This window comes from Diospyros lotus, chromosome 7, assembly GCF_014633365.1.
Source record: "Diospyros lotus cultivar Yz01 chromosome 7, ASM1463336v1, whole genome shotgun sequence".
Lineage (NCBI taxonomy): Eukaryota > Viridiplantae > Streptophyta > Magnoliopsida > Ericales > Ebenaceae > Diospyros > Diospyros lotus.
In genome coordinates this window covers 3,109,043-3,253,221 of record NC_068344.1, presented here as the reverse complement: position 1 = coordinate 3,253,221, position 144,179 = coordinate 3,109,043, and the positions used below count along the sequence as shown (strand labels likewise).

Below are 144,179 nucleotides of genomic sequence, written 5' to 3'. Positions count from 1 at the left end.
GGTTCGATATACTGGATTCAAGACGTCACTGGCGAATCAAGGAAAAAATGCCAGTTGCCGAAACCCCTCAGTTGTTAGATCTGTTTACTGTCACAGTTCTTCATTCGTGCTTTATTCGAGTGTTCTTGACTGATCTTGAGACAATCCAAATGTCTCTTTCGATCTTGGTACCAACACGGGCTCTGATACCACTTGTAAAACCTATTTAATTATCTAAAACCAAAACACCCACAAGATCGAAGCAACCAGATATGCAAGAACAATAAAGAAACGCTTACACACGCACACAAAGAGGCGAAGAAGTTTACGTGTTCAGGTTCAAAATAGAATCCTACTCACGATAGGAGCTTCAAACCCCTAGTCAATCCACTAGATCCGAGCAACAATATTACACAAAATAGGATTACAATAAACCAAACCCTATGAACTGAAAATACCCAACTTATAGTGACATATGATGCAGGCGAAAGAGCACAAACTTACAATCCTAACAAGAATTGTAAGAGAGAGAGAGAGAAAAATGTGTTCTGCCTTCTCCTTATATCCAAGAGCATATCTATATGAGAGTTAAATGGATGCAGATCAAACGGACACTTCACTGCCACCTGTCAACCATCAGCTTTACAACCAAAAGTAAATAACACCATACACACACACACACACACACACACACATATATATCTCATAAAATACAAAAATATAATCGCAACTTATTTGAGATAATTATCTAACAGGTTTGGGTATGGAGTCCCTATGTATTCATTTATTCTATGGTTAGCAGTTAGGGAACGATTATATACTCACTACAAAAAAAATGGTGTTTAGCGGCAGTCTTTTTGCGACGGTTTTGTAAACTGTCGCAAAACACAGAATTTTGCAGCGGTTTTAAAATCGTCGCAAAGTATATACTTTGCGGCGATTTTTTTTATCATTTTGCAGCGGTTAAGAAAAATCGCGGCAAAATTTTAAAATTAAACAATTTTAAAAAAAAATTGCGACGATTTTCTAGAAACTGCCGTAAAATTTATATAATAATTGAAAATTTTAAAAATTAATGTAAATTACCATTTTTGCCACGATCAGAAACCGTCGCTAAAAAGCTTAATTTAAAAATTAAAAATTATAGATAACGACAGGCATGATGTAACTGCCGCTAAATTTTTAATAATTAAAAAATATATTTTACGGCGATCATGAACCGCAGCTAAAATAATTAATTTAAAAATAAAAAATTTAATTTAGCAGTGATTTCCATTAACCGCCACTAAAATTGGAATAATTTCAAAATTAATTTAAATTATCATTTTGTGGTGGTTAGGAACCGCCGCTAAAACTATTAATTTAAGAAATAATATAATAATTTAAAAATTAATTAATATTAAAAAAAATTATTGATTAAAAAATAAAATTTATTAACGATTTTGAAAAGAACCATCACAAAATTTTAGAAAATAATCTAACATTTATATTAAAAATATAAAAAAAATTTAAAAAATATGTTTAACTCTAGTTTTGAATTTTTAATAAATTTATTAAAATTAATTCAATGAATTTATTTTTAATTGTTTTTTGGGGTGATTTATCCATAAATGTTATATATGTGTGGGTATACATGTATATGTGATTTCTTACTTAAATTACAAAATATAAACAAATAGCTAGTACATTTGAATGTGTACAATTATTGATAATAAACACACACTATATACGTACAAATGTTATATAATAATTAATTATTAGTAATATTTATTAAATGCACGTGTTCAAAATTAAATGTACAGAAATACTACATTTGAAAAATATCGAAAGATTGTATTATATTTTGTTGACGTTCAGAATTAGCCAACCGTAATTCATAGGCTCGCAATGAGGACATAAACCCGAAATGTAACGAGGAGAAATGAAACTTGTTTTTCTCCTCATTGTATTTCAGACACAAAACTGTGATTTAATAATTAAATTAATATATGTTCACAATCTAAACTTGTTTTTCTCTTTGCAAGCATTTTGGAGACGTTAAGAGACATTCTCTTGTATCTCAATCGAGATATTTTCTCGCATAAAAAAATTATTATTATATTTTGATAATAATAGTGTAAATTTCTCATATAATAATAATAATGTATTAAAACTTAACTCTAATATGCAATTTTTATTAGAAAAAATTATTTTTAAAATAAAATCATGAAATGTCTTCTTATTTTTTACACATGTATTATCAAAATCATTTCTAAACTCTCTCAATGCTTGTCTTTGTGCGTTGAGCTCTTTGTTTTTTTTTGCTGATCATCGGTTTATCTCTTTGTATAACAGTCATATATTGTTAGTTTTTCAAATTTATTCTTTTTCTAGTGTTAAGTTTTACTTTCGTTATTTACAAATTTTGTTTCATTATTTATTTGTGAGACTCGAGGTCTATTTTGATAATTTGTAAATGCTTTGCGATATTTGTTTAATTTAATTCTTATTTATAGAAAAAATTAATTATTTGAGGTGAGATTATTTGTATAACAGTCATATATTACAAAATTAATTATTTTTTTAATTCTTATTTGTTTAATTTAATTCTATATATCAAATTAATCTATTAATTATTAGATTTATAATTTAAATATATTTTTAAATAAATATATAGTAATTTGATGTAATAATCTAAATTATTTTAATATCACATTTTAGATTATTATTTTAAATTATTAATTTATTAATTATCATATTCATAAGTTATTTTAATAAATTTCAATAAAATAATTAATAATATTATTTTCATAAATAATTTTATTTTTATTTTACAAATAATATGTTAAATAAAATAAAAAAAAAACAAACAATTCCCCCCCCCCAAATTCCCGCAAACTTAGCCCAAATCCCCCTCTTTCTCCTCTGAAAAAACCCTAAATCATACCCCCATCTCACTCACTCTCTCTCTCTCTCTCTCACCGTCGACCCATCCGCTGCCGTCAACCTATCCGCATCAGCCTCCACTTTAGCGTCCACCTCCGGTGTTCGTCATTGCATCTGCGTCCCGTTGTCATTGCGGCCTCCGCCTTCGCCTTCGGTCTTCGCCGTTGCGTCTACGTCCCGTTGTCATCGCAGCTTCCGCCTCCGATCTTTGCCGCTACCTCTACCTCCAGTTGTCATTGCCGCCTCCGCCTCAAGTAAATCATTTATTCCTCTCTTTTGTACAGAGAATTTTCATCTACAGCACTCTCTAGTTAACAAGTGTTATGTACTTTCAATCAGTCACATCTCAGAAATATTAACATACCCAATTACCCTCTTTCAATCTCAAAGAAAACTATCAAATAGAAGCATTATTATATATATCTGCCTATTCAAGATTTGTCCATATCGCCGCTTAACGGCCCTAGCCCTAGCCCTTCCGCGACCACCACAGGTCCACACTATAATATTAGAGTATAATTTGTGACTAATAACCACAATCACAAAAGCTTATTGCCAGTAACAAATCCATGACATGAGTTGTCACAGTCATTGGGATTTCTTTTCTGATTATTTTATTTCACTTCAACTTCATTTAGGGTATTTCACTTCAGCTTCATATATATATATCTTCCATCATTGACAATATATATGTATATATATATATCCCCATTCTTCATAATAATAAAAATATGGATCATGGAAGGTTACATATGTATTACACTAAGATCTCATGTAATTAGGCTTAAGCTAATTAGGGCAGCTAGATTAGTTGAAGAGCACATTTTCATCCAATTAATTAGGACAGATTTCAGTACATGAGCACTCTTTGCCAGAAGCTTGATTACATATATATATAGGATGATTCCGAGTGCCTGACCAAATCTATTGTCAATTATCAAAACCAAATATTCTTAAGTTTATAATCCTCGGTTCTGCATGTGCACTCGTCTTGATCAAAACTAACAATTTTAGACTTCAAATATATTTCAGATCTTTCACTGCATTTGGAGCAGGAATTCTTCTGAAAATATGTCTTTGCTTCATGTCAACATGTTGCCTTCTTACAATAAAACTCAAAATGCAAACACTCATGGAAAGTCATCTCTATGGTTGACTTAGATTTATCGAATTTCCCAACATTGATTCCGAAGGAAGGAAAAGTGTCCCACTCGTTTGCATCATCAAATGGCTGCCTTGGCTTGCACTTATTTTGTTTGATACAAAGGCAGATGCCAATTACTTGAATGCTCCATATAGAATAAGGAAACTACAACTTCTTATACTAAAGTACCATTATCGTCACAATCCTTAACCCACTAGGCACGGTCATCTCCATGACAATACCTTCTTTAAGTTTTATATTGAATTTACTAAAAAGGAAAAAAAGATGTTGCAAGCATACCTTTACTTTGTCTGGCCTGACCACTGCACCATGAAGTGGTGGGCAATCAAAGTACCTTGTTCCTTTAACCCTGAAATTGGTGGAGATGAAAAATTGAGAACCATGACATATGAAGAGAAAAATAATAAATTTTACCACATCTAATACCTAATAAAAACAATGCAGCAATCCTAGATTATGGACTGGTGACCTTAATGCACCTCTGGTTGAAATAACAATGAATGAGAGATCATCACTAGGTGATGCATGAGACAGATCATCCACTTTTTAGCATGATATAAAATTTACCAGTCAAAATGAGACAACCAGAGAGTTTGAAACCAATAAAATAAAATAAAGGGTAAATTGAAGTTTGTGATCCCATGCATTGTAATCAATTTTTTTTTTTATATCGAGATTGATTTATAATCAAAATAATTATATGATTCAATTGTATACTTAATTCCTTCCTAAGTGAAAACCTAATCTAATTAAATAGTGACTTAATTACAATTAATTAGGATAATGCTATATATATATATATATTTGATAGTTGTTGAGACCATCATCATGGTCTGTCTCAATGCGAACACTTCTAAGAAAAGATGGGGCTGATTTCTTTGTATAACTTGAGTCTATTAATTTACCCGTGAGGAGTTTTAGCATTTATATAGACAAAGTGAGATAAAATATTTGAAATTATTTTCAAGATTCCCGATCTTGGTTATCTCGAACTGATGACAAATACATCAAATCAAATAGAGATGACATAACAATAGAGATGACAAATTCTCTATTGTCATCAAATCTAATAGAGATGATAAATTCTCCAAAAACAAGTTATTTTAGATCTTTTTCTGCATATCTAATTTACTAGTTACTTGTTCTATTCTATTCACTATACTCACATGAGATTCTATTGATTTTTTTTTACTCGACAAAATTGTTATCTAGATATTAAGCCAAGAGGGGGCAGGGTGAATTGACCTTTTTGATTTTATGAAAATTTGACCTAGTTTGTAGATTTTGTTGGAAATAATTTTATGATAATGTAACATGTTTGAAATAAATGAAAATATAACATACTTTGTTAATTATGTGAGTTTTAAAGTTGTGTCATGCAACCAACTTCTTGATAATTCAAGTGTGTAATCATAAGATGAAAAACACATTCTAGTCAGATCTCAAATACTGTAAAAGAATTTAAAGAATTTTCTGTGATGTTATCATCAATATGTGCATGTTTGTGACTTTAAACAATGCCACTGCAGTCATGTTGGCGTACTTGAAAGGGAAGAATGCCTTTGTGCTACAAATTATGAATCTTAACAAATGTATTTCAAGAGACAAAAGTCGAGCGTCTTATAGAGTGACAATAATTAGGGTCTCTATTGGAAAATTGTTGTAGTTTTTAAATGCCTTTTATGTATGAAGTACGTATCTTAAAACTAATATGGATGTAATGTTTTCATATTGAGATGTAGATTAGCGAAGCAGAATACAAGGTACAAGCTATTTTAGCTGCATGGATAAGTCTTGGATTACAAAGCCACAAAATACACATGAATTTCAAGAAGGGGTGCAGGGATTTTTGGAATTTGCCATTGCCCATCAGTCTGTTGAAAGCAAAATCAAATGTCCTTGTCCTGATTGTGTTTTTAGAAATTGGGAGACCAAAGCAATGGTGTATGATCATTTGATTTGTAGAGGGTTTCCAACCACATACGCTATTTGGTTTTGGCACAAGGAGTCAACTATATGGGAGACTTCTAATAGCACACCTTCGATACAAAATCCCTTATACAATCATGATCCAATACACAATATGATCAACGATGCTTTTGGAATATCTAGGGACCATGTGAATGTAGAAGCCTGCACATCGCATCAACCAATATAGGAAGGTGAAGAAAGGATGCCAGAATTGAATTAAGGACCTAATAAGGAAACTAAGGCATTTTACGATCTAGTTAGGGATGGAAATCAAGTATTGTATGAAGGATGTATGAAGTACTCAAAGTTATCATTCCTAGTAAAACTATATCACATCAAGTGCTTGTGCGGATTGAGTAACAAAGCAATGTCTATGATTTTAGAATTGTTAAAAGATGCCTTCAAACATGCAAAGATTCTTGATTCTTTTTATGAAGCGAAGAAATTACCAAGCTTGGTCTTAATTACAGTCAAATACATGCATGTCCAAATGACTGTATGTTGTATTGGGGAGAAAATGAAAGTAGGGAGACATGCAAAGTATGCAACGTGTCAAAATGGAAACAAAGTAGGAAAGGTAACCCAACGAACATGTCTGGTGGGGGTAAGAAAAGAAAAAAGAAACTTGTCAAAGTTTTACGATACTTTCCCCTTAAACCACGTTTGTAAAGGTTATTTATGTCTAAAACTGCTGAACATATGAGGTGGCATTCTGTGGATAGTAACAAAGATGGCTTGATGAGGCACCCGAGAGACTCTGAGGCGTGGAAGAGATTCGATGAAACACACCTTGAATTCGCATCAGATCCACGAAATGTTAGGCTTGGGTTAGCTAGTGATGGCTTCAATCCTTTCGAAACTTTGAGTACCAACTATAGCATTTGGCTTGTGATTCTTATACCGTACAACTTACCTCCTTGGATGTGTATGAAGCAAACTTCCTTCATCCTTTCAATGATCATTCCATGAAAGCAAATGCCAGGGAATGATATTGATGTTTACTTACAACCCTTGATTAAAGACTTGAAAGATTTGTGGGATGGTGGTGTGGAAACATTTGATGCTTCACTCAATCAAATGTTTAATATGCGTGCTGCATTGATGTGGACAATTAGCAATTTTCCTGGGCTTGGTAATTTATCTAGGTGGAACACACACACTGGTTCAGCTTGTCTAACTTGCAACTTTGACTCTGTTGCCCATCGTCTACCTCATAGTAGAAAGTGGAGTTTTATGGGTCATCATCGATTTTTAGAGCCAAATCACAGATTCAAGTTTAACCGTGTTCACTTTGATGGTAATATAGAGTTTAGGAATCCACTAGTGGCACTATTAGGTTCTGAGATATTCAAGCAGTTGGAAAATGTTCATGTTACATTTGGGAAAGGGATAGAGGTTGAAGATAACAGAAAAAGAACTCGCCGAAAAAATATTGTAGAAAATGGTTGTCAATAATGGAGAAAGAAAAGTATATTTTTCCAACTTCCTTATTAGGAGTACAACTTGTTGCGCCATAACCTTGATGTCATGCACATTGAGAAGAATGTGTGTGATAATGTCTTGTACACCATTCTCAATGAAAGTGGAAAAACAAAAGATAATCTCAATGCTTGAAAAAACTTGAAAGAGATGGGCGTAAGAAGTGATCTTTGGCTAAATGAAAATGGATAGTATCGACCTGCTTTATTTACAATGTCAAATGCCCAAAAAGATGTATTTCTTACAACTTTGAAGAATGTTTTAGTGTTTGATGGTTAGTCAAGTAACATTGCTAGGTGTATTAATCTAAAGCATCGGAAGATATTTGGTTTGAAAAGTCATGATTCACATATTCTTATGGAGCAACTGCTACCAATATCAATTAGAAATGTGTTTCCTAACCAAGTGTCTGCCATTTTAGTTGATTTGTGCTCAATATTTAGGCAAATATGTGGCAAGGTGTTGAATCCTCTAGACTTTGATAAGCTCCAACATCGAGTCATTCTCACACAATGCCATATGGAAATGCTTTTTCTGTCTGGGTTCTTTACAGTCATGGTTCATTTGGTTGTGTATCTAGTGAATGAACTGAAGCTTGGAGGCCCAGTACATTATCGATGGATGTATCCTATAGAAAGGTAAATATTCTATATATCGTAATTGTTATTTGCCATTGGATTTGCAGGTATATATGTATAACACTATTTTCTAATTGTGTTTTTTACTTTAGATACTTGGGACATTTGAAGTCCTATGTACGTAACAGGGCACAACCAAAAGGTTCCATTGCTAAAGGTTACTTAGCTGAAGAATGTTTGACCTTTTGTTCAAGATACTTGGAGGGCATTGAGACAAGATTCAACCATGTTGGACGTGTTGATGATCAAACGAAAAACAATGAATCGTCTCAAGTGTCAATGTTTTTTACTGAAATAGGGAAATCAGTTGGGAGTACTTCATATTTCAACCTTACTCATATTGAGAAATGACAAGCACACAGATATGTGTTGATGAATTCAAAACTAGTCGATCGGTTTGTGAAGTGAGTTCGTACATAAAAGATATATAATTTATCAAAATCCCTTATTTTCCTACCTTGTTGCATTAATGACTTAATTTTATATAGGGAATTTAGAGAGATAACCAAGAGAAGGCTCAGGAATCGAACACAATCAGCTATAGAGATTGAAAGAATAGTACATCGAGAATTCGTTGATTGGTTCTCTAAGCGTGTAGGTTTACCATTGATATATTTTATTAAGAACAATATTTCAATCATGAAAAATTGTACTTATCGATTTCCTTTTGTTTCATTTTAGATTATGAATGATGAAAATGAATCCCATTCAGATGATCTTAAGTGCCTTGCACAAGGGCCATTGCAACGTGCCAGACGATTTAGTGCATATAATGTCAATGGATTCAAATTTCGAACTATGGAACGAGAACATAGCTTGAAAACTCAAAACAATGGAGTTTTTGTGATTTCTAGAACAATAAGTCATTCTAAAATCAGTGACAACAACCCAGCTAATGGAGATGTTAATTATTATGGAAAATTGGTAGATATAATCGAGCTGAATTACTATGGTCGATTCAGGAATATTCTATTCAAGTGTAAATGGGCCAATACCATAACTGATAGAGGGATCAGACAAGATGCTTTGCAGTTTAATTTAGTGAATTTATCTCAATTGATACATACTAGTGAGCGTAAAGAAGATGAACCTTATATTGAAGCTTCACAAGCACAACAAGTGTACTATATTGAAGATGTTGTAGAAAAGGATTGGAGTGATGTTGTACATTTAAAACCAAGAGATTTGTATGATATGGGTGAAAACACTAAAGAGACATTCTATGCGAACGAGCCATATTAAGCACAAGACTTAGGGTTATTTTTTCCTAACGATACTGGAATTCTGTCACTCGCAAGAGCACAAATAGATGATGATCCAATGACTAATGTTGAAAATGTTGATGATGAAGATGATGAGGATATGTAATTCTATGGATTTAATTAATGCAAATATAGAATATTATATTGCATTTTACTTTGCTTATAATATTGTTGTTAGCTTTTTTTTTATGTTGCCTTTCATTTTGTTTTGCTTTATCTATATGTGCATGTTTTTCTCATTTATAAAAAGTTGCAGCCATAATTAGGAAGAAACGTCTAAGGGGTACCAATAGAAAAGTGGTAACATATCTTAATTTTCTTTTTTTCAACAAATCTTAATCCTTGGTTCCACTTCCAAACACAACATAAAGGTTTAGGATACATTTGATAAGGGTAGAAAATAGGATTGGAATTTATTTTCTATTTAAAATTTTAAAAAATTTATCAAATAAATTTTTTTCATGAAATTCGAATTCTATCTTGGAATTTAATTTTTTTTCTTGAAATTAATGAATTGAAATTCTTAGAGGGTGGGGTTTTCTGGATAACTCCTTTTTCGTGAGTTGGGGTATGGACAAAAAGTAAATGTTGTTCCGAAAAATAAATTAGTAACTCTTGTATGTATCTCAAGATTGTCACTTTCTAGCTCTTCACTTCAAGTTTTGTCAATAAATGTGTTTGTTGGAAGCTGCAGTGAGGTCCACTAATTTGGTATAGTTTTAACTTTGAAATATCAACTCAGAAGAATAATGAATCTTCCCACATAAGTGCAGTATTGGGGATTATTACACAAAAGGTCGTTTGACAGTCCTGAAGCGACTACCAAGTGCTTGGCGAATATGCCGATCGATGAGCCCTACAAAATGATTTTATTCTTGTAAGCATGCGTCGCCATCTTATAGATTAATTATATAATCACCTTGATAATTGATATGATAGTATTAATTACCACCACGATCAACGCTAGCTTATCGATCGATGCATATTCACTCATTCATTCGGCTTCTCTTCATTTCTAATCTATTCTAAAGGCAGATGTTCATATCGTTCTTTTGGTTAGTTAAATTAATTAAATATATGCATGGTGACTTTAATTTTATGAATTAATGGCTAATCTCCTTCCTGCCTTCCTAGCTGTAGCTGAAACAATACTTATTTTAATATTGATTGTTAGATAATTTGTACTATTAAATAATATAAAAATAAAAATTTTAATCATGTTGTCTAGAAAACTTCACTCGGGTTAGTTAGGCACTATCTTGGAAAATATAAAAATTTTAGATCTTACACTTTATTATTGGTTTTTTAAAATATAAATAAGTAGTAAGTGACATGCACTACAAACTATTAGATAGATGGGCTTTGACAGTGATAAAGCATCTAGGTATTTTACATCCTTTGTATCACACGTGAAGTGTGTGGTAGATCTGTCCCTTTCAGGACATCAATGTCCAATCATATTGCGCATAGTGCCTCCTATGCTTCAGTCCTTGCCCTTTCATCTCATGGTATATTGTCATTTGCACCTCTATTTTTTTTTTTTTTTTTTTTTTTTTGTTGGAAAGGTGAATTTTTAGGAGCATTAAGATTTGGTTATGTGCCGAAATGAATGCGAGGGCAAACATATATATCACACCTAAATTGATTTTTTTTTGAGTGGAAAAGTTTATGAAAGAAGCAATTACCTGAATCTGACGTGAATGACTTAGAATGTATTGCTAAAGATTTAAAAAAAATTAATAATAATAAAAATTATATGTAAGAAGATGACAACATCATTAAAGATGTTCATGAATTAGCTTATTTTGAGTTTAATTAAAATTTAAGCACAACTCAATCAAGAGTTCATAATTTTAGTCTTAATATCAGTTCTATCATAACAAAAATAGAATAAGAAAAACCTGATTAAAGTCAATCTAATTTGATTGAATTTTTTATGCAAAGATAAATAAATGATATTGAAAGTTTTGGATGTACATTGTATCATAGAAACAATGTATGAAGTTTTATGATGAAAGCTTTCAGATCAGGGAATTAGCCACAAGAATTTATGATGAAAGCTTGCAGATCAGGCAAGCATTCGACATCTTGTTCATGGGATTCTAATACAGAAGAAGCAAAGTGAGAATGGGAAAAGATTTGATGGGTTGACTAATGAGGGTTTAAGGGATACTGTAACTAAACTAATACAATTAATTACATAAACATCTGATAAAAGTCCTTAAACTGGAGCATTCTTAGCTTAGAGAATAAATCAAAGAACATACTTAGGCTGAAAAAGAAATGGAGCAACACCAAGTCAGTATAATAATCCAAGGGTCGTAGATTTCTAGTGTGAAATTGACAACGTAGAAACAATGTATGAAGTTTTTCTTATGTATCAATAACAAAATGATTGAAGAAGCATATATAACAAATTCTAGGAAGAAATCATAGTTGCTGGATTTTTGTACCAAAAAAATTTACTATTACCTAATACTTCATGCTCAGTGACAGTCAATTAAAATATCAGAATTGTTAAATATATATTTCCCTTTTGTTTTTTCATAAGTTGAATGTAGCTTTCATATTCTTGTCTGTTTAATTTCTCTCATCTTTGGTCCTTGAATAATCAACAGGATGGCATTTGTGATGCATATGAAGAAGATACAATTCACTGAGAAAAAAGATATTTGTTAGGGTTGAATTAGTTATACTATAGTCTCTATGACTTGCTTTTTATTTAGTTAGATAGATACTTATAGTAATTGCTATTTAGAAGAACAATAAAAAAAAACTTATTGTTGTTGGGAATGCTTCCTCCATTTACAGGCAATGGAAAGTATGGAATTCAACAAGCTAAAATTGGTTAAAGAATGATCTATTTACATTAAAGTTTGGCGACAGGCTGTGACTGTTTATTTTACCTGATAGACTGGTACTAGTTTTCCATTAAGGCATTCTAACGCATCATAAATATTTTGATAAACAACCTGGTTACAAATTGCTGAATTTATTGTGGTCATTATGGATGTGCAAGAAGGAAAATAGCCTTCATCTATGGACCCTTACAAAATTTTTATTATTATAATCAATTGGTGAACTTACCAATTTTTACTAATATATCACCATCACCTCATATGTCTTACCAGAAGGGTTTAGATTAATTAGACAATAAATACATAACCGCTTAGGAGACAAACAGAGCTATTTTCATGGCAGTTGGTCAATGTAGACTGGGAAGAAGTAGCATATTCGTCAGAATGACAATCAGTAATTGACCTCAGTGGGATTATGGCTTGATTTGTTGTTTTAGTGGTATCTTGCAAATTTGTACAATTATTAGAATTGAATATTTTAAATAAATAAAACATATATTGATGTTGTCTTTCCCTTTGGTACTTTTTGTTGGTCCTTGTAGTAATACAAGAGCAATCTTCAAGTTTAAGAATTTTGCATCCTTAAAATAGAGTCTTTTCTATTTGCTAATTTTATGAGGTCTTATGTGATGAAACCTATCAACTTGTTATTTATATCTTTAGATACAAGCTCACTCATTAGATAGCAACAACATGTCACCTAAGAAACTTTGTATAAGCATTGTTTTAAGTCAACTTGAAACCTATCTGTTCTTACAAAAGTAGCATTGAATAACATTTCTGCCCTTACCATCATACAAGCCACATGTACACATTCAATGTTAGGCATGCAAGATTCTAATTAATGCAAATGTAGAATATTATATTGCATTTTACTTTGCTTATTATTATGTTTCTCCTTCTCATTTTTTTTATTTTTTTTTTTGCTTTGCTTTATCTATACGTGCATGTTTTTCTCATTTATAAAAAAATGCAGCCATGATTAGAAAGAAACGTCTAAGAAAGACAGGCACTACCGATTTAGGTGGAGATGCCTCACTTCCTACACATGCTTCAGCATCATTGTCAACTCCACCACAACCCCCAGCTCCACCACAACCTCTAGCATCCTCCCTATCTCCACCGTAACCTCCATTATCTGCTCATGCCCCATCACAATCTCCAGGATCTAGCCAGACTCCATCAGAATCATCCACCCCACATCTATCTCAGGATTTTCCATCGACAGGCTCGTCTACATCACGCTATTACTGGACAGTTAATGTGATAGGTATGCACAAAATATTTAAATTGCATGTAATTATTATATACTTGCATTAATTATTAAATTAGGTATATGTATTTTGATTGACAGATGAACAGGGAGTTATAAAACAAGAAAAGCTAGGGGTTAAGGATGTTTGGTTACTTGCATGTGGAAGGCGTGTCATGTTAGAGTTTAATGAATCACTCTAACCAATAGGAGATGCAGCTGGACTTTTTGGAGGGATTTTAGGATAGTTGGCTTTTGATTTTGTTGCTTTTCCTGTCAATTACGAAAGTTGGCATAAAGTTCCCAATGCATATAAAGATGAAATTTACAAAAATAGAGTCATGGTAATTAACTAATATTTGTTGTTTTGATATATTTTTTTGAATATTTTGTTATAATTAACATTGTTATTTTTTTAAGGAAAAATTTAATGTTGACGAAGGACGTGTGAAGAATTTCATTTTGAGAAACATTGGAAAAAAATGAAAGGATAATAGATGCAAGTTATACCACGAGTACTATGATCCCACTATTGATCGAGAGGCAAATCTTGCAAAACATCCACCAAGAATCTCACAAGACCAGTGGGCAAGTTTCATTGATTATCGTGCACGCGAGAAAACTAAGGTGATGTTACTAATCTTGCTTATAAGAGTACTACTCTTTATACAACTAAATAAGTATAATTCAACTAATGATGTTCTTGTTGGATATCCAGGAGATGTGTCTACAAAATAGTGAAAATCGATCCAAATTGACAATCCTACACACTGAAGGATCAAAGAGTCTGGTAAGAAAAAAACATGAGATGGTAATATTACAAAAATTTATCTTAAGTATGAATTTTTTATTCTAACATCAACTAACATTTATGTGAAATTGCTCTAAATTATAGGAAATTGAGAGTGGTTAGCTAGTGAGTAGGGGTTTATTATACATCGCGACACATAAGAAGAAAGACGGATCTTTTGTGAATGAAGGAGCACGAACTATAAGTGTAAGTTTTAACACAGGCTTAAACTTTACTTTCAAATTTATTTGTTTTTATAGTGTTTGTTTCTAGACACCTTTTGCTTTTAACGAACTATAAGCATAAGTTTTGACACCTTTTGCTTTTGTTTCCCAGTGGAGTCGTCTTCTTAGACCTTTTGCTTGTTTTTATGTCTTTGTTTATTAGAGTCTGAAATTGGTCCCCTCTTTACATTATTAATTTGCAAACATAAAATAACAATGTGATACATACAAGTCTAACCCTGTCATGCCACATTTTAAAGTATCTGCCATATTCCTATTCCATATAAATGAAAGGGTCAGTGCTCACATAACAGTAAAAAGGAATCAAAATAACTTAATCCTTGACATTTTAACAACAAAAGAATCATATAAATGGGAAGAACATGCCATGACTAACCCCATTGTTCTATTGGTATTTGAACTCGATTTTGTGCATGTATTTGTGTTGCTTTGTGAGCACCAGACTTGCATAAAAGCCTTATTGCTGTTCTTTTGAGTTCTGTTTTGTATGAAGGTGACTTGTCTCACCACCTTTACTTACCTCCCTACTCTACAACACAAATAACTATATTTTGTTTTTGTTTATTTATTTTTTGGGTGGGTGGATTTGGGATTTGGTAGCTGATGGTGTTGAAGGGGTGTAGCATGCTGGTGCATTCTTGCTATCTTTGTATAGCCATTAGGCCACCTGCTGTTGCTGTCAATTATGGCCTTCTCTTGGTGCCACAAACTTGATGCCATAATTGTGGTTGTCACTCAGAATGATTTAACCATAGCTGTGATCACAACAGTCATTATTCACTTAGGCAGAATATCATGTTTTCTGCACTGCACCAGTTACCCAGAGATGGAGTTCAATAACTGCTACAGTCATTATATATATGAATAGTTAAAATGGTGTGATGGAGTGCAACATTTCCATCATGTTAATAGAATGATGAGCTTTTTCCTTTGTACACTATTTTATGTTTCCTGAATAACAAACCACACACTGAATTTTTGGTGTTAATCGGAGTTTTTTGTGAGTTAACTTGCTGGTGTTTTGTTGTTATTGATATTGTTTTTTAATCCATACATATATAGGACAAAATTTCTGAGATTGAGAGTCAAGGCACATCTCCACAGTCAGTCTCCTTACATGATTCACTTGCTCAAGTGCTAGGAAAAGAACACTCAGGCCGAGTCTGAGGTTTGGGATTTGGTCCGAGTCCAAATCAAGTTTTTGGGATCGCTAGTCAATTGAATGGGATATCTTCGTCTTCCAATAATACCAGTCCAAACAAAAGGTTCAAAGTTTAGAGTCGCAGCTGCAAAATTTTCAAGGTGTAGTGAGTTTTCTTTTGACAAACGTTGTGGGGAATATACCACCTAAGTTTGCTGCTATGCTCAATTCAATGGTATGTTAATTCTAAAATTATTAATTTTGATTTTTCATTTTAAGTGATTGTTTATGTTTATGACTACAAATACTTTTAAGAGTATGTTTTTATCTTTTCTATACATCTAATACAATTTTAATTATTTCAAGCACCAAATGCGAATAGTGGATAAGCTTCACCAGCGAGAAGGCGGTCTTCGATATCTAGTCATGACGTTCATGATCCACCACAACCTCCAGACCAACAAAATTGATGTATTGTTAAAATATTTGAACGACTTGACTTCTAAACTTTTTAAATTTTATTTTGATATGTAAGTCTATTTTGATTGGACTTTGACATGTTACATGTTTGGATATTTAAGTTGGAATCTTTATAGTTTGTTGGTTAAATAGATGGAGATATTGTGTTTGTGAATTTGGTATATATATAGGTTACAAGTTTGGATATATAAGTTATCATTGAATATTTATGGTTGGCTATTTAGGTTACAGGTTATGAGGTATACAGGTTATCAGGTATATAGGTCAGCAGGCATTATTGGGGATATTATTGAATTTAGTGGCGGTTTTAAAACCCCCGCTATATATATTTTTATAGTCTTCATTTAGCGGTGGTTATAAAACCGTTGCTATAATTTTCAATTAATCACTTTAGCAGAGGTTTTGAAACAGCTGCTAAGTTCTTTTACACTAGTGGCGGTTATAAAACCGCCGCTAAATACTAAACTTAGCGGCTATTTTGCAACCATCGCTAAGTTCTAAAATCGCCACTAACTTTAGTATTTAGCGGCGATTTTGTAACCGTTGCTAAGTGCTAACCTTAGCGACGGTTACAAAACCGCTGCTAAGTTCTTTTACCTATTAAAATTAGTCGCGGTTCAAAAAATCACCGCTAAAAATTATTTAATTTCATATTAAATTCAATAATTTCAGTAGCGGTTTCAGAACCGCCGCTAAATTTGAAAAACCGCCGCTAATTGCGACGGTTTACAAACCATCGCTAAAAATATCACTTAGCGGCGGTTATACCAGCGGTTGCTAAAAATTGCCGCTAAATGCCGCGCGACAGCTGTATTAGTGGCGGTTTTAAAAACCGCCGCTAAATCACTTTGTGGCAGTTAGGAACCGTCGCTAAAAACCAATTTTTTTGTAATGACTCTTGATCACGTTAACCTGTTTCTTCCATTTCCCAACAGATGTTTTCTTTGCAGGGCAGATTCTAAGAGACACAACCATCTATTCTTTGAATGTTCCTATTCTAGGCAAGTGGTGTCATTTTTTCTACGTTCGAAGAAATTTGCATAGCCCTGGCGTTGATGGGATACAGGGGTCCTTTACTTGGCATGTTGCTAATCGTTTGGTTTTGTAGGCGATTGTATATTTTTTATGGTGTGAGCGCAATAACAGGTGTTGGCGAGGTTCCGAACAGTCTGCGAACCAGCTCGCACATCAAGTATAGTGTGTCATGTGGGCATGGTTGGTCACCATCCTCTTTCCCCATACTCTATAGAGCTGTGCACTGCGGTATTTTTGACAGCTTCCTACTAACCAGCACTCCTGGCTTAGGTAAACCATTCTACTTAGTAATTTGGAGCGAGTAGAACCCTTGTGCATCTCCATGGTCAAATTGTGGATGGCCCTACTGCCACATATGACTTGATAGTGTTGGATCGCTGGGGTGGGTTAGTGAGTTCCCTGGAGTTGAGAGACTCTAATGACCAAAACTGATGCTATCCTTTGATCCTAGATTTTACTTTGTACATGATGTCATGTAGAATGGCTTTGCAGCCTCTTGTTTTTGCCTGCTCCAGTGGTAGTCTACTTAGTAACTTGGAATGGGTAAACCTCCTGTGCGTTTCCATAGTCAAACTATACGTCAGCATACTTAATAACTTAGAGTGGGCAGAACCCTTGTGTGTCTCCATAGTAAAACGGTAACTCCTGAGTTGGGCTATGATTTGATGGTTGTGGCCCTAAGTGTTTGTTCCAGTATGTGTCCAAGGGTCACTTGGTGACACTGGTTCATTTCTTTAGTCCTAGTTTGTCACTTTGTACACATTGCTAGCTAGGTGGCTCTTCCATGCTTGCCTTCAGGTTAGCAACTTCTCCCTGATCTTCACGTTCATCTGGAAGACGTGCGTTAGAGCGCCTTTGGATCTAGAGTTGTTCACTAATTTCCATTTTATGTAGCTCCGTTGTTGCTTCTGCTATGTCTTTAGCTATAGTTTTGTTTTGATCTTGAGTGTGTGCTTCACTTTCATGATCATGTAAACTACAGTATGTCCTGATTTTTGTTCTATATAGACGCTTTATTTATATCTATACATATCTCTTTTACTTAAAAAAAAATAATTTTATGAACAAATTGAAGTGGTTAATAAAAATTTCCTTGAAAATTCACTTGGATAACAATACTTGGGAATTTCTATCGGATCTCTTAGCTTAATTTTCTCGAGTCGTTCAATTCCTTTGATTTTATTGAGGATAAGAAAATTTTGAAGGGAAGGAAAATGTCTAGAATCAAAGAATTAGGAGAGGAATTAAGAGATAAGCAAAGCAGTTATGTGTGGAGTTGTTATTTTTATAGTTATTTAGTAGTGGTTGTTATTTTTACAGTAATATAGTAGTGAAATGTTATTTTACAATTGTGTAGTAGTGATTAACTTTTGCAATTTGGGCCTATAAGCCTTCTTTTTCTAATTTATACAATCTTTGTTATCCTATATGGCCTAAACTTGCATGCCATATATTCACATCTTCATGAAAATTTCTAGGAGATGTGGAAAAGGAAAAATTAGTATGTAGATTGCTACTAGAAGCATAATCTACATCAAGCACGATAAAATCATTTTACAAATTTTCTCATCCATAATATATTGAAATTAAAAATAATTCAACAGTTGAATCATGTAAATACAAATTAAATCCACAATTAGGAAGAACAGGTACAAAGGCTAAATTTTACTGAATTTCTAGAGCAAACAATACATTATGTAGGAATAAGGTTTGGCCATCACACATACATAACTTATAGGTGCCAATACCTTTCAACCTTTGTATTGTTTCCCACATAGATCCACTTAATTTCATACAGAATTCAATGATACTCCATGAAGGCACTTTTGTCTTTAACTACATGGTCTGTGGCTCCTGAATCAACAATCCATGAAGGATTAGCTTTGGTTTAGAATACAAAAGTCAAAACATAAATAACATTAGAAAATGCACTTAGGGCTTGGCTTGTACCTTTCTAGGTTCATTGCAATCACGTGCAAAGTATTATTTCTTGCCAAAGTTCTAGCATTTCACTTTTGCCATGTTCTTCCTTTTCGAGGGATTATAAGCTAGTCCCTTAGCTTTGTCGTGGTGACTCTTAGTGTTTTCAAAGTGAGCACCTCTAGCTTTGGGGAAAATTTTCCCTTATTTCTTTTACTAGGAAATTTTCACTTGAATTAGGGAGCACTTTTGGAGCTGGATCCCCTCATATAGATGTTAGTATTAGTCTTAGAGGCCTTAATATGATTTTTCTCTATCTCCATGTGTCGTGGAGCATCAACCATCATCTTGATGTTCGCATTATGCGCAAGATATACCTTCACATGCTCCCACTCCCAGTTATAGGGTAGGGATCTTATAACAACCTATACTATTGTTTATCAATAAGATTCACATCTGCATCTTTGATTCATTGATCGTACTAGTCATTTCTCGAAGATATTGCCTCATATTGTGGTTTGGGCACTTTTTGTCACTACAAAAAAATTGGTATTTAGCCTGCTATGTAATTTAGCGACAGTTTTCAAAATCGCCGCAGATACGATTTTTAGCAACCGCTGGTATAACTATCGCTAAGTGATATTTTTAGCGATGATTTTTAAAATTTAGCAGTGATTTGGAAACCGCCGCAATTAGCGACGGTTTTTATAAAAAATAATTTAACGGCGATTTTGGTAATTTTTTGCGATGGTTTCAAAATCGCCACTATTTCCCACACGCAGGCAAAATTAGCGCGCACGCGCGAGGCCCTTCCCTGTGCGAATGTCCACCAGCCCTACTGTGCCTGCTGGAATTTATTCCAATAAATGCTATCCCCAAGTTTCAATCCCATGACCTGCCATACGCCCGTGTGCGTGTGAAGCCATCTGATCTGCAAAACTACCTTATAATATACTCGTGCATATTAATTATAAAGTAATCGAACCATTATTTTTTAGAATTCCCTTCGCACCCACAAACTCAAGTTTTTGAAATTACACTTGACCCCAAATTAAATAAAATAAAAACAATTTTATTTTTTATTCAATTGAATTAAATTAAAATAATTAATTGAACTCTTAAAACACCTAAAAAAGAGTTAACATATTAAATTAATTAATTGAACATAAAATGTTTTAAACTAATTAATTAAATTAAATAAATTAATTGATTAATTAATTTAAAATAAATAAATTAAATTAATTAATTGATATAAATAAATTAATTGATTAAAAAATAAAACAAATTAGATTATTTTGTAAAATTTAATTTAATTTAATTTTTAAATTATTAATTTTTTTTGAAATTTATTTTTTTATTTTTTTATTGCTGAACTTTACTGATTAAATTTTTTATTTTAATCAATAAAATTTTATTTTTATTTTTATTTTTTTGAAATTTAATTGATTATTTTTTTTTAATTACTGAATTTTATTTTTTTAAATTTAATTTAATTTTTAAATTTTTATCAAAAATAAATTTTTTATTGTTGAATTTAATTTTAAATTTAATAAATTTTATTTATTAATTTTTTTATTAATGAATTTTGCGGAGGTTTTGATAAAACTACCACTAAATTTAATTTTTTTTAAATTTTTTTATTAATAAATTTGGTGGCGATTTTGACAAAATCATCGCGAAATTTAATTTTTTATTTTTTTATTTCTAAATTTTGCAACCGTTGATTAAAACTGCCGTGAAATTTATTTTTAAATTTTTTTATTGATGAATTTTGCGACGATTTTGACAAAACTGCAACTAAATTTATTTTTTTTATGAATGAATTTGGCGGCAATTTTGACAAAACTGTCGCTAAATTTAATTTTTTATTTTTTTATTGTTGAATTTTGTGGCGGTTGACTAAAATCGCCGCGAAATTTATTTTTGAATTTTAAATTAATTAATTTTGCTGTAATTTTTCAAAATCGTCGCAAAATGTTGGATAAACCACCGTAAAAGACATATTTTGCAACGGTTGAAAAACCACTACAAAATCCCATGTTTTGGGACGATTTTGAAAACCATCGCAAAAAACCCATTTTTTTATAGTGTACATGTCAAATTTAATAGTCAATTGTCTAACCTTGGCAACAGAAGTCACCCCAAATTACTCCTTAAGGGCAACCTAGATTTCACTTGCCATCTTATATTTCCTAAACTCATGCATGATGTCATTTTCCATACTACTAAGTAACGTGATAGAAGCAGTTGACTTCTTTTTCTTCTGAGCATTGTAAGCATCTCTATCTTTCTTGTGTTGTGCAATCATTCCAACAGCAAGATCCACCATGACTTGATTTAGAACTTCTAGATTCTCTTTCTCTTCTAAGATGTATTGGATTTTCATACTTCAAATTTTATAATTGTCCCTATTTAGTTTCTTGCATTTAATCAAATCAGCTATAATATTCTTGGAAGATCCCATGTTAAAAGGATAATCTACATGATCTGTTTATACATCTCATTAATGCCATTCCCCACACACATTTATCTTACTAAGAAAATTAATAATAAATATTCCTCTGGGTACATGGTTGAAAGTTCACCATTTTCTCAATCATCAACCATATTCCAATTGTCCAAATATTATTACTTTTATTTTTCTTTTCACCTGGAATCCCACCTATTGAAGTATCAATGCACGTAACATGGAAATATTTAATCACTAAATATTAAATAAAAAAAAATGAATAAAACATTCATTCCATAGAAATGAAATAGCTAACACATTGTTCGAGTATTTACACATAAAACATAGCTAAACAAGGTACATAAATTGATTAAGATTTTACCTATAATTAAGTCTAGCTCTACGAGGAAGAGAGTGAATAACTTCATAAGGAATGTCTTCTAAAGCTTTAGAAGCAATATCCCTAATGATATCCACTGGTAGGCTACATGGGTACATTGCTCGTATTACCTCTCTTCTTCTATGTGTTCTTATAAAAGAACACACTAACCAATCAAATGTCTTATTTGAGGAATTTGATTCCCAAATGCTACTCATTAATTCCCTATCTTGTAATATCATTGTGATAAGCAAAGATTGATACTGTGCTTCATGAGTCCCTAAACCCTCATATCCAGCAAATATGAGTTCTTGCATCATATTGCAGACAAGAATAATATGCTCACATATGCCTTGTCCAATCATCATCCGGTAGTTGTCCAATCGTCTCTTCATCTTCTTTACTCGTGTTCTTTGAGCTCGAGTTCGAATGAATACTGGAGTCGTTTTCACAAGTGCCATTTTCCTGAAAAGCAAAGTAAATGAAAAATAACAAATTAGGAACTTGACTTATCAAATTCTTTAAAAAAAATTGTTAAAAAAAAGACATGACAATGTATATTAGAGACTCATTCACGTGTGGTTAATTAATAACATCAAAATTATACCACAATGAGTATTTCAGTCACATAGGCTTCTTCCTATTTATTAGCATTGTTAACTAATAACATTAATATTTCTATAAGTCATATGTATTTATATAAAAAAATAATGATTCAGAATAAAATCTATACTTTTATTTGAAAACAAATTCCATATCTTTAGCAATTACTAGCCAAACAGGGCTTTAGAGTTGCCAGCCAAACAACCTATTAACCATTTGACCATCTATTTTCCTGAGAAACCATTCTTGGTTCCAATGGCCTTTAAATAACATGGCCAACCGACTACTGCAGCCATTTCCAGCCACTCCCTACTTCATCATCATCTATCGTTGCAACCATTGCTGCTTTCAGCCTCCTTCAACGATGACCAATCATAACTCTGGAAGACGAACAACCAGAGTCCTTAGCTTAGGAGCAAATGATGTTGTTTTACTTTTGATGATGTTTTGCTGATGAAAAACTTTATATTTTTAGAATTTGAAAATAAAAAATTAAAATTATGCCAAAGGATAAATTTATTCCCAATGTGCTTTCAATATATAAAAATTTGGTGGCATGATGAATTTTCAACTTGAAAAACAATAATATGTTCTTAAAAGAGAATTTATTTTGAAATCAAATCATTTATAAAAAGTAAAGTGTCAAAACAGTTTCAAAAAATTAAATACCCTATACTTTTTGTGGAAGGGCAAAAAGAATCAACCGTTTTAGAAAAGAGTTGACCGTTTTAAGACTTGTGTGCATGAAAGGCCAAAAAGACTCAAAATTATTTTTGACCTATATGAAAAAATAAGTTGTTCGTTATTTTAAACTATTGACAGGGCAAATTTTCATTCTTTGTATTTTGTATTTCTTCTAGTATTTTATAGCAGTTTGCTACAGGGCCTATTTGGTTTAAGTAGGAGATTGCATTTCTTAGTAGTTTTCTAAAAGGTCTACTTGGTTTAAGTACGTGGTTTTTAATGGATTTGTAAAATCTCCAACGGGCAGATGGTGGAGTGGATGTAGGCTGATTTGCTGAACTATGATAAATTCTTGTATCTGTTTCTTTACTCTTTTTAAATTTCTTATCATTTGCATATTTCGATTTACACTCACTATTTCATTGCACTAAAAAATCATTTTCTCTGAAGAGGTTTTTAAATATTTACCTATTTTTAAATCACCAAATTCACTCCCCTTGGGAGTGTATTGGTATAATTATGCCAATCTAACAATCGGTATTAGAATAAGTCCCTTATGTTTTTACATATTTAATCACCTAAGAGAGATCCTAAGATGACACAATTTATTGGAGCTCAAAACTTTGGGAGCCAAAACACCTCAAGGCCATCATTCTTTAATGGATCCAACCATGGCTATTGGAAAAAAAAAAAAAAAGATCTCATGCTACTTGATGCAAAACCTTGATGTCTATGATACCATCATGAATGGAGTCACACTACCCTCAATGGAAAGAATGAGGGAATGAACTGAAGAAGAAAAGAGGATTGTGGAGATAAATGCCAAGACAATAGACATCTTTTTTTATGGTCTTAGCCTGGATGAATTCAATCGGGTATCTACAGGCAAAATGGCCAAAGAGATTTGAGACAATTTAGAAGTTACTCATGAAGGTACAAATCAAGTTAAGGAAAAAAAAGATAAATTTACTTATTCATGAGTATGAGCTTTTTTCAATGAAAAATTGGGAATCCATTAAGGATATGTTTACTAGATTTAATGATATTGTCACAAGTTTGAAAAGTCTAGGAAAAACTTACTTGAATGGGGAGAAGATTAGAAAAATTCTTATGGAAGTCTTCCCAAAGAGTGGGATCCCAAGGTAATGGCCATTTAAGAGGCTAAAGATTTAGAAGTTTTATTTTTTGATGATTTGATTGGATCTCTCATGACTTATGAGATTATGATGAAAAGAAAAGATAGTCAGGAGTTGAAGAAAAATTGTATGTCTCTTGCTTTCAAAGTTCCCCAATCTTCAATTGAGGAAGCAGAAAGTGATGAGAACGATGATATAATAAAACTATAACTAGAAAGTTCAAGAAATTTATTAGAGGGAAGAAGTTGGTAGAGAGATTAAAACTCAAGGGAGAAGAAGTTGATCTGGTGTTAAATTTTGTCTCATTGTTCTTTAGCATGAATTTGCTTTGTTAATATGATTTTTGGAAATCAATTGACACTACATCCACCCTAATATTGTTATGATGAGGTGAAATTAACAATTTAAGATAGTTGAAGGGTGGTAGATATAGGTTCTCATGGACACACTTTCTTAAAATGAATAATCTATATAATGCATTATATTTATAAAAAAATGTCAATATTAACGAAATTGACAAAAAAACATACCAAAAATTTGGCATGTTTTCTAGATTTTTTCTGGATTTAAACCTCCTGAACATTAAAACCTGTTACCTTCTAGCTCTCGTTTGAACACTCATCAAGCAGCCACCACTATATTAACTTAAAACCTAAACATTAAACCCTAAATTTTGCAATGACTGGAAACGATGATATCTACTGGCATATCCAATCTCATCGTTGCAACTTCATCCTTGTGACATGCTTTTCGGCTTTGCAAGTCCCAGACTTAGTATCCGCCTGTAACCACCATCATTGTTACCGTTCTCGACAAGTAGATTGTTTTAAGCGGGATGGTTATGGTCAGAATCGAGTCACTGGTATTTCTCCGACAGATTTTTTTCTTGCAACTTTGATTTCTTTTTCTTATGCACGAATATATCTACTAGTTTACATTTCCTATACATACGTATTGGTAGACCACCAAATGAAAAGAAGGATACGTATATGTATTGTTGTAAATATATTAAGTATTCTCATGTATGTGTGTACTTATGTGACGTACATACATATGTAGATACATACACAATATGGGTAACAAGAAAACAAACCCGTATGCTCTAATACCAATGTTGGAAATATGACATATAAACTCATAAATGAGAAGGCAATAAAACTTACTTGTTTCACTTGAGTAGGTTATACGGATCCTTGAGTGGGTTGAATCACCAGTCTGAAACGAAATCACTTTCAAGTCACAGCCTAAATACCTCACATTGCAAAACACAGAGAAGACTTTGAGAGATTTTCAATTCACAAATTTTCAAATATGCAGTCTTTTTCATTATGCTCGTTCATGCTAAATATAAACATACCAACAAGCACATAAGTGCATACTAGATGTTGCCCACTTCTCTCCAAAAATAGAGAAAATGGGCATAACTGCTTTAGAGTCCTTATGGGCGGGCCAACTCCGGGTCTAAATCTATTACAATAACTCACTAATAATATTTTCTCTCAGCGAATAATGTTACGCCCTAGTCATGTTAACTGTTACCTTTTTAAAGACTATGTCTATCATGAACTCCATGAGGTAAGCTTCATAGTTATTTTTTTATAAAGCCGATGCAGCGACGAAATAGTATAGTGATGTCTAAGAAATTTAGGTATGTATACTAAGTACGTAGATTCCTAAATTCTTCAAAAAGTGCACGCAAATGCAATGTCTCTTAGAGGGAGAGCCATTCGGGGGAGTGAGAGAGATTCATTCTTTCTTATATGTACATCGCCTCCTTTGTGAATGACTTGCCGTCACAAAAGCCTTTGCTTCCTTTTCTTTCAAGAGATTTCATAATAATATTATAAATGCTATGCCCTCGACCCTAATATAGTTATGATAAGGTGAAACTAACAATTTAAGATACTTGAAAAGTGGTGGATGTATGTTCTATGGGCACACACTTTTTTCTTTTAAATGAATAATCTAAAAAAAATGTCAATATTAACGAAATTGACAAAACAAAAACCAAAAAATTAGCTTGTTTTCTAGATTTATTCTGGATTTAAACCTCCTGAACATTAAAACTCGTTACCTTCTAGCTCCCGTTTGAACACTCTCATAAAGAAGCCACTACTATATTAACTTAAAGCCTAAACATTAAACCCTAGATTTTGCAATGACTGGAAACGATGATATCTACTGGCAAATCAGTTTGGTACGTACTCTTATGGAAGAGGATTGGGAAATTCCATTGATGGGAGATTTGCACCTTCCTATGGGGGAGGGAGTTCTTGAAGACGATGCAATGGTGGATGAGGATAGGGGCAAGCGGGATCGGGGGGTGGATGCTGAATGTAACTCTACTAGAGATGACAATATTAATTCTGACTATGTTCCTGTGAAAACCAAGTCTCAGCATAAAAGAGAGCGGAAGAAGAAGAATGCTCTAGCTCGGGCGAAGTATGGTTCTGGGAGTGCAAAGCTGGTGATAGAGGATAGGGTATAATGTTTTGGTTGTTTTTGCTGTCTTTCGTGTTGGGCTTTTGTCGTTTTGACTGGGGTATGCCTGGTGTTGGCTGTTTTCGTTTTGCGATTTTTCTGCTAATATACTTTTATTTATAGAAAAAAAAAATATTAACTTAAGCCTAATTATTGAACCCTAAATTTTGCAATAGTTAAAGGGAATCGATGATATCTACTGGCAAATCTAATTTCATCATTGCAGCTTCATACTTGCGAGCTGATCTTCGGCTTTGCAAGTCCCAGACCTAGTGAGCTCGTAGCAATTCACGACTTAATTGTTGTTTTAGTCTTTGCAAATCCCAATGAAATTTTCAGGAAAATAGAAAGGAGAAAACCCCTCAATCCCAAATAAACCTAAGAGGAAAACCCTTCCTAGTTCTAGTGAAATTTTCAATTTTACATAGATTAACACAAATAATGCTCTTCAGTTGATTTATAATCAAAGTCTAAGGCTAAACTCTAGTTTGGAAGCTGAGACAATTCAGGTTTTAAAAATTTTTCTCATCAATGACGAACCTCAGACAACACAAAAGAAAGAAAGTAAACCCTTAATTCTGCCGAGCCTAACACAAAAATTTCTCAAAATCATAGCCACATCTTCATTGTTCGATCAGCATAAACGGCTCCTAACAATGTATGCAAATAATTCATTTCACTCATTTTCATCAATCAGCAAACAAAAATTGGGCTAACCCAAAATTTCCGCTCTCCCGCCTATCAAACAAAGCAAAACCAAAATTCCAGTCAACTCAGTCTTAAAAGAGATCAAAGACGCAGGCAGTGGAATCAGATCACAAGCAAACCTAATATACGGACTGAGAATCAGAATAAAATGAAAACGAAAATCCGAACACGAATTCAAGAAACAGAACATAGATCGGAAGGAAAAACATGCCAGGTATTCGAAGACGAAGAGAAAATCAGATCCTTCGATTCAGTACCAGTCAATAAGCACGATTACGCTTCCGATGCAGAGAGGTCTTCACTCGATACAATGCCAAGACACAGCCCTCTTCAGACACTGCCATATATATATATATATACACACATATATATATATATAGACACGCACGCAGCCATGCAGAGCTTTTCCGGATTTTCGCTTTATTTGCCTAAATTACACAAACCGACCCAGATGTTTTTTGTTAATACTGAAATAGCCTTTAAATTTCAGAAATTATATAACCCTCTCTTATTTTTGAGATGTTGCTAGTAAACTTCTCATTTAGTCTATTGAAGCAAAGCCATGGATGTTCAATTAAATTGGTGCTAATATATTTCTTTTATGGTTAGAATTTAAAATTCTAACATGTGTTTGTTCTTTATACGTGTAGATAGCTCCATGATGATATAACTTATTTATGCATTATGTATGGTGTACTTAGTTTATTGGACTGAGATCGATTCTATAGTTTCAAATCATTTGAATATCCTTTATGCTTAGCATGAGCTTTTTTATATCCTTATATAGAAATAACCTTTAAATTTGAGAAATTATATATGTTTATGTTATTTTTGAGTTGTTGAGAAGAAACTCTTTGTTTAGTTGATTGAGCCAAAGTCGTGTATGTTAAACTAATTTGGTAAGAACATATTACTTTTACGATTAGAATTTGAAAGTTTAACCTACGTTTGTTTCTTTTGCATGCAAGTTGAGAAGATAAATTCTTTGACGATATAACTTATTTAGCCATTATATGTATATTCTATACTTAGTTCAATAGACTGAGATCGAGTGTAAAGTTTCAAATCATTTGAGCATCCTATAAGCTTGGCATGAGCTTTTTTATACTCTATACCCTAATATAGAAATAACCTTTAAATTTGAGAAATTATATAACTTTCTTTCATTTGTGTTGTTGCTAGAAAACTCCTTGTTTAGTTGGTTATGCCAAAGCCATGGATGTTGAACTAAATTGGTAAGAATGTATTACGTACTTTTAACATTAGACTTTGAAAGTTTAATTTGTGCTTATTATTATTATTATTATTATTTTTTTTTTTTTTTTTTTTTTTTTTTTGCATGCAGTCGGAGAAGATTACCCCTCAACGAAATAACTTGTTTAGACATTATATATGATGTACTTAGTTTATTTGATTGAGATTGACTCTAGTTTTGGGTTATTCAAGTTTTTTATAGATTTGGAATGAACTTCTTTATACTATAATAAAGAATTACTTTATTACTTCTTTTAATTGTATTTGAGGCAACTGAAATAACGACAAAAAAAACCATGCAGAGCATGCATGCAACCATGTAGAGCTTTTTCAGATTTTCGCTTTATTTGCCTAAATTACACAAACCAACCCCAGATGTTTTTTGTTAATACAGAAATAGCCTTTAAATTTTAGAAATTATATAACCCTCTCTTATTTTTGAGATGTTACTAATAAACTTCTCATTTAGTTGATTGAGCCAAAGGCATGGATGTTCAACTAAATTGGATAGTTTCGAATTGTTTGAGTCTTTTAAAGGCTTTGCATAATACATAAATAGTCTTTAAATTTGAGAAATTATAAAACTCTCTTATTTTTTAGTTGTTGCCAAGAAACTTCTCCTTTAGTTGATTGAGCTAAAGCCAAGGATATTCAACTAAATTGGTAGAAACATATTTCTTTTACAATTAGAATTTGAAAGTTTAACTTGTGTTTGTTCATTTTGCGTGCAATTGAAAAAGATAACTCTCTAATGATATAACTTATTCAGCCATTATATATGGTGTACTTAGTTTATTGAATTGAAACTGAGGCTATAGTTTCGAATCATTTGAGTATCCTATTAGCTTGGCACAATCTTTTTTATACCCTAATATAGAAATAACCTTTAAATGTGAGAAATTATATAACTTTCTCTTGTTTTTGAGTTGTTGTCAAGAAATTCCTTGTTTAGTTGATTGAGGGAAAGTTCAACTAAATTGACGAGAATATATTGCTTTTAAGGTTAAACTTTGGAATTTTAACTTGTACTTATTCTTTTTGCATGCAGTCGAAGAAGAAAATTGTCAAACAAATAACTTGTTTATACATTATATATGGTCTACTTAGTTTATTTGACCGAGATTGAGTCTATAGTTTTGGATTATCCAAGTCTTCTATAGATTTGACATGAGCTTTTTTATACCCTAATAAAAAATTACCTTATTACTTATTTTAACCGAATTTGAGACAACTGAAATAATGACAAATAGACCGTTAACTCTACCAATAACATGTTCTATCTAACATCATTAAAATTCAAAGAGGAATTAGTAGTATACAAATAGAAATTCTTGTAAAAATAGTGTAATAGTTAAAATTTCAAATCAAATTGGGGAATACAAGGTACTTTGATTATGTCCTAATGTATAGGTTGTTCCCTTCAACCTTCTATGACACAATTGGAATAACCACAAATAGAGAGTTAACTTATTCAATTCTATGTTTTGTTTTGAATTATTAAAACTAAAGGCCAAATTTATGTTCCAGAATGAAGTTATAATTCTAAAAATCTAAAAAATAAATAATGCATTGTGTTTATAAAATTTTCATTATTAGCATAAAATATTTTGTTATACAAATTATCTTTATATTTATAAATTTTTTAATTTGTCTTACTAGATAAAATATATTATCTTTGTAAAAATAGTGTAATAGATAACTCTTTAATGATATATGGCATACTTAGTTTATTGGATTGAGATCCAGTCTATAGTTTTGAATCATTTGAGTATCCTATAGGCTTGGCATGGGCTTTTTTATACCCTAATGTTGAAAAAAACCTGTAAATTTGAGAAAATATATAACTTTCTCTTATTTTTTAGTTGTTGCCAAGAAACTCCTTGTTTAGTTAATTGAGTCAAAGCCATGGATATTCAACTAAATTGGTAAGAATATATTACTTTTAAGGTTAGACTTTGGAATATATTACTTTTTTTGCATGCATTTAGAGAAGATAAACTCCCCAACATATAACTTGTTTAGACATCATATATGGTCTACTTAGTTTTTCTTTTTTTTTATCGAAAGGTAAATGTATATCAAAAAAATTGTACAAGAACTCTGGGCATACCTAAGAAAAGAAATGAAAGAGGACAATCAATGACCCAAAGTGAGGGCCTCAAAATGAATAAAAACATGAGGATACAAAGAAAAAGTAACTCTGTATACTTGTGTTTTGATCTTAAGTATCCATACATAACCTATGACCTTCAAAAATCTTCCTGTTCCTAGTGTTCCAAAGATAGTAGATAGTGCAGGCTAGAGCAATCCTCTTGACCTTGGCCTGTCACGATATTCCATGAGCTTCATTCTTCAGCCATTTTAGAGCGCTAGGCATTGAACTCATTAGCCTGGTTACACCCAGCCAGCCACGAATAGAGCCCTAAACAGATGCATTGAATGGGCAGAGAAAGAAAACATGACCTGAGGACTCCTCAGCAGCCCCACATAGCACTCAACTCCTGTCAATATCCAGGTAGAACAGCTTGTCGAAGGCATGCTTGGGTATAACACTAGGATGCCACACCGTCGAAGCCCAAACCTTCTTGGGCCCTTTAACCCAGAAAAAACCATAGGCCTTTCTTATGACGAATCGATCACAGAGGACCCAACTAGAAATCTTCAAGGTGGCAGCTTCCATCAACCCTGGTTCATTCAAGATTTGGTCCCTTATCCAATGGATTTTCTTAAGGAGAGAGGAATCAGCCCTCCTACCTGACCAAGCCCAGACTGGTTGCCCCTTAAGATACTCATGAGAGACCTACTAGACCCATAAGGAGTCCTTTTTCTGGTGGATATCCCAGAGAGTTTTAGCAAGAAGAGCCAGGTTCCAAACCTTGATATCCTTAAGCCGAGACCCTCATCCGACTTAGACATGCAAATGTCATTCCAAGGGACCACCGAGTGCTTGGAATTCCAAAGGAACACATGGCATAATCGAACAATATACGATCAACAACAGCAGCCAGGATGGGCAGGATCGAAAGCCAGAAACATTCAACACCTTGAAGCACAGCCCGAATTAACTTAGCTCTGCCAGCATAAAAGAGGGTGGACGGAGACCAAACTTTGATGCAGTAGCAATTCTGTCCATTAACGGACCATAATGGGAGACCTTCAACTTATCAATTGCGAGCGGAATCCCGAGGTACTTGAAAGGCATGGTCCTTTTGGGAAAACCAGTTAGGCTTTGGATTGTCTCTAGGTTGGAACCCACAATGCCAGTAGAAAAAACGCTTGATTTCAGAGCATTAGCCAAGAGGCCAGACACTGCTCCAAAATCTTTAAGGCAGTCCGCGAGAATTTTAATAGATGTGGGATCTCATCTCGCCATGAGCAACAAGTCATCAGCAAAAGCTAAATGGGATAACCTCAAGCCTCCACATCTCGGGTGGAAATTAAAATCAGAGTTGCTAGTCACAACATTGATATCCCTGGAAAAATAGTCAAGGCATATCACAAATAAGAAAGGGGATAAGGGATCACCTTGGCGGAGCCCCTTCTTGCCATTGAAAAACCCATGCAAGCTGCCATTAATAACAAGAGAATAGAAAAGAGTTGAGATACATTGCATGACCCAATTTATAAATTGTTGAGGGAAACCCAAACCATTCAGAACAGCCCTTAGAAAGCCCCAGTTTATAGAGTCAAAGGCCTTGCGGAGATCAACCTTAATCATACACCGGGGCGTGATTATTTTCCTATTATACTTTTTGAGAAGCTCTTGAGCAAGATGAATGTTCTCGATCATACTTCTCCCTTCAATGAAAGCTGCCTGGGCTCGATCAATGATGGAATCCATAATAGGGGCCATTCTTGCTGCCAAGATCTTGGAAATAACTTTGCAAGTGACATTACAACAGGCTATTGGCCTAAAGTCACCCACTGAATGTGCATGGCTGGACTTTGGAAGAAGAACAATAGCAATGTGATTGATTTGCTTGAGGAGGGAACCCATACTGAAGAATTCCAAGACTGCCTCAGAGAACTACTCACCCACTGTTGGCCAAGCTTTCTTGAAGAAACATGAGGAGAAACCATCGGGGCCAAGAGATTTGCCATCCCCAATGTCTAAAAGAGCCTCCTTGATTTCGTCTTTAGAAATGGCCCTAGTTAGGCTCGTTACCTGCTCAAGAGATACCTTCGGACCTGAGTTAATAACGTTGCTATCAGTAGGCTGGTAGAAGCTGGATGTACTAAGCAGATGTTCATAGAACTGCAAGAACTCATCGGCCACCTATTGATAGGACGAAGTGACTGAACCGTCTTCACGAGAAACCGCAATGAAATTCCTTTTGGCATTTCTCTTGACAATAGCATGAAAGAACTTAGAGCATCTGTCACTGTTCTTGATATAGTTGAGCTTAACAAGCTGCCCAAAAAACTATCTTTCGGCTTCTTTTAGAAAGTTGGCAGATTTTCTAAGCTCTACCACCTTAATTTGGAGTTCAGGATTAACCAGATCATCATGCAAAATCAACTGGCAAGCTTTAAGATCACTCGAAGCCTTTTCAGCTCTAGAGGATATATGACTGAAGTGCATGACATTAAGCTGCTTTAAAGGGACCTTTAAGCTTTGGAGCAACTTACAAAGAATGAACTGGTTGGACCCAAACACCTGCTGCTGTGACCAAGTAAGGCTGACCAAAGGCTGGAAATTCTCATGGTCCGACCACATATTAAAGAAGTGGAATGGCCTGCATCTCAACCTAGATGGCTGGAAAAGAGAGACCAAACATGGGGAATGATCTGAAATGAAGCTAGGGGGTAGGAAGTTAGCGAGACCATACAACCCAGCCTGCATCCATTGGCTATTAACCATAGCCCTGTCAATCTTGCTCCAGACTGAATTATTGGACCATGTGAAGAAGCACCTTGTGGATTGCAAATCCGAAAGCCCCAGAGAGACACAACAATATTCAAAATCCTTAACCTTGTAGTGAGTAACCTCGGAACCATTGCATCTGTCCCCGTCTCTTAAGACATTATTGAATCACCCACAACCATCCATGGCGAAGAGCGAGCAACCCCAAACTCTAATAAATTACTTCACAAAGGTCGTTTGCCAACAATTGAGTGCATGGCATAGACAAAACTAATAGTGAAGGAAAGAAGGGATACCTTACAGGTAGCCTTGGAGTGAATGGCCTGAGGAGATATCTCAATAGGATCAAGAGCCACTCTCAAGGGGTCCCACAAAATCAAAATACGCCCGGCATGATGGGTGTGGAAATTATTCAACTCGCACCATCCTTGGAATTTATTAGCCATGATTATCTGAATCTTCTCAAGATCAAGCTTGGACTCTAAAATTCCCATGACAGCGATATTATTACTTTTCATGAGGTCTCTAACCCCATTTTGCTTTAGGGGTCTATTTAGACCCCTAATGTTCTAGCAACCAATCTTCATGGGGAGGGTAGGAGAGGCTTGGCCCTTCATCCTTTCCTTTTTGGGGAGAGATTTGACCTTCCGTGCATTAGGATCCTTTGTCTTAAGGTCTCCTGCATTAAGAAGAATCTTCTTACCTGAATTCACATCCTCCTGGATTTTCTGCCCATTCGCTTGTTGGCCTACCGTCTCCTCTAATTTCCTTCTTGCATTAACAAGAAGCTTCTTACCATCCACTTGCTGACCTCCAGCTCCTCTAATTGCTTACTGCCTCTTGTCTTCCTGCTTGTAACTAAGCCAAAGGATCCTAATGCAAAGAAGGTCTACTTAGTTTATTTGACTGAGATAGAGTCTATAGTTTTGAATTATCTGACACTTCTATAGATTTGGCATGAGCGTCTTGATACCTTAATTAAGAATTATCTTGTTGATTTTTTTAACCATTTTCGAGACAACTGAAATAATAACAAAAAGACCATTAACTTTATTAGTAGTATACAAATAGAAATTTTATAAAAATACTATAATAGTTAAAAATTCAATTCAAATTGGGGAATACAATACTTGGATTATGTCCTAATGTACAGGTTGCGCCCTTCAACCTTTTATGACACATTTGGAATAACCACAAATAGACGGCAAATAGATTTTGCATGTTAATGGATATTCCCTTTCGTAGGGATGGATTGTGAGAAGAAGGGTAATAGAAGAAGTGAGGCAGATGATACTTTAGCGTCTGATCGGATGGATAGTTCAAGTTTTGGGGACATTTTTAATAAATCAAAATTCCAGTTGAAGAAATAGAAAAAGAAAAGGCATGCGATTAAAAAGGCTAATAAAATATCTTAAAGCTCTGGGATATTCTGGTATGAATATGCAATTAAAAAGGCTAATTTATTATTTATTTGATAATTTAATAAATAATTTTCACTCTATATGCTCGTCGTCGTTGCCGCCGCCGTCGCTCCTCGCCACCATTACTACTTATCACCACCGCCATTGTCGCCAAATCTGGTGTCTGCAAGTCGTGAGCGCGCTTGCAATGCTTGTTCTTCTTCTTCGTCGTCGTCGCTTCTGCTCGTCACTGGCTATTTACTTCCAATTCTAGATCTGGGAGAAAGATTTGTTGGGACAAGACAAATAAGGAGCGATTTGAAACTCAATAACTCTAGCGAGCCATTTGAAGCTCAACAAAAATTTGGTGAGGGACAAGACAGATAGGGAGCATCGTTGGAGTGGATTTCCAACAATTGGTTCTCCATATTTTGGCTTGGCGAGCAATTTTTGCTTGCGTTGGAGATGGCCTAAAAGACCAAGAAAAAACTCAAAAAGCCCCCCCCCCCAAAAAAAAAAAAAAAAAACACTATTCAGACTAAAAATATAAATTTCCCATATAACCAAAAAATTAAGAGACCATTGCAATTTCCCAGAGACTAAAAAAATTGAGAGAGAGGGAGACCCCTATGATCTCCTAAAGATCGATACACCAAGAGACCTTTATGTTTTTTTGGAGACCGTACGTTCAGGAGATCATAATGGTTTTCAGATTATCAAAAGGTTGGGAGACCATTACGGTCTCCTAAAAACCTATGCTAAAAGGACTATTATTTTCTCCCAGAGATAATAACCAAGTCTTTGCCCAAGACTTGTCTTGTAAATTTTTCCTTGATCAAGGGAGGGGGGTTTCTGAACAAAGCTCAAATTGGATAATTCTAACATCCGAAAACCCTTCGAGAGTTCTGGGAAAATGATAAATATTATCTACAAAGATTCTTATTATAGTGGATCTCAAAATGTCAGGATAAATATTATCCATAAGAATCTTAATCCTAATAGATCTCAAAAAACTCTTGCTCCTCTATAATTAAATGAGCTCTTATTCCAAAAAAAAATGTACATCTCTAATTCTAATTTTGATATGACATTCAAATCTCTATAATTAAATGAGCTCTCATTCCAAAAAAAAATGTACATCTCTAATTCTAATTTCGATACGACATTCAAATCTTTAATGTCTAACTTAAATATTGGAGTGTTTGTACAGGGACTGCCCTACGCTCTCTGATCGTTTCTCTTTCTTGCAAAGTTAGACGGTCTAGCGACAACATTTTCACTTAATAAATTTATTATTGTGTACAACACAAATAATTCCCTTCACAATTAAAAAAATTTAACATGAATCTGTGTTATGCAAGTCGTGCCTAGTTACCTCTAATACATTCATGCTCTTGTTTGTGATTAAAAAAATTCACAAATTTTTAGTCTAAGCCATTATTTGAAGAATAGTCAAGTATATTCATCATAGATTTCGGCATTCATGTGAATGTATCATATAATGCTTAGGAATGTTTTATAGATTGACAATTTCCATCTATGTTCGTGTTCTCCTTAAGTATTTCTATGTGAGTACTCGAGTGTTGGTATCATAAATTCAACATTCGCGTCAAAAACTTTTAAATGTTTAGGGAGGTATAACTTTTTGATGATTGGAAGTTCACAATTCTGAAAGGCATCTATTTGAAGTCATCATTTGATATTTGCATATAGTTGTAAATTGTTTCCTAGGTTTTGTTTAGAGGTATGTTCTTTATGTGATAGTATAGACTTTGTCTTTTTTAGTTTTCACTGTGAGGCTCAGGGCTAAGACACTCGGGCAATGTCTTAGCTTTAAATTGTCGATATTTTGAGATTTTTGTTTATATGAAATCTTAATTACACACAAAAAAAAAATTAAATAATCATATTTTTTATAATGATCAATATAAATTTATCTCTTAAATTTTTTTTGAAAAATTATTTGTATAAAATTTCTAAAATTAAAAAAAACGTTGGCTAAAAAGTTTTATCATTACAAGATTTTTTTGATAGAAGATATATTTTTTGGTAAATATTATATAATATATAATGTACACAATTTGTATTTTATTCTTTTTAAACATGAAAGACTGACAAAATTTATTTTATATTAAAGACAAATCCATCCCCCATAAAAAAAATTATTGTCAATTGATTACTTTAGAAAAAAATGCAAGTGATACCTTGACGTTTTGGGAAATTGCAAGTTGTACCCTTGATATTTAAGAAAATACATAAATAATCGTCGACCTTTAATATTATCGTGTAGTTTTTCCCTTTTCATTAACTTAACACTCTTAAAAGCTTTCTTAAATACCCTAACTTCTCTTTCTTCCTAGTTTGTCTTATTTTCTCTTCCACAACCATAACTAACCTACCAAATTACCCATAGTGATAGCCTATCTTCTTTCTCTCTTGATTTAAAGAAAGAAAACTAGTGTTGACAGGCCATCATCACTGAACCTATTAATGAGTTTGGCCAAAGAAGAGGAAAGAGCTATTATCACTACCATCACCACCATTATTATTTGCTAGAAAAAACAATTGAGCACTATCATGACTAAAGGTTTGAGACCCTTGTTACATTTTATCCTAGTTTGTGATTCACCTCATTGACAATTCAATTGTGAGCTCTAGGATCAAGGTCAACCCAAGGTTTCATAGGAGCTTGAATCAATGTTCTCAAACTCAAAAATCTCAACAAAACTTCGTTGATTTGGTATTGTGTTATCTCGATCAATCATGTTGGCATTTGTCTCCTCTAAATCTTGTCGTGAATTGCCATAATTTCTTTCTTCTTTATTGTCAAGTCATCACCATCTTATCCTCTATCACTACTCTTGGGGAATCATCAAGGTAAGTGCTCTAACTTGGTTTTATTCTATATTTTCGCATTTTAACGCATCATCATCTTACCAACTAAACCTCTATCACCATTTTATTTCTTTCTTTCGTTTTTTGAAGATGGTTACAACGTCATCTCTCTCTCTCTCTCTCTCTCTCTCTCTCTCTCTCTCTCTCTCTTTTAGTTATCTACTCCAATTCATCTTCCATTTCTCTCTCTCTCTCTCTTTTACTTCAAAAACCCCACCAAGATCATCTCTGATATCTACTAAAGATGGTTGGCAAACAACATTTTTTTAAAAAAAATATGGGAAGAAAAGGGAGAAAAAATGAGTATTTTGGAAAGTCTGTACCATTTTGAAATGACACGAGAGGTTTTTACCTACTTAAAAATATGAGAGTTGATTTCTACAACTATGTCAAACCTCGAAAGTTAAGTGCAATTTTGCTATTATCTTATATACAATTTACTAAAATTCTTCTTGTTTCAAAAATTTATGTTGCCATAATGGCAGTTGTTCCTTTAATCTTTTTTTTTACGTAGAAATTTTGGGGTCATGTCGTTATTTTGAAAATGAAACTATTATGCCATAGATTTTTTAAAATGTCCACCTAGAGGTTTTTTTAATGAATAAACACAAGTGGACGTATCTTTAATAAATGAATCCAAGAGGGCATATTTTTTCAAGGAATAAATTATGAATAAATGAAAAATGAATAATTAATAATGGTAATAATGTTAATAATCATAGTTTGGAGGGCAAAATTATACGAGGAAAAAAATGGCACATTCCCATATATATAGTACCATAAGATGAGCAAAAAGAACTTTTTGGCACGGTTCATAAAATCTTGATTTTTGTTGGTATTTTATGAAGAAAGAAGAAAAGGGAATGAAAAAAAATACCAAAGCAAAAGTCATATATTTTATTCAATCGTAAATTTCAATTTATACAGCTAAAATATAAACTAAAATAAGCATAAAGCGGAGAATAATATGGCATAATATCCAGCTAAAACAACTAATAAACAATATCAGATATTTGCTAATTTATTGGTTATGGATAATCCTAATTTATTTTGACTTCTTCAAACCACATCAACAGCTACTAAGTCAAAATTCAACAATTTTCTCCCTAAGAGCCTCAGCTCTTTCTCAAAAGATTTTTTCTGCACATCTCTCAGTTGTATGATTTTCTCGGCAAACATGGTTTTCTCTCAACTGCCTAATCATCTCGGCCACATGGTTTTTTTCTTAGCACTCATAGTCTCTCGGCCACATTATTCTCTCAGGCAACATTTCTCTCGGTACTCACAGTTTCTCAGCAATGCATTGTTAGGTATGAGCTTTAAAGACATATTCTAGTGACACAAAGGGACTCAATCTTATAATTCTTTAAATATTATTTAAATGAAAAGTTTATATTTTTATTTATATTGCAATATGGTTTAAATTATAAAATATATATCCATTAGTATAATAAGGAGTGAATACTATTCTTAAGAGTTAAGAATACAAGTTATGGATAATCCACGATTTGTTATACTATAAATAAGTTTCTAGCCATAGAGTTCCTAATCTGGATAATAGCAACTCGTAAAGGCCAACATATCATCTTCCTCCTTGTTCAATATGAGATACTAAAACGTAAAGTTGGTGAGTCTCGTGTCATTCTACATGAGATATTGAAGGAATATAAGTAGATGTTCGTTATAAGAACGAGTTCACTGAATGGAACTGTTAACATTCAATCGCATGGATTATTTCTCACGGGTCAATGATTTAATGTTAGCTATGAATGTGCAACTAGTCCTTAGACATGAGATGACATGGATATCTATGTATTGGTGGATTAGGATATCAATGATATTATATGGCTGTTCTAATCAAGAGTAATCATACGTATATATGTGCCTAATTTAGTGATACATAAGATATGTGTACATCAGACATTGAATCTATCACCTCAAGATTTATGAGGAAGATATCATATACAATCCAATAATCACTTAATGATAAATCTTTGGCCAAGATAATATGACGATGGAATTTGTTCCATAAGGGTTGTGTCATAATTAGTCAAGATTGATATTGGATTTGGTCATATGATGAGATTAAGATATTCGACCTGCTGACCATGATCTCATATCTTGTCGGGATATAGAATGGTAGAAGAATTGTATTGTATGGTAACATAGTAAAAGGTTCACAATACTCGCTTCACAATAAATTGGATAATAATGTTGGTAGATGTCACTTATGATTTACAAGAATTAATCGTTGATTATTCTCGTTGCCAATTTATTTGTGAACCCAAAAAGTTCCACCTAAAAAAAATTACTTTCAAAGAGAAGATGGATAAATTAATAATTTTATAATTACTAATAATATTGTATTTATTTATTGGATAAATAAGAATAATTAAATGATTGTATTGTGAATATAATTATTTAATCATTAATTGGGTTAGGCCTTTCGCTAGCACATTATGCTTGGCCCAATGGTATGATTAGATTGGATTCAAGTAAACACCAACATTAAATGAAATGGGCTTGAAAAGCCTAACCCATTAAATGAGTAGGGTTATGTTGGAGCTCTATAAATAGCTTCATTAACCCTCCATTCCTTCTTCTTAAATCACTTGTGAGTTGAGAGAGTTTTTGAATAAGTGTGAATCCAAAAGGTAAGTTAGAAATTTTTGTGAAAAAATTCTTTTACTTATCACTCTCTTTGATATTCTTGGATAGAAGTGATTTCTGGACGGACTTGGCATCCTACACTTGGAGGATTATACGGCGGGAAACCTAACAGTGAAATTGGATTTCATCAAAAAGGTAACATTTCGTTTTTGCTTTCAATTTCTTATAACCATATTTTCTAAAAAACGGGATTCCTGCAAACTAAATTTTAATTCTGTTGTGCATATGATGAGATCTATGTAATCCCAACACGCATCTCTCTGCAGGCCACTTATTTCACTCCGCATATTTCTATCGATCACGCCCCGGCCTCTCTTTGCATTTTGTCTCGTGGCCACTTTCTCTTTTTGCCTTGATTCTCTTTGGAGCTCACCCGCGAGTGCCACATGGCACACGAGAATTTCTCTCTACACCCATGCCTTTCTTTGGACCACACCCGCATCGCTTCTCTCCGAGCTGCACCTCTTAATCTAGGCCGCTCTTGCACACGTGCATGAGCTCGTGCCCATACATACTAGCTCGTGTTGCATAGTAGCATTGAAAAATAATCCTAGCGTTGCTACCCCCCTAGGTTCAAACCCACCCCATTAATGACCCATGCACCTATCACGCGCGCCCGACTGCCTCACTTACAAGCCTTCTCGTTAATATAAGCGCACATATTAATTTTATAGTAAATCGACTATTATTTTCCAGAATTGCACTTAGACCCCAGAACATCCCAAAAACACTCAATGACTTCCCCACTTGCATAGTGCAACCCATATGCATGCAAATCCCACATGGGCCCTCTTGGTTAAACTGCATGGATGCTCCTAAGCCCCCATCTTTTCAATCAGACTACGTAGAGAAACCCTAGACATTATATAGTGTCTTGTAATTTTTAATAGGGAATAATCCCTTTCAGAAGCACCATGTTAAATTTAGAATAATACACAACACCTGGAGGCATCCTCTGATAATCTGAAATCTTGCCTTAACAGGCTACTTAGAGGCTAAGAATTTGCTCCAACAGCTCGTCATAAGGCCCATATTTTCCTGGAGAACTCCCTAGTTCACCAAGTCCTCCGAGAGAGATTCCTCTTAAGCCCATCCAAATTAGACCACAAACCACAATCCTTACGTACGCTCGCCGCATGTATATATGTTCATCCCCGACGTCTGGTAAACATACTATGATTAGCTCATCTCTTGTCGAGAAAGGTACATATTTTATATTCATTAATTGCATCCTTTATTTGTTGCACACCCGGCGGAACCTCTATAAGTTCTCCCCAGATAACTATTTTCCTTCACATATTGACTTAAGTATCGGAGGGCATAAGCGGGTGAAGAATCCCCATGTGCCTTCTAACTTGTTCTTGTGAGCACAATTATGCCCAGAATACACAAGAGGATACTCTCGGATAGACTAATTCTCTATCGAAGATGCACCCGAAGACTTATTCGAGACTCCTACCAGATAATCGAAAATTGGGGTCACCCACTACATATTTCCACTAGCAGACACATGCCAGTTGTTTGCTTTGCTTCACTCCGCCGGGGCTACAGCATTCCTATATCATAAAGTTCAATTGTTGTATTTTTTATAACAAAAACTTTTAACTTATGATAGAATTTCTAATAAAAATTAAAAATTTCAAAGAATCTTATATATATATATATATATCCTTATTTTTAAAGATATATCTTAAAAAAGAATTTTTAATAAAAATATAAAAAATAGAATTCCAAAAAAATATCATATCCTTTTTTATTTTTATTCCAAATATAAATTTTTAATTCTAAAAGGAAATTTTTGATAAGGTAAATCTTAACTTAGAATGTAATTTTTGATAAAAATACAAGTCCCTCAAACTCCAAAGTTAAAGCATGCTCGGGCGATCAAACTAGCACTAATGCACTAAATCATATCAAAAGTTTGAAATTAAACATGCTTGGGCAAAAATTCCAAAGAATGATATCATATATATATATATATATCTTTATGTCAAAAATAAAACTTTAACCTAGAAAGGAATTTCTAATAAAAAATATAAAAATTAAAATTCTAAGAAGATATCTCGTATCCCATGGTGTGCGAAAATATCTTGGGAGTGTCGTTTTAGCACTTTGAAAACTAAAACGTTTTGGGATTATTTCGTAATATTAGAAAAATATTAAAAATGCATTTTCATCCATGAAAATGTTAGAGACGAAATTTTTTGATCTCTAACTCAAAATTTTTAATTTTTTAAAAAATTTATTTGAATGAATTATAGAATTTATGTGTTTTTCTAGATTCAATAATTATTTTTTATATTAAAAAATATATTTATAAAAAGACTGCTATATTTTTTTTATTTACGCATTTTCTCGTGTTTCCATTTTTTTTACTTTTCTTAAAAAAAATCATTTTTTATTTTGTGCCGTATCTATTTCCTGTTTCCATTTTCGTGTAATCTATGTTGTATCTATATTACCTTTATTTCAAAAATAAAACTTAATTGAGAAAGAATTTTTTTTTTTGTAAAAATTAAATAAAACAATTCCAAGTACCTATATTTATCTTTATTTCAAAAATAAAACTTAATTGAGAAAGATTTTTTTTTTGTAAAAATTAAATAAAACAATTCCAAGTACCTATATTTATCTTTATTTCAAAAATAAAACTTAATTGAGAAATAAATTTTTGATAAAAAATTTAAAGATGTAAAATCTCAAAAAAATTGTGGTTTTCTTCTAATTTGGTTAGTTTTCTTTGTGATTACTCAGAATATGCCCTACTGTAAGTTGTAGACGTTTTGCAGTGTTTTGGAATATAAAATCGAATATCTATTTAAATATAAACATCATTATTGAGGCTTGTAACTGTTTTAAAAATATTTCCTAAAAAATTAAAAATTAAAAATTTTCAATTAGATGATTGTTATTTTAATAAATACTATCTGAAAATAAAAATGTGTAATTACTTAGTAGTTATTTTGCAAAATAAAAGTACATAATATTATAACTTAACCATTACCCTTAAGACAATAATTAACATTACCCTCATATAAATTGTATTTTAAAATTTATTTATATATCGATCCCATCGAGTCTCAAATCCAATCTAATTAAGTTTAAAATTCATTTTAAATCGCCCAAAAGAATGCCTCTGTTGTCCAAGAGGACGTCCGAGGAGCTAGTTGAACTTCCCCAGGATACTCCCACCAGTCCCAGTAGGAATACTCTCAAGTCCCAGCATGAGCCTTGAGACTTTCGGGAGGAATAATGCCACAAACTGTGTCTCTCTTGTGAAATACTAAGAAACATCATTCTTCACATAATTATAATTCTTATTTTTCTACTTGCATGTAATGAAATATGATATTAAAATACAAGAACACTCATACTTTTTCAAAATGTCAACGGAACATGTTACAATTATCTTAAAAGATCATATTAATTGTACATACAAAGCTACAAAAAAGATTACACACAAGTCAAAATAATAAAAATACCCCTCTCGTCTGCAAGTTTACTTCCCTTTACCCAACGACCCCATGGCTGCCTCCACTCTACTCTCTCCCCCATTCCCATGGAGGCGTCGAGAAATTGCTCGTCGCCGCCTTCGCCTCATCGCCTCTCGTGTGCTGACCACCGCTGAGGATGTAGCGACGGTTGCTCATGAGAGGCAAGGTGGCGCGAGGCGATAAGACGAAGGCGATGATGGGCGATTGCTGGAGGCAACCATGGAAAGTGGGGAGAGAGGAGGCGGCCATGGGTCACTAAGTGAGCGGAGAGAGAGGTAAGAGAAGAAGAACATGGAAGAGGCTTTTGTAATTTTGCAAATTGAACGAATGTATTTTGTTATTTGAGCTTCTTTTTGTAGCCCAAGGTGTACAAGTAACATTTTCCTTCTTTAAATACAATCATCATCTACTTTGTATGCCAACAATAACAACCCAACATAATCTCAATGTCACTACACTCTTAGCAGATGATAATACTTTGAATCCTAGAAATGTTGCTGAAGATGAGGATGTGTGCCATGAATGAAGCAACAAGGACCATCAATCTACACTTGATGCTCAGCACAAGGCATGGAAATTATATGTTGTAATCATATGCGTGTGAATAATGTTACATATATATAATCCTCAATGGGAAAAATAAAAGCTAACAGAAGATGATGAAAAGATACAAATTCACAAAAGCCAGAAAAGGCCCAACTACTCAATATCTGTCAGCTATCTAAATCTTCATTCAGCCTCAACAACATTCATGCATTAGATGTCATAGATTATGGGAGTCAAAAATTAAAACCATAGGGACAGAACCATTCAGTTTTAAAGCAAATATATCAATCATCCAATTCAAAGAACACACCAGCAAACCCAAATAAGAGAAAGCAAAGCAACAAAATATGAGCTTTAACTTCAAAATGCAGCTCACCTACAGTCAGAAATTTACCAAAATAAAGGCTTCGAAAGAAGGTAAGAGATGGTCGCAACGATCAGGTTGCCCGAACTAAGGTCTTCCTTAAAAGGGGGCTATCCTGGGGACCCAGTTAGCGTACTCCACTCTCGCATTTGGTGATGCCTGAAAAGTGGCAGGCAGGTTCAATTCATTTGAGATCCTACGCCTCTTGTACGCAGCAAGACTTGGACTGAACTGAACACGCATCCTCTGAAGCAATGGCGAACTGGCGAGTATAAATTTAGTGAAAAGGAATTCAGCCATCAATCCACTTGCTACATATACATTCACATACTGAAGTTGGTTCAACGTCTGGTTCATGAGGCCAGGTGCATCCCAATAACTTGTATCTGGTTCCAAGACATCGCGCCCAACTTCAGCAGCCTGTAAAAAAGATGATAATTGCGAAGAAAACCATTTAGTTTCTTTTTTACAAACAGAATATGATTTCTTTATTCAACAAACTCACCACTACACACAGTGTGTGCAAGTTAGGACAACTTTTGAGCAAACGAAATGCGCATGACATCTGATCTGAATCTTCAAATCTTATCTCGTACAACACAAGATCCCGCAAGTGGTTCAATGTCACGGATAGCCCCCTTGAGACTACACCTGGACCAGCAAGCTTAGAGGACAAGCATCAAAAGAGTGAGACTTGACGTCCACATTGTCAATGATCAAATAAAATAAACACATTGAACCTGCACTGACCTTAAGGAAAAATCCATCAAAGCAAAGAGTCGAAATTCTAGGCCAATCACCAAGATAATCGCTCAAGTTGATTGTTTGCACTTGCACTGGACTGTTAGCCATCTTTCCCAGTACAATAGATAATATGGCCAGGTTTGGGGAGCCTTGGGAGCAGAGTGATTTAACATTGGAAGATGAAATGGCATTCAAGGTTTGGAGTCTTGGAGCATGGATACGAAAGTGTTCAATGCCAGAGCACCTCAAGAATTTCAAAGATTCAAGCAGCGGTGCAGTAGGGAGAGGAGTTCTGAATATGTCATCTGTAAATGCAATGCTATCAAAGTGAAGCGTTACGAGCTTCCCAAACCCACCAAATGAATCTGGCGGTTTAAATATACAGCTACGGAGCTTTAAATATGTTAATTCTGGACAAAAGAAAACATAAGAAGGCAACTTATAGGGATTGGGACTCCAATTATCCAGCTTGAGTTCCTTAATACCATTCCTTGACAAGAATAGTAGCCACTGGTCGACATGCCTGCCCCAATCATAAAGAAAATTTGGAATGTAGAAAAAAAATTTCAGAATGGGGCCATTGTGAAGCAGCAAGATTTTTTCGATGGCATATACAAACTCGTCTGCGGAGAAGGGTGGTGGTTTGTTTCTGATGAAATTATGTTCGAAGAAGTCCTTATGAAGCACGACATGTGGGTGTGAGGACCAAATATATCTCCACTTTCTTGACAAGATGCTTGTTCTTGCTGCATCTCGGACTGGCATGCGCTCCAGAATGTTGTTTACTATGTTTCTAGGGAGGCCACTGACTATATCAGCCATTCCGGTATGTACTGAAATTCTTTGATGACTGTCACCCATTTTGTCTGATAATTGAAAGTAGAAAGAGCTAATTAAAATGGTAATCAATGAACAGTTGGACAATGACTATCTTTCCTTTCATCTCCCTCCCTTCAATTGAAGAAGGAAAGATACTAACACGGAACAAATACAGAAATCAGTAATATCAAATTACAGTTCATAGGATGCCACAGATGCACAAATTAGACCAAATACAGACAAACCAGACCAATGACTTCAATTCCTAATATGAGTAGCACACTGAAAACACAGAACAAAGAAAGAGATTCTTGAAAGTTCTAAAAAGACTTAGAACTTCAACAGAAATCATTGACTGAACTAGCAAATATCAAAAACAAAAATTCTAAAACTGAAAGTAACAAATCAAGCTGGAGTCAAAGTGAACTGAAAGTGTCACTCTTCCTATATTCACCATCAAAATCCTATAAAAACAGAGACAGGAAAAATACTAGTAATAAGTTTCCAGATTTAGTTGGATAAATTATACAATCCAGTCCTGATATTTTTGTAAATACAAGAAATATCCCTTCTGGCTTCTACTATTGAGAAACTATACCAACACTACGTTATTTATGAATTATTGGTAATATGTTTCTCCAAATAGCCAATTGAATTGAGTTGATTGAGCAAAAATTGGAAGGACGTTTAGTTCGTAAGAGTAATAATTTTAGAAGGTCATAAGTTTGACTTTGTGCTTATTCCTTGCACACACAGTCAAAGATGATAACTCACTAGCAATATTTTCTCTCAGTGAATCATGTTACACCCTCGTCATGCTGTCATTTTTATAAAGACCATGTGTATCAAACTCCATGAGGTAAGCTTCATAGTTATTTTCTTATAGAGTTGAGGAGGCGGGTCAAAGTGGCCAAAACCCAACTGCAAGAACTTGAAGCTCAGGTTCATCAATTGGAGTAGCCGCTTGCCAAGGCTTACAAGGAGAGAGACCAACAGAGACAATGCAGTGATGAAATATGTAGAAAACGGAACAATTTATTTCATTCACTTAATTTGTGAAAAGCTTTACAAGTCCTCTTATAGAGATGAGGAATTGAGGATTACACAACATAGGAAAGAGAAAAAAAAAAAAAAAGAGGAAAGAATTGACTATATACAAATAGGAAATCTCCTAAACTAGAATAGGGAGGTTCCCTAAACTTGAATTTAAAAATCTCCAAAAAGATGATCCACTAATTTGCCAAATCCAATCAGCTAAATTAGGATACTTTGACTAATTATTCCACGGAATTTATCACTCCCCCTCAAGCTGGTGAATGGATATCAACCATTCCCAGCTTGCATACCAATTCTTCAAATCGCTTAGTGGGCAGCCCCCTTGTCAAAAGATCAGCTAGCTGATGTTTGGATGGCACATAGGGAATGCAAATTAACCCAACCTCTAGCTTTTCTTTAATAACATGTCTATCTATCTCCATATGCTTGGTTCTATCATGTTGCATAGAATTATGTGCAATACTTATGGCTGATTTATTATCATAACATAATTTGGTCGGCCCACTACTAGAAATTCTTAGGACTTCTAAAATGATTCTCAGCCACAACAGTTCACATAGACCTAGTGCCATTGCTCGAAATTCAGCCTCAACACTAGATCTAGCTACTATACACTGCTTCTTACTTCTCCATGACACTAAATTCCCACCAAGAAATACACAATAATTGGTTGTTGAGCGTCTATCAGTCAAAAACCCTCCATAATCTGCATCAGTGTATCTGGCAACATCTAATTCATTCCCTAGTTTGAACAAGATCCCTTTACCAAGTGTAGTCTTTAGACAACACAGAATTCCCCTCATAGCTTGCATATGTTCTTCCGTGGGATTATGCATGAACTAACTTACCAAGCTTACTGCAAAAGCAATCTCCGATCTCATATGTGACAAATAAATCAAGTTACCAACCAATCTTTGATATCTCCCTTTGTCCACAGGCTAACAGTTGGAATTTCCTTCCAACTTAGCATTGGATTCTACCAGTGTACCTACTCCTTTTCCACCCAACAGCCCTATCTCCTATAGCAGATCTAAAATGTACTTCCTTTGTGACAAGAAAATCTCAGCTTCAGAATAGGCAACTTCAATTCCCAAAAAATATTTCAATACCCCATGGTCCTTGATCTCAAATGCCTTGGAAAGGTTCTCTTTAAGTTGTTTTTGTTCTTCAAAATCATTCCCAGTTACTATAATGCCATCAACATATACTAGAAGTGCTATCATCCTTCCTCCAATTGAATGCTTAAAGAAGAGAGTATAATCACCTCTACTTTGAAGATACCCCATATGCTTCATAGCTTTAGAGAATCTATCAAACCATGCCCACAGTGACTGTTGAAGCCCATAGAGGGCTTTCTTTAGTTTGCATACCCTACCTGAAAAACCTTTATCAAAACCAGGTAGTGGTTCCATAAACACCTGTTCCTCTAAATCCTCATGCAAGAAAGCGTTTTTCACATCAAATTGCTGCAACTGCTAGCCATAATGTGCTGCTAGAGCTAATAAGATTCGCACTGTTGTCATTTTTGCCACAGGTGCAAAAGTCTCTAGATAGTCAATGCCATAAGTTTGAGTGTATCCTTTAGCAACTAGCTTGGCCTTATACCTCTCTAAGGTTCCATCTACAATATACTTTAGGTTAAAAACCCACCTGCAGCCAACAAGCTTGAGCCCCTTCGATCTAGGTACCATGTCCCACATCTGATTTTTCTTCCATGGCCCTCATCTCCTCCTACATTGCTAGAACCCAATTTTGATCCTTGAAAGCCTCACTAACTGTCATTAGCAATAGGATTAGGAGATGAAGAAGAAGAGGGATAAGTGACTTTAGTACCTAGACTTGGAGACGATGTTGGTGCCAAAGGAGGATCTAGAATAGGTTGTGTCCATCTCTTGAAGACATAAGGAGACCCTTTGAATCTGACTGGAGGAGATGGCAGCATTGAATGAGACTATTCTTCTTGAGATTCTTGTTGATTCTACTCATCTAAGGGTGAATTGGATGAGTCATGGATCTTTGAATCACGAGACAAGTCCAAAATAGAGAGATCAATACTTAAGTCAATACCAGAAACATTTTTCCCCTGGTAATCAGTACTAGGAGATCCAAGAAATGATTGAGTTTCAACAAATGTGACATCTTTGGATATATAGAATTTCCTAATAGGAGGATGATAACATTTGTACCTTATTTTAGTAGAAGAGTAACCAAGGAAAACACATTTGAGAGCTCGGGGATCCAGCTTATCCCTATGATGTTTAGAGACATAGACAAAAGAAACACACCCAAAAACTCTTAAAGGACGAGGAGTGTGGAGACCCACCTCTGGAAAATAGGAAGATAAACATTGAATAGGGCTTTGATGATTTAGGAGTTTAGAAGGGACACAATTGATCAAGTAGGCAGCAGTTAAAACTGCTTCACCCCAAAAACTTTTAGGAACAAAATGGTGAAGCAGAAGAGCCCTAGTGACATTAAGTAAATGACTCATCTTCCTCTCTACCACTCCATTCTGTTGTGGAGTATCTATACATGATGACTCATGAACAATCCCTTCTTGCTGGAAAAAATTATGCAAGTGATGATTGAAGTAATCCCTTGCATTATCAGTTCAGAATTTTTTAGTGGGATCCAGATTAAGTAGATATCATCTTATAGAATATAGGCAAGATAGTGCTGATAGCTACCTTATTTTTTAAGAGATACACCCAAGTCATCCTTGTGCAATAATCATCAATAAAAGAAATAAACCATCTGGCCCCAAAACAACTAGGGATTCTAGATGGCTCCCACACATCCGAATGAATCAAAGTAAATGGAATGGAGGACAATTTATTGCCCACAGGATAAGAAACTCTATGGTGTTTGGAAAACTCACACACATCACAATGAAGACTAGACACATTTAGATTTCTAAACAAAGTAGGAAACATTGATTGTATCAAACTAAGTGGAGGGTGTCCTAAACGGCAATGCTGAAACCAAAATTCAGTCATAGATGTAGGCTGGAATGAACAAGCAAGAATGGGTTGCTCCCCCTTAGTGAAAGAATTACTTGTCTTCAAGTAGTACAGCCCATTCCATTCCTCAGCAACACCAATCTTCTTCCCCGCGTCCAGTGCCTGGAACTCACATTTGTTAGGAGAAAACACAACACGACAATTTAGGTCTTTGGTAAGCTTGTGAACAGATATTAGGTTGTTAGAGAGGTTAGGAACATGAAGAACACGTTGAATAGGTAATGAGGAATTAAGGATCACATTACCATGACCGGCAATAGGGATTGCATCTCCGTTGGCTACTATTATCTTCTTGGAGCTACTCATTGGTTTATAGGATTCAAACACATTTAAATCAAAGGTCATATGGTCAGTAGCTCCTAAGTCTAGGATCCATAAATTATTCCTAATAGTATGTGAGGCAGTAATGGATTTAGAATTCAAACAAATACCTGCTTAAGCCATGGAACAAGTGCCATCTTGAATGGTTTTCACAAAGCTTTTTAGCTTACCGATCTCCTCAGCATTCAATTAATTAGTCATGATAACTGGATCTACATTTTCAGGAATGGTTTCTTCCTCCTTAGTTGCATTATAGGCTTGAGCTTGGTTTCTGGACTATATATGTTTCAAACCTCCCACCTTGTTCAACACTGCTTCTTTTCCATGTAACTTAAAACAAGTTTCCCTGGTATGCCTGGATTTTTTGCAAAAAGAACACCACAAACCATCCCGATTTTGTAATTTAGAGTTATACTCATTCCCGCCCTGCTGTGACTTGAATCAAGTACCATCCATTTTATTAGTCACCATTCCAGATCCCTCAGGATTTACTTCATTTAACATGGCTATCCTTCTATACTCCTCACTACGAACAATAGAAAACACTTCATTAAGGGAGGGAAGTTTTTCCCTTCCAAGGATTTGCACTCTCACTTGGTCAAATTCAGCATTAAGACAGGCTAAAAATTCCACTACTCTATCCCTTTCAAATATTGCAACCAGGGTGGCTATATCTTCACTACACTTCATTCTAATATCTTGGTAATGGTCCACCTCAAGAAAATACCCATTCATTTTGTTGTAGTACTCAGTGACTGTCAAAGATCCCTACTTTGTACTACTTATTTTCATTTTAATGTCAAAAATCACAAATGCATCTTGCACCTTAGAGTAAGTGTGTTTTGCAGTATCCCAAATCTCCTTAACAGTAGACAAGAACATACAATTTTTACTCACCTCGGGTTGCATCGAACTCCAAAGCCAAGACATTATCATAGAGTCCTCAACTTCCCATGCAGAAAAACCTGGATCTTTAACACTTGGAACCGGCTCAGTTGAATGGGTTATCTTCCCTCGTCCCTTCAAAAACGTCCGCACAAGTTGTGCCCATTGTAGATAGTTCTTCCCATCAAGCCAATAGGAATGATGTATCCCCTGGTAGGTCACTAGTAGGAGCACTCCCCATAGGCGGATCAAATGGGACACCATCTCCTTTTGTCATTGGAGTAGTAGTTTCTGAAATTTCTGACATGGTAGAAAAGAAAAGGTAACAAAGACTGACAGACTAGTGTTAGATTCGAACACTATTGAGGCAACAAAGGCACACAACACTAGAAAGAATGAAAGAAAGGGACAAACCGCCTATGGCTCTGATACCACGTAGAAAACAGAACAACTTATTTCATTCACTTAATTCGTGTAAAGCTTTACAAGTCCTCTTATAGAGATGAGGATTATACAAAATAGGAAAGAGCAAAAAACAAAGGAAAGAATTGACTATATACAAATAGGAAATCTCCTAAACTAGAATAGGAAAGTTCCCTAAACTTGAATTTAGAAATCTCCAAAAAGATGATTCGCCAATCTGCCAAATCCAATCAGCCAAATTAGGATACTTTGACTAATCATTCCATGGAATTTATCAAAATACTATATCGATGTCTAAGTAATTAAGTATATAGTATGTGGTCTAAACTAAGTAGAATTCTTAATTCTTCAAAAAGTGCAAATGCAATGTCTCTGAGGGGGAGAGCCATTTGGGGAATAAGAGAGATTCGTTCTTTCTTGTCCACACACCACGTACCTTGCAGTTGACTCATCGCTGCAAAAGATCTTTCCAAGAGGAGTTGAGTAGGCTCCACCACCATTAGAGGTGGGTCGTGCTTCACCGTTACTGCTAACATCAAATCTAACTCAATGGGGCCCGATGCGTGTGTGCTAGGACACAACAACATGAATCTGGGGCAGGAAAAGGTTAGACACAAATGAGCTATTTGGTGGATCACTGGAGAAATTGAAAGCAATGGTGGGGGTGCAAAGGCAATGGTGTTGTAGGCCCTAGTAAACGTCATTCGCCATGTTGTATGACTACAACCATATACTGTTGTAGTTCCTAGGCTAGCATACTTCGGCCATTTGCTCCATCGCCCTCAAATTCCCTAATGATTTGATGGATTCCCCCTTCATGTCTGAACTTTTGCCGCACCATATTCAAGTCGCGTTGTCCCAGCACTCTAACTAGGCCCTTGCAGAGCAGTGGAGCACAACCCACCTTTTGTGACTGTAGAGTCTACTCAACTCCTCTTGGAAAGTCAGGTGATGGAAGCTTTTGTGGTGGCAAGTCAACCACAAGGACTATGGTGTGCCGACAAGAAGGCATAAATCCACACCCCTACCTCACCCCCCCCCCCCCCCCCCCCCAACGCAATGGTTCTCTTTGGGAGACATTGTGTTTGTACTTTCTAAAGAAATAAGAATTTTGTAAAGAAAATATATTAGATCTGTTCAAGTATACACTCTTGATGCAAGGGAGATAAATAATCAACTCTATAATACTAGAGAATATCTATATAAGAGAAAAAAATAACTAAATTCAACTGTTTTCCAAGCTTGGTAAGACCATTTATTTATAATAAATTTCCCAACTTTCTTCTCGAAATGGAAGCAATGTGGGATAAGCATACCTGAACACATCGAGCCAATTATAAATCTACAGATCAATGTTGGTTCACAAGGAGATTCTATTTTTCTTTTTTTTTTTTTTTTTTTGTTCCTTGAATTAAAAATCTACTTCTCAAACTCTAAACAAAACATTAAATCACGTAGACTATTCCCTGTTCACAATATATACTAACATGGAAAAAAGAAACCAGAAAATACACACATATTTATAAACCAAGTTATGAAAAATTCAGAGCAAACAAAGCATACTACAACATACCAAGCCAATTATACATGTGTAGATCAAGGTTGTCTTAAAAGTAAAAATCTACTCCTTAAACTCTTAACAAAAACATTAAAAAATGCATCATTGGAAGACAACATAGGATAAATAAAAAATACAAGATTCTTTTATTTATAAACATAAGAAAATAACAACTAAGCAATGTGGGATAAACAAAAAATAACAAGCTTTGAGCAGACTTCAAACAATCAGAAGCATAATTTCTAGCGATGCTTTCAACTAGACCTTGGAATCTACTTAAAGAATGCAATGAGATCTTCACAACTATATATGATATTCCCCAAGTACATATCCACATTGAAAGATTTAAGCTTCCAAAGTAGGTTCATGGGCTATGATGGAGTTCGAATTTTTGCTCTTTTGTTTACTTCGGCTTAACCTATTTTCTTGGCAAATTTATTGCAACCTGTTCTGCATCAACTGCTTAGTTTAGATCATGTGTATTGCATAAATACATTTCGTCGGCATCAAAATTGCATCACGAAGTCATCTCTGTCAGTCTCTCTTCTTGTAAGCCTCGGCAAGCTACTACCACTAGAGTTGATAGACCCAAGCTTTTAGTTCTCACAAGTATCTAGGCTTTGGCCACTTCTGCCCACGTCCTTGACTCTATGAGAAAATATCCATGAAGCTTTACCTCATGGAGTTCAAAATAGTTAGAAAAGTGAGAGTTAATGTGACAAGGGTGTGGGTGTAACAGGATTGCTTAGACACTGTGGCTGGTCTAGACTCAAAGACTGAAACTTCATGGCAACCTCTCTTACTTATTTCATGGACATTATTGCAGCCTGGCAGTTCCAGAGACAGGTGGATGGTTGGCCAGCTTCTCTAGGATTTTGGAGTTCTATGGAAACCAATCAGAAAAATTTTTGATAATTTGATGGACAACAAAACATTTGGCACTGGTAGAGTTATTTAATTTATACCTAACAGAGAACTACCTTGGTTGTCTCATTTAAAAATATCTGAGACAATTATAATCATGACAAATAGACACTATTAACTCTGCCAACGCTTTGTTCCATTTGGAATCATTAAAATTCAAGCTGTAGTTTATTGGGTACAAATAAAAAATACAGCTTAAATTAAGGAATATAAGTTGTTTCCCATCTTGTACGGGTTGGTTTCACAATATCAACTATGTGATAGAACAAAATCATATTAATTACCTTCATTAACCACCATCCCATGAAGCTTTTCCTTACGAAGATGGTGTTAGAACTTTATCTCATCATTTCCTAGCTAAAGGGTTGTGCTAGGAAGAGCACCTAGTGTAAAATTTGGTCCCATTGTTCTTTTGCATGGATTTGTATTGTTAATGTGACTTTTAGAAATCAATTGATATTGCGAATGTCATACAATCGACCTTAACTTAGTTGTGATGGGGTGCAGTTAATGATGATGATGAGAGATCTATCTTGGTTGCCCCTTTTAATTCTATATATGTTATGTTCCGTTTGGAATCATTAAATTAGAGGTTGAGTTAGTTGCATGCAAATAAAGGTTTTAGTTCACATTATGAACCCAAGGTTGGCTTCGTGGTAAATGGTCTCCTTTGCCACCGAGGTAACCTCTTTGAGGTGAGCCCACATATAGATTTATGTCTACTTACCAAGTGTGCACATGGTTTGTGGGCTATTGTACATGCCCGGTGGGTTTTACTTAGTGCACACTTGAAAGGTGGTGGATGTGGGTTCTCATTGACACACACACACTGTACCAGTTGGCAACTCCAATTTCATCATTGCAACTTCATCCTTGCGACATGCTCTGTCTTTGCAAGTCCCAAACCTAGTGAGCACATCGTAACTGATGACTTGATTGTTATTTTAGTCTTTGCAAATCCCAATGAGTTGCGAGTCTTGCGACTTCTTTTTCTTGTTTTTGTGTTTCATTGTTGTGAAGTGCAATATATATTTTAATAGACTATTGCTAATTGTTGATGTATATTTTATTGTGCTTATTGTTGTTTTGGTATTTTGATATATGTTATTATATTATTATTGTTGTTTGCTGAGTGTTGATATATTATATTCTAGTTTCTTGTTTCTTGATATATATTTAAGATTAGAGCTATTCATTTGGAATTTTGGTCTATGAAATTGAAATGCATTTTTTTAAGAAGGCTAGATTATATTATATTAATGCATAAAAGCAAGGCCGCTAGAAGCAGTGATACAACAACCCTACATAATATGAGTGACCCCAAAAAAACCTAAACTAGACAGGGAATGAGAAACTGAAATCAAAACCCCACAACGACAGAATCACTAGAGATGCATCAAGAAATCATCACCCCCAAACAATGTAGCCAGGAAAGATTGATGCCACACTAAAATTTTACCAAAAGCTTGATTGCATTGAATATTCAAAACAGAAGAACATGACCTTGGAGACCCATTGCTTCCAAGTTTAACTTGGAACCTCAATATCTCTACCACAAATGCTCTCATATTTTTCACCTTTTACTTTCCTTTTTGTCAATTCATTTCCTTCCATCCTTTATTGACTTGATCATCCAAGTGCCCTTCAAAGACAGCCCAGAGAAGCCATAACTGTTGTTTTGCAGGTCAAACCCAAGGATTAGACTAGCCCGGCCTTCAAAACGTTCGCCGTCAATCCAGGCATTGTAGTGTGATTTTCCAACATCATCATTAATGTATCTCAACCGTATCACGTCCTACTTTTTTGAAAAATGGTGTGTCCTTGTGTTTTTGTTTGTGCTTCATAGTATACAAAAACTAGGTCAGGTGACCTAAGCTAGGGCATTCCCCAAGCAAAACAACCTAAGTTAGGTCTTACTCTAACTAAGCACACAAAAGGAAATCAAATAAACCCAACAAACTAAATCAAGTAAACTTAATACAAGAATCGAGAAGCTTCCAAATTTGAACTAAAGCACAAGCTTGTACTAAATCCTCAAATTGCATAGAAAGATGGCAAGCTGGAACTTATTGAACACTATGAGTTACTACCAACTGTGAAATTAAGCAGTATAAATGTTCCCAAGCAAAAAAAAAAGAGTAGAAATGAATGAAATAGAAAAATATTAAATGATAAATAGATATTAAATTAATAGAAAATAGACACAGAGCAAGCTCATGATCCTTCAAATGTCATGGTAACAAATGAAATTTGCAGCAAACCCATGCATTACCTCTCCTAAACCTTTGTTAGGTTACAGAGATAGCAGGAATTTCAGACAGCCAAAAGGAAAACAGAAAGCAGAAAACCCTCAATCCCACTTAAACCTAACAAGAAAGCCCTTCCTAGTTCTAGTCAATTTTTCAACTTTACATAGATTAACACAAATGATGCATACAAGTTGATTTATAATCGAAGTCCGAGGCTAAACTCTAGCTTAGAAGCTGAGAAAAATTCGGGTATTATAAAATTTTCTCATCAATGACGAACCTCAAGACAGCACAAAAGAAAGAAAGAAACCTTAATTCTACCGAGCCTAACACAAAAATTTCTCAAATTCTGGCCACATTTTCATTGTTCGATCAGCATGAACGGCTCGTAACAATGTATGTAAATCATTCATTTGACTCATTTTCATCAATCAGCAAACAAGAATAAGGTTAACTCAAAATTTCCGCTCTCATTCAATTAACGCCGATCAAACAATGCAAAACCCAAATGCCAGTGAACTCAGTGTTAAAAGAGATCAAAGACGCAAGCAGTAGAATCAGATAACAAGCAAACCTAACATACGGACTGAGAATCAGAATAAAATGAAAATGAAAACCCGAACATGAATTCAAGAAACAGAACGACGATCGAAAGGAAAACATACCCGGTATTCGAAGACGAAGAGAAAATCACATCCTTCGATTCAGTACCAGTCAGTAAGCACGATCACACTTCCGATGCAGAGAGGTGTTTGATATCTCAATCGATACAATGTCGGGACACAGCCCCCTTTATCACTGCCATATATATATATATATATATACATACATATATACATATAGACAGATGTCGATGCTGTTCTACGACAAATGTTCTCCATGCACAACCTTTTTGAGTTTTATTTTCTAAATCACACTAATGAGCCTAGTTTTTCCTGTTAATATAGGATATAGCCTTTTTAAGTTTCAGAAATTATACTAATGTGCACTTATTTATGAGTTTTTATGAAAAACTACTCATTTAGTTAGTTAAGTCAATGTCATAGATGTTTAACTACAATTTGGTAAAAAGATTATTAATCGATATAATGTCTAGACATAGTCTCATTCATCCATTGCCATATATACATACGTACATATATATTGACACATATCAATGTAATTTTACGACAACATTCTGTATGTAAAGTCTTTTCAAGTTTCATTTCCTAAATCACAAGTCTTTTCAAGTTTCATTTCCTAAATCACACAAACTAACGCACTCTTATTTATGAGTTCTTGATAATAAATTTTTTATTTAATTGATTGAACTAAAACCACGGATGTTCAGATATAATTTAGTAAGAATATTACTAATTGATATAATACTTGAAGACCATCTCCTTCATCCACTATCATATGTACATATAGACACATGTCAATGCAGTTTTATAACAAAATGTTTTGCATACAAAACCTTTTCGGGTTTTATTTCCTCAATCACACAAACCAACTCAGGTTTTTTTGTTAACACAAAAAATAACCTTTTAAGTTTGAGAAATTACACTAACAAATTCTTATTTATGAATTCTTACTAAAAGCATTCTTCATTTAGTTGATTGAGTCAAAGTTACGAATGTTCAACTATAATTTGGTGAAAATATTGTTAATCAATACAATGTCTAGACACAACTTCCCTCATCCACTGTCATATATACATACATATATATTAGGGGTGTCAAAAAAATCTAAAAATCGAAGAACCAAACCTAATTGTGCCTTTTGGATTGGTTCTATAGTTCAAAGGTTAGGTTTTGGTTCTAAAAAATTAAGAATCGATATATTTGGTTTGGTTACTAATTTTTTTTTCCAAACCGTAGTTCGAACCGAACCAAAACTGATATTATACTTATATATATTATAATTTTTTTGGTATATATATATACATACGCATAAATAGTATCACTTCTTGGTAAACTATCGAGATTCATGAACTCTTTTATTTCTAGACTTCTATGCTCTATTACTATACTAAATGGTCGATGTAATCTCATTTGACAAGATAGTCTATGAATTATTTTGTTCTACTTTTATTTCAAGACTTAAAGCATTAATGAAGTTATGGGTTTATTTTAATTAACAATTTTGTTTATAATTTCATATATTTGCGAAAATGTTTAGAAGCTAAATGTTAATTGGATATAACCGAAACCGGTTCGGTGTGATGGATTGGTCATGGTTTGGTTTTATATGTGTAATTGTTCGGTTACAGTTCTTATTTTTTGAAACCATTAAAAATGGTTCGGTTACTAGATTTTTATAGAATCGGACCAATCCGAACTGTTGACACCTCTAATATATACATATAAACACATGTCAATGCAGTTCTACGACAAAATGTTTTGCATGCATATTTTTTGAGGTTTTATTTCCTAAATCATACAAATCAATCCAATTTTTTTGTTAATACAAAAAATAACCTTTAAAGTTTGAGAAATTACACTAACATACTCTTATTTATGAATTATTGGTAATTAACTCCTCTATTAGTTGATTGAACAAAGCTATGGATGTTCAACTATAATTTGATAAGAATATTAGTAATCGATACAATACCAAGACACAACCCCTTTCATCCATTGCCATGTATGCATACATATATAATACATATGGTCACATGTCAATGCAATTTTATTTCCTAAATCACACAAACCAGGCCAGCTTTTTTTGTTAATATAGGAAATAGTCTTTTAAGTTTGAGAAATTACACTAATGTTATCTTATTTATGAGTTTTTGATAATAAACTCTTCATTTAGTTGATTGAACCAAAGTCACACGTGTTCAACTATAATTTAGCAAGAATATTATTAATCGATACAATGGTTGGACACAACCCCTTCATCCACTGTCATATATGCATACATATATACATATAGACATATGTTGAAGCAATTCTACGACAAATGTTTTGTTTGCACAGTCTTTTTAGATTTTATTTCATAAATCACACAAATTAGCCCAATTTATCTTGTTAATACAATAAATAGCCTTTTTAAGTTTGAGAAATTATACTAACGCGCTCTTATTTATAAGTTCTTGATAATGAACTCCTCATTTAGTTGATTGAGCCAAAGTCACAAATGTTCAACTATAATTTGGTAAGAATATTATTAATCGATACAATGCCTGGATATAACTCCTCATTCATCCACTGCCATATATACATACATATAGATAGATATATGTGGATGCAGTTCTACAATAAATGTTTTGTATGGATAGTTTTTTCAGGTTTTATTTTCTAAATCACATAAACTAGCCTAGTTTTTTATATTAATGCAGGAAATAGCATTTTTAAGTTTGAGAAATTACACTAACACACTCTTATTTATAAGTTATTGGTAATAAACACCTTATTTAATTGATTAAGCTAATGCAACAGATGTTCAACTATAATTTGGTAAGAATATTATTTTTATGGTTAGAACTTTGAAGTTTATTTATACTTATTCAAACATAGTCGGAGGAAATAACTACAAATGTTGTTTCTTCTTTATTTATGAAAATTGAATTCTCAATTCATTTTTTAATTTTAAAAATTGTAAACAGTTTTTCACATAATATCTATATATTATTAGATTTATATTATTGGTAGGAATAGTATTATTGTGTTCGTTCACAATGTTAGTTTTAAAAGATTTGTATTTATATTTTAATATTTTTCCATATGTTAATGATAATTAGTAATTAATTTATTTGACTATAGTATAAAATTCCATTTATTACTTTTAAAATAACTTATAAATCATATAAGGTTGTGTTCATACATTATTTGATAATGCATTGTTTTATTTATATGATGTATTAATATATTAATCTTTAACATAATTATACAATAATATAATTTTATAAAAATAATTGAATATATTGATGATTGAAAATGATAAAATAAATTAAAACCAATAAAAAAAATCAACTTTTTTCTTTCAGGTTTCTATCTTTAATTTTTTGTAAAATTTCTAATTTTTGTCTTTCATAAAAACTTTAAAAAAAATGAATTTAAATGTCAAAAATATTAAAAATTAATTATTAATTTAAAAAATTAGGACATATTTTCAAGTTTAGTTTAATTTTGAATTTTTTTTATATTTGAACAAGTTTTTCAAATTTTCATTTTATTTAAAAATAAATTAGATTATTTTTCAATATCAAACAACCCGTTATTTCACTTTTTTCAAATGCGTGATCATCTTTCTCAAAAACGATAACTATTTATCGAGCAATATTTTCAAATTTATTTGCTTTTCCAGAACTTTGGAAACCAACAACTGCAACAACTGAAAATCGAAAACGAAACTAATAGTTTTATTTCTACATCCAAGTCTAATTAATAACTATTAAAGAATTTATTGTGCAAAATCTTACGAATTAATTTGAACGAAACCCATTCAAGCATTTAAATTTGACACTTTTTGTCATGTTTAGGATGATCATTTGACCCCAATCATTTAAAATTTAACGAGTTCTCCAATCTTTTTCCTTTTTCTTCTCTCATCCATTGATTTGTACTTCCATTATTTAATTTGTGACATTTAAGTTTATATTTAGACAAAAGTTAAATAATAGAAGATATAGTTAAAATAAAATTTAAAATTAAATTTAAGGTGCGAATCAATAAAATTTACGGTCAATGTGCAGGCTACTTTAAAATAAAATAAAAAAATTCATCCAAACCCTAACCCCCATTTGGGTAGGTTCAATTAGGGACCCCTTCCCATCTCTACCCATCTCGCCAACCCAACCATCTCTACTGCCATCCCAAACCCCCATCATCTGGGCAGGTTCAATGAGACACCCCTTGCCATCTCTACCCACCTCCCCAACCCAACCATGTCTACTACCATTCGCAACCAACCAACCCAACCCCAACCCCCCACCTAGGTGAGTTCAATTAGACACCCATTCCCATCTCTACCCACCTCGCCAACCCAACACAACACCCCTCATTCGAGTGGCACCTTCCCCTCAACATCATCATCAACATAATGCGTCTTTACAGCTTCCACTTGTAACTCTCAACTCTGCTTGATAACAACTCAGCCACGCGGGTAGACATAGCAGTTTTGCTGTTCAGAATCTTTGTACAGAAGCCCGATCTTCAGAGGCCATTCATGGTGTTGAGTTGATTCCATTCTGCACTAAATGATGGATGATGGATGATCAATACAATCTCAGCAACAAGCATCTTAACTTGCTGTTCCGATGGAATCAGAAGGCAAAAGTTAAGAAAGTCTGTGCCTGCGGGAGGGTAGGAAAAATAAAATAAGAGATTCAGAATTTACTCCTATACTTGCATTTGATTGATCTTTAAAAGAAGGGATAGGAGAAACAGTTCTAAAAGAAGTTGTACCGGCCCTACAAGCTACAAAATTTGCCAATCCACACCCTTCTGTAACAAAACCTCAAAAGAGCCTTGAGAACATTTATATGCCTCTATGGCTTTAAGCAGTTTTTTCTTTTTTCTTTTTTTGTTTCCCATTAGAAGGGTAGCATTGTAAGAGACTGTTTCCAAAAGTTGAACATGTATAAAACCCGATTCGTTCAAATTGAATTGCTACTAATAACTAGCTCCGGGGAAGAAACCTCTTTAACAAGAGGACTCCCAAGCCACCAATTGCCAACGACAGAATCAGGGGAACCTTAATGGATTGGATGTCGTCAATTAAGCTTTTCCTCTCCGTTCTGGCTTCACCTGACCTCTCTGTGAAGGTGTCCCGGAGAAGATTGCTGAGACTGTCGAGCTGATGCATGATTTGACGTTGTCCACGAGCGACAGTTGAGATCTGTTCAGCACAAAGAAAGAACGCACAGTGGTCACAAGTAGAATGCGCAACAATCAAGTCAACCATCGTGAGGCAGCTCACAGGTGGCATATCCTCAGCAAACTGTTAAATAATCAACAAGATAAAGCTATTACCCTGTAATCATGATATAGTTGTTGAAGCCAGATAAAAGAAAGAACCCATCAGTTCAAAGTTTATATGATGCAATTTAGTGCATAAATTGTGTATGTTATTAGGGAAGATGTGTTGGAAAGATGTTGCCATCATGTTTGTGTATGCTTGAGCATTGGTTATGTGACGTGCATGCCACATATGCCCTTATAGAGTAGTTAGACTCATGCCTTTGTGCCCTATAACATTTCAGCCTAAGGGAGAGGTAATGATAGAGGGAAGACTTGGCGGTTGTTGTAGGGACCTCATATTCACATGTAGTAAGACTTAAATACTTATCTTCATGTCCAATCATCTTATATTATAGAAGCAAGTGTAACTTGGACATTTTGTTATCAAAGCGTGTTGTAGCTTACTGTAGTTAAAAGTAAAGTAAGTTTGAGAGCATGTATAGGCTAGACATTTAGCTACCAACCTCAAAAGTGCGTATTACAAGGAACACTATGAAACAATGGAAATAGTGACACCTACAACTATAGGCTCTTGTCTAAAGTAGTTAGATTAGCTTGACGTGTGGTTGGTATGTTTAATATGGTTTAAGGTCCCACAGAGAATGTATGTTGAGTGGGTCAAGCTTTTTCTAGGGAAAAGCATGAGTCAGAACCAGGAAATAGTTGACTGATAGACCAAATGAGAGAAGGAAATAGATCACAATCAATGCGAATGGTTGATTTTCAAGCCTATATCTATACCAAAAGAATAAGATTGTTTGTTACCTCTTCCATCAATGCAGACTCCTTTGCCAATTGGGAGGAAGATGAAGAGTTAGGCATCATTGGTCCAGTCAAGAAACCATTGCCTAAGCCAGCAATGAAATAAGAAGTGGGAGCAGAACCATTGCAGGCTTCAGGGCTGGACGAAACTCTCTTGCTGGTTAACTTGGAGTTCAGCTCTTCAATCCGACATGTAAACTCGTCCATCCGGTCATTCAGCATGGATATTTGTTCTGACAACTGTGAAATACCTCCGTTTGGAAACAAAAGGGAATTACATACACACACACACACACAAAGAAAAGACGCCTGATTATAAAGCTTTCCAGTTACTCTATACCAAAAGAATAACAAAGTCAAAAAGTAGAGAAATTCAAGGGAATGCATAAAATCACTAAGTACCTGATTTGCTAATGTTGATGGTGATTCCATTGTCCTGTCATCAGACCTTCGGTTACTGACAGAAAGCCCAATTAGCTTGGACAGATTGTCAGTTTGCGTTGAATACGAATGTGACAAGCCACTGTTAAAACAGAACATATTACATTATCAAAGTGATGAGGGAAACAGGTAATATGAGAGGAAGCATCAAATGTTGAGAGAAAAGAACGGTGCATGACATATAAGCCCCTGACATCCACAAAATTGTAGTACAGTACAGATTATGTACCATTATACTTGGTTCAGTCATTTAAGTGGTGCATGTCTCTCAAAAAGGTTATAACCTTGACTTGCAATAATTATTCTGCCTGCCTAATCAATAGATAGGTCTTGAAAACATTTTTTCTTCGAGGATAGACAAGTCCTCAAAACATAACTACTTAAGTTCAGATGATGAAGATATGCAATCTTAAAAGTTAGATTGCAGACCTAAAATTCATGTAGCTCCGCCTAGTGGATTAAGGCTTGTGATGATGATGTAGTTTTAAAAACACTAAAAACATTCTTACCAACTTCCAAAATTATCCAACCATGGCTCAAAATCACTTTCCTAGCCAGGAAACATATCATACAGGACACAAGATAGCTTGTTTTCTTTTTCTGGAAAAGAAAAAATCGACTTAAAAAATTGCTGCAAGTTGTTTGCTTGTTATACTTAACCGTAATTAGGAGTACGGAAAAGGGAATAATGAGAGATTATACTAGCTTGGTGACTAAGATCTTATTTTCAAGATGTCAATAGACTTAAAAAATGCGAACATGCTACATTGGATGCATATTTATACGTGTATAATACAAGTGGTGATATCTGCTTTACATTAGAATGGACCTCCACATGTTAAGCCTATAAAAAAGACACCTCTAGCTACTTGTTAACAGAATGACATCCTTATTAGACAATAATGGGAAATGTCAAAAAGCCAATCCCATATCCCTGATGTACTAAAAGAATATTAGATATACTACTTGCTTCTAAAGAGTTAACTTCAACTAGCACTTTTGGGTTAGCAGCCATGGTGCAACACGTGATATCAAAACTAACCCAATACCTCTATCATGCAGATGGGGGTTAGGAGAGTGAGTGTTGTTTTTGTACACTGCCTTAGCCTTGCTTTGCAAATAGACTGCTTCCACTACTTGAACCTATGACCTTGCAATCATAGAGAACCAACTTTACTGTTGCTATGCATAGGAAGCAACTTAGGGCTTGCCCTCCTAAGTTAGAATTATATAGAGATGAAATCTATGACTGATAAGAATGCCAGGGCCTATAGGAAGTTTGTCATGACAATCTTACATTGATAATCTATGATGAAGGTCTTGGATATATTACTGAGGCTTATGAATCTAAAAGATAAATATTTCGCTGGTGGGGTTTTCCTGGGTATGTTCCTTCTCATTATTGGGCCTTATTTGAACAGTGGCCTCTCTTTGCTATGGCCAAATCTCAAACCAGGTTCTGGTTTATGATCTTTTATAGGGGTCTATGCACAATTTGGTTAGAAAGAAATTGCATCGTTTTTGAAGGAGCTGATAATTCTGGTTTGGATTTCTTCCACCTGGAAATCGTGTGGAATGGATCAAGGGATTAGACTCATCTTTTCCTTATGCTGGCTCTCAGTTGTTCTTTTCTTTAGCCCCCGTAAAGCATTGGTGTTGACGGTTTCCCATACTTTCTGTTAGATTATTCATTTTTCTTCTATTCATTCCCTGAACACTCATCTGGTATGATTGTATTTTTCTATCTTTTGGGGATGTTCTGTTCTGGGGATCTGTATTTTATGTTTTCTTGTAGCTTTTCTTCTTATAAATAAATCTCTGCCTTTCCATCCAAAAAAAAAAAAAAGAAGAAAAACTTCAACTAGTTTTTTCTTTTCTTTTTTTGGCTAGATAAACAAGCTTCGACTAGTAACTGAGAGTGAGCTTTTGGTATATAAAAGCAACAAGAAAAGATAGTCATATCCATCATACAGCAATGTGTACGACCTAAAAGCTTGCGATGTTTAACAAGGTTGTGGCATAACAACTGCTTAATCTACACATTAACCAAAGCCTACATATGCTAAATCTACACGGTAAGTATTACAAGAATTCTGGGACAAGTGGCTTTGTATCTTATCATGGGGGTTTTTCCATTGTTGTCAGCCAGGTTGACTAGGAGAGGATGACTGCCATTTTCCAAACCCACTACTTGCTATGTCAAAGAGGATACAAGGATATGCTTTATCCTTGGAATGGCAGAGGCCCTCTCTTTTATCAGGAATCAATCCCTCATTGACTTTTTCTTATCCTTGATAAGACCTGTCCTAGTTGAATTTTATTATCATCCCTCACAAACTGGAGGGTTTCCTCCAATTCAAGGACAAGACATCGACCATCCCGCTGCTTTCCTCTACGGTCAAGCTACTCCAATGGTCATCTAGTCCTCAAGTTCTCTAGAGCCTCTGACCTATTTATTTAGTTACTCAGTCACCCATACACATTGATACGACCATCAACAAAAGACTATGAACATCCTAGATGGACGGTGATTGTAGGAAAAATATGTAATACCCCAAAAGCCCAAAGAAGGGTAGTATATATCGAGAATAAGTAAGGAATGAAACAACACTAGCTAGATACCTTTTGAGCTGAATGTAGGCAAAGAAATCCTGAGGTTAAACGTGCTTGAGCTAGGGAACCTTAAGGATGGGTGACCCATGCAAAGTTCGCGTAGGCCCATCAGGGTAAGTTGTTCTGGTCTTTCCTATCGCTTGATGCAGGATGTTACAAAATATAGAACCAAAGTTTAAAGTGCACACTTAAGCAGCTCAGCTAGCATATTATACAAGGGATAGATGGATCAGAGATTAAAACAAGTGACTAGAACTTGCATAAAAAATTTGACAACCAACAAGGAAAGCAGCAAAAAAGCCTCATGGAGACTCTAGTAAGTAAATCAAGTGAAATTATTAATGATTAATACCACTAGGAAATTAACCACCAGGAGAGGAGAGATTTACGAGCCTATGCTTCAACTACATAAATTACTCTTGACAGGGCATAACACGAGAACACAAACAGACATCTTCAATTAGCTAAATAAGGGGGTGCCGCCAACAACAATGAGCCATCAGTAACATACATATAAGTCTCAGATCAAAAAATTGTTAACTAATTGAAACAGAGAGAGAGTGAATGAAGAGAAAAACTCAAATCTCTCAACTGTATTCAGTTAGGTTCAGGTATATACAACATACATGCTAACTAGCTCTATTTTGTACAATACTAACTACATTCTCAACACTCCCCCCCACCCAAGCAGGTGCATACATGTCATATGTTCCTAGCTAGAAACAAATGTAGATAATCCTCGGACCTCAAAGTGGTTTAGTGAACTGGTCAGCCAGCAATCAATTTCAATATGTTTGGTCCTCTCAAGAAAAACTAGATTAGAGGCAATATGAAGAGCAACCTGACTGTCACACATGAGTTGCATAGACCCTGAATCTCCAAACTACAACTCCTTCAGGCATCCAAACCAGCTCACACATAACTAGTGCCCTAACCAGATATTCTATCTCATAATTAGATCTAGCCACAACAGGCTATTTCTTACTCTTCCAAGAAATCAAATTGCCTCCGATCATTATCCAATAACCTGAAGTAGAGTGTTTGTCAAAAGGACAACCAGCCCAATTAGCGTAACCTCTAACTTGTTTATAACCATTATCCAGAAATAACAAACCTCTACCAGGTGAGCTCTTCATATGCTGCAAGATGCACACCAAAGCATGGCAATGACTCACAAGGTGAGTCCAAAAACTGGCTAAACACACTAACAGCAAAAGCAAGGTTAGATCTAGTGACTGTAAGATAATTCAGCTTCACAACCAATCTCCTATACCTCCTAGATCAACAATAGGCTCCCTCTGACCAAGGACCAGCTTTGTATTTGGATCCATAGGTGTACCAATAGGTCCAGAACCCATCATACCTATCTCTAAGATATCAAGAGCATACTTCTGTCGGGATATACAAATACCATGCTTAGATTGGGCAACTTCAATACCCAAGAAATACGGCAACCAACCAAGATCTTTAGTTTGAAACTGGCAATGAAGATGAACGTAAGAAATTCCCTTCTCATCGTCGCTAATATTGACAATATCATCCACATAGACCACCAAATAGACAACACCACTAGGAGCATGGCGATTGAAAACAGAATGATTAGCTTCACTCCTAGTCAACCAAAAGACTAAACTACAAAGCTAAAGCGACCAAACCAGCACCAGAGAGATTGCTTCAACCCATAGAAAGACTTTTTGAGGCGACAAACAAGGTGAGACTCACCATGAGAAACAAACCCTAGAGCGCCATATAAACTTCTTCATTAAGGTCACCACGAAGAAAGAAATTCTTAATATCAGGTTGATAAAGAGGTAACTAGAGAGAACATATCACCATAATCTAGATTCTAGACCAAAGATCTGTGCATAACCCTTGGCAACAAATCAAACTTTTAAGCGATCAACAGATCCATCAGGACCAACTTCAACAATAAAAATCTAGAGACAACCAATTAAGGGTTTTCATGGAGGAAGTGGAACTAATCCCAAATTTCATTAGCAAGCAAAGCTAACATCTCCTCATCCATAGCATGGGACAAGCCAGGATGAGCAAGAGCCTCAACATGTGTTTTAGGAATAGAAATAGAAGAAAGTGCAGAAAAAAAAAAGGCACAGTGAATAGTGGATAAAGGATGATAGCTCAAATAAGTGTAAATGGTATAAGGATTTTGAATAGAACAAGTACCTCAACGAAGAAGATGTTGTACAGTTCTGGAGTCTGATGGAAAAATGGCACCATCTGAAGGAACAACATCATTGATAGAAGTTGGAGCTGGAGAAAAAGAAGCTGGAACTGAAGGTATACAAATAGAAATAAAAGAGGGACCAGTAGAAGGAGGAGCTGATGCTGAAGGAATAACAACAGGAGCTGGATCTGGAGGTAAAGAAGCTGATGTAGGGCGATGTCAACACTGATAAGTCAAGAGGGGACAAGGAGAAATAGGAGTCAGTGTCAAAGGTATGGGAACAGGAAGTACCTCATCAAGAGAGAAGGAAGAAGCAAGAGAAGACACAAAGAAAGAGACTCAAAGAAAGTCACATCAGAGGAGATAATATAATGATCAAGGGCGAGAGAGAAACATTTATATCCCTTAGACACGAGTACCCAAGACACTTAACAGATCGAGGTGATAATTTATCTTGTCCAGATGCAAGGAGATCCACAAAACAAGTGGAATCAAAAACCTGAAGTGGAAGAGGATATAAGGGTTCCTGAGGAAAAAGAAGTGCATGAGGAATAGCACCCTGAAGAACAATAGAGGGCATCTGATTAATCAAATAACAGGAAGTTAAAATGCAGCATCCCAGAAAAGAATTGGAACATGCATATATACTAAAAGAGTATAAGCCGTCTCAACCAGATGGCGAATTTTATGCTCCACCACTCCATTTTGTTGTGGAGCATATGAGCATGAGGTTTGATGAACAATTCCACGAGAAGATAAGAAAGACTGAAAAGCTGTAGAACAGTACTCCTTAGCATAATCACTACGTAGAATATGAACAAAACAACCAAATTGAGTGGTAATATCATTACAGAATAGAGTGAACAATGACAATAATAATGTTCAATCCTTGATTAAGTAGAGCCAAGTACATCAAGAGTAATCATTAGTGAAAGTTACAAAATAGGAAAAATCTGGTTTAGATTTAACTCTAATTGGAGCCCAGAGATCAGGATGTACAAGAGAAAAAGGAGCATCTGCTCGTTTAGTAACATGTCTAGGAAAAGGAGAATGGACATGCTTCCCCAATTGACAAGATTCACGTTCCAAAGAATCTAAAGAAGATAAGGACAGAACCATTTGTTTGAGTAAATATAATCCAACACCAGTTGAAACCTCCAGTCCAAACCTTACAGAACCAGATCAAACCTTAGATTAGATTGCAGCAGGTTCCGTCTTCAGATCACAGAAGAACCTCATGATCTAGTGAACACGATGATGTTCTGACCAGTACCTGATGTGCAATCTACTGGATGTTGCAATCAGGATAAAAGATCTGGAATTGCGATTAAGAATTTGAATTGCATTCAAGATCTGAGTCTAAGAAGTTGATTGATTCAGAGAATCTACTCCAATTCAATTCTCTACAGCTCTGATACCATGAAACAGAGATAGAAGAGGTAGAGAGAGAAAAGAGAGAGTGAATCTAGGGAAAAACTCAGATCTCTCAACTGTATTCAGTTAGGTTCAGGTATATACCTGCTAGGTACAAGTATGTACAGCACACAAGCTATCTACAACATACAAGCAAATAGCTCTATTATGTACAATACTAACTGGATTCTCAACACTAATGACCAAAATGAACTATGCCTTAAAACCACACCAAATATGTAATGACAAACATTAGTACAAAATGTACACCAAAATTATCGATAAGGGTAAAAAAACACACGTTTTGAGAAGCTTATTTCTCATGGCCATCCTCTCAGAAAATGCTCGAGAAAATGCTTCTTTGGGGCTTGCTGCCAGATCCTCATCTATGCTGAGCTTTGTCTTCAAGTCATCTGGTACTGCCTGAAAAATGATTTGATCAGGAAAAGAGTGCAGGATAAAGCAACACAACATCCCAAAGCAGTCATACCATAACCTCCTTTACAAGTTTTTCCAGCTGTATTTGTTCTATATAAGTGCGAGGAACATATGAACCTTCCAACCCCAACTGCTCTGCTACATGCTTTACAATTAGGCGATCTCTTCCTTGCACCTTTATTTAGAAGTAACCATTTTAGTAGGAAGTTTCAGAATAATCCACATGTTAGGTAACAAGACAAATAGGAGAGTTTACAACAAGATAAAGGAAAAGAAGAAAAAAAAAAAAATTCACTCTGCAATTGAGATTGCTGTCTTAGGCATCCATAAATTTAGGAAAGTGTCCTTGTGTGCTCTGTTGAAGTTGGTGTATCGGATTCCCATGAAATATAAATACAGGACCTGTCAGGCTTTTACAAAGCTATCTTATAGAATCTATGCATTTTTGGATAAAGGAACACCGTAAAATAACTTTCTTTCTTCTCAGATTTTTAAATTCTCAATAGTGCCATTAAGTTTATTGAGCAACTCAGTGCCAACATAGTTGTCACCTTCAACAAGAATACTGCTTTCGAGAGTACATGTGTGCATCTAGATATGATAGCTGACAGAAAATATAAAGACTTATCTGCAATAGTGAGTAAGATAGTTAAGTGACCAACATTATCAATTTTACTAGCATGAATATGCTTTACCATTTAATTCATCACCAGAGTACATTGATAGACAAAAATGGGGAAACATGAGGCATGCAACTCCCATGCTAGTAATGGAGTGATTTCAAGCTTTTAACAGTTTGAAGTAAAATTGAATTCCTCAACAATGCACAACAGTGCAAGAAAGATCCATGAACTACATGTGGCTTGACATGCCTGTTTTTTCAATAATGATCCTATTAGATTGCATTAGCATACTGGAAGACCAAGAAGGCTGATCAAGCAAATCCTGGTGCAGTCCCATCTTTTAGCAAGAAGATGAAGAAAAATCTTACCTGAACATAATGGCGATTCAGTTGTTCTAGCCAATCAATTTTCACACAAACCCTTTCATCAGAGAATGCATGGCTACTTCTTCTTAGGAGGGCTGCAATAGTATATCCCAAGGCCATAAGGCCACCAAGAAGCCGCACACTTACTTCAAAAGTTATTCTAGGTGATATGACGAATGGTAAATCAGTAACCCATTCCTGAAATTCAAAGTGTAACCAGATTGATCAGACAAAACAATGCAGGTCTTTTCATTTTTAGAATGATGGCTTGGCAATCAAGGAGGTAAGTTTGCAGCACTTTCAAAGAGCCAAAAAGGCTTGATAGCAATGACAAAATAAGATATCGGATGAGCTAATCCTAATCTTTAAACAATTAAAACCAGATTATAACATCATTTAGCCACAAACACATAAATCAATGACACTGCAATTATATCATGTGGTCATCAAAACCACAGATTTTCCATTAAACACAAAATAGGGAACTAATGCAACACAACTGGACAAAGAAAGACAGTCTTCACGTGGAACTGGAGTACTGGCAAACTAACAAGAGTAACAGAAAAACAAAATTATACACTTAGCAGTCAACAGAATATATCAAGATATTCAATGTGCCATGCAGAATCCTCCCAGGCCACATAACTGTATCTTAGACAAGATTGTACATTTAAAAAAATTTAACTTCTTCAATTCTGTGAATAGAAAATGTTGCTTTACAAACAAAAATTCGGTGCACGGTATCTCTCCAGTAACTGCAGGCAAGATATATACATGTAGTAACAAATACAGATAAAATACCTGCAAACACTAGCATAAAAGTAGAAACCACGTATGATATATAGAAAAAAGGCTGGCTGCTTGAATCAGTGAGAGTGTAAGATGAAAAGTGAAGGTGTAACACCAAAAGGAATCTAAACTGCCAAGAATTTATTAGTCATGGATTCCTAATGTGCCAATTGCAATAACCAAGAAACAAACCTCAAACATGAGACTGTATTTTCCATCTTTGTTCCGCATCCTCAAATATGACTGGCAAGATTCTGGATCTTCACCAGGAGGTAGAAGATATATGTCATAAGTCTGTTCCACGGTTTCCATATGCTCTTCCAACATGACAGCCTTGATTTGATCCACAGTCACTTTCTTTGATGACTAAAATTATTAGACAGCATAGAGTTACAACAGAGTTGACACAATGCTGAGGAAACTTACCAGCTTAAGTCATTAACCAAAAAAAACCAAAAACAGGAAAACATTTGTTTATATGAATGCATGTGTAGAAGAAGATTTTATGGTACAGCATCACAGAAATAAGGAGATCATACCTTTAAAACGTAAGCAGGAGACTGGAATCCTGTGAATGGGTTGAACTTGTTAATGATTTTTATATGTGCTGTCTGGAGATCTGGTTCAATAAAAGCCTTGTACATTGGATATACCTGCACAACAATGAAGCTGAAAATTTATAGAGAGGTCCATCAAGTTTCATAAACAGATTACAGTGAGGTTAATAGTAAAAAACCGTTTCAGATATCTGGTGGATTATTTCTTCTGGTTCTTGGCCAGCACGTTGTATGTCCCGCAACACCCGTTTAACAAGGTCAAAGTGAACTCCACCTCTAACCGATACTCGAAGATCCAATAAAGGCCGCAATTTATCGCTCAAAGCATAGATTCCCTCAATAATTACAATGCGAGAACTAGGAGCTTTAAGTGTCCTGCTACCAGCACATCCTTGAATGAGTTTCTAGAAACTAATTTGTAATATGGAGTAATGGAGGACAAAAATCAAGTACTCAACTTTATAGGAAAAAAAGAACTTAAAATTGGATGAAAGGGATTAGCAATAAAAAATAATGACTTTAGCAATGGGGAAAATAATGAGAACAGCAAAGGCACACTATAGAAAGTAAAAAAAAAAAATGATTTCAATAAGAGGGGAAGAAAATAAAGCACAAGCCCAAAGTGTAAATCTGCAGTTGTGTACAGATGAAAATATGAACAAAATTTCAAAAATGCTGCAAAATTCAATAGCAACGTCAATAATAAGATAATAACAGGTAAAAAACACAAATTTATAAGTGGATGCACCATAGTCTAAACAAGTTTAAGTAAACAGGCACACACTCTTCAATAAAAGGAATCTCCTCACAGTCATCATCACAAGCCTTAATCTCACTAGATCGGTCGGCAACATCAATTCTGGCTCTCCAATCATCTATCTTCATGGACATATTTCTATAATGTTATTATATCCTATGTCATGTCTATGGGTTTTCATCAAGTTTTCTTTGTTCATCCTCTTGTTTCTTTTGCCACAAATTTCTCCCATTCTATTCACTTGCCTCACAAGTGCTCCTATTGGTCTTCTTTTGACATGTCCAAACTGTCTAAATTGTGTCTTGCATCTTGTCTTCTGTAGGAGTTGCTCCAACTGCATTGTGGATGATCTTATTTCTAATTTTGTCTTGTCCTGCATAGTTGCCCATCCATTGTAACATCCTTATCTCAGTTACAATCACTCTTTCCATATTGTTAAGAGGATCATGATATTTGATTATGATTTTTATATTAACTAACTATATATACTTAATTGTATTTTGTGTATATCCTTAGAAAATACTATTTCCTTAAATTAGATTAAGATGCATGTATATAAGTCGTTCTACACCTCATTTATGAAAAACACCTCCACATTATTTTATTTTGCATGGGATCAAAGCTAGGTTCCTAACCCAAACTTCTTACATAGCCGCTGCCATCACCGCCAGTTGCCATTTCCACCGCCTTCAATTGCATCGCATCAGTCACTGCTTGCAACACCTCTTTCTCACTGTCCTTCTCACGACACCAACTTCTGGAAATTGCTGTAGTGAGAAGGACAGTGAGAAAGATGTGTTGCAAATGATGACGAATGCAACGGCAACACAACACAAGGTGAGGCAACCCAAATTGCATCTCTTCAACAGCTCTGTGCTTGTTGCCCTCTCGCCATCATCTCAACACTCATCTCCAGCATCGACAACCCTAGATCTACCAGATCCAATGAGAACTTCACCAAATTTGACCTTCACTTTGCGGATCCCATTCTGATTGTGCGACTCAATCATGATTCTGTCTTCTTGCGCAATTCAGTCAATGTTACAGTTCCTGACAGCAAAGCATCGAGCTCGCATCCTTCCATAAACTCAGATCTGACATCATTCTCTTTTGGTTGCATTGCGTCGTGGTTGTTCTAGTTGTGTGGTATTGTTGTTCTGGTCTAGGGTTTCAGAAACATTAGAAGATGTGATGCGGTCACTATTCCTGTTTGAAGACCAGGCCCAAGGCCAACTCAACCTAAACTAGACACTCCAAAACGGCCCAAACAGTAGGGGAACAATCGGGGGGGGGGGGGGGGGGGGAGGGGATTCCATAGGGCCGAAACTTCATAAGTTTTTAGGATTTTAATTCTACTTCATATTTATTAGAGTTTTATTTCTATTAGGATTTTAGTTGGATTTTATTTACAAGAATTAGATAGATTAGCCGAACACTATATATATTCTTAGAAACTAGGATCTGAAATCAACTTTTATCAATTCAATTATAACAGCCTATTCGGATTTCTTTCTAGCAAAACAGGTTCAGTTTAACGCCTCTTTGAAAGCCAAGTTTCGGCCATTGAAGCTTGTTTTCAAGAGTTTCTTTCGTGTGTTTTCTCTACACACTGTGTCAAGTGGTATCAGAGGAGTAAAATTAACCAATCAGATGGCCAATCTTGAAGGCGGCAGCAACCAACCTCGCGATGGTAATCAAGGGTTGCCTGCAATTTGGAAAGCAATCGAAGAACAACGAAAAATAACTCGTAATATGCAACAGCAATTGGAGCATATCAGCAACCAATTGAGTACTTTATTACGAGGTGATGATAGCAGGAATTAGAAAAATGGAATGAATCACACCGGAGGAGTTGACCCGGGAAGATCATCCATTAATCCTATCCCTGTTAATCCTAGAAGACTAATGATGGAGGATAGAGATGACGAAGATGATCTTGGTCATGTAATAGCTAACCCTGGTGGTAGGGGGGTTAGGAGGAATGAGCAGTAGCACAACCATTGGGGAAACAATGAGTATAAACTAAAAGTTGATATTCCTACCTTTAGTGGAGATCTTGATATTGAGGGATTCTTGGATTGGATCACTGAGGTTAACCATTTTTTCGAATACATGGAGATCCCAAAAGAAAGACAAGTCAAGCTAGTGGCCTATCAATTAAAGGGAGGCATATCTGTTTGGTGGGAACGATTGAGAGAGACTCAATTGAGGAAAGGCCGACATCCAGTTCAGACATGGAGACGAATGAAACAATTGTTAAGAGATAGGTGTTTATCCCCTAATTATGAACAATACATGTTTGAAGCCTATCAAAGATGTGCACAGGGAATGAAGAGTGTGAATGAATATACCTAAGTTTCTGAGATTGGCGGAGAGAAACCAATTGTCAGAAAATGACAATCAACAAGCAGCTCGTTATTTGAATGGATTGACGCTTGCTATTCGTGATAAAATTGGAGTTCAGATGGTTATGAGTGTAGCAAAAGCAAGGAACTTGGCTTTAAAGGCTAAGTTAATGTTGAGTGAGAAAACATGCAATGAAAACTATTGTTGGTATGGTGGGAACGACAATAAACAAGCAACCTTTGATAGAAGCAAGTAGGTTCAAGGAGTGCAACCTTCTAATCCACCTAATGTAGTCAACCCTAATAAGGCTACAAGGGGAGGAAACACTCGAGGTACTACTTCTAATCTTTCAAAATCCACTAATCTTTATGCAAAGCCTGTTGTTTTAAAGTGTTTCAAGTGCAATGAGGTTGGGCATAGGTCCAGTGATTGTCCAAGAAGAAAGACTATTATTATTGTAGAAAATGAGGAGGAAGATGCTGTTGAAGAAGAAGTATATTGTGGGCTTGATAGGGAGGATGATGAAAGAGAGTATGGGCATGCCGAGTATACATGTGTAGGGAGGAAGTTAATGTTGTCTCAAAAGAATGAAGATAATACTCAGCGGCATAAGCTTTTTCGCATGAGATGTACAGTGAAGGGGAAAATATTTGAGCTAATTATTGATAGTGAAAGTCAGGAAAACATAATAAGAAGAGATGTGGTAGAGAAATTGCAGCTAACTCCTAAGAAACATCCAAACCCTTACACGATTAGATGGATCAAAGAAGTTGGTGGCATACATGTGGATGAACACTATAGGGTGCTTTTCTCTATTGGTAAGTACTCTAACGAAATTTATTGTGATATTGTTGATATGGACGCTTGTCATATTTTATTCGGGAGAACTTGGCAATTTGATGTGGATGCTTGTCATATATCAGTTTGAGAAAGAGGGTGTCCATTATACTTTGTTACCTATAATAGAAAAGAATCAAAACAAAGCTTCTAAAGTGGAAGGGAGGAATTTTCTTACCATTACACATATACACTCTGAGTTTGTGAGGGAGTGCAAGGATACCCAAAAGGTTCACCTGTTGGTTGTAAAGGGGGAGAGTGTGAGCCACTGAAAATGAATCAAATTTCAATGGAGGTGCAAGGATTGTTGGAGGAATTTCATAATGTGGTTCCTGAGGAGTTACCTAATGAGCTACCTCCTATGAGGGATATTTAACACCACATTGATTTGGTTCCTGGTGCTAGTTTGTCTAACCTACCGCACTATAGGATGAGTCCTAGGGAGAATGAGATTTTGCGGGAGCAAGTAGAAGAATTGTTGAGAAAAGGGCACATTCAGGCTAGTATGAGTCCATGTGCAGTGCTAGCATTATTGACACCAAAAAAAGATGGGAGTTGGAGGATGTGTCTTGACAGCAAAGCAATCAACAAGATTACTATTGGGTACAAGTTTCCAATCCCTAAACTCAATGACATGCTTGATCAACTTGATGGGACTATGGTTTTTACCAAGATTGATCTAAAGTGGTTATCATCAAATCAAAAACCATTCGGGAGATGAATGGAAGACAGCTTTCAAGACAAGAAATGGGTTGTTTGAGTGGTTAGTCATGCCCTTTAGACTAACCAATTCACCAAACACTTTTATAAGACTAATGAATCAAGTACTACACCCTTTCATTGGTAAATTTGTTGTGGTGTATTTTGATGATATTTTGATATATAGTAAGTCTATTGATGAGCATGCGGAGCACATTCGAGAGGTGTTGAATGTGTTGAGGGAAAACAAACTTTACGCCAATTTGAAAAAATGCACTTTTATGAGTGAAAGTTTGTTGTTCTTGGGCTTTGTTGTAAGTAAAGAGGGAATAAAGGTTGATGAGGAGAAAGTGAAAGCTATTCAAGAGTGGCAACTCCTAAAAGTGTCAGTGATGTGAGGAGTTTCCATGGATTAGCAACTTTTTATAGGCGGTTTATTAAACACTTTAATAGCATTGTAGCTCCAATTACTGAGTGTTTAAAGAAAGGGAAGTTCCATTGGGATAAAGAACAAGAGCAGAGTTTCACCTTGATAAAAGAAAAGTTATGTATCACTCATGTTTTAGCTTTGCCAAGCTTTAACAAATTGTTTGACGTTGAGTGTGATGCAAGTGGAGTGGATATAGGTGTTATGTTGTCCCAAGAGAAGAGACCAATTGCATTCTTTAGTAAGAAGTTATCTGAAGCTAGAAGAAAGTGGTATACTTATGATAAGGAATTTTATGCAGTTGTAAGGGCTCTTAAAACATGGGAACATTACTTGATTGCTAAAGAGTTTGTTCTTTACACGAATCACCAAGCTCTTAAGTATTTGAGTAGTCAAAGGCAGTTGAGAAGTGATGTGCATGCTAGATGGTCTGCTTTTGTTGATAAATTCCCATATAAAACTGTGCATAAGTCGGGCCAGCATAATCGTGTGGCGGATGCTTTGAGTAGGCGTGTGGAATTGATCAAAACTCTTAGTGTTGAGATTGTTGGTTTTGAGTGTTTGAAAAATTTATATGCTAAGGATGATGATTTTAAGCACGTGTGGGAACAATGCATGTCTAAACAATCACCGGGAGATTTTATGTGCATGATGGATTTCTTATGAAAGGAAATCAAATATGTAGTCCTTGTACATCCCTTCATGAGAAAATCATTCGAGATTTGCATGGTGGTGGTTCAATAGGGCATCTTGGTAGAGATAAGACTATTGGGGCTGTTATGGGCAGGTATTATTGGCCTAGAGTGAGGAGAGATGTTTCTATTATTGTGACCAGATGTTATTTATGTCAAACAACTAAAGGGTAATCTTCTAACACAAGTCTCTACATGACATTACCTGTTCCCAATGCTATTTGGAAAGATTTGTCTATGGACTTCGTGTTGGGTTTACAGCGAACTAAACGAGGTATGGATTCTGTTTTTGTAGTGGTTGACAGGTTTTCAAAGATGGCATATTTTGTTCCATGTAAGAAGACGGCAGATGCAATAGCCACAGCCAAACTGCTTTTTAGGGAGGTTGTTAGACTACATGGAGTACCTAAAACCATTACTTCAGATTGTGATACAAGGTTCTTGAGTCACTTATGGATTACTTTGTGGAGGGTGTTCGATTTATCTTTAAATTTAAGTAGCATAGCGCATCCCCAAATTGATGGATAGACAGAGGTGGTGAATCGTACCTTGAGAAATTTGATTCGCAGTGTTTACAAAGACAAACCAAGACAATGGGACCTAGTCATAGTTTAAGTGAAATTTGCCTACAACAACGTCGTGCATAACTCAACAGGAAGATCACCATTTTCCATCATATGCATGAAAGTTCCTAATCATGCATTGGATTTGATAAAGTTGCCAAAGGTACCAGGTTTTAGTGTTGTTGTTAGTGATTTAGCCAAGCAAGTGCAAACGATTCAAGAGGATGTCAAGCAAAAGTTGCACAAGGCAAATGAGAAGTACAAGGCAGTAGCTGACAAGCATAGGAAGCACAAAGTATTTGAGGTTGGAGATGAAGTCATGGAATTCTTGAAGAATGAAAGGATTCCAGCATGAAAGCACAACAACCGCAAGCCAAAAAAGTATGGTCCTTACAAGATTACAAAGAAGATCAATGACAATGCCTATGTTGTGAATTTACCTAATCATATAGGTATTTCCAAAACCTTTAATGTTGTTAATCTTTTTTTGTATTTGCTAGATGTTGTGTTATTATACTCGGATCATAATTCAAGATCGAATTATTCTCAAGTGAAGGTAAATGATGTGGTCATTGTTCCTATTTGAAGACTCGACCCAAGGCTGACGACCCGGCCCGTCCAAGACCCGGCTCAAGGCCGATCTAACCTAAACTAGGTAGTCCAAAATGGCCCAAACAGTAGTGAAACAGTCCATGGGGTGGGGGGGGCGAATTCCATAGGGCCAAAACTTCATAAGTTTTTAGGATTTTAATTCTACTTCATATTTATTAGGGTTTTATTTCTATTAGGATTCTAGTTGGATTTTATTTACAATTATTAGATGGATTAGTCGAACACTATATATATGCTTAGAAACTAGAGTTTGTAATCAACTTTTTATCAATTCAATTACAGCAACATATTCGGGTTTTTTTTCCAAAAAAACAGGTTCAGTTTTGCGCCTCTTTGAAAGCCAAGCTTCGGCCATTGAAGCTTGTTTTTAAGGATTTCTTTCACGTGTTTTCTCTACACATGTGCTACACACTGCGTCAAAATGTCTTGTGCCTATGTTGGAAACTTAGACCCATGTGTCACTAAGCAAGAGCTTGAAGATGAATTTCGTGTGCGTGGAGTTACGCACAATGTTTGGATTACAAAAAGGCCAAGTTATGCTTTTATTGACTTTTGTTAAATAATGACTTATGATGCTACTGAAATAGTCAAATAAGTTAGGATTTAATGCTGACATGGAATTGAAGTTGTCAAAGTTGTGTTAGGCTTGATCTAGTTTTCAGCTATTTTTTAGGAATTTTTCTGTTATGTAACATGTAGCAGATTTGGCTGCACTTTTTATGTTTTTTCTGTTCTAAATAAGTTGTATAAATAAATACTTTGATTATCAATAAAATTGCTTGAGAAGTCCATAAAAATACCAACAAATGGTATCAGAGCATATTTTCTTGAGGGACCTGTGAGTTAAGAGAAAATTCAAGCCAACAATCTGCAAAAATGGAAGCAGAATTAAGTCATGGAATGCCGGCAACACCAATATTTGGTGGCGACAACTACCAGGTATGGGCTATCAAAATGGAAGTCTATCTCAAGGCACAAGATCTTTGGGAAGCAACTGATCAAGACTACGAAGTCGCTGATTTGCCAGCCAATCCAACCATGAACCAAATAAAGATTCACAATGAGAGGAAGACAAGGAAGGCTAAAGCCATGGCCTACTTGTATGCTGCAGTTTCTCCCAATATTTTCACAAAAATCATGAACCTGTCTTCAACAAAAGCCATTTGGGATCATCTCAAAGAAGAATACCAAGGCAATGAACGAGTGAAGAATATGCAAGTGTTAAACTTGATCAGAGAGTTTGAAATGTAAAAAATGAAGGAGTCAAAAACTGTGAAGGAGTACACTGATATGTTGCTTAGCCTTGCTAATAAAGTGAGGTTGTTAGGTAAGGATTTTCCTGATCAAAGAATCATTGAAAAAATACTTGTTACACTTCTAGAGAGGTATGAAGTCACCATCTCTTCTCTAGAAAATGCAAAAGATCTGCCAAGCATTTCCTTGGCAGAGTTACTTAATGCTTTACAGGCTCAAGAACAAAGAAGGCTTGTGAGGATAGGAGGAGCCATCGAAGGAGCTTTGCAGGCACAAACAAAGCCCACCGGTGAAAAAAAGGTTTGGAATCACAACAAGAAGCTTGCAAATGCTGGAAACAACAATAGTGGAATTATCCACCTTGCCCATACTGCAAAAAAACCAATCATCCACAACACAAGTGTTTGTGGAGGCCCGATGTAAAGTGCAACAAATGTGGTCAATTAGGTCACATCACAATTGTGTGCAGATCACAACAACAAGAAGGAGAAGCTAGAGCTACTGCTGACCAACATGAGGAGGAGGAGTTATTTTAACTCTACTCAAAAAACCATATCCATGCCTATGCCCCCAAAAAAATGCCTATGCCCCAAAACCCATAACCATACCTATGTCTCAAAACTATAAACCATAAAATGCTCATATGCCATATCCAAGACATGCCAAAATTAAAATGTTTTGCATTTGCACCCTCAAAGTCAAGGAGGAGTGTTAAATAATGACTTATGATGCTGCTGAAATAGTCAAATAAGTTAGGATTTAATGCTGACAAGGAATTGAAGTTGTCAAAGTTGTGTTAGGCTTGATTTAGTTTTCAGCTATTTTTTAGGAATTTTTCTATTATGTAACATTCAGCAGATTTGGCTGCACTTTTTATGTTTTTTCTGTTTTAAATAAGTTGTATAAATAAGTACTTTGATTATCAATAAAATTGCTTGAGAAGTTCGTAAAAATACCAACAACTTTGATGGCCATAGGGATGCACACAATGCAGTTTGTGAACTGATAGTAAGAATGGCTGGCAAGTTGAGATTTCTCACAACTCTAGCCGTAGTGGTGGCCACCATGGCAGCGGACATGCTCATCCTTGGGCAACTAATACAACCCCTAGTAGATCTTCTTAGATGGCAATCTCAAGGGAAGAGCACACTCAGTTCCTTCAATGTCGAGCAACACAACATGACATATCTATAGCATCTGTTGCTCACACCAGTAACCCCACTACTTGTTTTGCACAGTCCTCTTCTCACGGTTCATGGATTTTTTACACAAGTGCTACTAACCACTTGTCTAGTAACAATTCTCTATTCTCTTACATGCAAACTTTAGGGTCTTTACCTCCTATTACACTGGTTGATGGCTCTCAAGCACTAGTCAAGGGTATTGAGAGAGTTAAACCCTTTCCTACCTTTCCCTTGTCATTTGTACTACATTTACTACAATGTCTTTAATTTACTTTTTGTTAGTCAAATCACTTGTGATCTTAATTGTGGCATAACTTTTTGTTTAATTCTGTCTTTGTTCAAGATCGAAGGACTGGACAAGTGATTGGCACAGGGCACGAGTTTCGAGGATTACACACACTCTCTCTTCATCTATTCCCTCTATGGCTCACACTACTACTACTTCACCCCTAAAGGTACATTATCAATTTAGACACCTATCTCTGTCTAGTCTAAAGAAGATGATTCCCAATTTGTCCAATCTCCCTACCTTAGTGTGAGTCATCTCCCTACCTTATTCGTAGTCCATTCCCTAGTAGAGTCAATAAGCATGCCAGATCTCCCTTTTCAGTTGTTCATAGATGTGTGGGATCCTAGTTGTGTTCCTTCAAAATAAGTCATTATTTTGTCACATTTATTGATGGTTTAACATACTACCTAGGTACATTTAATGAAAAATCATTCAAAATTATTTTCCATCTTTACCAACTTTTGTGTTGAAACTCACACTCAATCCAATGTGTCAATTCATGTTCTTCGTAGTGATAATGCACTCGAATACTTGTTCGCACCTTTTAATCTTACATGGCCTCCAAAGGGATTCTTCACCAAACTTGTCCTAGCACCCCACAACAAAATTGGCCTACTAAAAGGCAAAATCCTCATTTAATTGAAACTACACGCACAATACTTCTCCATATGAATGTCCCTCTCTATTATTGGGATGATGCTATTTTAACAACTTGTTATTTTGATTAATCGAATGCTTTCATCCATCCTTAACGACTAGGCCCCTTATTATGTTCTTTTTTCCACAGGCTAAGATATACTCTCTTCCTCATCGTATATTTGGATGTACATGCTTTGCCCATCAACTTGTTCCTAGTTGCAATAAGTTGTCTACTCAATCTCTTAAATGTGTTTTTCTTGGTTATTCTGGTCTTTAAAAGGGGTATCGATGCTATTCTCCTGAGTTAGTTCAATATTTTGTCTCTACTGATGTTACCTTTTTTGAGTCATCCCATCCCCTTATTTTCCCTATCACCTAGGTTGTTTGAGTCAATGTCAACTAGTTTACCTTTCCCTGCCCCCTTTCTTGATCTTCCATCCTCTACTCCACCTCTACCTTCCTCTCACCTCGATCACCCTAATCTTCAAACTTATCAACTCCGTCCTTTGGCCTGTCGCCCCACCAATGAAGCAAATAGTAGACAGACCAATGGAGCAACCCGCCAATTCATTCTCCGTGCCAATTGAGCTTCATACCTTCGATTCATCTCCTTCACCTCCTAATCTTGATTTGTGTATAGCTCTTCGTAAAGGTACTCGTCAATGCACTACTAAGCATCCCATTTCAAACTTAGTTAATTATTGTGTTCTTTACCTCCTAGATATGCTGCTTTTATCTCTTTTTATCTTTTGTATCTATCCTAAGATTGTTAAAGAAACCCTTTTTCATTTAAGGTGGCGAGTTGCTATGGTTGAAGAGATGTCTGGATGTCACTGGGTGTATACTGTTAAGGTTGGTCTAGATGGCCAAGTTGATTAACTTGAGGCCCGCCTTCTTGATAAAGGGTATACTCAAATTTTTTGCCTTTGATTTTTGGGGCACTTTTTCTCTTATTGCAAAGATATCCTTTGTTCGATTATTCTTGTTTCTAATCCCATTGGCCCCTCCATCAATTTGATATCAAGAATCCATTTCTTCATGGCAACTTACAAGAGGAGGTTTATATGGAGCAACCTCCTAGTTTAGTTGCTTAGGGAGAGTCAAGATGGTGTGTTGCCTTCGAAAATCCTTATATGGCCTAAGACAGTCTCCTCAGACTTGGTTTGATAGATTCAATTCAGTTGTGCTGGAGTTTGGATTAACTCAAAGTCGGGTTGATCATTCAGTCTTTTATCTCTTTAAATCAGGTCGTCACATTCTCCTAGCGGTATATGTTGATAATATAGTTATCACAAGGGATGATGACGTTGGTATCACCAAATTGAACACACATCTCCATTAACAATTTCAAACCAAGGATTTAGGTCAATTGAAATATTTTATGGGTATTGAGGTGGCATGTTCGAAACAAGGCATTTATATTCTTAAAAGAATGTTCTAGATATGCTAGAAGAGATAGGGATGCTTCGATGCAAGCCAGTATATATCCCTATGTATCCAAATATCAAGCTATTATTGGGACAAAGGGAGCCTATTTCTAACCTTGGGTACTATGAAAAGTTGGTTGGTAAATTTAACTACCTCATAATCACCTGTCCAGATATTTCACTTACTATAAGTGGGGTAGCCAACTTCGAGATTCACCTTGTGACAATCATTGGGATGCAATGTTTTGAATCCTTCTGTGCAATAAGGGTGACCCTGGCCAAGGTGTGTTATATTGTGATAATGGGCATAGTTAAATTGTGGGATATATAGATATTAATTGGGAAGGATCCCCTAGTGATAAGTGGTCCACATCTAGAAATTGTGTGTTTGTTGGTAGTAACTTAGTCTCTTGGAAAAGTAAGAAACAACGTGTTGTTGCCCTGTCCAATGTAGAAGTTGAATATAGAGCAATGACTCTAACAACATCTAAGTTGATATTGTTGAAACAATTCATTGAGGAGTTAGCTCATTCAAGTGTATGAAGTTGGTTTGTGGCAATTGGGTTGCAATGCATATTGCTTCCAATCATGTGTCCCATGAAAGAATTAAACATATCAAGATTGACTATTATTTTGTAAGAGAGAAGTTGCTTTTTGGAGATATTGCCACATCATTTATGAGTTCTAATGATCAGAGGTCCTCATGTGAGCTACATATGCACCAAGTCTGGCATAATCAACAATTATGCTCCAACTTGAGGGAGAGTGTTAAGAGAATTATGATATTTGATTATGATCTTTATATTAAGTAACTATATATACTTAGATGATTTGTATGTATTTTGTATTATCCTTAGAATATATTGTTTTCTTACATTAAATTAGGATGCATGTATATAAATAGTTGGGCACCTCATTTATGAAATACACTTTCACAGTCTTTTATTTTACACATATGCTGGTAGCTAACCACCCAACATTCTAAGTGATACATCAAGGAATCTGCTTGGGAGAAATAAAATAGAACATGAAAATCAAGGTTCTCAGCACCAACAATAATTTAGTTCTCTCCATGGGAAGCTGTCACACAATAAAATGGGAAAAATCAAGATAGATCGAAGAAATGAACTTTTTAGTTTCAGTCTTGTTATTCATACATTTGACAAGAAAATAGAATTCTGATTTCTAACCATATCACTTGGCCAACATTGGCCTTGAGTAATAGATATATTGAAACGAGCCCATGTACAAATTCGAGACATTCACATTAAAATGAAAAGAACTCAACCTGTATCCTGTTCGGGAACTAGACTTGAAATCATATATTGGAATCTCAACTTCTTTCCCTGCCTTTAGGTCATGGATATTCCTGAGCAGCGTATCGTAGTCAGTCAAGCGTGGGTCTGTTTTAGAAAAATGAAGACCAGGAATAACCATCAGATATAAAACATAGATATATATAAATACTCAGATAAAACTTCACAAAAAGAAAGGGGAAAAAAAAAAGCATAGTCCATTCATGTGACTACCCAAGCACTTCAATTGATTTGCATTCAATGATTGAAACACTTCTCCTCTGTAAGTTCTTGTGTATTAACTGGTGCACGTAGAGGCATGTATTTACGCAATAGGTAGTAGAAGTACGTTCAATGTCCAGAGACTAAAGAAATTAATAGCCAAAATGCACATCAAAGAAACATAATTGCTAACATGCAAACATATACATGCATAATTATAAGGATCAACCTCAGTTACCAGAAAACATGAACATTTTAGAGATTTTCGGTATGCATTTTCCAGAAACAGTAAATTAATCAATAGAAAGTGATCCCATATATATATATATAATTTTGTATTCATGTCTTAAAGATTCCCTAAGGAAAAAAATAAAAAACTAAAATTTATAGAGATCTAGAACTCATGTAGTCGTACCCCACATAGTGGGATACAGGCTTGGTATGTCGTCGTTGTCTAAATTTATGGAGAGTGGATCTTTTGACAGGAACAAAACAATTGACTATGTTTTTACAATATCAGATTGGGGGAAAAGAAGCTATAGTTACCATTGCTATATGTCTTGAATTATTGAAAGAAAATTGCTTTACAAGTCTCTTGCATTCAAGTACTGTAATTTATACACTCCACTCTCTAGTCCTTTCATACCACATTTTAAACTTGAAGAAGTTTGGACTGTAAAAGTCCTTGATCTATTATTTAGATTGGACGCATATATATATTGCAAATGGTAATTGTCCCTATAGAGATAGTTAAACACAGCAAAAAACTGCCTAACTTAGGAAAACAAATAACTACATAATGAATCAATTAAATTGTCCTTATTATTTTGCTTAACTACCCAACTGTTTCTATATTTTTGCACATCATTTTCTACATGCCCCCTCAAGTTGGGATGTAAATATGAAGTAAACTCAGCTTGGATCTTCACATCTTCAAACTAAGTTTTCAATAGGTAAATCTCCAATAGATCTTTGGTATGTAGGAAATCCACCTTCAATTTTTTCTTTTTATGAAGTGCCTGTCTATTTAAGCTACTTTGAACATGTTGAGTTGCTGTCAATATTTAATTAGACGACTAAAATATTGGTGATTGAGAAGTCTACTTGACAATGCATCTGTTGTGCTCTTAGCGTCAGAATATGTCTTCTTTGTGGCATCCCAAATTTCTTGTGCCTTCTTGTGGAGGATGAGATTTTCTCCGACTTCATTAGTCATGGAATTGACAAGCCATGACATTACCATATTGTGTTCTGTCTTCCATGTCTTGTACTTCAAATCTATTGAATTCGGTTTAGGGGTGTTACAACCTAGGGATTAGAAGTGTAATAAAGGGATTGTGTAAGTGTAATAAGAGAATTGTGTAACCATGTACTAGTTAAGGGTAACTAATTGGAGGTTAGTTAGCCATCATAATTGTAAGAAAAGGGGCCTTAAGTAGGTTGTTGTAGACGAAGAACGACATCGTTGATGAATAACAGAATTCTTCTCTCTCGTTTGTCTCAATTCCTCCTTCCAGCTCTCCCGTTCTTTTCTCTTCCCTTCTTTCATTCTACTTCTCCCTAAATTTCTGTCTTCCCCCGGAATTCTTCTTGGAATTCCGCCAATTGCCCAACCCTTAACGTAAGGGCTTGTTAAGGGGCTTCACCATTAAGATAGTCATCTTTTCCTCTGCCACTTATGAACATCATAACTAAATGTCCATTAGAACTAGAAACAATAGGAACTTGAAATGAAGAAGCAGAGACTGTTGTGGTGAAGGACGCCATTGGGAAGATGGAGGAATTTTCTAATCAGAAATGCTCTGATACCATGAAGAAGTTTGGACTGTAAAACTCCTTAATCTATTATTCAGATTGGACACACACACACACACACACATATATATATATATATTACAAATGGTAACTGCCCTATGGAGACAATTAAACACAGAAAAAACTACCTAACTTAGGAAAACAAATAACTATATAATGAATCAATTAAACTATCCTTATTATTTTGCCTAACTGCCTAACTGTTCCTATATTTCTACACATGGTTTTCTACAAAAATATGTGCAACTACCATCCATTCCAGGTTTCACAAGATGAAACAATCCCTGTTTTAGGTAATATTGAACTACTGGCCAACAGGTCTCACCCCTAGCTGTCAAAGGTGCAAGATGCACCAAGTTGCAAAGAGTGATTGGAGTCGAGCCACAAGGTGTAAGCATGAGCATCATAGACACAAGGTGTACATTTATTCATAAATGTGTATAAAAAACTTATACACCATTCTTTTCAACATATAACTACAAAGAAATAAATGCATACTCATAAAATCATGAATAACAAATTACCAACCATACAATAAAAATTAGGGTAAATTCAATGCAATGCCCCTGATGTTTTGTGAAATTGCAAAAAGATACCTCTAATGTTTGAGAAAATACAATGTGCCTAAGGTTTAATGTTGTGTTGCAATTTCTCCCTTACCGTTGGTTAACTCCCATTAAACATTAAAAAATGTCCAAAACACCCTTATATTCAAAGACTTTTTCCTTATTTTTCATTTCTCTTCTTTATTTCTTTTTCTCTCTCTTAGCTAGCAACAACAGCGATGATGAAAGTGGCATTCCTTTCCCTCTCTAAGTTTCAATTGTGTAAATGATCATTCCAGATTTGGAACATTCTGAATAGTAGAGATGACAACAACTCTCCCCCTCCCCCTACGATGAACCTAGATCTAGTCTGGCTTTCGCGTCTTTCTAGATTTGGAATAATCTGAAATTCTCAACATGGGATAAAGGTGATGGTGTTAGGACCCCCATTAAACAAACTTACCAGAGAAGAAAGAAGGAGGGGAAAAGTGGTGGGGACCACAAGGGCAACCAAGTAAAATGACTCAAGGGTAAAAGAGTCACAAGTTAATTAGAAGGGAATAATCGAGCATGTGGCTGGAACGAGCAGAGGAGTGGGTATAAAAGGAAGGAGAAAAAGAGGGAGAAGCATCTGAAAAATTTGTTGAAGAAGTAGTGGGAGAGTGAGGCCCTCTCGAATAAGCTTATTTTTGTTTTCTTTCATTGTATTTGCTTATATCCATTGTCGAGGCTACTGTAATTGAGAAATTCCTACTGTTTTAGAGCTACAATTCAATCAATTGTGTAAAGGTTCTATCATTTTGGAATCAGAGCGTGATCCATGGGGGTGTCTATATCGAAGAGGGTGGGCGAGCTAGAGGGAAGATTGGAGACTTACCAACAGCCAACAGAAGGGAGGATGGATGGTCTACAGGCAGGAATGGACTCGCTTAAGACTGAGTTTCAGAGGGTGCAAGGAATCAAGAAGAGTTTAGCGATGATGCTGGAACAATTTAACTTGCTAGCGGAGAAATGGGGAAAGCAGGAGAGGGGACGAAAGGGGAAACGAGGCAAGGAAGACGTACCAGCAGACTCGTCCCTTACCATGGGAGGATCACCAGCACAGGAGGAACGTAGCTGCAAGGTCAGAACGGAGGATAAAGCTCCCTGGAGGCAAGACGGTAGAAGTCAACAGCTGGAGATGACGATCTTCGAAGGGGGCAACCCTGATGGGTGGGTTTTCAAGGCTAAAAGGTACTTCACCGTCAACTAATTAACGGAAGTCAAGAAATTAGACTCAATGGCTCTCTGTTTTGATGGGTCGGCACTCGCCTGGTTTCAATGGGAACAAAGGTGGGGTAGAGTTAGGAGCTAGGAGGAACTCAAGGCGATGCTGAGAAGACGCTTTCGATCCACGCAAGAGGGCACGATGGAGGAGAGGTTCTTGGCTCTCAGGCAGTGGGGGTCCGTCAAAGACTATCGTCTCGGCTTTGAGACACTAGCCTCACCACTTGAAGACATGCCGGAGACTTTGCTAGAGGGCCAATTTCTCAATGGATTGAAGCCGGATATTTAGGATGAAATGAGAGTGTTAAGGTCGAGTAGGCTGGAGCAAATGATGGACATGGCCCAATGGATCGAAGAGAGGAATTAGGTGGCTCGGGGAAGCCCTTCTGGTACCGGCCAGAACAGGGGACCAATTCATTCTAGCCATTCCAGTCCATCTCCGAATCACCAACAGGTGGTGATTACCCATCCCCCACCGGCGTCACCGAGATCACCGACAGCCAAAGTGTCTACCTCATACCGGTCGCCGGCTGCAGGTAAGTGGAGCACTCCCCTATTTCAAGAAGTTGAGTGAGAGTGAGTTGCAGGCCAAACGAGTGAAGGGGTCATGTTCCCCTTGTGACTAGAAGTATTCGGTGGGCCATAAATGCAAGAATAGGGAGCTACAAGTGATGGTGATTTATGAGGAGGAAAGAGATGAGGAAGAAGAAGAGATAGAGGAGGCTGAAATAGGGGATAATTCAGGGGAAGGGGGAGACCCGGTCAAATTAAGGGAGGTGGTGGAGCTATCCCTCAACTCGGTAGTGGGATTAACTCCCCATGAAAGTAAAAAAGGAAGTGGGGGGACAAGAGGTGGTGGTCTTAATTGATAGTGGGGCTTCCCATAATTTTATAGCAGCTGAATTGGTGCAAAAATTAGGGCTGACCCGAACACAAACAAGAGGATATGGGGTGATCATGGGGTCGGGTATGGTTGTTCAGGGGGCGAGAGTGTGTAAGAAAGTAGTCTTAATGCTGCAAAATATAGAAATAGTGGAGGATTTTCTGCCATTGGAGCTGGGGAGTTTAAACGTGATCCTCAGAATGAAGTGGTTAGCTTCCCTAGGGGAGACCCAAGTTGATTGGGGCTCATTGGTGATGAGATTTAAGGCAGGGGGCCCACCGTGACACTACAAGGGGATCCCAGCCTTAGTAAGACCTTGGTAACATTGAAATCGATGATGAGGGCATTCAGAGAAAATGGGGAAGGGGTGCTATTTGAATTGGGGAGTTTAACTGCTACAAAAAACAATGCTGGAGGGGCAGTTCCAGACAGCTTGCAGGAGCTACTCACAGAGTTCAAACAAGTGTTTGAGGAGTTAGGGAATCTTCTCCCGCACCGGAAGCAGGACCATGTGATTACACTACAACCGAGGGTGCCACCAGTGAATGTTTGGCCTTATCGGTATCCCCACTTTCAAAAAGATGAGATTGAGAGGCTGGTTAGTGAGATGTTGGCAGCAAGGCTTACCAGGCCAAGTGTAAGTCCATTTTCCAGTCCAGTATTGTTGGTCAAGAAGAAGGATGAAGGTTGGAGATTTTGTGTTGACTACAGAGCTTTAAACAAGGTAACCATTCCCAATAGATTTCCCATTCCAGTTATTGAAGAATTATTGGATGAATTGAATGGGGTTGTTGTTTTTTCCAAGTTGGACTTAAAATCAAGGTGTAATACCCCGAGAGCTCAGAGAAGTTAGTATATATCGAGGATAGTGTAAGAAAAAAAACAACACCAGCTGGATACCTTTTGGGCTGAATGTTGGCAAAGAACTCCCAAGTTAAGCGTGCTTGACCTGGGATAATCCAGGGATGGGTGACCCCCCGGGAAGTTCATGTAGGCCCATTAGGATAAGTTGTTCCGGTCCTTCCTATCGCTCGATCGGGATGTTACAAATGGTATCAGAGCCGACCCCCGAGCCTCTGAGCGCGGTGGTGGGGCAAACCTCAGCGAGGAGGCTGAGTCCCGAGGGGGGTGTGTGTAGGCCCCTATGGGGGGTGCATGTAGGCACCTTAGGCGAATCCCACATCGGCCATGCAAAGGGGGAGAGATCTAGGACCAGTTGTAAAGTCGCATGACGGGGACGTCATGTGCTTAAGGGGGAGAGAATGTAATACCCCGAGAGCTCAGAGAAGTTAGTATATATCGAGGATAGTGTAAGAAAAGAAACAACACCAGCTGGATACCTTTTGAGCTGAATGTTGGCAAAGAACTCTCAAGTTAAGCGTGCTTGACCTGGGGTAATCCAGGGATGGGTGACCCCCCTGGGAAGTTCGTGTAGGCCCATTAGGATAAGTTGTTCCGGTCCTTCTTATCGCTCGATCGGGATGTTACACAAGGTATCATCAAATACGAATCAATCCTAAGGACATTCCTAAGACCGCCTTTCGCACACATGAGGGGCATTATGAATTCTTGGTTATGTTGTTTGGGTTAACTAATACCCCCGCCACATTTCAATCCTTGATGAATGAGATCTTTAAGGAGCAACTGAGGCAATTTGTTTTGGTATTTTTTTATGACATTTTGGTTTACAGTAAGGATATGGCTAAGGATATGGCCGAGCACAAGGAACATTTAAGGTGTGTTTTGGGGCTACTAGCAGTGCATTGACTATATGCTAATGCGAAGAAGTGTCCGTTTGGGTAGTGAGAGATTGAGTACTTGGGACACGTCATTTCTCACGAATGGGTGGTTGCAGATAACTCTAAAATTAAGGTAGTCATGGAATGGCCTAGTCCTAAATCCTTATGGGAGCTTCGGGGATTCTTGGTCTTAGGGGGTATTATCGGAGGTTTGTGAAAAATTATGGGAAGCTATCATAGCCATTGACAGACCGCCTTTGGAAGGGGAATTTTTTCTAGGATGAGTTAGCAGAACAGACCTTCCAATCTCCTAAAAGAGTGATGATCGAACTTCCAGTGTTGGCCTTACTAGATTTTTCCAATGAATTCGTTGTGGAGACTGATGCATCCGGGCACAGTTTGGGAGCTGTTTTGATGCAGGAGCAACGACCTATCACTTTTTTCAGCCATTCCCTAAATCCCAAATGTCGACAGAGGTCAGTGTATGAGAGGGAGCTGATGGCCATGGTATTTGCGATGAGGAAGTGGAGACACTATTTGATTGGGCGGAAATTTGTTATTCGAACAAATTAACGAAGCTTAAAGTTTTTAATGGAACAAAGGGTGCTCAGTCCGGAGTGTCAAAAATGGGTCATGAAGTTGATGGGATATGATTGTGAGATTCAATATCGACCCGAGTTGGAGAACCGGGCAGCGGATGCCCTCTCATGCCTCAAATCTCCCGTTTCATTATTGACTCTCATCATTCCCCAAGTGGTGCAGCTTAACCAACTTAAGAAGGAGGTGGAGGAGGATGCGACACTCCAACTAATAGTTAAGGAGGTGAAGGCTGATCCCACTAGAAAACCTAGGTTTACCCTCGTAGATGGTCATTTGTTGTTCAAAGGGAAGTTGTATCTACCTAAAGACTCCACCTTGATTCCTTTAATGCTGAAAGAGGGGCATGATGGGCAGATTGGAGGCTATTCCGGGGTTCTCAAGACCTATAAAAGGATCTCTTCGAACGTGTATTGGGTGGGGATGAAGAGGGATATTCAACAATATGTTCGTAATTGCCCTGTGTGCTAACAGAATAAATATGAAGCGTTATCACTTGGTGGGTTGCTGCAGCCGCTTCCAGTTTCGCACCAAATTTGGGAGGACGTGTCCATGGATTTCATTGAAGGGTTGCCAATGTCAGGGGGGAGGGATACAATAATGGTGGTGGTTGATCGGTTAAGCAAATACGGACATTTCATTATTGTAAAACACCCATTCACAACCGCAAGCATAGCAGGGATCTTTGTGAAGGAGGTTGCTAGGCTACACGGGGTTCCAAACTCTATCGTCTCCGATAAAGATAAAATTTTTGTAAGTCATTTTTAGGAGGAGCTATTCCGATTGCAGGGAACTCAACTAAACAAGAGCAACTCCTACCATCCACAGTCCGATAGACAAACGGAGGTCCTATACCGCACCTTGGAGACCTATCTTCATTGTTTTTGTTCATACAAACCTAAGGCATGGTGCAGCTGGTTGCCATGGGTCGAACATTGGTACAATACTTCCTTTCATGCATCCCCAAAATTAACTCCGTTCCAGATTGTCTATGGGCGTGAACCTCCCCCATTATTGAGATTTGAGAAGGGTACTACAGCAATTTCTGCAATCGAACAGCAACTGTTGGAGCGGGACTCAATTCTCGATGAATTGCAGTCCCAACTATTGAAGGCTCAAGTTCGGATGAAGGAAATAGCATATAAGAAGCGGCGAGATGTGTAGTTTGACGTGGGCGATATGGTTTATGTAAAAATTCGGCCTTATCGACAAAAGATGTTGGCGAATAGACTGAATGAGAAGTTATCATCGAGGTTCTATGAGCCTATTCCAGTGGAGAGAAGGATCGGGAATGTGGCCTACAAGCTGACCTTACCACTTTCTAGTGCTATCCACCCTGTGTTCCATGTGTCGCAGCTGTGCAAGGCAGAAGGAGCAATTAGGGAAACCCTTGAAATTCCTTATCAGCTTTTAACTGAGCTGGAAATGAAAGTGTCACCGGAATTTCTGTTGGGAATAAGGCCAGGCACAAGGAAAATTTTAAGGAACCTTAATGTCCTTATTCAATGGAAGGGGTTGCCCTCATTGGAAGCAACATGGAGCCTTACCATCAGATTCTACTTCAATGTCCAGAATTCCACCTTGAGGACAAGGTGAGACTTATGGGCGGGAGTGTTGTTAGGACCCCCACTAAACAAACTTATCAGAGAAGAAATAAGGAGGGGAAAAGTGGGGGGGACCACAAGGGCAACCAAGTAAAATGACTCGAGGCTAAAAGAGTCACAAGTTAGTTAGAAGGGAATAATCGGGCATGTGGCCAGAACGAGCAGAGGAGTTGGTAAAAAAGGGAGGAGAGAAAGAGGGAGAAGCATCTGGAAAATTTGTTGAAGAAGTAGTTGGAGAGTGAGGCCCTCTCGAATAGGCCTGTTTTTGTTTTCTTTCATTGTATTCGCCTATATCCATTATTGAGGCTACTGTAATTGAGAAATTCCTACTGTTTTAGACCTACAATTCAATCAATTGTGTAAAGGTTCTATCAGATGGTTTGGCGAAGATGAAGGCAATGGTTCAATAGAGACAACGACAACAATAAGTCTCTCTCCAAATGATCGCCAGCAACCATTGATTGCTTGTTTTTTTTATTTTGTTTTTTAAAATCAAAGGAGACGGGCGTGAGAAAGAGAAGAATGAGGAGAGAGATGAAAGGTAAAATGGTCTTTTTGTTTAACAGCAGAGGTAATTATTGCTATTTCTCAAACATCAAGTATGATTCTTGCAATTTTGCCAAACCTCAGGGGTATTCTTTGCAATTTACCCTAAGAACTAATATCATTTCAACAAAGTACAATAAATCCAGAACATCAACAAGAAGCATCTATTCAAATTTCAACACAATTTAGACAAATTCATAAAATGAAGAGAAGAAAAATGCAATACAATTTTTTTTCTAATTAAAATGAAAAACAATTTTCAAACATAACAAATCACAAGTAATTTTTAAATCATTGTCTATCTTCTCAATTCACATGTTAACAATTGCACACTATACTCATTTCTCAATCCTAGTCATCAAATTGAACTTCAAACCTAAATGTAATAAAAATAAATAAACATGTAGTTTTATAATGGCAAAAAAATTAGTTTCATAAAGCTGTACTAAAGAAAAACAACACAACATTAGAAAAATTAAAAGGAAAAATAGAACAAGAGACTAGAAGAAAGAAAGAAGCAAAAAAAAAAAAAGAATAGTTGAAGATGTGAATAGTGAATATTCCGTGCAAAACAGTTAACATTAATCACAGAACACTATAATTGAGTATAAAAAAAAATAATACAACACTATAAAAGAAGACATTACCAAGGGTGGGCCTCCACAAACATGTTTCATCAACAAAAAATGGATGTCAAGAGACTTATGTAGGTGATTCTAAGACTTTTTCTATGACAACTAGATTGTATCAAGGATACAAATTAAGCCCTTTTTGTTTTTGTAATGGACGAACTTACAAAACACATCCAAGAAGAAGATCACTGATATATACTATTTGCAGATGACATTATCTTGGTTAATGAGATAAAAGAATCCATGAATTTTAAGCATGAATTATGGAGAAACACTTTAGAATGAAATGGAGTAAGTTTATAACAAAAGAAATAGAGGAAAACAAAAGAAAACTTTGTGTAAAACTCTTAAACACGGCATGGTATATAATAGCATTGCAAAAGATATTGGAAGTCTAGACAAGTAGACAACCCCACCCTGTGATAATTAAGGCTTGTGCTTGTTATTTGGTGTTATAGTTAATTTTCTTCGCATTCATTACTATTCTTTAATCCACACTTAGGCAATCATTGCCTGTATTTCCCAACAAAATACCATCAAAATTGCCTCAACACTAGGAGTACCAAAATTATAACATCACAGGTCCTCACCCAAAATAGCTAAAGGTGAAACTTTTGGGTGCTTGATACCAAGTAACATACCTAAAACCTCCCCAATAGACGAATGATGTAGAATTGGGTCATCACAAACTCCCCTCTTTTAACCCTAGCATCCTTATCAAACCAGAAATCCTATATCTTAATCTGACAAAAGTCAGTTACAAACACTTTCTTGACCTAAGCCCACACAATAGTGGTCCCAGTTTGGCTCTAATGCCACTTGTAACACATAGGTCCTCACCCAAAAGGGCTAGCTGAAGGTGAATTGTGAGTTCCTACGACCAGATACTGTACTCAAGTCAAGACTACCACTGTGGGATAGGATCAGACAAAAGCACTACCATTTTCCTTCTCCCAAACATTTAAACTAAAAAGAAATTACTAACTCTCTTGAACCACAAATCAATAGTAATTCCAATCTTTTTGAATCAATTTTCATTATAAACCTTAAAAACCTATTTATGGTGGATTCTTTTAGGTTCAAAAGTTCTTTTTTCCACTTGGAATTTAAGAATCCCAATAAGAGTTGGACTAAATGAATGCCACTACCTTAATTTATTCACACAATTTATTACTTTAATGAAATATGAAATTCCACAACCCCAATGGAAATCAATCTCCCATGGGCAGTGGATCACACAAATCTCTGGTTCCACACCTATGGTTAAAGGGAAAGTTAAACATTACTCATCAACTAGAGCCCATTCTAGCTATGCCCCTACAAAGCTCAAGCTTGTCTCTTGGACGGTCGCATCTTTATCTTCATGTCAAAAGGATTCTTCTCAACATGAATCTTCTTTAGTTTTCAATAGTTGTTTTTTTATCACTTTATATATCCAATGAAAGTAAATTTCAAATGTGTTAGCTCCAAGAGTGGTACATGGAATCCTTGCTCAAGTTGATCATAATTTGGCCATATCATAAAACACCACATACTCTTCTAGCACAATATTAAGCTCTTGGTGAACTCATTTCATCCATAGCATCTCTTTCCTTGCTCCAACAAGAGTGATATAATCTACCCTAATTGTAGATAAAGTAAAAAAGTTCTTGGTTTAGACTACCAATATACAATTCCCTTTGCAAAAGTGATTAGGGATACAGAAGTAGATTTTCTACAATCAAGGTAGCCTGCCAAGATACAACTACTTTTCCATTAATTTCATTTAATTATCATCATTTTAAAAAAAATATGTAACAATTATAATTAATTACAATTTTGTTTGCTGACTGAAGTTGTTAATGTAGATTTCATTAATTAATCAATTACACTGGATTAAAAAGCACATAAAGATATCAATTATAGTGTTTTTTTGAAGTAGCTTTTCAAATCCCTTCAAGGTTAATAAAGTCCATTCACCCAATACAACAGCTTTGAATACCTTTCTCAGTGAGGTCAACAAAGTAGGTTAAATAAGTTGGTGGAAACTCATAGCAGGTAACATAATTTTAGAAAATTAGGGTAATTTTTGTATCTGTCAGGGATTAGAGAGGGTCCATACAAATAAAAATCAAAACCAAAATCAAAAGGCTAAGCATGATGATGGCAACAATGATGGTAGCTCTGTCTTTAAGTTTCAAATTTGAGTGTGATCAAATTATTATTAGTATTTTTTATTAAATAGCCATCCTAGTCAAAGGCACTGTTCAGAATCTGTAATAGATCACTTATGGTTTGGCTAAACCTTCCAGTTTCTTATCTATAATAACCTAAAATGATCATTGAAGCAAATAGAGAGGAGAGAAAATATAGTCCAAAAATCAGTGTACTATCAGATTAATCTAAAAAAAAAAAAGAGGATACCATCAAAGTTGTCATCAATGATTCGGCTAGAGTCATTGTAATTGTCCATTGATATGACAGCAATGCTGGGCAAAAAGTTGAGGATCTTTTCAGTAAATACAGTCTTCCCAGCCCCAGATGGACCAGCCAAACCAACTAGTATCAGTCCATCACTCTTTTGAGCTAACAATTGGCAGGCGCGAACAACGATAAAGAAACCCTTTTCAAATGATAGAGAATCTTGGATGGGTACAATCTCGTAACGATCACAATCTTTTCGCTTAATCAACCGAACCTGATCTTTCAAGAGACCTGGCTTTCTATGATTTGATTCACCACCAGAAGAACCGTGAGCCATAGCAAAAATTGCTACCTCAACCTGATTAAAAGAAATAGCAAACCAGTTATAGACCAAACTAAGTAAATTGGAAATAAAGGCGCATCAGATGCATTGCTTGTATCAAGGGACACCACCCTGATATCAATTGATCAGATGTTGGACATCTCAGACAACTCAAAATGCATTAACACTTAAAACAGCAATCAACTTAATGGAGACGGTGTCAGTAATGACTAAGAGAATACAAGTACAACCAAGTCTATATTATTCATTATCCCGTTGCCCTCATTTCTGACAGACAAAATAAAAGGATATGGAGATACTAAATTGATTGCTACAGAAACACAATCTACCAATGTCACAAGCAATGGAATGAAGCAATAGACACACAAAAACAATTTGTATAAACAGAAGCATTAGGGTCATGGTACTAAAATGATACACCATGTTTCTCGGACAATAATCTAGTTGGACATTCCATACAAGCATGTCTCCTTGTGGAAAAGGAACTGAAAGCCATTTCTGTAAGCATAACAAAGTACTTGAAGAAAGGCATACAGAAGCACCATGAATCTTATAATCATACGCTAACACTACATATAGATGTGTATATATGCGGGAAGAAATATATATATATATATATATATGATAATCTGAAAAAAATAATAATAATTAGATAAATTAGGATAAATAACCAAAGTGTATAAAAAAATTAAGATAAATCCTACTAAAAGTTGAATTTTTGAAATGTTAATCCTTAGCTGAATCACATATTCAGGATACCAAAAATAAGAGATTGGAAATCAAGAATGGTTGTATCACAACAGATGAGGATTCAAAAGAGAGAAATCCACGCACTTACGGTAACAACTTAGAATCAAATTGAATTAGGACTAACAATCTATAGAAATCCAGGCTGGGGGTTAGAAAGCTCACACAGCAATTGAAACAAATTACAAAACACAGAGGGGGGAAAAGGATTGGCAATGACCTGTGAAGAGAAGAAGAGTTGTTGATCGCAAGTTCGATTTCGGTTAAGATGTTTTGCTCATAAAGTTCTCAGTTTCTGTCTCTTTATTAAACGAGTTTCTATACCTAGCAACCAAATTAAGCCCACCCACAGCCTCTGTTCCTTATTGTTAAGCAAACAAACCGAACAAGCAACTGAAAGCCATGGAACCCTTTATTCTCCTTTTCCTCTTCGCTGTTCATCACCGCCCAACGATGTGACGAATAGTTTTAACCCATAATAGTTGTTTAGTGCAGATTTCCACCACACCCACAATTGATCGGGGCTTTCGTTTTGATAACCCTAGCTGCAGTGCTTACGAACCCTTTCCACTTTTGATTGCCCCTTCTGCAAACACTGCGAATCAATGCAAAGGATCAGATTATATATGTATACATTTACAGAAGCTTAAATCGCATGTCTTCACTATGCCGAAAGCCCACCACTTTTAAGATCAGTTACACCAGTAAATGAAAAATAAACAAGACGTTTGACAAGATGAGATTATCAACATCAATCCAATTCAACGGGAAAGGAAGCAGAAAGGGGGAGGGTCCCCAGTACGATCAAGTGTTATTTCGATCTAATATCTAGAAACCCACTTTAACAAGCAACAAAAATCAATTGAAGAAACTAGGCATGACCCATACCCATTACACAAGATGCGGCGAACAACAACACCCGGTTAATAGAATAGACCAAAATCAACGCGAATCAGTAGAAGAAGATAGTGATCGAGTCACACAACGAGGTAAGCAAGACTACCACTAAAGTCTTCTTATTTGTGGGCTCTAAGTGTGTATATAGAATCATGCAGTACATTACTTTTGTACATCTTGAACTATACAAAAGGGTATTATAACTAAAATATCCCTTGTCTCCATACTCATCACGCGCCTCTATGCACCTTATGAAGGACATTTTTATTATTAGCATATATTTGTGTAGCTCAAAATATACACAAAGGTATATCAATAGCATTATTTGTGTATATATATATATTTCTTTTTTACTATTTTTTTAGTAAAAAGAAATAAGATTTTCTCTTATTTTTTGGGAATGAAAATTTTGTAAATTTCACATAATCAACCATAGTTCATATATTTGTTGTAAAATAATAAGTTCAAAAGTAAATTTAATATTTTTTTTAATTCAGTATAAATTTGATAGTCTCATCAAAGTTTGGTATTACATTAACATTGTAACCTTACTTTTATTATTTTGAAAAATAAAATAGAAAATAATTTTTCAATTATTCATTCTTATTTTCAAACAATTTAAAAGTAACAAAAATATGTTTCATAATTTTTATTTGATTTTGACTCTCCTCTTGTCCCCGATATCCTTTTATTACTAACAAATAACAATTAAAATTCCCAACAACCCTCACTAACAGTGTCGATTGGTATTTTTTAATAACTATATTTTCGCTACCAATAAATAATAATAAAAAACACCAACAACTCTCATTGAAGGTGTCGATTGGCGTTTCTTAACAACTATCCTTCCGCTACCAACAAATAACAATCAAAATTATCAACAACTCTCATTACTGATATCAATTGATGCATCTCAATAAATAATTACAAGAGTCTCCGATTATTAGTATTGAAAAAGAGATGGGAGCACAAATTTAAAACAAAAAATAAATCAATATCGTTCGACAACGTGCTAAGTTTTTATTTTTATAAACACAAAACTAAAAAAAAAAACTAAAAACTCCATCACAGCCCCAAGCCAACAAATGCACAAGTCCGACACCCAACTGATGTGAGAGCTAAGTGAAATTGACATACTCATCTAGGGAGGCCAATTTATTGGCATCTGTGAATTGATCTTTGGTAAGGGTTATTCGGGTTATTGAGATTTGATATTTAAAAATTGACTTTTAACAATAACTAAAATTCATATGAATAAGTTAGGAATAACCCATTACACAAAATGAGATAAACACAGAAACCCAATTGATAGAATAGACCAAAATCAATTCAATCAGCTGTAGAAGATATTGATAGAGTCATACAACAAGTTCAGCAAGACTATCATTGAAGTCTTCCCATGGGCTCTATATATGTGTATGTGTATATGTATTTTATACTTCACGTAAAAAATAGGTAATTTTTTACTATTTTTTGGGAATTGTGTACTTTTTAATAAATGTTATTTTTATTATTTTGTCATTTAATTTGTTATTCTGTAATTTAATGATCACCCATCACACTTCGTCTGCATGGTTGTTAGAACCATTTCTTTGTACCATATGGGTCCATCCTTATTCAATCTTATTTATATGTGTGTGAAAGGTAGAATTGTACGTTCTTTGTACTCTAAGAAGTAATGGCATTGGCTGTTAGATTTGCAATTCAGTGTCACCCTATCCAACTCACAAAACAAAAACTCCAAACCATATATCATAGTTGAAATGGACGTGCATGCAAAGAGCCAAAAATTACCAAGTTAAACAAACCAATTCATCACAGCCTCAGCTTCTAAACACTGCCAGATGCTATGATGCATGGCAACGCCTCGCCAGTGCTCTTTCAGAGCTTCTGAAATGTTTTTTATACTGAACCGTTGAGGAAACATTAAAAAAATATATGTATATTTTTGGGTCATTTTTATAATTTTAACAAATTTTCAGAGGCCTTTTATATTAAAAAAATTATCGAGAACCTATTTCCATCCACGAAGAGATAACTAGGTTAGAGACGGAATTTTTTCAAAAAAAAAAAAAAATTATCTATATTATATAATATAAAAATGTAGGGGAATTTTTTATATTATAATATATAATATAAAATTTATATATTATATATTAACTTTTAATGTATATTTTTTTATATTAAAAAATATATTTATAAAAAATCTCTTTTTTTTTATGTACATGTTTTTCTTGCGTTTATAGTTTCTATTTTTCTTTTAAAATATCGTTTTCTTATTTTCGTTTCGTATCATATTTATTTCTCATTTTTATTTTCAAACAACTTATGTCGGATGTATCTTCATCTAAAATAACTGACACGAGTTCAAACAATTATCTACATACAAATCCTTAAGGAACTAATTAATTAAGGAAACCTTAGCAAATAATCCACACCCACAAAATCAATGGGAAATCCCTAGCTATTAAATGATTGGTACCATTAACAATCAATTAATGGTTGTGCCTATTCATTGTCTCACTACTGTAACTCACATTAAAGTTCATAGAAGTTTTATTGAAACACAAGTGTAGAACATGAACACTTTTGTCTAATAAAATCACCACAACAACATTTAAGAAGGATAAATATAGGTGGTATTCCGATTTGATTTGATAGTTAGAAATCGACTTTAACAAGAAATCAAAAAATTAACTGAATAAATTAGAAATAATCCATTATATAAAAATGGGACGAACAATAAAACTTAATTGATAGAACGGACCAAAATCAATCCAATCAGTAGAAGAAGATATTGATCAAGTCACACAACGAGCTCAGTAAGACTACCACTGAAATCTCCCCATTTTTAAAGTGTTTATAATTTTTGAAATATAGTTAATAATTTAAAAAGAAGCATTAATAATTTCTTGAAGAATTATTATTAATTTTGTAAATATTAAAATTAAGTGTCAAAATTGAATGTAGACTTAATATTACAAAAAATGATAGAATAGTAACTTTTCACAATTTTGAATTTTTGGGGTTGGAAAAAACATAGGAGAAATATTTATTACAATAATAAAAAAGGGAATTTTGGTAGTTTGAACTAGCAAATTAAATATATTATATTTAATTTATTTATATGAAAAATGTTATAATTAATGATATTGTATTTTTTGAAAAGCCTAAATAATGAAACATAATTAAGTGGAGATATCAAATCAATAAACAACACAATATCATTCCTCAATGAGTATTTTGTTAATAAAAATAAGGAATAGTTGAAAGAGAAGAAAAATAGGAAATAGCTGTTTTTTTTTTTTTGAGTGAAGGAAATAAATTGGAGTGATTAGCGTAATAAATTTTTATGGACATGATTACGAAGGTTCTTCCTTATTAGAGAATATTTAATTCGATTCATATCTAAGGGTGTGCTAACAATCGGTTCAGTTACTGAACCAATCGAAGTTTAAAAACTAAAAAAATTGAATTGAGTTAAAAAATCGAATTGAACTAATCAAATTAACCAAAAAATTGAACAAACTAAAAATAAAAAAAAACTAACAAAAAGAAAAAATGAATCGATTGAATAAATCAAGCAAACACAAAAAACCCAATCCAATCGAAGACTGAACGAGCCAAAAAAATTGAATATTTAAAAAAATTGAAAAAATCGACACAACTGAAAACTACAAAAGTAATCGAAAAACCAAATTAAAAAAATCAAATATAAGAACATATAACTATCAAAACGACATTGTTTTAAAGTTCGATTATTTTTACCAAAAAAACGAATCAAAACCGAATACCCAAACTTTTGCAAAAAGTTAATCGAACCAAACCGATACAAGAAAAAAATTGAACCAAACCGACAAATTCAATTAATTCAATTTGGTTAGTTTGAGTAGACCGAACTTTTGCTCTCACTTAATCACTTATTCATAACTACTATCAATAAGTATGTCAATGGGTCTCAATTATTCATTTAAAATTAAAAATAAGTATAAAATTTGGAATATAAGGATAAAGTTTATTTGAAATTTGTTAAAACAAATATGTAAATGGCCAATGGGTCACAATTACCCATTTAAAATTAAGATAGGTATAAAATTAAGATATTATATAATTGGGTAAATGAGCGACCCATTATCATTTTAATTGTCAAGAAAATATACTCAATCTCATCGCAACGCTCATTTTAGCATCATAAATTTGGGTTATTCCATAAATAAACTAAAATTTGAGATTTGAATCCTAAATCTAAATTATCAAAAAAAAAAAAACACTCCGAAACTGCTAAACTAATACCAAAATGATAACAAAATTTGGATTAAGGTCTTATTTGGAAGCTGAAAATGTCATATAGGAGTTTGAAAAAACTAGCAAGAAGGACAATCATCTAAGATTGCAGTGGTTGGAGCTTCAATTCAAGATGTCAAACACTTACTAAATTCATGTTTGAATTTGTGAATCCCTTTGCATTGTTTTCATGCTATTTTCTAGATGCAGTTAGCATTTCTTTCATCAAGTTTGAAATTAAATATAAAGTCAACTATAAAATTATTTGATTCAAGAAATTAGATTGAATATCGGGTTTTATTATGAACTTGTTTTGGGTGTTTAACCAATATTTTAAATTTTTATTTATTTTTTGATTTAAAAGTAACATTAATGCATTTAATAACTATCATTTGTTTTAAGCATCGATATTTAGTTTATTACATAATTCTTTGAGTTTGACAAGTATTTGTGGGTCGGGATGGGTGTTCGTTGTTATCCTTAAAAGAGTTATTTGGGCGACGATGGATTGTCGAAAAAGAGTAAGGGACAGAAAGAAAATAGTAAAAATTACAAAGAAATAAAAATAATTAGGATTTTTTTTATGAAAATGTCCATTGAATCTCGCAGCTAACTTTTTCTTTTGCAAATTTAAGTTACTTTAAAAGCTCTAGAGTTGAACAATAAAAAAACTAGTGTGCACTTAAGAAAAATATAAAAAATGCATCCAACTCCCTAACTACTCTCTTCCAACTCCATCATATTTTGTTAACATCTTTCTCTTATTGACACCACCACCATCGTCGCGTGCTCATATCTCACATTTTATTATTAAGGTCTTTTTCTTATTTTTTCTTCAATTGAAACGGCTACATCATAGTCATCATTGTTGCTTGTTCAAATCTCATCTCCCATTATCGATGTCCACTACTCTTTCCATTTCTCTTTCTCAATCAACATTGCTACCATTGTTATTGCATGGTCAGTTCTTTCGATCTTATTCTTTTTCCTTTTTCACACTTTTTTTCTTTGATAGTCTTCTGTCATTTTTTTATTTTTTAACCATAATTATGTTTGAATCATGTTAGATGTACAATCTTTTTGTACATCATGGGTTACATAAGAGGATATTATGATCAAAATATCCTGCACCTCATGAGGGACTTTTTTGTTATTGATACACCATTATATAATTTAAAGTGTACACAAAGGTATACTAATAGTATTTTTCATTATGTTTATATTTATTTTTTAATTATATTTTTTTTTACTAATTAACTTTTTTTTAGTGTAATTGAATTTTTCTTTAACCTAAAAAAAAACAAAAAACAAATTCAAAGGAATCAAATCATTGGTGCAATGTGTTGGCCCACGAACTGCCCCCCCCCCCCCCCCCCCCCAATTCAAATCTCATTCACTTGAGGACAGAATCTGATTCCAATTGAATGGATACGCGCAGGGCAGGGTACAACCTGAAAACCACAGAGCGACTTGATTCCCTTTGCAAATTGGGGATGGTACAGACCCACAACACATGGGACCATCTGACCATGAAAGAAGGGTACCTTGTAGTAGCCCACATGGGCAGCCCAATTGATTAAGAAAGGGGCACAAAATACTTTTCGAGATAAATTTTAGATTAAGACTGAGGATCGAGTCTCGCAAGCGGTAATGTGAGGGTATCTTTCTCCAAAGTGAGGGGGTTCCTTATGCGCGGTGAGCTCAGGTCTAACCACTGCGTCCGGTTGGATCACCATGATTAACCTCCCCCACATCCTGTCAGGTCGGGTGTAGGGGCGCCCGAGGTGAGCCATTTCACCTTTTGGACCAAGGGTATCCTTGGAGTACTTTTAGGTACCCATCATTTAAAGGGTACAATATTGCAATAAAGTGGAGTTCACCCACACATGAAAACTCCGTCTTATTTGTTGAGAATTTTATTGAGTTTCAGTTCGAGTTCGAGTTCAAATTTGAGTTGAGCTAAAAATTTAGGTTGTGTTCTTTTTACTGTTTTTAAGTCATTTTTAATTTTCAATTTTCTAAAATAATGAAAACACGTTATCTTTGCTGTTTTTAAAAATGAATTTTTGAAAACAAAAAAAAAATTATAAAGAAAATTAAAAACAACAAAAAATTATTTTAAGTATTTTCATTCAAAATAAACTCAAAACATATTTATTTATTTATTTATTTATTTATTCATATTTTATTATTGTAATGGAAAAAAATATTACAAAATTTATTAACTTTAAAAAATATATATATTTTTAATAATATATTAACATTAAATATTTATAATTTACTTAATAATCAAATTTATTGAATAAAATATCATTAAAAAAATAATTTCAAAAAAAACACGTTTTCTAATTTTCTATTTTGAAAAACACTTTTTCAAAATGACAAAGAGAACGCGTTTTTAATTTTCTAAAAATAAACTATCAAAACAGAAAACTGAAAATGAATTCAAAACTTAAAACTGAAAATTGAAAAGTAAAGAGAACATAACCTTAGATTTCAACTTGTGTATTTGAAAATTTATCAAACTTAAGCTTAGCTTATTTATATTAAATGTACTTTAAATAAATTTCAAATAAATTTTAAGCGAATTTTATATGAGTTTTTTCATAAGTCTTTAATTTGAAAATCATTATGAACTTAAAACTTCAAATCAACTCATTTGCTGAACAAGGTTAAAAATCAAACTCAAGTTTGAAGTTGTTCACGAGTAGATTTGTTCGCTTAAAACTTTAAAAATGTGATATAAGAATACGATATAACAGAAATATTGTGAACAATAGAATGTAAAAACAAATGGAGTAAGGGACATTTTGAAGATTGGAGACATCGATATCTTATAGTGTGTTGCACTTTCTCTTTTCAGATTATTCGAGAGAATTATTGTTAACCAAACACAGCTATTAATTCAAATGTTTCTCTTAATCACATGCGATTTGCATAGACACATAGGTCTTATCATGTATCATGGTGGGCGTGGCCCCAAGGAATCTTGTTGGAAATTAACTTTCATATGTACTCAACGAGGTTCGAACAAAATCATTTAAAGTATGAATTGATAGGATTAATGATTAATAAAAATCATCAAATTAAAGTTTAATCGAGGATGAATTGATATATATTTTTATTTATTAAAGAAATACATAAAAATAGAACTTAAATTTAAAGTATTTAAAAAGTAAAATATATTACATAATATTTAATAGATTTAAAAATACATTAAGTAACATTTTCGTACAATTAGTAAAAAGGTTACCTAACAATATTAAGACAAATTTATGATGAAAATAAAATAAAATTTAAAATCAAATATTTAAATTATATAGCAACAATTATAAAAACAAATTTTAATATGAAAACATTTCGTGCAAGTTAAAATTTAGGGCTAATCATGAAAATGATATAATCTTTTTTGCAAATTTATAATTTTATTTAATTTTAGAAATTAAGTCTAAATTAGCTCAATTAGATACAATTTTATCTATACATTTAGAGAAAGTGTCTTTATACTGATTTGGCATACCAAATATTATGTAACAATAATATTTATAGGATTTACATGTACACATAAGTAAAAAAAAAAATTTATTATAAAAGAATAAATTATGTGGAACAAATTACTTTTTTTTTTCTTACTTACATGTATATGTAAGTCCCGCAAATATTATTATTATATGACACATGTCTTGCCAAGTTATCATAAATACACTTCATCTAAATCAATTTTACACATTGGATAAAATTATCCTCAATTATGCAAATTTAGACCTAATTATCAAAATTGAAATGATTGATAAAATTGCAAATTCATAAAAAGAATTAGATTATTTTCATGATTAGCCCTAAAATTTAATACATGGTTACAGAAATAAATGTTTGAAAACATATCTATTACTAATTTAAATCTAAGGTAAAACTTTATTTTCTTTAATAAATAAAATTATATCACTATAAATTTAATAAAAAAATAACTAAGACTCAAAACTTAAAATCTCCTACTCACCATCACTACCATTTACCATTAGCCCATTCCTCCAATCAAGGATATAGGACAAAATCAATCCTAATCTGTTAAAATCCAAATTTAACAAATATAGCAGACATCTGAGATCTCATTTGATGCATTCTAAAAATGAATTAAGACCAATCTTTCTTGAACACAAATAAGAGCAGTCGACTATCTTAGGGAGTAACCGAGATGCTTACTTGATGAATTACAACCTCCAAAAATCACAAAAGCAAAACTTTATCCGCTTGCTAAGCTGCTTCACCTGCATTTACATCTACCTCAGATTAACAAGCAAATCTGATCTTTTAGTATTGATGGGTGGTGTTCTAAGAATTTATAAGAGTTAACAATGAGAAGGGTTCTTTTCTCAATCCAAGCAAAGACACTGGAGACTTAAGTAAAAACGACTACATCCCAACGATCCACGAACTAATATCATCGATGCGTTTGAATAAGCATGAGGGACTGCCCAGTTCAAATTCAGACACAAAATGTATCAAGCAGGGGCAGCAATCTGTACAACGATCAATCTTCGTGTTCATCTTCACCTTCGGACTCTGCATGGGTGGAAGATAACCCAGTTAGAGATGACACCAGAACAATGATGTTAATAATAACTGAGCAACCCAATAGTTTTAAATTTCAAAAGCATGTCCAAATGGGTGGAGCGTGAGTCGTGCCACGATAAGGTTGCTTAAGATCACAGGTTTTAGTCATGGAAAACAGCCTCCTTGAAAAGCAAAGATATATAGTTCTACTAATAATCTGTTCTTGCTGCCCATCAGAATACTAGGAATTGCTTTTGTTACAGCACCAATGAAGAAAACTTGACTTTCATAAAAGTTCTTGCGAGCCAACTGCCAATATAAGAAGCTAAATTGAAAAAGAAACTGATTTTCATTAAAAAAAAAAAAAAAAGTTGGTTGCAAGCTAACTGCCAATCTGAGAAGCTAAATTTGGATATAAAAACGGGCATAGATCAAACTCGAACATGGAAATGGTAATTTGCAATCCAAGAAAATTAAAAAAAAACAAACAAAATAATTGGAACACAAACAGTACTCGGGCATGCATTCTCAACTTTCAAGTATATCCAACTTCAACTAAGTTGTCTGTCGAATAATGTCAGATATAAATGTGCATAATATTAAACCAATACATTTTGAGGCGCTGAGCAAGTAACTGTGCCTTATTTGTGCCAGTCGTAAATATCGCATCTATTTCGTGTTTGTATATTATAGCAACCATTTTTACAGAAGAAGCTTGGGTGGCTTTGCACACCCTCTTCTCCTTTCCTCATTATTTATCCCGGTCCATGTCTCCAAATTTGAATTATTATCATGCATATTACTTGGTTCCATCAGCTCCTTTTCTTTATTAGCCTTTTTAGCCCATAGTCAATTCAAAGAACTCAGATTAAATTCTTCGATTTGCAAGAGAGAGGGAGGAAGAGGACGGTAATATCTTTGCTACTGCCCGCCACTACCAACAATGAAGAAGGAGAGAGAGAGAGAGAGAGATTTAAATAGGACGACATTCTGGACATTTAAAAAAAAATAATTGCCCTTATGTAACTACAGAGGTATTGGCTGATACAAGTTTAAACCTCAGGGGAGGTCCCTATAATTTTTCAAACTAAAGAGGAGGTCTCTATAATTATGCCAAACCTTAGTGGTGTGGTTAGTGTAATTTACCAATTATTTAACTCGTTTTACAGCCTGAACAAAAAAAATTGAGTATAGATTCATGTTTTTTCCTTTTCAAAATAGTCATTTCTTTCCAATTCATATTAACATGCCACAGAAAACGAATATATCAAGTGCAACTTGAGATAACACAAATAAACTATTTTTTGGTACAATACTTCCATGATTTTGTACTGCCACCCTTCTTGTTCCCAGTTACTACACATTCAATTTCAATTTGCATCATGTTCATCATATAACTATAATTACTATGCATAAGGTTCCACATTTGTGGTACTAGTTTTAGCAAAATGTTAGGAAGTCAAAGCAATCCGACAATTGTGAGTGAAATCATCATTTCACTGTAACTCCCATGCTAAAGGTGCCTTTACAGTTAGCTTCAGTAGCTATATTTATATATCCTGTCGCCATTTCATGCATAGCCAAATAAAAAGGGCATAGAGCCATTTGTATGAAGCATGAATTATAAAGGCTAGACATTTGCGTGAAGCAATCTAACTTTTCACTGGACCCACTGCCTTAGAGGAGTTCCCAGTTACCAGAACAGTGAGTGAAATCAATTGATTTCAGTGTAATGTCCATGGGGAAGTCTTTACAGCAAGCTTCTTCAACAGGACATTTGCAATGACTGATCAACGTTTCAGGGATAATATGAAGAGTATCATGTATGAATAATAGACTCCCTGTTGATCTAAGCAGTTCAAACAGATATGAATATAGAAATAGATAAGGATACAGACACGTGATATAGCAATACAGCACAAAGTAAGAAATGACGATATCAAAAGTACATTTTTTATTTGCTAGAAGTAAGGTGACATGGGATACAACGATCTTATAGAAGATATGATCATAGATAGAGATGATTGGCGAGCTAAGGTTAACACAAGTCGAGCCCACATAACGGAATTAAGCTTGATGTTGTTGTAATTGGACTCATTGGAGATCCAAAATCCATGTAGCCGACCCCACCTAATGGGATTAAGGTTTGTGATTGTTGTTGTTGTATGTTTGACATAGACACCAAGATTTCCAACAATTATTCATGTCAGGCATGAGTACAACCCCAAATATGAAGTGTTCGTGCATCCTAACTATCAGCAAATGTTTTCTATTTTCCTAACCCATTATGTTAAATGAACTATCTTATAAAAGCTTCTATCATAGAAAGAAAGATTGAATTATTGTTGACTTACCAGATCGAACATCTTCACTAATTTTACCTCTTGCTTGTATTTGTTTCACAAGCATTCTGTACATCAACACCCACCAATATATATGCAGGACAAGCAAGCTAAACAGAAGAGAATTGAACACATAATAGTAGATTGGTCCGTCCACTTTGTGCGTTTCCTTGTTCAAGAAGAGGACAACTTCAGAACTACAATATGGAGAAAAACAATCTTATAAAAAATAATAATGTAAAAGCCCTTCAAGCATGACTAATACTTGCATACTCATAAAACGTAATATAAATGGCTACGATATTAATTAATATAACAATATTAGTAGAGAGAAAGAAACCACATAATAAGATGTTAATAAGCATAGAAGACAGTGAAATCAATAGGAAAACATGTCATCATTAAAACATCTATGACTGAGGCTGGAAAGAAATGTGTGTCAAAAGGGCAGATTGAAATTTCTCCCATCATCAAGACTGGAATTCTTGTAACTATTACAAACCGAAAAAAAAAAAAAAAAAAAAAAAAAAACTAACTGGTTCAGAATTGCAGTCGAATTCAAGCATAGTCTCCAGTAATGCAGCCCCCTAATAGCTCAAGGAAGCTTAAGAAAATATGGATGTTGAGCAATGGAAGATTCAAAAGTTGAAGCATGATATAACAAAGTTGCTATAAAGCAATTCAGGCCCCAACTTCAAGGGATATTTTCTTATAGTGCTATCCTAACAATTAATAACTTGAGGAAGGACAGCTTCTCATAGTGCCATCCAAACAATTATAGCTTGAGGAAGGAAGAAGGATATTTTCTTGTTGTATTGATCCAATATGTATCATAGTGTTGGTGTATACTATTTGCAGATGATATTGTCTTGGTTAAGCTTGGGATATGGAGGAATACCATATAATCTAAAGCTTTTAAGTTCAGCAGGTAGAAAATTGAACATGTGAAATATAAGCTTTACAAAAATAAGTTAGATGATGTTATGGTGAGACTTCAAGATCAAGTTACGTCAAGAAAAAAATCATTGGATCAATCATCCAAAAAGATAGAGAGATTAATGAATGTTGCCCATATAATTAAGGCCTAATAGTTAAAATGGAAACGTGTGATTGGCATTTTATGTGATAAAGTTGAAAGACAAATTTTATATAAGGCCAGCTTCATTGTATGGCATAGAATGTTTAAAACACCAACATTTGCAACAACAACAAAAAGAAAAGTGTATAACAGAGGTGAGGGTGTTGTGGTGGATGTGCAATCATACAAGAAATGCTAAAATAAAAAATGAGGCTATTATAATAAGGTCAAAATTGCCCAATTCAAGTTAAGATAGACACAATTAAGATGGCTTGGACATGTGGGTAGAAGACCGATAGAGGCTCTTGTGAGGAGAATAGATGGAATGGAAAAATTCTTTTTGCCAAAGAGGTAGAGGAAAACAATGGAAAGCTCTTAGGTATGATGTGATTTATAAGGGGCTTATAGAAGAAATGACCATAGATAGGATGATTAGCTATCGAGAACTCATGTAGTCAATCCCACCTAGCGAGATTAAGGCTTGAAATGTTATTGTTGTTCTTGGATTGGTCCAATATGAGAAAGGAGGATGATCAGTTGATAAGTCGCCTGCTTCTTCATAGTTTCGAGGCTTCATAGTTGCTAGAGAGACTTGCGGTTTTATTTTCCACATTTTGTAGCATTCAATGGATAATGCAGCTTTTTAGTGAAGGATCTTTCGTCTTCTTGGGTTGAGGTTGTTCTCTGTCTTCAGTTTAACAATGATTTTCATTTCTCTTGCCTCCTTTTGTCGTGTGGTACATTCAGCAAGAAAGGACTAATTTAGCCTTTGAGGGTGGGGAGCATTCTACTGATACCTGAAATTTCTATCGTCATTTCATTTTTTGTCGAGACCTGATTCTGTTTATTTTTCTTTGTGTTTTTTCGTTTTCTTTGTTTCATTTTATTGAAGAGCTGTTTTACTTCATAGTTTTTGATGGTTCTGGTTTGTCCGCTACTGGTCATCTTATTACTATCAATTAATATTAGGTCATTTGATATATAATGAAACCAAAATAGACACATCATTCTGTAGATGAATTCTGTATGTAATTTTGTCGTATAGCATTATTAAATTCAATGGAAACAAGATTTTAGCTTCAGTTATTAATTTAATCCATTCCATTTCATGTGTTGGGACAAAGAAATTAGGGGGTCTTAGATAGCCAATTGCATGAACATATAAACATTTGCTTACCTTGTACTACGGAGGACCCAAAATGGATAATAGATGATACGGAGTAGGAAGAAACACAGCACAAAAATAATAAACGAAAAACTAGCAATAGTTTCTGCGCCACTGTATTTAGACATCTTCCCTACTTCCAAAAATACATCAGTTGCATCATGAAGAGCCAAAACAACTGAACCAACACGTGCAAATCTGCAGGAAAAAAATGGAATCGACTATAAATATCTAATAAGAAATCCACACTTTCATAAGCAAGAGTTCCAAATTTTTACAAATGATAAGAAGATTGCACCCATATTTTTCTATACTTTCAACTAACATATTAATGATATCAGATAAGACCTCTCTTCATACTTATTTGCATCTTAGTTGGAGTACAACCCATTTTCTGTCTACTATTATTTACCAAATGTTCAATGACCTGCATCTGAGCTCTCTAAAACATACCTTAATATATAAGAAAGCACAATTAGAATAACAGATGCAACATGATGACCCATTGATACCCAAAAATCAGAGCGCCTTGTTTCCCAGAAAATCAGAGCAAATATGGAGTATGTATAGAACCCAGCAGCATACATGTAGACTCCTTTTAGTTTCAACCTGAATATTCCAAGAAACAGCCACAGAACCAATTTAAAGCCTGGTAAAGATCAAGGCCAGAGGATAGAAAATAACTGCTTAAGTATGTATGGTATTTCAAATCTTACTTAATCTTCTGATCAGGCCAGACCTGATTCCCTGGTCCAACCCAAAAATATACTGTATTAGTGAACCACGGCTCATTATAAGTAACAGAAAGTGCCAGAATCTCCGCTGAAAGAAAATAAACACATTTCCAAGCTGATTCCTTGAATTTTCTTATCTTCCTTTTCCTCACACCTCTTGCAAAGTCCAGTGTCTGGTGTTGTTTCCCGAATATCAATCGTCTGCCCAACTTCTGCAACATGTGATTTACTTCCGAATTGATTTACAGAGATCAAAGAGTGGGGGTTGGGGTGGGGATGAGGGTGAAGGGGAATCTGGGAGTTTCTGAAATTAAATAATAGACATAGAACAGGCAGCACGATTTGCTGTTTATGGCACAAAAATACTGTCTATAGAACCCTGGCTTAGGATGAGAAACTATCAAACTCATGATTCAGTTGCCATCACTGTGAAGATTTATTAAACTACTCACTCCTAAAACATAGTTGTGGAAGTGTGCAAGTAGGAAGACGATTGTACAACAGCATACCCAATCCTTAACACTTATTCTTGCTCATGAAATTCAAAATCCAGTTTATAAGTTATAATTCATCATTGTAAAGGATAGAGATTTGAGAACAAAAAGAAGAGGAGAGTGTTTCTGTGTTTAATCTTTTAGAACATAAGTGAACTATGTCCTCTCAAATAAAAATAAAAAAAAACACAAGGACAGTAAAATACAACCTAGTTGACTAAAGAGTCGGTTGTTAAAAGGAATGGTACATCCAGCTGATAGTCGATGAGATAGTCAAGTACAGGATCAACTACAGAATATAGTTGGCAATTTTTTAAATATTACTATTTAAGAAAAAATATTAATTAGACCAAATTATTTTAAAAAAATACTACTCCAACTTCCACCTCACATGTCACGCTAGAAAATCTAGCATGGCAATTTTGTAGCGGGGAATCAGTGGTTCTTCCCAAGAGATGCTGGTTCAACTAGTGCCTCCTGTTAATGCTGTTTGAACCAGCATTTTAAGGGAAGAAATGCTAGTTGAACCAGTATTTATTTACCCAACCTGTAAGTTTGACATTTTTTAAGAATGGAAGCTAAAAATCCAACATTTAAAGTAAAATTTTAAACGTTTAACTGGAAATTTTCAATTGCAATTGAACTTGAAACAGATAAAAAATTTGGTGTTGCACTTCAGTACTCAAAAGTCTTCGTACTCTAGATATAACACTCACTAATAGAGCCATCTACACCATCATGTATGTTCCCACACATTTTTGCCTTCTGCTTTATCCAACTAAATTGCCACTGATATACCTTATCTGATAATTATGAAATGCTTTGTACAAGGTAACTATAATTGGAACTTCCAATCAGTAACCGCACAAAATTGAGCCAATTAAACTACATCACAGACTTACCTCACACAGTGAGTATATAAAGATTTAAGCGCAAAAATTGCAGAATTCATTATTGAAGAATTCCATAATCAAAGAATCTATAAGGCCAAACCCAAAAATATTCAGCTTTGCTTCTATACAATGGTGCCAAAAAGATATCAGATAGGAGTCGCTTCCCATCATTCTAAAGAACCACAGAAGCAACATTTAAGATATTCGCGGCTCAATTTTACAGATAGCTGCGTTTCTGTGCCAACTGATCGAACTTGTGAAAGTAAATCAAGGAACTACTAGAACTAAATAAGCGTACCTCAAATACTACTCTGTCGAGGAAGAAACGAACGGATGGGAAGAAGAGAACGAAGAAGGGAAGGGCAAGGAAATCTTCGAAATTGGGGTCCGATTCTTGTTCCCAATTCACGAATTCGGCGACAGCCATTGCTGCTTCTTCCCAGTAACAGCACAAATCGGTGGGGCAAACCAGAAATCGGTGCTAATGCTGCATCGTCTTCTTTCAATTGGATTCTACAAGCGATAACAGGCCGTGATTTTGGTTCTGTCTTGCTGCGATGCTACTGTACTGGTTCTGTTGATTCAACGTTCACAAATCGGTGGGGGCAACCCGATCGAATGCTCACCCTTTCTCATTGTGGCCAATGAAATATTGACCGATGGGAGTGTGTCTGAGTGGCTAAAATGTCTATTTTGCCCTCTGACTAACGGTAAAATGAGTATTTTATCCCAAGTATTCTTATGGTATTTTTGAATGATTAATTACATCAATAATTACTTAATTTTATATTTTATTATTGTTTGGTCATTAAATTTTGAAATATTATCTATTAGTTACTAATATTTCAAAACTGTTACTGTTTAGTCACTAAATTTTAAAATATTATCTATTAGTCATTAATATTTTAAAATTATTTCTCATTTGTCACTCGTAAACTTAAAGTTCAGTGACTAACGAGTGATGAGTAAGAAATAATTTTAAAATATTAATGACTAATAGGTAACATTTTAAAATTCAATAACTAAGTAACAGTTTTGAAATATTAGTGACTAACAGGTAACATTTCAAAATTTAGTGACCCAACAGTAACAGAATGTAAAGTTGAGTGATTATTGGTGTAATTAACCCTATTTTTGAATATCGATACTTCGGGCCTATATGTTTTAAAAGAGTGTGTGTAAAATTAAAAGAAAATAATATATACATAAATAATTTTTAAAAATTGATATAATTTATAATAATTTTATTTAAAATTAATAATAATAAGCTAATCTATTGTTACTTGCTTTTAAAGATGAACATTTGATCCATTTGATTATCAAATTGACTGAATTGTTCAAACAAAATAAATAGAACTATTTTTTATAAATAAATAAAATCGAATCAAATAGATAGAATAATTTCTCAAATGATTAAAAAAAAAAAACAAAAACAATGCTTATGTTCTATTTAATAGCTTCTTCTTATGTAGCTCTATCAAATTTGTCATTCGCTACTTCTTAATTTGATAAAAAACGATATCGTTTTTGACATTTTAATTGGTTTGGTTATTTTAATTTTTTTTTTTCAACAAGAAGACTGAACCGATCCGAAATAACTAAAAAATCAAATTTAAAATCGATTAAATTGATCTACAAATTGAATTGAATTCCCAATTTTAACAGATTTAGTTTAATTATTTTGGTTTAATAGAAATTTTGCTTACCCTTACGTTTGGAATGAATGAGAATTCAATTAAAATGTACCTGATATAAAAACATTATTAAAATAATAAATTAAATATGAAATTAGGAATTAACTAAATACATTACAAATAAATATAAATAAGAATATAAATAAAATAAAATGTGCAATTAACAAAATATAAATAAATTAAAGAGTACGATTAAAATTATACCCAAAAGCATTTGGCTTGTAAAAATATTGATAAAAATTGTTTTGTTATTACAAAAATAAAAATTATAAAAAAAAAACTCTCAAGAAAATATAAAAAATAACACCCTTTGGCATTAATAAAAATTAATTGCATGATCACAATTGCATGTGTTTTGTTTAATTGGGCAGACACTTAGGTAGCTTTTGTCTAAAAAATAAAAAATTACTGCACACATCCCTAGCTTTTCTTGTTATTAGATTTTGTAAAAGGTTAACACATTTTTTGTCGTTTCTATTACTTAAATTAATATTTATCTCTACTCCTTGCATGATAAGTTAGTTGAAATGTTGTTAGTCAGTCACTTTTTTCTGATTCAATATGGTCGGGCAAAAGAAGAGGATAAAGGGAGTAAATGCGAGCATTCAATTAATTCAATTATCAAATAGTTTAAAATTGTATAAAAATCGAATTGAATCAATCAAACAAATTCAAAGCCAAATAAATTGAAAATCGAAGAGAACCAAAACAATTGAAATTATCAAATTTGAAAATCAAATTGAATGGACCTTTAGTTTGAACCAAACTGAATCGACAATTTTAATTGGTTTAATTCAATTATTTCAATTAACAATTTTAACAACGAAAAAAAAAAATGTAACTTAGTGTTATAAAATAAAGAAAGATCACTTTCATATCTACAACGTGTTTAGCCAGTTTCTTCTTCTTTTTGTTTTTTTTTAAAACATTAAGATGCTCCACATAAATTTAACCTAAATAAAATTTCGTTTATTTCTCTACCCACAAATTCATAATACCAAAAATAACTACCTAATTAACCATGCAAGGGCGATAATCTCAAAAGGAAAATGCTATTTGTACAAAAACTTGGTTATAGAAAATGTACAGGGATGATATATCGCGAAATATCGCGATATTTTGACATCAAAATATCGCGATATTTCGCAATATTTTGAGTTCATCCCCTCCTCCCTCTCTCCCCTCTCTCTCCCTCTTTCCCTCGCCGCTGCAGCCTCACCTGCGGCCGTTCTTCGCCTCCGCCTGGTCTCGCTGTCGCCTCGCCTCGCCAGCGCCTTGCCTCCCCTCGCCTCAGCCGCCTCGCCTCGCCGCTGCAACCTTCGCCTCCTCACCCTGTCGCCTCTATCGTCTCGCCTCGTCGCCTCTGCCACCTCATCGCGTCGCCCCGCCTCGCCTCGCCGCTGCGGCTGCGCCTTACCTCGTCGCTGCCTCTGTTGCTGGAGCCGACGGTGTGAGAAGGAGAGCGAGAGAGAGACAGAGGGAGAGAGAGATGCTGCATTTGGGGCATTTGGGTTATTAATTGCAGGGGCAAAATTGATATTTTGGTTGTCCTATAAATTTTTCTGTAAGATTTGTTTAGGGTTTAGGGCTTAGAATTTCTGTAAGATTTGTTCTGTACAAATAGCTTGACCCATCTCAAAAATAGCTACCTGACATTGCAAACCCAAACAATTTGGTTACAGTTTTGTGGTCTTAAGCTCTCCATGGCAAATAATTCATGGTGTATATATAGAGAGACAGCCCAAAGCTAAGACCAGATTTCACCATTAGTTCTGTTAATTAACACAATCAGAAAGCAAATCAAAGAGGGGCAAAGGCAAAGTAATGGAGATGGTGATGAGATTAACCTTCATAGCAGCAATTTGGATTTCTTTCTCATTCATCTTCACTCATCAGCTAACACAAGCCCAGCCTGGCATTTTTGACATAACGAAATTCGGTGCAAAGCAGGGCGACGAAGACATCAGTCAGGTAATTCACAACCATAAGATGACGAAGTTTTCAGCGCACGAGAGACTCTTATTTATGAGTCGATAATGGTTTTATTTGTATGTTATCTTGGCATCTTTATTTGAAACAATTCATCATCTTTTCCTCTGTTGCAGGCTCTGTTGACTGCTTGGAAGGAGGCCTGCGCAGTGACAACTCCGAGCACAATCATGATTCCGGCGGGCACATACTTGTTGAACGAAGTGCTCCTCACCGGCCCATGCCAGGGTCCGATCAACATTCAGGTCCACGGCACCCTGAAGGCTCCCGCCGATCCGCTTGCATTCAAATCCGCTACGTGGATTACAATCAACAAAGTCAGTCACCTCACCATTTCCGGCACCGGAACGTTAGACGGCCAAGGCGCCGATGCCTGGGCCGCAAACGATTGCATCAAGAACTCCAAATGCCGCAGGTCTGCCATGGTAAGACGATTCTTCTTCGTAAAGTTGAATTTCTAAACCGTAAATTCAAATTCCGATCCACTTATCGTCGCCGGTGGATGACCGGTAAACAGAATCTGGCTTTCAACTTCCTCAACGACACGGTAGTCCAGGACATAACTTCTCTGGACAGCAAGCTCTTCCACGTCAATGTCATCAGCTGCAACAACTTCACCTTCCAGAACTTCACCATCATCGCGCCTGAATCCAGCCCCAACACCGACGGAATCCACATGGGACGCTCGAACAGAGTCAGCATCCTGGACAGCACGATAATGACCGGAGACGACTGCGTCTCCGTCGGCGACGGTACCACACAGTTGACGGTGGAGAGAGTGACCTGCGGGCCTGGCCACGGCATCAGCATTGGAAGTCTCGGAGGGTCCCCGAACGAAGCGCCCGTTGAAGGCGTTGTGGTTCGGAATTGCACGTTCAAGAACACGACGAATGGCGTGAGAATAAAGACGAAGCCGGAATCGCCTAACCCTAGCGTCGTCACCGACGTGAAATTTGAGAACATCGTGATGAACAACGTCGCCAATCCGATTCTCATCGATCAACTGTATTGCCCGGGGAAGCAATGCACGGAGAAGGTAGGATCCAAACTGTAATTAAACGAATCAAGCAAATCACACACGACATGATCGATCTCGAAAATAATATCGTTCTGATTTGATTGGATTGAATTTGAATTGTTCGTTCAGGCTCCATCTCTGGTTAAGATCAGCAAGGTGAGCTATGACAACATCCGGGGAACTTCTTCGACGCGGGAGGCCGTCACGATAGCCTGCAGCGGCGGCGCACCGTGCGAAGATGTGACGATCGGAGACATTGACCTGACAAACGTCGGAACCGGCGGCCCGGCGACGAGCCCTTGCGTCAACGTCAAGCCGACTTTTACCGGCAAACAGAACCCGCCGGTGTGCTCCTCCGACTTCTCGGCACCCACAGCATAGAGGTTCCCGTTCTCCATCAAAGGGATAAATTTTGGCAGAGAGTTAAAATTGATGGAATCAATCTTATTTTATCAAATTACTAAAGTTGAGACCTCATTGCTAAAGTATAGTTCAATGTGACTAATTTTAATTGGTTTAATTCCTGATCCTTTTAAAAGAGTTCGTGTGAATAAATTTTCATATCTTTAATTAGATTGTTTGAGGTTGGGCTTTTTTTACCTTCTCTTACAATTTTTTGTTTTGCAAACTTCAACGTCTTAATAAAGATATTTTTTAATTTAATCATTAAATTTATTATTATGTTCAAGTGACAATAATTATATTAAAATAAATTTTATAAAAAAAATTTTAATATTTCATTGGAAAGTGAATTATTTTATTTGCACTAAAAAAATAGAAATTGAGTTGATCAAAATTGAAAAATTAAAGGGCCTAATTAATCTGTTTTTGTCTTTAGATAAATTGGGTTATCTTTTATCTTTATATGATAAAGATTACTGATTACATATAGAAATAATTTATAAATTAATATTCATATAATTATTTTCATCTAGCAAGCTAAAGATTTAATATATTGTTGTTGGGTTTCATAAATAACACATGGTAATAGTGAAATAATGTTGTTAAGACTGGACTCACCGCAACATTTATCAATCTCCTATAAATTCGAGACTTTTTATCTCTTGGTGTAATTTCTAATAATTAAGTTAATATTCAATAACAAAAAATCGAGCACACTAACGAATAAAATAGATTATACGCATAGCTATCACAAGAAAATTGAGAGTTTTTAAAACTCGTAAAGAAGATAGTCTAACTATGATTTTTACTAAAAACTTTATCTAACACGTGATTATACATGATAAGAATATGATGCCAAGAGTCGAAGCTATGTCGGTGGAAATATACTCATTAATTGTGGGGCACCAAATCTTGTCATGTGATAGGCCTAGATGTCTTCTAAATGACATTTAGAATCACATCATGTGTCATTTTTTTGCTAATCCATATACCTCGTTAAGCCATATGACACTTTGAGATTAGTTGATGAGTTAATTATTTATCCCTATCATATATTATTTTATCAACTCTAAGCCTCGTCAGCCTAATCTTACAAGTCATACCATGGGCCATGTCCCTTCGAACTAGAAAAAAAACAAGAGAAATAAATAAGGATAATAATGCCAAAACGACGACGTTTGAGTGGGGCAAGTAGTTTAAAACAATACAAGTGGGCCAGTGGCAGCAGAACATGAGGCCTAGCTTTAAGATTGCAGATGGATATATCCAACGGAAACTTCTAACGCTCAACAACGGCCGTCAACTAATATATGTATATATCTATATACATGTCAATGTATAGAGACTCGCCGGGAGAAAAATGTTTCTGACCGGAAACATCTCGGTCCCTCTCCGGTCGCCGCTCCGTCTCAGGACCTGCGGCGTGCACCGGGGAAATGTCGCCGTTTCGGCGCAATTGCCGCCGACCAAGAGAAGTGAGCCTGCCGCGAGCTACAGCTACTCGATCTCCGACGACGAGCTCGAGTCGAGAGGCTTCTCGCTCCGGCGGTCGGTCGGGGAGCTGAACATGGAGCAGCTAAACTCGGTGTTCGTAGCGGTCGGGTTCCCGAGGCGGGACCCGGAGAAGATCCGGATCGCGCTGGAGAACACGGACGCGCTGCTGTGGATCGAGCACCAGAAGACGCAGCGGCCGGTGGCGTTCGCGAGGGCAACCGGCGACGGCGTGTTCAACGCCATCATTTGGGACGTGGTGGTGGATCCGTCGTTCCAGGGGATAGGGCTGGGAAAGGCGGTGATGGAGAGGTTGGTGGCGGATCTGTCGGGGAAGGGGATCAACAACATCGCGCTCTATTCGGAGCCCCGGGTGCTAGGGTTCTACAGGCCTCTAGGATTTGTTGCGGATCCGGATGGGATCCGGGCAATGGTTTACTCCAGAAAACAACAGAGGAAGAAGAAATGAAGATAAGATGAATCAATCATCATTTCATTATTCTTTTTCTGATTCTAATCTTTTTCTTGTACTTATGACAAATTTGGGATTTTCTAATCAAGTTTTCAGTACTGTTGCATGACCAAATCTTTCCAATAACCAAGATAGATTCATCCTAAAAGAAAGTTTGAGTTATCGTAGTAACAATAGGGTTATTTGTTTGTAACTAGGTCACGGATTCAAATAATGGGTTTGTGATCTTGCCCTTTCACTTCGAAAGGGTTCGAATTATGAAAACCGTCTCTTTGCAAAAGTACTCGAAGTATCACTCAACAATATATTACAACTTCTACATTAACAAGGGGGGTGTTAGAACACAGACAGATCATTGCTAACATAGTGGGAACACTTCAAAAACAGGCCTTGAACCCTCTTACTATCTACAAGAAATCCTGCGCTTTCATCCATCAAGTAGTCTTGTTCTTGAATGAAAATCCTTACATACTCCTGCCACATGAACCCTCTGGGCTCCATCCTCCTGCTCCTAAAAATTGTCACGTCGTTGATCAGATAATTCGGTCCACACTCCTTGCGTAACAACGTTTCTCCCTGCTGGAAAGAGCATATCTACAAAGATCTATTCAGAAGTAGAACACGGTCACAGACACAGTGGTTCAATTTGGAACACCAAGGAGTACTTAACATGCCAAAAGGAATCACAGTTAATAGCAACTTAAAAATCAAATTTGGAAAGTGAAAAATCTGTATGGTTCACCCCTCATACAAGGCAGTTTGACAATTGTTACAACAATATGTCGAGCCTTTGTTCTACTATTTGGGTCGGCTACATGAATTCTACCTCATGATATTAACAAAAAGTGATATACAACTTGGCACCCAAATTTCATGCAACACACACAATAGACAACAGCCTCCACAAGATTACTGCTTCTAAAGCAGACAGATAGCAACCTAAAAGCATTTTGAAACAGCAATTTCTACAAATAGTGCAATATTGATGTACAAAGTACTAATCCACAAGAAGGATAAAAAATTACTATCCATTTAGTATTTACATCAGATATTGCAGATGAAACCAGACATCCTTGGGTTTTCAACTGGGGTATTTTATTTGTTCAAAGAAGAAAAATAAAAACAAGGCATTTTACTACTGGATTACATGCTTTGTACGTCAAGCCATCAGCTAAAGATTATTACACAGCATGTGATGTGTGAGTCTACACATGAAGGGTACTTCTATTGAGACTGAAACTACAAGCCATATAGAACTAACATTCTGAGACATTTCATGTGGACCTCTTGGACAATTCTGCAAAAAGTCAACCATTTTAAAGGGTCACGTGTTATGATGCGTTGAATTGAGAAAGTTGGCTCCGTTGTACTAGGGGTGTCCATGGGTGTGTTTTTCAATAGACCGGTTTGTCCTGGGTCAAAAAAATGGACCCGACAAAGATTGGTTCGATTTTCGATCCAAGACCTGGCCTCGGGGCCTGGACCCAACACAAACCAATTAATATATGTAAATAAATTAAATATATATAATATAAATACATAATCATTCGATGTTAGTTGTTTGTTTAAAGCAAATTGCAAACTACTTTAGTGTGTTTAAGTGCAAATTGTTTCCCATTGATATATCTTTTTTTTTTTCAAAGTTTATATAAAAGAATTTGAGATTAATTAGATTATTATATATAATTACAATCGAGAACCCAACAGAAACAACCCAACTGTTATTGGGATGGGTTGGTTCAATTTTGGGTCCAATTTTATGAATCCAATGGAGATCAGTTCGATTCTGAGTTGGTGCCAAACCTAAATCAACTCAACTCACAGACACCCTTAGTTGTACAACCCTTACAATAGATTAAAAGGGATAAACAATCTTTACAAATGGAGACAAACTCCCCCAATCAAAGTGGGTGTCACGTAGATAAGAGCTTAAATGACCGTTCTAAGTCAACTCTTCCCCTTGTAGTCTAATTCATTGATAAACACTAGAAGACAGATGATAAGTGCTTAATTATCTCATCTAATTCAAAGCCCACACGGGTTCTTCTTACATTCCTTTCCATGAGCCAGTCGGGGTTTTAAAAAGGGAAATATTATACCCACAAATAAGTTTGATAAACAGTGATCACAAACTAACATGGCACAAATTCATAATAGTCCTACCCAAAATTAACAATAGTTCTACCCTCACAATAATGGGTAGTAGATTTATTGTTAATTTTAGGTAGGACTATTATAAATTTAGATAGAATTATCATGAATTTGTGTGTCACATCAATTTGTGAGGGTTGTTTGTCAAGCTTATTTGCAGGTATAGCATTTCCCCTTCAAAAATCAGCTGCTGCTCTTCACAATGGCTGTTGTGCAACAAGTTCGGAAGGTGCTCACAAGACATACACTTGTACTTCTGTAAAAGCCCAAAATTTTGGGGGAAAAATAATAAAAATATATAAAGTTATAAATATGTATATATATATGGCGATATGTCTTATATAAAGATATAAATATGTATGTATGTATATATATATATATATATGGAGAGATATCTATAAGACTATAAGAAACATAGAAATTAGGATAGTGGTAAGAAAATAATAACAGTAATAACTAAACTAATTAAAATAATCCAAAACCTATTGGATGATAGACTTTACAATGCCAGTTCTTGATGGATTAGATGTGTATAATGAGTGAAGATAAAGAGTTTGAAAATTAAGATTTAACACATCTAAATAATATATGGATTAGCAATAATGTAACTTGAATAACCAGCTTTTGTTGAAGATGGATTCTAATGGTATTAGATATCCAACAAATTAGATGGGTATGCAAGTATATAAATGATATAGCTACATTTATTCAAATTTTGGATACAAACCAATTCCTTATCGAAGATGAACTCCATAGGATTAGAAGTCCAACAGATAATTAGAAATATATTTATTCAAGTAGATATATTAAAAGATAATCTGAAGCATAAACAAAGAAAAAAAAAAGGATGAGATAATGAAACAGACATACACATATATTATGATAAAGTTGTGTATAGCCAAAATTTGGAAACAAATACATATTAAAGATAAAAGATAAAATCACATCCATCTAAATTTTGAATACAAACTATTTCCTTGATGAAGAACTTACAGAACAAATCCATATTGGAACATAGATTGCGTCAAATCCATGAATACATTTTTGTCATTCTCATCCAAGATATTTTCTTGTTCTTTGCTTGTGTTCAGCAAAATGATTTGATTTGGAAATTAGTAATTAACTATATCCAACAAATATTGAAATGAAAAAACATAGACCATTACATATTTGGTACCTTAAGTTATTTTTACTAGTTCATTCTTTCGTGGTTTAGGCTATTCTTATTTTTTCTTACCAATAAAGAACAAACTTTATAAAACAATACATTGTGCATAAAATTGTAGTTAGAATCCTGTTTATTGGTTTCTCGTGTCAAGTTTAGAATTTTTAATCAAAATTTTCATTTCTTAACAAATATTTGAAGTTAGGTTGGACAATCCCACCTAGAGGGATTAACACTTGATACCTTGCCATTTGTTTTAGAAAATATTTAAATATTTATTTTTAATTACTTTAACTGTCAATGAAAAAAAAAAGATTTTCTATATGATTTTATTTAAATTTTACTCTCACTAAACAAAATCCTAAATCCACCCTTGTTCCAAATGTTTGTCCGCCGTTCAACCAAACATATCCTATTACCTCTTTAATTTTTTTACTATCAGACATTTTACAAACACTTGGGTGAGACCTATTTGTATCTTGAGATCTTAAACATTCATTGATTAAATAAATAAAAAGTTTATTCTAATTCTAAAGAAACAAGTTGAGAATCAATTAATAAAAACAATGTAGATTTCAATTAATAGATTTCAAAACTTTTTATCGTTAAGTGTTTTAGAATACATATGAAAGCTTTTAATCACATTTTTTTCCCTATCGTGTAAAGAAGAACTATTTTTCTAATACATGCACATACAAAACTATAATTTACTATTTATCATGTTCTTCCTTGTTCCGGTCTTAATTTTCTTGAACATTGGCAAGTCAGTGTATACGGCATTTTTCATGCTTCTTAGATAGGAGATAAAAGCAATGTTCAAAAAACTAGACTAGGGCATTGAAAAGGGATAAGGCCAAAGGTCTGTTGAGAGTAAAAATAATAATATAAAAGATAAGTTAATCCTCTACCTACTAGCTTAAATCTTAGATGAGATGGTAATTGACAATTTAACATGATATCAAAGCAAACAAAAGTTTTGAATTCAAACCTCACCACAAACCCCATATTTCATTTGTTGCATGTGTTTGAACCAGCTCTGCAATGAAGCCTAACCACATGTGAGAGGGCATGTGGAGTAAAAATAATAATATAAAAGATAAGTTAACCCTTTATCTATTAGTTTAAAGTTTTAGATAAGATGGTGATTAACTTATCAACAAGGTCAATGGTCAAACCAGATTAATAAAAATATAATCATTAAAACTATGATCTAAAAATTAAAATTCATCACATAACTCTATAATAAACTTCAAAATTCAAGTAAATTAATACAAACACAAACAATTTGATAAACATGTTTGAATGCTAAATCAAAAACTATCATTCAATCTAAAAAATTGAAGCATGTGTTCAAGGTATTGTACTAAAATAGCCCCTAAATATACAAATATAAGCCAAATTTACATCACAACAAAATATAAAACATACATGTGTGTGTGATGTGAAGGTGTTGGAGAAACAAATAGAGCTCCTAGAAACTTCCCTTTGTGGCTTAATGTGAGCTAAGGGATTTAGTTCCCTAGTGAAGCTTGGTGGCTAAAGTGATGTGTTGGGTTCCCTAGGTATTGAACGATAGGAATGATGATTTGGCATTATCGCTACTTACTTTCAATACTTTGTGCATTTTCATTTTAAGATCAGATGATTCAACATATGTCAAAATAATTTACACTATTAAATAAAAGGTAGTGTAATTGAGAAATTTGTCTAAAAGTTAATTACAATTCAAGGGACATGATTCTTTGTGAATAGACATAACTAGTTCAAAAAGTTATAACCATTTACAAAGAGATTTGGTTTTTGGATTTAGTTATGTTTCAAGAGATATGTCTTTTGGTTTAAGTGAAGAGACATGTCTTTTGGTTTAAAATTCAAGAAATATACTTTTGGGGTTTAATGTTCAAGGGACACAACTATTACAAACGGACATGTTCTTTGGTTTAAATGAAAGAGGTATGACTTTAGAGACAAATGAACATGTCCTTTCACCCATTATGAATGGATGAGTCCATGTCATTTGGAAGTGTGAATTACTTTTCATTCTTTGTAGCGCCTCGCTCTTCCAAAGCATTATTGCCTCAAAAACTAAGGAAATATTTTTTAAATTACATATACACCCACCAATTTACATAGATTCCCCATCTTAACCCCTCATAAATGTAATTTTTAAAAAATCAAAAAAAATTCTTAAAGTCCCCAAGCAATAACACGCCAGAAGAGCAAGGCCTTATAGTTGGTATCAAAGTGAATCAAGGAATGTTCACTTAGCAAGCAAATCGAGGAATATTAGAGTTTTGAAGAAGAATTGCCTTCGACTTGTGCAATTTTTTTTTTAAACTTCTAATTTGGGTTTGCTTGAAGCACGGAGAGAAATATTGAACAAATAGAAACGAATTGTCGAGCTGTAGCATCTTGGTGGACTTGGCATCATAGAGGGAGGGCCACGACGGGAAAGGATAGCACATTTGACTTTTTGGATCCCATAAACGAGGTGGTGATCGATTTTCCACCTGATATCGTATTACCTCACTCAAATCTCTTCCAAGTAGATTATATGATCAACCTCTTACATGACAAATAGGTTCCCATAACACAAACAATCAATTATGACAATCAATTCGACAACTATTTAGAATTCACCGAACTCCTACGAGATGAAGGAATGATGCAAGAAATCAAGGAAGATGAAATGATACCCAACAAAGAAAGGAGGAAGAAGGACCTGAGGAGTTAGATATGTTGAATCATTCCAGCATTGAGGTCTTCTATGAGACCAAAGGCGCGGAAGTGGATCGACCACTTAAAAGGGATCAAATGATGATTGACAAAGAGGACCAAAAAAAAGTTCCTAAGGAAGAACTTGTCTTTCTTAGGTGAGTACTCCGATTAGTATGATCCCAATGAATACTTAAATGAGGATTTAGAGTACACTTTTGACCCCTTAAGAGCCTCAATAATTTTTTAATCAATTGAACTAGTTATAAATAAATCAGTATACTCATAATAGAAGAAAAAAGGCAGCTTATACACGACTATTTTTTTTAAACGAGTATTTTTTTTAATGGAAGTTCAATGAAATGCATTATTCTTCTTTTATGAGTTGAATATACTTGACTTAATAGTAATAACCAAAGATGGTTTGAAAGCAAAGAGAGCTCACGAGGAGCGAGCATGGAAACCACAACAATGAGGAAGGAAATAACCAGATGGAGCAATTGATGGAAAACATGTTAGGTTTCATGCAGGGACTCCAACCTATGATCCAGAGACCCAAAAATGTCGAGTCCCAAGAGTCAAAACTCTACTCTAAATCCTCGTCCTAGTACTCAACAAGATCCTCCTAATCAGAGTGCTCGCCCAAGAAATCAACAGGTTCTTTCTCAATCAAGAGTATTCGCCCAATACTCATAGGTCTTTTTTGTCAAATTCATTTGATCCCTTTTGTCTTGCCTTTGGTCTCATAAAAGACCTCTATGCTAGAGTGGTTCAACATATCCAACTCCTCGAGTCCTTTTTCTTCTTCCTCCTTTTCATCGATATCATTTTATCATCCTCAACTTTTTGCATCATTCCTTCATCTCACAAAAGTTCGGTGAATTCCAAAAAGTAATCAAACTAATTGTCATAATTGATCATTTGTGCTATGGATGCCCATTCATTACACAAGAGGTTCATCACGTAATCTACGACTTGGAAGAAGATGTGGGCAAGGTATTACACTCAGCTGTGGAATCCAAAAGATCGAATATGCTATCCTCCACCTCCATAAACCCCTTCTAAGATGCCTAAATCCACCAAGCTACTATAGCTCAACAAGTCGAGGGAAATTCTTGTTTAAAACTCTAATATTCCTTGATTTGCTTGCTTAGAAAGCATTCATTGATTCGCTTTGATACCAACTATAATGTTTCGTTTTTCCAATGCATTATTGCCTAAAAAATTAAGTATTTTTCAACATTATATTTACACCCACCAATTTCCATAAATTCCCCTCTTAACCCCTTAACAATAATTAAGGTGACTAAATGAAGTTCTCCAAATAATGTACTTTAGAAGACAGACTTTTTTAATAATATTCCCATATTTGGATAATTTTTCACGGTATTGTTTAATTTCCTTAAATTGGAGAGATGTAATGACTAAATTTTATTTAATTGATGCTTTAATTTTTTATATTAAATCTCAATAAGGTTCAATTTAAACTATGTTCCTTGTAGAACTCTGATTATTTATCTTAATTGTTGTTAGGGGGCTAAAAAGGGAATTCATGAAAATTGGTGGGCATAAATGTAATTTAAAAAATCTTGAATTTTCAAGGCAATAATGCATTGGAGGATTGGGGTGTTACATTCTCTCTATCTCTTTCTCTCTCAAAATAAAGGGGAATCTTCAAAAATTGTTGGCCATAGATTTTCGTAATTTTGATAAATTTTGGGAGTGATTTGTTGTTAGCCCTAGAGGTGTGCATTCAGTTATAACCGAATCAAACCGGGCCGAAAATACCTAACTGAACCTAGACATAAAACCAAACCAAACCGATTGAACCTATTCATTAATCGAAATAACCGAAACCAATGTTATAATTGGGAGCACTGACAATCCAAGAAATCACCCTAAGAACCAACAAATATGTTCACTCTTGAACACTCTCACAATCCTCTCGGTTTAGACACAAACATCACAACAAAAAATAAATGTAATCAAAACATAATAGAAACAAGAAACGCAAACCACAAACATGAGACAACAGTTTTATCCTGATTCAAATTGCAATATGCAATCCTACATCCAACCTCTAAAACCTCCCAAGAACAGCCTTCCTTTGATTACCAGAATGCGATCAGTACAAACCCTCACGATTACAAGTCTTCAAGATTACAAATAACTATTTTATTACACAACCTTTTCTCTTCTACTTTCTCGTGAGAATGATACATTTTCTATGCCTATACCATTGTCCTATTTATAGAATAATAGGACGATAACTTCTAGGAATCTTATAACCAATATAGACATTACCGATTTTGACCTCCCAACCTAATTATAAATACATAAATACAAGCTGGTAACCGCCTATCTATATCCTCTAAATTTCAATGCATTCTTATTGTCTATATTCTGGATTTCTCGAGACAACACTCTAATAACCAAACTAACTGAATTTGAATTTTTGGTAACCGAACCAATATAATTGCCTAAAAAACCAAACCGATTAGCACAATAACCGACCATAACCGATATACCAAACCGAAGACAAGTTACCTATCTGAATTCAAATACAATAAACCGAACACACAGTATCAATCAATCTAAACACACATAAATGAATATAAACACACAACATCCATTCACAACATCAATCTAAACATCAACATTCATTTATTTACAGAAGCCTTTGCATCCAAATCTAAAATTGAAGGGAAATTGGGTAAATTTCATTCATGGTTAATAAAATGGCATTAGTTGATTTCTACGATCATTCACTCAAAGTTACACAAAACCTACCTTGCAATACATATCATTCATTTGTATATGCACTGTACAACTATATATATACACATATATGTACCTGTTAACCTTCAAGTCTAAATCAATCAAGGAATTGAAGTGGACGGAAGCTTCGATATTGATCTCGATACTGTCTCTCTTCTCTCCTTTTGTGCTCTGAATATGATTGCTCGAGGGAGAAGAGATGAAGGGGTGACGACGACGGTGTTGGGTCTATCGGTCTCGCTTATCAATGTTAGTGGGGTGGGTGACTACTCAGAAGCCGACAGCAATAGCGATTGGTTCTGACGACGAGGGTTAGGGACTTAGGGCTTCGATTCACTCTCTCAAGTGGGATTCAGGAGCAAGGGGGCTGGGTTGGGTGGGGAGGGGGGGCAATAGCGATTGGTTCCCAGTCTTCAGACGGACGGCAAGGGTGAGGGTTAGGGTTTCGAATCAATTCGCTCTCGGGTGGGATTGGGCATTTAGGTGTAGCGGGGCTCGGTTGGGTGTTGGGTTGGGGAGGTGTTATGCGGGGGGGCCAAGCAGTTTGATTCAGTTTTTGCGGTTATTTATACTGCAATAACCAAACCGAATTGACTACCCAATTTTTTGGAAAATTGGTAACCAAACCGAACCGACCCAACTGAACCGATCGGTTGGTTCAGGTTACCCAAACTTTTGCACACCCCCTAATTAGCCCTACAACAATTCTAGTGAGGGAAAATAACACCTTAATGATAGTGGCTCACCTTGGTTAAAATCACGTTATACAATCTCTTCCCCCCCCCCCCCCCCCCCCCCCTCTCTTTCTCTCACTGTGTGTGGATCTTTTGACTTTCTCACTGCCAATATCGCTAGCGAGCTCACCCCTTGGGCACCAACCTCATGCCTTTTGCCTCCACCAGCAAGTACAAGGTCTTCTACTCTCAGGATGTGAAAGGCGATTACCATAAAAAAAATTGGGGAAAATCAGGGGGCTTAGTGGTTGAACTGGGTCCTAGGGAACAGTCTGGCGGTTGGTTCCTTGTTTTTCAAGTTCAATCGGCCAGTCTAATCCAGTTTCAGAACAGTGGATAAAAGTTTAACTAACCCTAAGACCTAAAAACCACAATTTACTATTCTTGTACATGCTCAAAAAGTTGGGAGCCATAATAAATTAGGTCTAAATAACTGCAGTCAGATGCTACTGCAGCTACTCTACTCTATCCAGTTGAAAAAGATAACAAAAATTAGGTCTAAAACTACAAACAGATCCAGAAAAGGCAACACACTCACATCCACACTACACAAACCCCAAAGTTACAAGCAGAAAAACAAAGACGCGTCAAACCCATCAAAAAATGCATCTCTTTTACTTACTCAAGAAAATTCCCAATCATATTAATCAAGGAAATTAACCCTAGAAAACTGAAAAGATCGAACGAGCTCTTCAGGACCGAAGAAGCTGTAAAATCGTGCAAAATTCATCGAGATAAATGTAGCTAAAGTTCCAGAAGGGATTGATTACCTATCTGTCTCAGGAGAAGGCCTTGGCGTGGTGCAGAAAGGCGGCGGAGCAGAGGATGGAAGCAACGAAAGCGAAGATCCCCAATCCAATCACCAAAGAAATTCCCGCTACCACAAGATCCACTAAGCACTGAATGCTCACTCCCATTACCATCTCCGATGTGGATGTGATTCTGTATCTATGCTCGCAGCAACTGGCTCCTCCACGGGATCCTCAAACGGCTCAATGGGTCTCTCTGAATCACCATTCATACAGAGAGAGAGAGAGAGAGGGAGTTGTCCACGTAGACGCCTTGAGGACTGGGATGACTGACACATAATCATCTGATTCATCTTAATATATTTTTATGTTTAATTTTTTTATTATTAAAATAATTTTTTGAACTAACGTTTAAAATAAGGCCTATGTGAAAATATTATTAATAAATAAATAAGGGATTGAATATCATAGTTCTGTCTCTGAGTATTTATAAAAAAAAAAAAAGACGGGTTGACATAATCTTTAAATTCACACTAATAGATTTTTATTTTTAATTTATTACTATTATTAAAATACATTTTAAACAAAAGTGCAAAATAAGATCGGCATGCAAAATGTTATTGATAAAAAAAATGGGAGATCAATAATCATAATTCTATCTGGATACGAGTATTTATAAGAAAAAATAAGATTGATTATTTTGATATAATCTTACGTTAGTAAAATAAATAAATATATTAAATAATTAAGTTGTGTTTGATATATCAAAACAAAGAAAAAAGGAAAGAAATTCGCTCATTCTTTCATTTAGTTGGTACGAAAGAATTTAATGGCTCGTTCTCTCAAAATGGTGTAAAAGCTTTCTATCACAAAATGGATGGAATCACAAAATGGATGGAAAGACTTCTCATTCCATAGAGTATGTATTATAATGACAATTTTATTTTTATATTTTTATCTTAATTACAAAATACCACGTATATAAGTCAAAACTCCATCATTTTTCACCATTCATCAAGCCATTATGTGTGAAAACCTCTTCCAGTCATCGCCATCTACCACAAATTATATGTCCCTGAGGGGTTATTGAAGGGCACCAAAAAGACAAAAATGTTCTCGTCCAAATTGTAAATTTGCAAACCTTGTCATCGTTTTACTCGCTTGCTCTCTTCTCTCTCCCCTTCCCATGGTCTCTGATGCAACTGCCGACTGCTGCTGCCATCGCCTTGTCATTTCACCAACTATCGTCGCATCCTCTCTCCACTGAGGATGCAACGGCGATAAGCAAGGCGAATGTAGCAAAAGTTGACGATTGCATCATCAGTCATGGGAAAGGAATAGAGATGAAAGACCAAGCGGGCAAACCAATGGTAGGATTTGCAAATTTGCAATTTAGGTGAAAGCATTTTTGTCTTTTTGACACCTTCAGTAACCCCCTCGATAGAATTTGTTGGGCAATGTAGAAGAGCTTGCCTGCCACTACCACGCATCGCTATCTACCCCTATTGCCATTGTCGATATAGGTTTCTTGCATATTTCATCGTCTTTCACTTTTGATGAGGGGAATACTCTCGGGCTCATAATTACCCAATACCCTGCAAATCAGCCAATGATAATGAAGACATGTGTCCGCCAGAAAATCAAGCCAAAGTCATCATTTAGCCTAAATCTGAGATGGACATGTGGTAAATCCGTCCCAATAGAACGACTGGCAATCATAACCTTTGCTCAACGAGGACTTCTCGACATCCTCGGCCTCAACTATCACTCCGAAGTTCATGGGGACGAGGATTAGCCCAACCCTCTTGGAAACCGATCACCATATCCATTCCATCGAAGACCATGGCTTCGCAATTGACGAAATTCCTATCCCGAAAGTTCAAAAGACAGTTTTCCAGTTCACCAACATAGGAAAGTCCAGCAAAAATTCCTTTGACGCATCGAGGTTATCTCTAATTCAAAATGAGAGATCTTATCTTAACAAGAGGGGGAATCACTTTATAAATTCAAGTGATCAAGATAGGTGGAGGGATCTTTTTTCTTCGGCTTCTATTAAATACTCTAGTTTTCATAACTTTGTAAACTAATTTGAGCGTCAGATAGATCACGGGAGAGCGAGTACCTATCCCTTTTTGCAGATACTTAATCTAAGACAGAAAATGATGATCGGCTATGTAGCTTCAACTTTGAATCACCATTTCTATCCATGTTCCATTATTGGTTAAAGCAATCCCTTGACACATCCAAACCAATTCTGGCTAAGAACCACCAATAACTTCATTTCCTCTGCCATCGGGTACTCCCAGTGTCCCCCTCCTCATAACTAAATTGGCTGGAATCCATTGGCACCACTATAACCCACCATTCCTTATTTATCTGCCAAAGTTCACTAATAACCACCATCCCTGCAACCTTCTGTCTCTTCCTCACAAATTTGGTTGAACCCACAGCATCCTACCTCTCATCTTCATTCGCCATCCATAGCAACAGTTTGTCTTCTCATAATCAAATCTGGTTGAAATCTTACTCAAACTTGCCCCTCATTCGCCACTGGCACCATGGTGAACCACCCTCCTGGCTTCCTCCTCCGTCACCAGCACCACCATTTGCAGGTTGCAATTAAATAACTTTTTTAAAAGTTAAATAAATTTCTATTATGTAATTTGAGCTAAAATTGCATATTTTTACACGCACTTGATAATTATATGATTCTTTTTATAAATTTTTTAATTTTTTTATTATAAAATAACTTTTCTGTCAAATAGTTAATTCATTTTATTAAAATGAAAAAATACCAAACATAATAATATAATAAAATAATCATTCTATTCATACTCATACCAAACATTCTTATTTCCCCGGTTTAATCTTATCATATCAAATATAACTTAAAAGAGAGAATGTGACGTCTCACATTAATTAAAGATGAAATATCACAAATATACACAACCCTCAACTATTTACATTTAATAACAATTATTTTTAAGACACCTAAACAAAGAGCCATTTATAGTCTTTAGCCTTCCTCATAACCACCCCCAAAAAGCAATATACGACTTAATACAAATGTGATAAAAGGTAAGTAGGATAAGTAGGAAGTAGAAAGATGACATTTTGGTAAACCCAATGAGTCACACAAAGTCCAATTTCATCTTGATCTAGATAATATTAAAAATTTGAACTTCCACTTTCCAATATCATATACTATTTTTTTCCCCAAATTTTTTATCAATTTTTCTATATTTATCTCCTACCATTGGGAAGGGCTAATCCCACACCAATGCGAGTCGAGAGTGAACAATAACCTATAAATAAATGATCACTTTCCTCAACAAGAGCCTGTTTTAGGATAAGAACGTATGACCACGCTTGTGCACGTCTTTTAGTCAAAATGAACAATATCTCGTGCAGAATGCAACCATATTTTAACCGTAACGTTCACTGTTTAGTTTTGCTCTCACCCTTTGTGGAACTACTCAACAGCCAAATAAATCATTATAGATTCCACAATGCACATAGTTTCTTGAATCAGCAGGACTCAGAAGTATGGTTTCAAGATTAAGTGCAAGTAACACTGAGAATATAAAAAATACCACAATAGCACAAAGCTAAGGTTTTTCCTTCAGGCATTCCAGTGTGATGTTGTTTCCTACAAAATTTGGCTTGGCTCAGGTAGCAAGCTTCAGGGTCCATGCTATTCCTCTACTCGCGGTGAGCTAAAGTGATCATATGTTAGATCCTCTTATTCATGAGATCACTCGATTTTTGCAAGTCAAACCAGACAAAGAGTGCATCATTCTCTTCAAGAAACTAGCCTTCATTTGGTGCAATCTGCAGTTAAAATGCTTGTTTTGTCAACATGACATGGAATCAACATGATCTGAAGGAATGAACTGAAACTACTCCTTTGGCAAGTCTACTTGAAATAAAAGACCACGATGAATAATGGCTGGTGCAAATTCAGGTCAAGTGTTAAGCTGTTTTGGAGCTCTGGCATAACTCATTATCTGAAATGATGGACCTTGAGCATGAACAGTAAAAATATGAGATAGCAATGGATTCCCACGAACTAAAACCCAACGGGTCCAATGCCTGCACGAACTTAAGAGAGAAAAAAGAACACGAAATTATACTTCAATAAGATTCAGAAGAAGCAAACTAGGATTACAAGAAGGCAAGTTTGTCACCTGATGTCGGCATAGGTTTTCTAATCGGGACGGGCTCTGGGTCCTTGATGTCGACAACAACTGCATCCGATGTCAAAAATGTTCTGGCAACAGATGCTGCATGCTCCAAACAACATCTAACTACCTGTTTTGTATTGATTGATAATCAATATAAATTGTCTGCAAATACACAGGAAATAGGCTAGATTTTCATGTATAGTTCAAAAGTGCTTGCATCTCTTGATAATCATAAGCTCTCAACCTGCATTGGTTACCAAGTCTCCACCCTAGCAGCACAATTAGGCCAGAAAAAGACACGGGTTGATAAAAGAAGAGGAAGAAGAAGCTTTAACCATGACTCAAGGAGATGCGAAAGTCAAGAGGTATTAATCATGTTTTGATGTATTCAATAGACCGGGTTTCTGTCATACAAAATAATGATAAAAAAAGTTAGGGCCCGTTCATTTCTGTTTTCCAACTACAATTTTTTATTGAATAATTAATTTCCCATTCAAAAATAAAAAACTTGATTTTCTAATTTTTCAACTTTATACAATGAACTAGAAAACATCATAAACATCCTTTTTGATTTTTTTAAATTTCCTGAAAATAAATGCTATGACTTTTTGAAACATAAAATGTTAAAACTTATTTAGTTATAGAACTAGAGTAGAAAACTAGAAAATGTTTTCTGAAACTGAACAGGGCCTTAAAGTTCTTGGTTCACATCTAACTTAGATGCCAAAGCAAATTGATATATCTGCTACTTTACTTAACAACATCCAAATGCATGTGTTGTTTCATTTTTCAGCATCAACATGTAAGAATCTCAATAGCTCTTGCTACATCATAAAGGTATTGGCAGGTGGCTGATAGAGAGGAATAGCAGAATAGAATCAATTTAGCTGACCACAAAAGGTTGGGGAATGGCTTAGCTGAGTTAGGTTTACTACCTTTGATGGATCAATAATTCCAGCAGCCATTAGATCCTCATAGTGGTCTGTTGCAGCATTGTACCCATACCTTAAATCGTGATTGGACAGAACCTGCAAAGGCCACAAACCTCAGCAGAGCTTTTTACTAGATTGAACTCCACTTTCAAGTCAACTTTTTCTTATTTTTATTTTTAACTGTTATTTTTGCTTGTTCTATAATATGTAGTTAGTTATATGATGTACTAATGAGAGGGGACCTTATCTATAACAATGTTGCCATTTACACCAGCATTCTTAGCTATCTGCCTTATAGGATAGGTCAAAGCTCTCCTGAAGATCTCGGCTCCAATCTGCATGTGAAATAATAGTAATATGATAGATTTCATGAAATGGCGTCCATTCAATCGAATTTGAGACTTCTTATCAAATAAAAGAAATCAGCACTTCCAAATGAATGTAGTATCGTTATTAAGTTTCATGCTGAAGATTGTTAGTTCACTAAGGGCATTCCAAATCCTAACAGAATATTGAGTTTGAAAGAAAAGGGTGCATAAAGATAAAAGAGAGAGAAGATTAACCTTCTGCTCTTCATCGCCCAGAATTTCCTTGATATGATCTACTTTTGAAGATAGCCTCAAAAGGCTGCAACCACCACCAACAACAATGCCTTCCTCAATAGCTGCCTGGAACATGTAAATTCAGAACTTTACAAGAAGCAGACAAAATAAACACTAAAATATATTTGGAAAAAGAAACCTGGCTACCTTAGTCGCATTAAGAGCATCTTCAATTCTCAAATGCTTATCCTTCAGCTCCACTTGTGTTTGTGCTCCTACCTGATAAGTGTTCCATGCAATTAAATGTCTCATTCTATAAGCAATCAGTTTCAGAAAATCAAGGTTATCAAGATTCCACTACCATTATTAGTTCACCTGTAGAATGGCAATTCCTCCAGATAACCTTGCTATTCGTTCATTCAGTATTTTCTTCTGAAATTTTTCTTCAGTGTTCTGGGAAGAAAGCCAGTCCATCAGTATTATCACAGAAAAAGAGAAAACATTCATCTTATGGTACTAGTGCATGGATAACAGTTAACAGAATATTCTATCGACCTCAACAAGCTTTTGAATTTGAGAAATTCTCTTCTTGACAGCCTCTTGAGTGGTTCCATCTGTTACAATCAATGTAGAATCCTTAGTTATCACCACCTTGGTAGCACTACCCAGTACCTCCTTTCCAGCCTTTTCAAGGGACAAGCCCATGTCATCCCTGACTACAGTCCCTGCAAAACACAGCAAAGAAGGGACACATTATACTCATAATACAAACCAACTAAACATGTCAGGAACTACAACAAAGTGTAAAGTTAAGTGACTTTAGGGTAAAAATGTATGGCCACAATTTGAGCAATTTCACATGGATGTAAAGCACTTTGAAGATCTAGAATTAACTAAATTTAAAATATTCCATGTCTAACCACATTTATCATGATATTATCATCCCCACTGCCACAATCACAATGGTCATTGCCATAAATTTAGGATTTACCAGAAATGACAGACACCCCTTCAAAAACTGAAACAAATAAAAAATTGGCATTTGCAATTAGGTGTCTGTTGGCATCTTAAGTATATAATATCTTAGTTGTCATAATGTCGGCCTTGAATCTTTTAATTAACTAGAAGCACTATTAGGTGAAAGACATAAATTGTCATGTAGTTTAGTGCTACCTCCAGTCAAGATAGCGATGTCATCTAAGTAGTGGCTCTTGCGCTCACCAAAGGCAGGAGCTTTAATAGCAGCTGCCCTCAGCACGCCCCTGAGTTTGTTCCTAATTACTGGAGCCAGAGCTTCCGGCTCAATGCCCTCTGCAACTATCACAATTGGGTATTTCTCCTTAACAGCATTGTCCAATAATTTAAACATCTCCTTTGGGTTTGTGATTTTTTTGTCGACCAGAAGTAACTGCAACCAAAGAATTGCACACCCTGTGAATACTCCACAGGAGAATGTTGAATTGTTCGAGAAAGCTAACATCCTTACCTTGCAGTCATGGAACTCCACTATCATTTTCTGCCTATCAGTTACAAAGTAAGGGGACAAGTATCCACGATCAAAATGCATTCCTTCTACAATCTGCAAAGCATTCTCAGCATAATTTCCTTTCTCAATTGTAACTACACCCCTTCTTCCTACTTGTTGAAGTGCGTCATATATCATGTTTCCTACGGCATAATCATTTCCTGCACTAACAGCTGCTACATCTGCAAGCTCATGATCTTCCACCTGTGTTATAGTCAATATGCTGATAATTTTGGCAAGCATGGATGCATGAGCTAATGACTAAATGCCTGCTTACGTTTTTTTTTTTGCAAATTTTATCCTGAATACCTCTCTGGACATTTGTTTGAGTTCAGAAACAAGGGCCTTTGCAGTTTTCTCAATTCCTCGGGAGATCTGAATGGGGTTCAGGCCTGCTGCAATAACCTAGAGAATGGGACCATTCAGTACATAGCACATAAGAAGTGGATATGGGCAGGAACAGAAAATATTCACTCTTCTGAAACCTACAGAACTGCAGTTCTAACCATAGAAAGGAATTCAGGAAGGTAATTTATCAGTTCCGCTTATTAATAAATATATAGAAAGCCTACTTCTCAACTACAGTGGTCTCTGTACTCCTCTTTTGTCGATGTGCCACAGGTACTTCTAATATGATGATCCATTGCTCATATAGTGGCATTGCTTTCATACCTTCACACCTTCAGCAATTAAACCTCGAGCAAGAACTATTGATGTAGTGGAACCATCACCAGCAAGATCATTCGTCTTTGCTCCAGCTTGTCTCACCAATTTCACCCCAACGTTTTCCAAAGGATCTTCCAGCTCTATCTGATTGAAACAAATTAAAGTTATTTAAGAGAAGATTCACAATCCAAAAAGTGTAAATTGATGAGCTGCCTTCATCTCATATAATAGAGGATTCTAAAAACTCAATTATTATTATTTTTTTTTGCTAGTCTAAAACCTCCAGTTTTGATGATTTATAATACCATCACAAGCAAGGATCAAAATATTGTTTCAGCGTATTGTTTCACTTAGCTTGGAACAAAAACATTTCAGAAAAAATAAGGGAAACAATAAAAAAATTGGAAGTGCATCAAAATATTTGGAAAATAAAAACAGAAGCCACATGAAAGTTCATAAAAAATCAATATCTATGTCCACAAATAATGCACAGAAGTGATCCCAACAGAGAACAAAGATTATCTTGAGCTGGGTCACTGTTGGCATGGCAACTTGACTTTATTAAATTGTTATCCAACCTTTGATTCTCTACTTATTTCCACTGAGGCGAACTGTACTATCAATTTCATTCACATTGCATCTTGATGTACTATTTTAGTACAAAGTTTCTTTGCATTTCTTCAAACATATTCTGAGGGCTACTTCCTGTTGTGGGCTTCCGTACTATGTTTGGCCCAAATATTTTTGGGTTCACTTGGATGTCTTGGTTTGGTTATGCCAAGTGGCCCAACAAATATTAAGCCCATTCTCTCATTGATGGAAATCTTGAAATTCTTTGTATATGAAAGGCTTCTTATGAGATCTCCAACTAGTTGCGTCGCATGTAAAAACAGAAGTTAGAGAAAGTGGCATATGCGATAAGTTGGAGAGAGAGAGAGTCAACAAAAAAGAAAGTCGTTTTTGTAGGGTTTAGTGATCTTTATCCCTTTGGTTGGTGATTTGTTCTTTGATTTGGCTGAAATTTTGCAGGCTTGTTGAGCAGTGACAGGGATGTTTTCTTTTGGGTAGCCGACATGCAACTAGAAAGAAACTTTAAATATACAGCTTGACTGGAAATGTACTGGTTTTCGAGATGGGTGTTATCAAAATCCACCCTTGTAACATTGATGGATCAAATTTAAACCTTGAGGGCATGGTAAAGAGGGTTTTCTTCCAAACGAATGAGAACTTTATTGCATTGATTATGCACAAAATAAGGCCTCGAGATGATTTTCAAAGCCAGTCCAAAATCTTCATTCTTTTATTGCCATTTTGACCAACCAGAAATACAACCAGTTCTTAGTTCTGTTCAAATTTAGAACCACTACAGTCAAGATCTGATTCATCTGAATCACAAAGGTGCAAGAACTATTGAGAATCAAGAGAGACTTAGGTAGAGGAATTGAACTCTCTACACTGGTGAAAAAAATGAATACACCTACTCACTAAGGCCTATCTCATAGATACAAAATAATTTAAAAAATCAACCCAATAAAAAACTTCAAAAATATCAAAACCTAAATCTGTCTAATATTTCACATCTATATTAGATTCTGATCCATTTTCTTCATCTTCAACTTGATACATCCTTCAAGACACAACCCGCAACTTAAATCAGAATTTAGAACAAGGATTTACCTCTTTGAGAACAGTTTCACCATCATTGACAATCTTGGGAGGCCCATACTTGTTCTGCAACACCACGTTCCTGCCCTTTGGACCCAGAGTTACTCCCACCAACTCTGCCACCAAGTCCACCCCTGCCTGCACCAAACCAAACAATTCCAATTCAACCAGTAAAATTCATTCAATTGGGAGAATCAAAGAAGTAAACATTGCCCGTGAAATGTGACCAGGAGCTTTCTAGTGGCTGAACCATCATGGTTGAAGTAGAGCTCTTTGGCCATGGCTCTTGCGTTCAGGGCAGAATAAACTGAAGGTTTCCTTGTGGATACGGGCAATGATTGGGTGTTTGAAGTAATTGCTGAGATGGGGGTGAGTGAAGATGCCATTGTTGTTTCAGTTGAAGAAAAAAAATCTGACTCCTAAATCTGGAAGGGGCTTAAAGGGCACCCCAGATTATGAAATGGAAGATAGGATCAGAGTGAGTGAGAGAGAGAGAGGGAGTGGAGAATATCTGGAAGCCATTTTGGCGCTATCCAGAGAATGCGAATGGTTCGTATACTCTTTGGCCGTTCACATTTCCATTTGAATCAGATCGAATTGATAATTTTGGTTTAGTCCGGATCAGATAACTTTGGGGTAAATGACACCCAATCTCACTAAACTTTAGTGTTTTTTATTTTAATCACTAAAATTTAATTCTTTTCAATATCATCGTAGAAGTTTAAAAAATTTTGTAATGTGATCATATATAAGATTTTCTGATTAATGTAGCAAATAATAAAAATTATTATACAACGACAATCAATCCGAATGTGTCACATATCAATATATAATAATATTATATTAAAATATTATTACACAATATTTTTATTATTTGTCATATTACTCACTCCGATTATACAGTGGCTGAAAAATCTTATATGTGATTACATTACAATTTTTTTTAAACTTTTATGATCATATTGAAAATAATTAAAATTTAGTAATCAAAATAAAAAATACACTAAAATTTAGTGATTTTTGGTGTGATTTACCCGATAACTTTGATTCCATCTTAAGTTTTAACTAAAAATTGAATAAATATATATATATTATATGTATTGTTGCATATAATGTATGTGTATACATACAGATTGTCACTCTATACATGCATACAATAGTGTAATAAAATATTGGATATGTATGTATTTATTTCTATATTTTGTTAAATTGTTTGATAATACAAATATGTACGTATACATTTTGATTAATATGCATACATAGTAATTGTGGAAGACATTTGGATCATTATAAATAAATAGTAATT

At 35.1% G+C, this 144,179-nt stretch overlaps 7 protein-coding genes across 31 annotated transcripts; 2 read left to right on the top strand and 5 right to left on the bottom strand.

The window, feature by feature from the left end:
* Positions 1–44,899: 44,899 nt before the first annotated feature.
* LOC127806582 (F-box/FBD/LRR-repeat protein At1g13570-like) lies at positions 44,900–57,900 on the bottom strand. Of its 2 annotated transcripts, XM_052343964.1 has the most exons (5): positions 57,732–57,900; positions 51,925–52,212; positions 45,818–46,677; positions 45,573–45,731; positions 44,900–45,487 (listed from the first exon to the last, which is right to left on the bottom strand). In XM_052343964.1, the coding sequence occupies exons 3-5, from the start codon at positions 46,670–46,672 to the stop codon at positions 45,167–45,169; spliced, it is 1,335 nt and encodes a 444-aa protein (XP_052199924.1). In that variant the 5' UTR covers positions 46,673–46,677; positions 51,925–52,212; positions 57,732–57,900; the 3' UTR covers positions 44,900–45,166. The 2 variants fall into 2 exon arrangements, with proteins under 2 accessions (XP_052199924.1, XP_052199923.1); XM_052343963.1 differs by lacking the exon at positions 51,925–52,212.
* A 3,778-nt stretch (positions 57,901–61,678) lies between these two features.
* Positions 61,679–100,584, bottom strand: LOC127806325 (inorganic pyrophosphatase TTM2). 4 transcript variants are annotated; one of them, XR_008024405.1, is made up of 13 exons: positions 99,781–100,437; positions 98,471–98,828; positions 86,212–86,326; positions 73,377–73,572; positions 73,180–73,293; positions 72,833–73,006; positions 71,855–72,049; positions 70,916–71,038; positions 70,727–70,848; positions 64,176–64,296; positions 63,777–64,013; positions 62,457–62,889; positions 61,679–62,344 (listed from the first exon to the last, which is right to left on the bottom strand). XR_008024405.1 is itself a non-coding variant. In XM_052343550.1 (13 exons), exons 2-13 carry the CDS (start codon positions 98,805–98,807, stop codon positions 62,315–62,317), a joined length of 1,908 nt encoding a protein of 635 aa, XP_052199510.1. In that variant the 5' UTR covers positions 98,808–98,828; positions 99,781–100,438; the 3' UTR covers positions 61,679–62,314. The 4 variants fall into 4 exon arrangements, 3 of the variants coding, with proteins under 3 accessions (XP_052199510.1, XP_052199508.1, XP_052199509.1); XM_052343550.1 differs by having other exon boundaries at positions 62,746–62,889; positions 99,781–100,438; XM_052343548.1 differs by lacking the exon at positions 61,679–62,344 and adding an exon at positions 100,449–100,584 and having other exon boundaries at positions 62,529–62,889; positions 99,781–100,155.
* Positions 100,585–108,862: 8,278 nt separating this feature from the next.
* Positions 108,863–116,635, bottom strand: LOC127806652 (ceramide synthase 1 LOH3). Of its 2 annotated transcripts, none has more exons than XR_008024460.1 (6): positions 116,300–116,635; positions 114,597–114,826; positions 114,334–114,489; positions 113,893–114,078; positions 111,650–111,806; positions 108,863–109,304 (listed from the first exon to the last, which is right to left on the bottom strand). XR_008024460.1 is itself a non-coding variant. In XM_052344069.1 (6 exons), the coding sequence occupies exons 1-6, from the start codon at positions 116,426–116,428 to the stop codon at positions 109,273–109,275; spliced, it is 918 nt and encodes a 305-aa protein (XP_052200029.1). In that variant the 5' UTR covers positions 116,429–116,633; the 3' UTR covers positions 108,863–109,272. The 2 variants fall into 2 exon arrangements, 1 of the variants encoding a protein (XP_052200029.1); XM_052344069.1 differs by having other exon boundaries at positions 111,650–111,834; positions 116,300–116,633.
* Positions 116,636–119,519: 2,884 nt separating this feature from the next.
* Positions 119,520–121,083, top strand: LOC127806363 (polygalacturonase-like). Its single transcript, XM_052343597.1, has 4 exons — positions 119,520–119,666; positions 119,801–120,109; positions 120,202–120,720; positions 120,832–121,083. The coding sequence occupies exons 1-4, from the start codon at positions 119,520–119,522 to the stop codon at positions 121,081–121,083; spliced, it is 1,227 nt and encodes a 408-aa protein (XP_052199557.1).
* A 1,381-nt stretch (positions 121,084–122,464) lies between these two features.
* LOC127806558 (serotonin N-acetyltransferase 2, chloroplastic) lies at positions 122,465–123,125 on the top strand. The gene has a single exon (XM_052343926.1). It carries the CDS (start codon positions 122,465–122,467, stop codon positions 123,062–123,064), a length of 600 nt encoding a protein of 199 aa, XP_052199886.1. The 3' UTR covers positions 123,065–123,125.
* Positions 123,126–123,236: 111 nt separating this feature from the next.
* On the bottom strand, positions 123,237–133,666 carry LOC127806559 (uncharacterized). Of its 14 annotated transcripts, none has more exons than XR_008024436.1 (3): positions 133,381–133,666; positions 127,372–127,419; positions 123,237–123,671 (listed from the first exon to the last, which is right to left on the bottom strand). XR_008024436.1 is itself a non-coding variant. In XM_052343929.1 (2 exons), exon 1 carries the CDS (start codon positions 133,531–133,533, stop codon positions 133,390–133,392), a length of 144 nt encoding a protein of 47 aa, XP_052199889.1. In that variant the 5' UTR covers positions 133,534–133,666; the 3' UTR covers positions 123,237–123,671; positions 133,381–133,389. The 14 variants fall into 14 exon arrangements, 7 of the variants coding, with proteins under 7 accessions (XP_052199889.1, XP_052199888.1, XP_052199892.1 ...); XR_008024441.1 differs by having other exon boundaries at positions 123,237–123,661; XR_008024437.1 differs by having other exon boundaries at positions 127,377–127,419.
* A 3,174-nt stretch (positions 133,667–136,840) lies between these two features.
* LOC127806866 (chaperonin 60 subunit beta 4, chloroplastic) lies at positions 136,841–143,437 on the bottom strand. 7 transcript variants are annotated; one of them, XR_008024524.1, is made up of 15 exons: positions 143,101–143,437; positions 142,886–143,011; positions 141,215–141,352; positions 140,820–140,947; positions 140,504–140,765; positions 140,191–140,425; positions 139,573–139,742; positions 139,393–139,470; positions 139,225–139,296; positions 139,039–139,143; positions 138,718–138,810; positions 138,479–138,571; positions 137,547–137,670; positions 137,360–137,451; positions 136,841–137,190 (listed from the first exon to the last, which is right to left on the bottom strand). XR_008024524.1 is itself a non-coding variant. In XM_052344420.1 (14 exons), exons 1-14 carry the CDS (start codon positions 143,257–143,259, stop codon positions 137,429–137,431), a joined length of 1,806 nt encoding a protein of 601 aa, XP_052200380.1. In that variant the 5' UTR covers positions 143,260–143,437; the 3' UTR covers positions 136,841–137,428. The 7 variants fall into 7 exon arrangements, 4 of the variants coding, with proteins under 4 accessions (XP_052200380.1, XP_052200379.1, XP_052200381.1 ...); XR_008024522.1 differs by having other exon boundaries at positions 137,280–137,460; positions 143,101–143,436; XR_008024523.1 differs by having other exon boundaries at positions 137,360–137,460; positions 143,101–143,436.
* Between the last annotated feature and the right edge of the window lie 742 nt (positions 143,438–144,179).

What these genes read in the sequence shown, in the direction of transcription:
- LOC127806582 (XM_052343964.1), bottom strand. Translation starts at nt 46,672, where the DNA reads ATGGGTGACAGTCATCAAAGAATTTCAGTACATACCGGAATGGCTGAT. An exon ending in TTGATGGATTTTTCCTTAAG is followed by an intron (nt 45,732 to 45,817) that starts GTCAGTGCAGGT and finishes TTGTCCTCTAAG; the next exon opens with CTTGCTGGTCCAGGTGTAGT. An exon ending in TGCACACACTGTGTGTAGTG is followed by an intron (nt 45,488 to 45,572) that starts GTGAGTTTGTTG and finishes TCTTTTTTACAG; the next exon opens with GCTGCTGAAGTTGGGCGCGA.
- LOC127806325 (XM_052343548.1), bottom strand. Translation starts at nt 98,807, where the DNA reads ATGGCTCACGGTTCTTCTGGTGGTGAATCAAATCATAGAAAGCCAGGT. An exon ending in CATTGATGACAACTTTGATG is followed by an intron (nt 86,327 to 98,470) that starts GTATCCTCTTTT and finishes TTTCTAAAACAG; the next exon opens with ACCCACGCTTGACTGACTAC. An exon ending in AATACAGTCTCATGTTTGAG is followed by an intron (nt 72,050 to 72,832) that starts GTTTGTTTCTTG and finishes TTTGAATTTCAG; the next exon opens with GAATGGGTTACTGATTTACC.
- LOC127806652 (XM_052344069.1), bottom strand. Translation starts at nt 116,428, where the DNA reads ATGGCTGTCGCCGAATTCGTGAATTGGGAACAAGAATCGGACCCCAAT. An exon ending in GTGCTTTCTTATATATTAAG is followed by an intron (nt 114,079 to 114,333) that starts GTATGTTTTAGA and finishes TTTTTCCTGCAG; the next exon opens with ATTTGCACGTGTTGGTTCAG. An exon ending in TGGGTCCTCCGTAGTACAAG is followed by an intron (nt 111,835 to 113,892) that starts GTAAGCAAATGT and finishes TCCATATTGTAG; the next exon opens with TTCTGAAGTTGTCCTCTTCT.
- LOC127806363 (XM_052343597.1), top strand. Translation starts at nt 119,520, where the DNA reads ATGGAGATGGTGATGAGATTAACCTTCATAGCAGCAATTTGGATTTCT. An exon ending in AATGCCGCAGGTCTGCCATG is followed by an intron (nt 120,110 to 120,201) that starts GTAAGACGATTC and finishes ACCGGTAAACAG; the next exon opens with AATCTGGCTTTCAACTTCCT. An exon ending in GGAAGCAATGCACGGAGAAG is followed by an intron (nt 120,721 to 120,831) that starts GTAGGATCCAAA and finishes TTGTTCGTTCAG; the next exon opens with GCTCCATCTCTGGTTAAGAT.
- LOC127806558 (XM_052343926.1), top strand. Translation starts at nt 122,465, where the DNA reads ATGTTTCTGACCGGAAACATCTCGGTCCCTCTCCGGTCGCCGCTCCGT.
- LOC127806559 (XM_052343929.1), bottom strand. Translation starts at nt 133,533, where the DNA reads ATGGTAATGGGAGTGAGCATTCAGTGCTTAGTGGATCTTGTGGTAGCG.
- LOC127806866 (XM_052344419.1), bottom strand. Translation starts at nt 143,259, where the DNA reads ATGGCATCTTCACTCACCCCCATCTCAGCAATTACTTCAAACACCCAA. An exon ending in GCAACATTGTTATAGATAAG is followed by an intron (nt 138,572 to 138,717) that starts GTCCCCTCTCAT and finishes TGGCCTTTGCAG; the next exon opens with GTTCTGTCCAATCACGATTT. An exon ending in AAAACCTATGCCGACATCAG is followed by an intron (nt 137,461 to 137,546) that starts GTGACAAACTTG and finishes TTCTCTCTTAAG; the next exon opens with TTCGTGCAGGCATTGGACCC.